This window comes from Channa argus, chromosome 13, assembly GCF_033026475.1.
Source record: "Channa argus isolate prfri chromosome 13, Channa argus male v1.0, whole genome shotgun sequence".
Classification (NCBI taxonomy): Eukaryota; Metazoa; Chordata; class Actinopteri; order Anabantiformes; family Channidae; genus Channa; species Channa argus.
In genome coordinates this window covers 5802834-5942581 of record NC_090209.1, presented here as the reverse complement: position 1 = coordinate 5942581, position 139748 = coordinate 5802834, and the positions used below count along the sequence as shown (strand labels likewise).

At 38.1% G+C, this 139748-nt stretch overlaps 14 protein-coding genes and 1 long non-coding RNA gene across 28 annotated transcripts in view; 10 read left to right on the top strand and 5 right to left on the bottom strand.

Annotated features, from left to right (window-relative positions):
- Positions 1-1985, top strand: part of LOC137140186 (uncharacterized) — a 3696-nt gene extending 1711 nt beyond the window's left edge. Inside the window, exon 5 of the mRNA XM_067528365.1 lies at positions 1869-1985. Within this exon, the coding sequence (XP_067384466.1) occupies positions 1869-1913 (45 nt within the window). The 3' untranslated portion in view covers positions 1914-1985. The remainder of the gene's footprint in view (positions 1-1868) is intronic.
- Positions 1986-4026: 2041 nt separating this feature from the next.
- slc13a3 (solute carrier family 13 member 3) lies at positions 4027-11258 on the top strand. Its single transcript, XM_067528372.1, has 13 exons — positions 4027-4346; positions 5069-5334; positions 5694-5872; positions 6656-6725; positions 7239-7418; positions 7513-7638; positions 7811-7903; positions 8014-8118; positions 8234-8331; positions 9225-9337; positions 9727-9888; positions 10692-10829; positions 10923-11258. Exons 1-13 carry the CDS (start codon positions 4239-4241, stop codon positions 11103-11105), a joined length of 1821 nt encoding a protein of 606 aa, XP_067384473.1. The 5' UTR covers positions 4027-4238; the 3' UTR covers positions 11106-11258.
- A 3410-nt stretch (positions 11259-14668) lies between these two features.
- ocstamp (osteoclast stimulatory transmembrane protein) lies at positions 14669-18271 on the top strand. The gene is made up of 3 exons (XM_067528373.1): positions 14669-14836; positions 15437-16451; positions 16550-18271. Exons 1-3 carry the CDS (start codon positions 14799-14801, stop codon positions 16901-16903), a joined length of 1407 nt encoding a protein of 468 aa, XP_067384474.1. The 5' UTR covers positions 14669-14798; the 3' UTR covers positions 16904-18271.
- A 1044-nt stretch (positions 18272-19315) lies between these two features.
- LOC137139725 (thyrotropin-releasing hormone receptor-like) lies at positions 19316-22537 on the top strand. Its single transcript, XM_067527391.1, has 3 exons — positions 19316-19437; positions 20224-21058; positions 21429-22537. Exons 2-3 carry the CDS (start codon positions 20282-20284, stop codon positions 21828-21830), a joined length of 1179 nt encoding a protein of 392 aa, XP_067383492.1. The 5' UTR covers positions 19316-19437; positions 20224-20281; the 3' UTR covers positions 21831-22537.
- A 10598-nt stretch (positions 22538-33135) lies between these two features.
- LOC137140189 (transmembrane protein 198-like) lies at positions 33136-38167 on the top strand. Its single transcript, XM_067528368.1, has 5 exons — positions 33136-33346; positions 34305-34616; positions 35787-36362; positions 36465-36592; positions 36858-38167. Exons 2-5 carry the CDS (start codon positions 34463-34465, stop codon positions 37005-37007), a joined length of 1008 nt encoding a protein of 335 aa, XP_067384469.1. The 5' UTR covers positions 33136-33346; positions 34305-34462; the 3' UTR covers positions 37008-38167.
- A 591-nt stretch (positions 38168-38758) lies between these two features.
- LOC137140188 (matrix metalloproteinase-19-like) lies at positions 38759-42091 on the bottom strand. The gene is made up of 9 exons (XM_067528367.1): positions 41827-42091; positions 40916-41004; positions 40676-40806; positions 40301-40513; positions 39934-40179; positions 39741-39842; positions 39441-39605; positions 39182-39309; positions 38759-39100 (listed from the first exon to the last, which is right to left on the bottom strand). The coding sequence occupies exons 1-9, from the start codon at positions 41941-41943 to the stop codon at positions 38861-38863; spliced, it is 1431 nt and encodes a 476-aa protein (XP_067384468.1). The 5' UTR covers positions 41944-42091; the 3' UTR covers positions 38759-38860.
- A 2539-nt stretch (positions 42092-44630) lies between these two features.
- Positions 44631-48744, bottom strand: pym1 (PYM homolog 1, exon junction complex associated factor). Of its 2 annotated transcripts, none has more exons than XM_067528605.1 (3): positions 48455-48744; positions 46409-46487; positions 44631-45996 (listed from the first exon to the last, which is right to left on the bottom strand). In XM_067528605.1, exons 1-3 carry the CDS (start codon positions 48483-48485, stop codon positions 45468-45470), a joined length of 639 nt encoding a protein of 212 aa, XP_067384706.1. In that variant the 5' UTR covers positions 48486-48744; the 3' UTR covers positions 44631-45467. The 2 variants fall into 2 exon arrangements, with proteins under 2 accessions (XP_067384706.1, XP_067384705.1); XM_067528604.1 differs by having other exon boundaries at positions 46409-46502; positions 48455-48741.
- Positions 48745-50750: 2006 nt separating this feature from the next.
- On the top strand, positions 50751-67931 carry spats2 (spermatogenesis associated serine rich 2). The gene is made up of 13 exons (XM_067528603.1): positions 50751-50888; positions 53430-53686; positions 54544-54623; positions 55586-55694; positions 56205-56254; positions 56508-56730; positions 57897-58076; positions 58250-58385; positions 61501-61559; positions 63546-63655; positions 63797-63899; positions 65222-65370; positions 65473-67931. Exons 2-13 carry the CDS (start codon positions 53662-53664, stop codon positions 65731-65733), a joined length of 1485 nt encoding a protein of 494 aa, XP_067384704.1. The 5' UTR covers positions 50751-50888; positions 53430-53661; the 3' UTR covers positions 65734-67931.
- A 3440-nt stretch (positions 67932-71371) lies between these two features.
- pan2 (poly(A) specific ribonuclease subunit PAN2) lies at positions 71372-83491 on the bottom strand. Of its 3 annotated transcripts, none has more exons than XM_067528599.1 (26): positions 83365-83491; positions 82547-82852; positions 82260-82429; positions 82028-82148; positions 81835-81912; positions 81480-81750; positions 80957-81302; positions 79337-79433; positions 79018-79137; positions 78815-78934; positions 78590-78718; positions 78250-78449; positions 77932-78080; positions 77700-77806; positions 77484-77582; positions 77268-77356; positions 76846-76990; positions 76551-76688; positions 76400-76459; positions 76221-76311; positions 75967-76124; positions 73662-73805; positions 73044-73223; positions 72763-72856; positions 71768-71971; positions 71372-71672 (listed from the first exon to the last, which is right to left on the bottom strand). In XM_067528599.1, the coding sequence occupies exons 2-26, from the start codon at positions 82829-82831 to the stop codon at positions 71638-71640; spliced, it is 3630 nt and encodes a 1209-aa protein (XP_067384700.1). In that variant the 5' UTR covers positions 82832-82852; positions 83365-83491; the 3' UTR covers positions 71372-71637. The 3 variants fall into 3 exon arrangements, with proteins under 3 accessions (XP_067384700.1, XP_067384701.1, XP_067384703.1); XM_067528600.1 differs by having other exon boundaries at positions 71780-71971; XM_067528602.1 differs by lacking the exons at positions 71372-71672; positions 72763-72856 and having other exon boundaries at positions 71847-71971.
- A 6151-nt stretch (positions 83492-89642) lies between these two features.
- On the top strand, positions 89643-95942 carry ormdl2 (ORMDL sphingolipid biosynthesis regulator 2). Of its 2 annotated transcripts, none has more exons than XM_067528598.1 (4): positions 89643-89785; positions 90884-91057; positions 91268-91419; positions 95285-95942. In XM_067528598.1, exons 2-4 carry the CDS (start codon positions 90884-90886, stop codon positions 95418-95420), a joined length of 462 nt encoding a protein of 153 aa, XP_067384699.1. In that variant the 5' UTR covers positions 89643-89785; the 3' UTR covers positions 95421-95942. The 2 variants fall into 2 exon arrangements, with proteins under 2 accessions (XP_067384699.1, XP_067384698.1); XM_067528597.1 differs by having other exon boundaries at positions 89733-89785; positions 90850-91057.
- Positions 95943-97564: 1622 nt separating this feature from the next.
- Positions 97565-106435, bottom strand: nemp1 (nuclear envelope integral membrane protein 1). 2 transcript variants are annotated; one of them, XM_067528595.1, is made up of 9 exons: positions 106298-106435; positions 104639-104760; positions 103851-104067; positions 103700-103772; positions 103529-103622; positions 103312-103426; positions 102469-102694; positions 101980-102156; positions 97565-98349 (listed from the first exon to the last, which is right to left on the bottom strand). In XM_067528595.1, exons 1-9 carry the CDS (start codon positions 106404-106406, stop codon positions 98193-98195), a joined length of 1290 nt encoding a protein of 429 aa, XP_067384696.1. In that variant the 5' UTR covers positions 106407-106435; the 3' UTR covers positions 97565-98192. The 2 variants fall into 2 exon arrangements, with proteins under 2 accessions (XP_067384696.1, XP_067384697.1); XM_067528596.1 differs by lacking the exon at positions 97565-98349 and adding an exon at positions 98922-99155.
- A 3608-nt stretch (positions 106436-110043) lies between these two features.
- On the top strand, positions 110044-117301 carry cd63 (CD63 molecule). Its single transcript, XM_067527025.1, has 8 exons — positions 110044-110200; positions 110947-111032; positions 114576-114764; positions 114914-114988; positions 115072-115167; positions 115377-115520; positions 116445-116528; positions 116894-117301. The coding sequence occupies exons 2-8, from the start codon at positions 110967-110969 to the stop codon at positions 116957-116959; spliced, it is 720 nt and encodes a 239-aa protein (XP_067383126.1). The 5' UTR covers positions 110044-110200; positions 110947-110966; the 3' UTR covers positions 116960-117301.
- A 336-nt stretch (positions 117302-117637) lies between these two features.
- Positions 117638-126151, bottom strand: letmd1 (LETM1 domain containing 1). Of its 4 annotated transcripts, XR_010916350.1 has the most exons (10): positions 125993-126151; positions 125528-125670; positions 122925-123037; positions 122333-122415; positions 121954-122140; positions 121324-121425; positions 121039-121191; positions 120489-120556; positions 120296-120392; positions 118688-118705 (listed from the first exon to the last, which is right to left on the bottom strand). XR_010916350.1 is itself a non-coding variant. In XM_067527022.1 (9 exons), the coding sequence occupies exons 1-9, from the start codon at positions 126106-126108 to the stop codon at positions 118626-118628; spliced, it is 1074 nt and encodes a 357-aa protein (XP_067383123.1). In that variant the 5' UTR covers positions 126109-126150; the 3' UTR covers positions 117638-118625. The 4 variants fall into 4 exon arrangements, 3 of the variants coding, with proteins under 3 accessions (XP_067383123.1, XP_067383124.1, XP_067383125.1); XM_067527022.1 differs by lacking the exon at positions 120489-120556 and having other exon boundaries at positions 117638-118705; positions 125993-126150; XM_067527023.1 differs by lacking the exons at positions 120489-120556; positions 121039-121191 and having other exon boundaries at positions 117638-118705.
- Positions 121306-130155, top strand: LOC137139580 (uncharacterized). Of its 4 annotated transcripts, none has more exons than XR_010916352.1 (8): positions 121306-121442; positions 124977-125076; positions 127213-127584; positions 127720-127782; positions 127887-127947; positions 128225-129476; positions 129568-129683; positions 129981-130155. It is a non-coding gene; the product is annotated as an uncharacterized lncRNA (long non-coding RNA). The 4 variants fall into 4 exon arrangements; XR_010916354.1 differs by having other exon boundaries at positions 129568-129756; XR_010916351.1 differs by having other exon boundaries at positions 128225-129683.
- A 3211-nt stretch (positions 130156-133366) lies between these two features.
- On the top strand, positions 133367-135767 carry zgc:56699 (uncharacterized protein LOC405758 homolog). Of its 3 annotated transcripts, XM_067528505.1 has the most exons (7): positions 133367-133457; positions 133966-134107; positions 134205-134311; positions 134828-134954; positions 135035-135118; positions 135359-135416; positions 135509-135767. In XM_067528505.1, the coding sequence occupies exons 2-7, from the start codon at positions 134020-134022 to the stop codon at positions 135588-135590; spliced, it is 546 nt and encodes a 181-aa protein (XP_067384606.1). In that variant the 5' UTR covers positions 133367-133457; positions 133966-134019; the 3' UTR covers positions 135591-135767. The 3 variants fall into 3 exon arrangements, with proteins under 3 accessions (XP_067384606.1, XP_067384605.1, XP_067384603.1); XM_067528504.1 differs by lacking the exon at positions 135359-135416 and having other exon boundaries at positions 134208-134311; XM_067528502.1 differs by lacking the exon at positions 135359-135416.
- The last annotated feature ends 3981 nt before the right edge of the window (positions 135768-139748 follow it).

Sequence of the window (139748 nt, the reverse complement as noted above, 5' to 3'; positions counted from 1 at the left end):
AGGAAATCTCTTCTCAGTCAAAAATTTAAGGTGATGAAATGTAGACTGAAGAGATCAGAATCAGATGCTGTGGTTTGGGGTTGGTTACGGCACAAATACGTCTTAGCTTTCGGTTCAAGAAACGATTATCATTTTCTTGATAACTTACCATGGTAAAAATTGTGGTTGCGTAAAAACCATGATAGAGCTTAATGAACTACGAACTAGAAATTGAACAGGTCACATGTTACGGTCTTTTGTTTATTTGAACCATCTATCCAACCATGGAAGGATTATCTTTAAATTATAGATTTAAAGTTAATGCAATAATAACACATTGATGCAAATTCTGCTTAACGCACTATTAACAGTGGTCCTGTTGTGATGACCCCCTGCTTCACATATACAGAGCCTGACAGTGCGAGTGCATCCAAAAAGGAATGTCGACTGATTCTCAGCATTTTATTTGCATTGAGTGACATTAATGGATTGGAAGTTATAGCTTTGGTGATACTGATGCAGTTTTTCCACTTTCTGTCTCTGCTTTCTTCATGTGACACATGACGTTATTCAGCAGAGAAGAGTCAGCTCAGGTGAAGTAGTTTTTCCGCAAGTTGACGACGGACACTGTATGTGCGTTACTGTTTGTTCAATAAAAGTTCCAAAAGTGCAACTAAAAGAAGTCATTCACCTATCGAACAAGCGTAAATGTTGCATAGGTCAACAGAGTAACTAGCAGGTTCTGCTGGACTGTCGCTAGCTGCTGTACATCTTCCTGTCCAGCAGTAAATCACATTGAGAGACGACTGATAATCAGTAGGTGATAGTGATGGATTTACATGGAAATTTTGTAAAAATATATTGCTGTTGTAGAAAATATTTCAGTTTATTGGTTTGACTAATTCAGTGCCATCAGTGCCAGGTGTCCATGTAGGCTGGTGGGAGTGCTTGACTTGACTCTAATAAATACATGTAATAATGCAAATAATTGTGAATAAATATAGAAATACATTTACAGTTCTAGTTATAGTTTTAGCCTAATTATACATATATAAAATAGTATTGTGTAAAAGTAAAACAATTCTCCACCTCTGATCTTCTACCAAAGTAAAAGTGCTAAGCGGATTATCTACAATTTACTTTAGGAACAAAGTATGTTTTCTTTCACATGCACATTTTTTTAAAAACTCAAAATACTAATACTGGTAAATTATTGTGGTGGTAAATTTCAATTTTATTCAAAAGCAGTTACTTTTATGTTTTAATTTCTCAACAGTTTCTTTGTGAAGGTACTGCAACGCAGTTAGTTAATTATTTTCTTATTTGGTCATTTAATTGGCAGGACTAGATCTGTCATATAGTTATAAAATAAATACAGAGTGAATATGCAGTTTTGATTTACACCTTCAGGGAGGTGTCATTTTAACACAGGTGTATTATTTCTTTGTTCAACTGGTGGTTGTCTCAATATAATAGAAACTCAGTGTGTTAGACATTTTATTAAAATGCAGTCCTGTAAAACCATGGCCAGGGAGTGTATCTCGAAAAAGAAAGTTCGACATTAAAACTATACATTAATGACAATTTAATTTTCTCATCTTATATGTAGTGTGAACACTCTGCATTGTGCATATGAGCATTGTTATTGGCTTGTGTGGGATCACGTTACGTCTTAGTACCTTGTGGGATGTGCTTTGTTTCTGAGCAGAATGTAGGCGCGTTAACTCTGCCTCTGACATATCATTTCCTCTAATGGAAGCCTGTCGCCAGATTAAGGGTTTTTTTTTTTTTTGTTTTGTTTTTGTGGGTGGTTTTGTTTCACTTTACCAATTTCCTAATTTAATTTATTCAGTGATCTTTTGTGTCTTTCTTTCATGTCTTACATTCAGGCTATTCGTAGCTGTACTACAAGAAGCTGGCAGCAAACGTGGTGAATCTGACTGTACTGTTTGGAAAAATTGTGTAAAACAACTGACAAACCCATTAAATAACTTATGTGTTGTGTTCTCTTGCTTTCAGAGGGATTTGTGTATGTTTTCTTGTTAGATTTTCTTGGTTTTTTAAAATGTGTCACTGTAAAGAACCAGCTGTGGCCTTTATAATCAAAAGAGGTCAACAGACTTAACAGGATGTGAAGCCTCTAAGGAACCGAAAAAGAAAATTGTGCATAAAGATCCAGGTGAAAATGGATCTACTGTAACAAATACTGTAGTATTAGGTCTGCTAACTGATATATTGTAACTTTAACTTTGTTTATTTCTAACATGTACTGATCATCATGTATCGTGTATTACATTCTAACAATCAATTAGCTTAACTTCTTTAGCTTATGTTTAGATGTCCTATTTATAATAAAGAGGTAACCTCCTTAACTTTGGGTAAACGGACCACATGTTGATCTATTCTGAGTGTTCACAGTTCAAATTGTTCGGAAACTGTGACACCACAGATGTACACTCAGACTTTACTTTAAAAAAACAACAAAACTTAACATTTTTTGTAGAGAAGCCAAAGCCCTCTGGAAGTGAGTCTAGTTTCTGTTTGAACTGAAGTGAAAGTTTTAGATTATTTAACCCTCGCTCACTGTGGAGGGTGTAATGAAAACACCTGGAATAAAACCCAGTAATCATCACTTAGTTTACAAAGTCTGAGTAATACGGGAAACATTACATGATTTGTGGGTTTGAACCAACATGCAATCATACAGGGGTGAGGAGTCACACTGAGAGCAGCTCAGCAGGTAGATGGCGGAAAAGAATGTGCACAGATCACCACCTACTGGCACATCCTCAAACAGCACCACCACCACTCAGACAACGTTGAATGTCAACTGATTGAAGGTTTATTCTACAGAACTGAACTGTTTTAAAAGGGTGTTTAAAAAAATTTGACTCCAAGTCAATTCACATATTTAAAATTAGGTTGAAGAAGTCTTGTGCAGGAACATCATGGAGCCGATCTCATCATAATTTTTTTGCAGTTTTACAGTACACAGATTAATTAGGGGTGGCTGTAGCTCAGTTGGTAAGGCAGTCGTCTAGGACCACAGGGTCAGTGGTTCAATCCCCAGTCCCAACTAAATGTCAAACGATGAACTCTGTGACCCAGAACTCACGGGATAAGCCGAAAGAAAAAAAAAAAAAAACAGTAGACAGATTAATTACATGTGTATCTAAAATTTCCATTAATAACATTGCTTGACTAAAACTAAGTAAACTTAAATGTGTAAGCATTTCTGAGCCATCAGCTCACCAACGCAAAGCCACCTTTCATTAAGAAATTCTGAGACATCAGCAAAGTAAACGAAACAGAGGAGAAAATTGGAAATTGTTAAACTTACATTTTTAACTGATAAATGTAAAATGTAAAAACCACAAAAGATATAACTTGTTATTTCAATATTTTTTATAGTATAATGTATATATAGATATACATGGATGGATAGATGGATTTCAGAATCAACACAGGTGATTTCCTTTTAGAAAAGTAACCCTTTGTCTGTTTCAATAGGTGGTTGTGAATCTTTAACTGTCCATTTTACAAACATTTCCTGACTGCAGAAGCAGGTCAGCTTGGCAGACGTTTCACCTGTCTTGTGATTTACTATAATCTAGACAGACTGTTTAGGAGACTGACATCCGTTGTATCTAATGAATTAATTATGGTAAGTTTGGCTTTTTTTTTTTTTTTCTGTGGCACCATCATCAGGTTCAATTCGGATTTTTTTTAAACACTCTCCCTTAACTGCTCGAGTACTTTGTGTTTAGTCTCAACTAGCAATTGTTAAACTTCACTTAACTGAAATCACTAACTAACTTGCATCACGGCTGTGCACCTTCGCACTTTTAAAATATCTGTTACCTAAACAAACAAAACAAAAAACGTTTTTTAAATTTAAGTTAATCAGTGAAACTATACAGAATAAATATCCTGAAGCTATGCTAATGTTTTTGTTTCATTGAGGAACCAATAAAAGGGATTAAGTTCTGTTTTAGCCTGTCAGCCAGTGCTGTGCAGATGCCATTTTCACCTCTCAGCCTCTAAAGATGCATCATTCCTCCTGTCTGTGTGGGAGAGGCCTACAGCTGGGAACTGACCCAAAGCATAACTATTTGACACCACCATACGAGGAGTTAACCTGTTGCAGAGTGTGTAGATAATCTTCTCCACACTCCACCAGAGGCTTCAAAGTGTTGCCCTCGTCTCAGCCAGTCTCAAGCTCCCTTTTCCCCCAAACGAAGCAACACTTCCTTCTGGAGATGAAAATATCAGTTGCGTCCAAGAAGTTGTGGAGCGTCCACAAACAACTGGTTCTCCTTCTCACTCCACTCGTGTTTCTGCCTTTACTTTTTACTCTTCCAGAGAAGGTGAGCGATTTTACAACGTTTATGTGTGTCTTAATGTGACTGTCTTAAAAGTTATTAACATAACAGGAACATGAAGATTTGTCTAAAATCAGACTAATACCTTGTAATACCCCTTATTAAATATTAAGGTGCCAGTATTTTCCATGATTAACTTAACAAGTACAATTAAAATGCTCAGTCCCTCATTATATTATATTTATATCTGAAAGAATTACTTCATCGTTCAATTAGTAAGTGACAAAACAAAGAAAATATCTAATGAAACATTAAAAGACCAGATTAATTAATTTTCTTTTTTTTTTTTATTGCAAAAAATCATCTGGTGACAGGATTCGCTGTTTTACACTGTAATACATGTCTTTGTAAAATGAACAAAACTGTGCCAAATCAACATGCGTACAAATGATCTGCTGTGGCGACTGAACTCAAGCCACAAGGATTAAACAAAACAAGGCATTTGAAGAATTCACTTTGGGCCCTAGGTAGCTGTGGTGGATATATTTTAAATTTTTTTTTAACACTTTCTAGGTTACAGAAACAGTTAAACAACTCATAAGAAGGTTATTTCATAAAGTAAACAGTTTTCAAGTGCAGTTGCAACAACACACAGCTCCACACCTCTAAAAAGTTTAGTTCATTGAGTTCAAGTTTTTTCCCTCTGACTTTTTTTTAGTTTTTCTACAGTTGGCTGAACATTAACAACGATACTGCTTATCTTTTAGGAGGGAAAATGTCTTTACGTGGTGGTGCTGATGGCCGTGTTTTGGTGCACAGAGGCCCTTCCTCTGGCTGTCACCGCGATGCTTCCGGTCTGCCTCTTCCCAACACTGGGAATCCTTCCATCCAAAAAAGTATGCCCTGAGTACTTCCTGGAAACCAATTTTCTCTTTCTCAGTGGACTTGTCATGGCATCATCCATCGAGGAATGGGGCCTGCATCGCAGAATAGCCCTGAAGGTCCTTACTATAGTGGGAGTAAAACCAGCCTGGTGAGAAAACTTTGCTGGAAGGACGTTTTAAGGATAAGTCTGGTAATATTCTATATTTATCACATTGTCAGTAGATTAAAAAAAAACAAAAAGACCAAAACAAACAATTATGCTCTTTGTATTCAAAGTCTGACAGTATATTCCTACAAATAAGCTACAAACAGGTTGGGGAACTGCTCAAGCACTGAGAAAGACATTATTGTTGTTGGTCTTTTGAGTTATTTACTGAATCCACAGACAACTAGAAAATATAGATTATTGCCAACATTTTCCTTCCTGCACTAGGGTTTCAAGTCAGCCACAGTGATGCTGATTAGTGTTTTCCTATTTGAGATTCCAGGTTGTATTTTTTTCCACAGGCTCATAATGGGAATGATGATGACTTCATCCTTCTTGTCCATGTGGCTCAGCAACACTGCCACAACAGCCATGATGCTCCCCATTGCTAATGCCATCCTGGAGAGCCTATTTGGAGACCTCGAGACCCTAAAACAAAAGTGCAAGACCATAAAAGAGCCTGAGAGCGATATAACAAATGGTACGATGTCTGTTTTTATAGTTTGGCAGACTAACTAATCACTGCCTGTGTTTAGGCGAATATGCACTAATTTGTGTATCTTACTCTATATTATGAACTGGTGACTGATACCAACTGATGACTGGTGTATAATGTTAAATTTATTTTCATAATGTTATGAATATTTTCATTGTTCCTGTTAAATCTGAACTCTACAAAGAATTTTAGCATCTGCTAAAAAGCTAGAGTTCTCCATTAGGCGTTTGGTAGGTGGAGACCAAAAATTGTGCTAAAAGATAGTCAATGTTTATAATCAGGACACAGACATGACTCCAAATGTTGCTCTGTTGGAGCTGGAGCCAATTGTCCAGTGAAAAGTTCTTCATATAAGCTTTAGAAGATGACAATATGCCAATGGTTGTTTACTGCTTGTTTTACTGTACCCAGAATAGGCCCAAAAAAATAAAATAAAAATGTGACTTGAATAATGTTGGTTTATTGCTAAAATATGTCCATGTCCACCCATGTGTGATCAGAATGATTCAGCATTGTTTTAACCTCTGCAACATGACACTTTAATATGTAATCTAATACGTGAACTTTGTACAGAGTCTTTGGATTCAAAGTTGGTCAATATTCAAGTGGTAATTGATTAATGATACTTTCTGCCTTAAAGTCATATATTAAATGTGTCAAAGGCAAAGCCCCCTAATCCTAATATTTTCATTTATGTTTCTGTAAATTTGGAGATGACACTTACTGTTCTGTGACTCAGATAAAACTCTTTGCTACACTTTCTTACAGGTCCGTCTGCTGTAAAGCTGCATTCACTTCCCTCCGTGCCCTCAGAAAAGCAATTACTGTCGATAGACGGGTAAGAACAAGTTCAGTCAACAAGTTGTTGTTTTTTTCTGAGAGTTAGACAAGAAGATAGATACCAATCTCTTATCTCTCAGTTAAATGTTTGGCTCAGTCAAGAGCTGCTAGCTTAGCTTAGCACAAAAGCTTGAAGGAGGATAAGCACCTAGCCTGGCTTTGCTGTTTTTGCACTTTTTGTACAGTTTAAAAAGGAAAACACAGTGTATTAATTAAATTTAAAGGTGATGGAAGATATATTTTAACTTTTTAATAGGCCCTGCTTTTCATAGCTTCCGGTTGCTTTACTAAGCTCAGCTAACTGGCTATAACTTCATATTTAATCTATCTGGTATCGATCTTCTTATCTAACTCAGCAATTAAGCAAATAAGCATGTTTCCCGAAATTTCAGCTATATTTTTATATAATTGTATGGTTCAGAAAATACCGTGGACGAGATGTATGTTCATCAAAGTCCACTGGAAGCACCATAATATACTGTTAAACAAATATAATCTAAAACATTGAAAGGATGGACGAACCGGAGCAGACTGACATGAGGACATCTGAGGAAATCCGATTAGAGTCAGAGTATCAGCTAAAGGTGTGGAAAGGATTCTTGATCTGTATTCCCTACGCAGCCAGTATTGGAGGGACCGCCACCCTGACTGGCACTGCACCCAACCTCATATTGATTGGACAGCTGAAAAGGTAACTTAGGTCATTTTGTGCAGATGAAAATGCATCATATAAACCATCCTTTTTCAGATGATGTTTTTGTTTTGTTTCTGTTTTTGCTTTACAGCTACTTCCCAGACTGTGACCTCATCAACTTTGGATCTTGGTTTGCATTTGCTTTCCCACTCATGCTCCTCTTCCTGTTTTTAGGATGGTTATGGATTGCATTCCTATATGGCGGATTGAATACACGGTAATGTGATGTCAGAAATTTGGTAATTTCAGACTATTTTCTGTTTATGATTAGATTATGCTGAGTAATCTACTGATTTTGTGTAAAGGAAACCACTTTTGCTTGCATGGTCAGAAAATTTATAGTTTTCCTTCAGAGTAAAGTTCTTTTCTAATGTTTTTATTTTATGCAGATTGTGCTACAAGAAAATTGACCAAAGAGCTGAGGCAGAGGCTCGAGCCCAGACTCTAATAACAGAATGCTACAGAAAACTAGGGCCCATAAAGTGAGGACCCCCTGTATGTCTTCAGATCTGAAGCAATAGACAGTGAATGAGTACATTTTTATGACCAATGTCTTGTCCTGACTTTTACTCTTTCACCTCATCAATTTCAGTTTTGCAGAAGGAGCAATCTCTTTTTTTTTTATTTTGTTTGCTGTTCTCCTGTTTACGAGAGATCCTAAGTTTATCAGCGGTTGGTCTGTGTTTTTTAAAAAAGGGTAAGTGAGACACACATGGTTAAAACAAACATTAGTTCGCTTTTTGTGTTTGGAAAGAACCTCAGTATGAGTAGCAGTGAGAGGCTGTTATTAATCTTTTTGTCTTGTCTTGCAGGTATGTCTCAGATGCAGTCACTGGTGTCATCATTGTGTCTATATTGTTCTTCTTCCCCTCACAGAAACCTTCTTTTAGCTGGTGGTCAGACCCCCAAGGTTAGTGACCCCTTACTATAAATGACTCACCTGTGAAGGGATACATTTATTCAACAAAAACCTAAATTAATTCCATCATAATTTTAATGATGCTGCACAATTTTGTAGATAATAAACTAAGAAGAAAAATAGGATTTGTTCTATAAAAAGAAACAAAATAACCATGATATCAAAGACATATACTAAAAAGAAGCAACCTGAGGAAGTGTGTCAGGACAAGTCAGAAGTTATAATATTAATCTTAACTTCTAATAGAAGTTATGTTACTTCTAATACTACTTCCAATAGAAGTAATAGTACTTCTAATAGAAGTTATGATTACATGATCATTACCAAATATTTGTGAAAGATTCAAAGACATTTCGTTCTTGTCTCTTGCATAGCTATTGCAAAATAGCGAAAATCAGATGAGGAATGTTAATAATCTAGATTAGAGAGTCTGAGTAAATTTCTGATTTGGAAGTGAAACTATAGTTTCTCTGTTTCTGTGATTACAATAATCTTTCAAAGCTATGCTGTCAAACTTTAGGGCCTTTGTGTGTTTGTGTGTTTGTGTGCACCAACTGTATGCACGTGTCTTGAGTGCGTTGGAAACACGTGTGTGTGTGTGTGTGTGTGTGTGTGTGTGTGTGTGTGTGTGTGTGTGTGTGTGTGTGTGTGTGTGATTGTGTATATTATGTTCAGCTGGTCAAATAAACCTCTGGACACAAGGGAAAAAGCCTGGGGTGTATGTGTTCCTCACAAAGCAGGTCAAATTTTAGTAGAGTTAACTAAAAAAGAACACAATTTTATTGTTTACTAAAGTGGAACATGTTTTCACACCAAAAAAAAAAAGTTTATATATATGTATATATATATTTTTTTTCATTATTTTCTCCCAAAATTTTCTTCAGCCTCAAACACTCCCTATGTCCCACTCTTATCTTGGAAGAAAGCACAGGACTCCGTCCCCTGGAATATCATACTGTTGCTTGGAGGAGGCTTTGCCATGGCCAAAGCTTGTGAGGTAAAGAAGGTGTTGAAAATGGAAACTTTGCACTCATTCTTACATTCACCAATTCATTTTTACTTCCACAAACTCCACAGTTAGTGTTACTTTTGGACAGAAGCTGCTTACTGTAGAATTTACCACCAATTTCTAGTCTTTATGTCACGCTAACTAAATAATGCTGTATTTCATGTAAACTCTAGAACACATAAGAGCGGGGTCCTCTCTTTTCTCTGCAATGAAGAAAATAAGCACGAGTTCCCAAATGTTTCAGATTTCATGTTTGCTGAAGTTTCTTTCCACCAGCCTCCGTGCTACCCTGCTCAGTTTGGTTCTGTTCTCCACTTTGCTTTATTATGTTTGATTTGATCTTTGACCTTTAACCACAATCTTGTGGGGTTTGGCAGGAGTCTGGACTCGCCTCCTGGATCGGAGGCCACCTCCAACCTTTGGCCGAGGTCCCTCCTGCTGCAGCTGTAATGTTGATCACTGCGTTCCTGGCCTGTTTCACTGAGTTCGCCAGCAACACTGCCACAATTATAATATTTTTACCCGTCATTGCTGAACTGGTAAATGTTCACTTAAATATGTGCTATGTGTTTCTGTCATGCAACACACAGGGAGACTTTTATGAGATAAGGCAGTGGGAACCTTTGATTGAGAACTACAGGGATCTGGGTTTGTTGCTGACCTCACCCTTTATGTTGATCATAGGCTTAACAGGCTTGTTAAATTCTTGCAGTACATGTTTCTATGTTTGTATCTTGTTGGATATTAACTGCAGTCCCCAGTAATTATTATCTGGAGCTTGTGTACTTTGCAGTGCTTCTTTTACTGCAAAGTACATGCCCAAAGAAGGTTAGGTGACTATGTTCTTAGTTGCTATTTAAATGAAAAAAAAAAAATTGAACCATGACCTCTAAAAATTGCACTTGAAGCATCACTTTACACAATGATACAAAGTTTGCCACACCACATGCTTGACTGTTTCAACTATTGGGTTGACTGCCATTTTGTACAAACATTGGAATAAAGAATGCAAAATGGTCCCATGCTCAAAACTTTCACACAATCTTGCACTAAATATAATAATACAGATTAAATCCTACCAAACATTATGCAATGTGCAATATCTAATTACAACCCCATCTTTTGACGGAGCCATCTGATTTATGGATACTGTAACTACCATTTTTCTACTGTAGATGTCATGTGCATTATTTTCCTTCCTTCACTACCTTCTAACATATCTTAGCCAGAATGTAAAGCGAGGTTCGGTTAATATAATTCTCCATATGAAGTTTAGAGTCTGTCCTGTACAGTGCTTGTGACATTATTTACATCTTATCCTATAATATTTTGGTCTCTGCAGGCTATTCGTGTCACAGTGAACCCTTTGTATTTCATGATACCTGCTACAGTCGGGTGTTCATATGCCTTTATGCTGCCAGTGTCCACACCACCCAACTCCATCGCCTTTGCATCAGGGCATCTCATGGTCAAAGACATGGTAAGATCCTCTTAGCAGCAGTTTGACACAACTGTGAAAGATACAGTATAAAACATAAATTGCAGTTCATTGTCTCCCCTCGTGTCTTTACAGGTGAAGACAGGCTTTGTCATGAACATCTTGGGCATCCTCTCTGTCTCTCTGGCCATGAACACATGGGGTGTCGCCATGTTTAACTTAAACACGTATCCAGAATGGGCTCACCCTGTCAACAAGTCGGTTGTTGTTTCTGATGTGCGCTTATCTTCTGTCCAGTCACTCAATGCTACTCTTTGATTGCTCCCCCCCCCCATTAGAATCAGCATCAAAAAAACTCTTATATACAAGATGTAAAACTAAACAGGGACCATACACTTGTATTGAATTGAATTTGTGTATATTGTACATTTGTCTTTAAGAAACACATTTTAAATAAAAATGCACAAGTAATTGCACTGTTTTTGACCTTATTAAATGCATCGTTGAAATATTCACATTGCAGTTGGATAGATAGCCTCTCTGATGGACAGGGTGGTGTCTGGTGGACATGGAGTGTAAACTGACTGCAGCAGAAGAAAAGGGGGCAGATCTAGAGTATTGTGGCTGTGAGAATGCTGGCATGTCAGGTTCGGGGCTTGGTCAAGGTTCAAAGGTTCTTAAGGTCCAAAAACTCAAGGTAGTGTAGCAGTTGCCAAGTCCAGAACACCAGACAAGACTTCAACAGGTCTTGTCTCGTCAGGTCAGGTGTAAGAGGGTTTAATGGTAGCAAAACTGATATAGCAACAATGACTGAGAGGTACCAAAAGGAAGCTGCTAGAACATAATGACAACAACAACAGGAAGCCGCTTTTAACAGTCTACCGAAAATACACTTGAGTGAGTATTAGCAAAGTTCAGAAGTTTAGAATAGCACAAAAAATAATCTCTAGGAACATATGATACGGCGCATAGTCAATCCCCAGGACAAAGAACGAACGCTAAACATAAGAACACTAGTCAAAGCTAAAGCAAACTAACATCAAAAACAAAGAGCAGGCTATTTTAGGCAGCTGACCAGATCTTAGAAGAATGCAGGAGTCCACAGGCATTCAAGCAAACATTTCCTGAGTGGCAGGCTGACAATGAAGACAAGGCTTGATTGTTGGAATTGGTAGTGAGGTTATCTTTAGAGAATCAAATTCAACCGACAAGACAAGTTCACAAAGAGTAAGAGGAAGCACCAGGTAAATGTGCATCCATTTTCTGTTACCGCTAATCCTACTTGGGTCAGCGGTGCTGGAGCCTATCCCAGCTGTCATCAGGCAAGAGGTGGGGTACACCCCAGGTAGTTCACCAGACAGACAGACACTTATTCACACCTACAGGGACTTTTCCAATTGTTTTTGGACTGTGGGACGAAACCAGAGGAAACCCACGTAAGCAAAGGGAGAACATGCAAACACCACAAGCTTCTAGCTTTGAGGTGGCAGTGCTAACCACTTCACCACCGTGCTGCCCTCAGGCCAATATATGCCATGGCTTATTGCAGGGAATGCAGAACAGGTGAAGACAGACAGAGACCAGGGCAGGAGAGTGGAACAAAAGAATAGCAGCGGAAAGGCAACGTGTGCAAATAATACACAAATCATGGTGCATGGTCTCCATGAAAGGACAACACAGAAGAACTGCTGTTCATGCGAGATTTGCTAAAGAGCAGCTTGACACTGCACAATGCTACTGAGACAATGTTAGCTGGTTCAGACAAGAACAGCAGTGCAACTTCTGGTGTAAAATGGGCCCTGTAAACCAATTAGAGAACATCACACCAGTGAAAAAAAGACACAACAGTCCAAAATACTTCTTGAACATCTAATCTTGAGCCACAAGAACAGCTTCTTTGATATCATTGCCGCCAGAGAAAGTTCAAATCTTTTACCCAAGCTCTGAAAAGTTTAATTCGCATGCACACACACACACACACACACACACACACACACACACACACACACACACACACACACACACACACACACCTACATACACACACACACACACACATACAGTGTGTGATATTGCAGAGAATTGTTAACACTAATGCTACTTGGCTGACATCTGCTGGAGGAATGAAATTCACCGCTCCATAATTTTTAAAGCATCCAGTGTTTTTAACTTACAAAGACTGACTTGTTTATATTTTATGGCATTATGATCACAACGCATGAACAAACTTTTAAATCTTTTATGGGTATGTGTACAAGTGATGTGCACCCAAAATAAATGCTGTTACAAATAAACTGACAGTATATTGTTCTATTTGCCTGTAACAAGTTCATAGAGGAAAGTAAGGTTTACCACAACACATTTTAGCCTGCACACACAGGAAGCCTGAGAGAGCACACAGTTGTAAATTCTATAGTGTTTATTTAAAGTTATACATTTTCTGAAGTCACAAGCCTTAATGGTTAACTTAGTTGTACTGACCAATGTTAGCATGGTGTCAGGGAGGTTGTTACAGATGGACCCAAGAGCAGAGGCAATGAGAGGGTGTTGTAAAGTTTATTAACTGGGGCAAAAGTAACAAAAATCTCTCCAGAAGGAAGACGGCTTCAACATGAATATAACACAGAAAGCCTGGATTAAGTGGGTAACAAAACATGGATCGGCAGAAAAGAACCTAGAACTTCAAATAATCAGGGCTAACATAAGAGAACAAAGGAGTGAGAGAGAGAGGGACAAAAAAAAAGGGTAGGAGAGATAAACAGGTTAACCGAAAAAGGCTAAACACTAACCAGACTGAGTGACTAAGGACAAAAAGACAAGCGGAGTGGACTAAATGGCTCAACATAAATCAGGCTGAGTGAAATGGTTGGGTTACAACCCAAAAACTGTCCACTGTCTTCTTGGTGAGGTGGATAATAAGACTAACTCAGAAGTAGGCAGAGTGAATTAAGAAAATCATACATGGAGTAGACGGACTGAGGGGGGAAACTAAATTTAGGGCTGGCAGAGTCCTAGATGTGAGGACTGATTGAGGGAACCCAAAAACTAGTTATAAAAACCAAATATGAAAACCAGTGGAGTAGACTGGGGAACGAAACGTGACGTGAGCAGGGAGAACAAAAGGATATAATACTAGGCAGCAAGGGAAAGTATAACTAAACACCTCAGCCCAAAAACAATTCACAAAAACATGAGCTAGCATCAAGAAGTGATAACAGGCAGAAGGCTCAGCATGCAGCTCTGTACAGAGATCAGGATCTGACACAGAGGAGAGAAGTGAATCATTCTTAAACACTCAACCTTGATTATCAACAGAGGCTGAGAACAGAGCTCAGAGGGGGACAGAAAAATGAAACAGAAACTTCAGCCAATGAGAACTTTGTGACACACGGTCAGAGTCACCACAGCACATGACAAACAAGTATCGTGGGAAAAGTTAACATGGGACTGGTCCACTGTCCCAGCAGTACAAAATGGCGCTGCTGCCATTCAGGACTATTCAGTGGAACGAGATAATATCCCAAAAAATGTTTCATTTTCAGTTGTCCCCAGATCTAGATATCATTTATAAAGATTTGATGCCTTTTCATTATTTTAGATTTTGTGCGTACACAATTGTTGTGTTTGAGTGTGCCCAAGCCCATCTAAGCCCACCCGTGGTCCTTTTTATAGCTGCTGACAAAGTGAAAGGAAATGTAGCCAGGAAACAGTTCACTAATGAGCTGAAAAATGCAGCCAATGAGCTGAACTTCCCCCTCTTTACCAGATAAATGTTTGAAATACAGGGAAACCAAATCTTATGTCACCCTGCGTTTATGTCACATGTGTGTGTTTGGGTCAATGTGTCATGCCTCTCCATTTGATTTTGTTTCCTATGTTGTTCCCCAGATGGAAACTTACAGTAGGTCAGCTACAAACAATAACATGACAGTGACTGTTCAGTTAGTATAGTTCCTTTTTTTCCCCCAATATATTCTTCCAACACTCCTTTTTTCCCTTAAGCTCATAAGGATGAAGTACATCACACAGAGTCTTTTTGCTCATCTCAGGTAAAAATTATATATATGGCATATATTGTATAGTTTTCAGCATTTGTGGGATGCTGCATTTATCTGTCTATCTATCAATCTATCTATCTATCTATCTATCTATCTATCTATCTATCTATCTATCTATCTATCTATCTATCTACCTGTCTTATTTGTGGTTTCTCAAAATTGCAATAATATTCTGCAAAATGTATTGTTATGGGGAAATTTGCTGTGTGGGAATTTACAAGCTGTAACTTTTTGTACTTTATTTGTACTGTATGTACACAGATAAAACAAGCAGTGTGTTAATAAATACTATAAGGTGTTTTCGACTGAGCTGAATACAATAGAAGTGGGTATGAGCCACATGTTTAGCAACAGCTTTAGAGAAGGTTTCTGCTTAATTTTTAGCTCAGCCTTTTGTTTCCACTCACTGCTCAAACAGTGTGACTTTCAGCCGCAGCAAAAGCTGTTACAGTGACAAAGCTCTAACAACCCATTCAACACACCTGTTTTGAGTCTTTATGCACAGCTAAGCTGTGGGTGTCTTCTTAGCTATCAGGAAATTTCTCAAAAGGTCAAATTGTTTCGTTCTTTCAAGTGTTTTTTTATCCTCAGGAGCCAAGTGGGATCTTGCAGACAGGCTCTAAAATGTGTGCTGCTGTATTTCTGGGACGTGTACTCCGCACCTACACCTGCTGGCAGAGACATCCTGACTCAGATGTTTCTGTGTTTGAGCCTCGGCATCATCACCGGTGGCCTGCTTCACCATTGGCTGTATAAAACTCTGACATATAATTATGAAGTATCTATTCAGATCACCTGCATCTACAGCGTGGCCATGTTTCTGGTCTCCTTCCTGTGTCACCCTCTGCGCTGCGTGCTGACCATGATTCTGCCCACCGTCTCTACTAAACAGGGACGCAAACTCCTCATCTCGCTCTCCGTCATGATTTTAGTGTTAAAAGTCATCCCTAATATTACAGTGAACATAGGAGCGGTCACACATGTCATCAAGTGCACCGCTGAGGGTTTAGCAAAGACTTTATTAAACTCCTCTGAACCCTTGAATGAAGTGAAGCAAGACCTCGTTGAAGAAGTCATCAAAGTGAAGGGGGGTGATTTGAACCTCGTCACCAACTTGAGGAAACTGGATCACATCTTGCATTTTAATGTGTCAGCAGTCAAAAGCAGGTTAACACAGATGACTGGGCAGATAGAGGTCAACTTCTCACACGCCATGAACCTGCTACAGGAATGCAAACTGTTGTCGAACCGGATCCTTGCTGCCATTTTTGTGGGTCTACTAATCTTTGAATCAGCACGATACTTAAAATCTTACCTGACATCAGTCGAGTTCGATAATAGCTACATCCCCCAGGAGCTCGTGAAAGAATCAAACCCTGCTGGCAACAAAAAGACAGCTAAAAATAAAATCAATGCCCTCATCTGTAAAATAAGAAGCCAGGAATGCGCCTCTTGTTTGATATCACTGGCTGTGGTAACATTGTATTTTATTGCAATAACTTTAATAGTAGTTTTGGATCATGTTGTTTATCATATAGTTGAGCTGATTCTGCCTTGGTTAATGGATTTTCCGCCTACATCTGCTGGGATAAGTGTGGATTACCAGGTTAGACAGTGCACAAACTGTTTCACCACTTTTACTGTATCTGCAGTATTTGCTTCCTCATCGTTTAACTTCTTAATTTCATTTGTTCTCGATTTTAGGTTCAGGGGTTTTTCCCTTTTCTTTGTATTGTCCCCAAATTCTGCGCCCACCAGGAGCTGTCATCCTTCCACAAGGATTACAAGTGGACCCTCAGCCCCGAGCAATGGCTGTGTGATGTGACAACTTCAGCTCCTGACCTGGGAGTTACACTCGTGCTGGGATGTCTCTGGCTGATGAGCTACTGTCTGGTGTTCTTCGAGGTTTATGCCAGAAGGCTGCGCAGAAAAATCTCTGCATCTTTTTTCCGAGATCAGGAGGAGAGAAGAATGGCTTACTTGATGATGAAAATGCAAATGAAGCAGGAGAAAAAAGAGCAAAAACAGATATTTTCTTTTGAAGTGTCTAGTGAGTGACCTTCACTGTACAGTAAAAACTCGTGACTCCAAGAATAAAAGTCAGTCTAGATGGAAATATGTCGACTAATTTTGTTTTGGATCAATTGCCTTCATATGTTCTTATACAAATAAGATATATTGTGAACCTAAAATATGAAGCATTGGACCTTTTCTCAGATACCACCAAGAAGTTTTTCTAAAACGTCTCCGCAGATACTGAACGGATTGCCGTGAAAATTGGTACAAATTTAATACAGAGATTCTCTCGGCTCTGAGAGATCTATAGTACCACAGCTGACATTTTGAGTGTAATAACAAATCAACACATAATGACTGGACTGTCCATCACAAGTCCACCACACAGTGAATTGTAATAACTCAAAAAACATCGGTTTAAGACTAAACTCTTTGAGGACTTTTTGTTTACCCATACTACAGTTTTTCTTCTAAGTTGGTGTCCTATCATTTAGCCCTCTGTGTGCGGAGGCTTTGTTTTAGCAGAGTACAGCAAAGTACGGCATCCTGTGTATGAGTCAGTGTTACAACACCTTTTCCTCTGTAAGCGTATCACCACTCGACAGCCTCCTCTCAGGCACTCACAGTAAAATCTGGTGTGGTTTTCACAGAAGTACCACCACACCAGCTCAGTTTGCCCACCACAATTTTGTTTGTTTGACAGAAATATGCACGCTAAGAGTTTTTCTTTCCTTAGAAAGGTCACATGCAATGTGACAGTATTTTTTTCCTGTACGTATATGTTGTTGTTTTTTTAACTTAACTAAATCTGGGTCATGTCATTATTTTTATTTTTATTTTTACCTCTCAGCCCCACTAGATGCCACTATGGTGCTTAGGATATGTGAGAACAGAGAACCATAGTGTCATTCTGTCCATCGAGAATACATTTCTGGACCAATATCAGAGCACCATCTTCACACAGTCTGTTGAACTTTGAGACAATCATGGTGTAGACTAAAAGTCAGGATTAAAAATAGATGATAGAGAGGTATTCTATTATTACTCTTTGGTAGGGTCTTAAAATAAACTGTTGAAGCCTCATGAGAATACATGAGAAACAGAGAACTGAAATGCAAAGTACTTTTTCAGAGTAAGAAAGTGATTTTTTTTTGTTTTTTTTTTAGTAACGGCACACTGATTAAAAGAGTCTGGTGAATTATCGGATGTGTATTTGAAAAATGTATTCAAGTTACAGTATCAAAGTTATCTAGGCCAATACAACATTCAAAACATTGCAAGATCCAGTCTGTGTCTGCTCATTCCATTGCATAAATTAATCCTCCAACATCTATTTGACTTCTTTTGTTTCTTTTCCTGGCTGCACCATCCAAACAAATTTGTATGTCAAAGATTGTTTGTCATTTTCTAAACGTCTGACAGGATGTCCAATTTAAAATAAATGTGAGCTAAATTTGCTTGGACAGACTTTTTAATGACTGTCTCACAAGCAGGCCTTAATGAAATAGATGAAACAGTCTAATAAATAGTACATTTGACTTCTATTTGTTGTCGCTGATTACAAAAGAAGACAAAAGATAAACAGTAAATGTCATTGTGTGCATTGCTGTGGGTGAGCAAATCATTTTGTTCAGACATTCAATCAGAGACTTACCTGGACTAGAATCGTTCTGCAGGATTCTCTCTCATTCTGTGAAGCTGTTCTGTGTTCATTAGACAAAAGCCTTGTCGACTGAAGGTTTGGCGACTGAAAACAATTTCTATCTTAAAATGCCATAATCTGTCAGGCATTAGCATTTATACTGACAGTCCTGTCCAGACATTGAAGGTTAAACATCTTTCCATGCACAGTGTGGTTTTATTGAGCCTGTTTTCACAGCTTTTAGAAACAGATTAGATTTTCCTCAACAGTGACTTTTATTCTTACCTACATATAATGTTTTCAGTTGTTGCAATCACCAGGGTGTAAATCAGCATCTCCTGCGTCGTCAGACTGCCAGGAGCTGTGAAAAGCTTTTGCAAATGTGCCGCACAGGAATAGCAGGATTTTGATTTTTCTCTGTTTTGTCCCTCAGGAAACAAGAACATTTTCCTAATTCTACACTTGTAAATCTTCGAAAAACCACAAAAACCCAAGCTTTTAATTTGGCCTTTCTGCTAGTGGCAGAAAAAAGTCTACTTCATAATTAGTGCCATTTCAATTCAATGTCCTATCACGGTACTGGATGATCTGTTGAATTGCAGGCTACTTCCTATGTTCTTCCAATAATTACAGGGTTTATGGTTACAGCCATGGCCACAGTGGACGACCTGACATTCTGAGTGTGGATGAGGAGGTGGAATTGATTTTTAAGTTGGTGGCTGTACAAGGCCATGAGGATATAATGGTGTGTGATGTGAAAGGGAGGGAGGGAAGCACTTGGGAAGTAGAGAGAGAGAGAGAGAGAGGGAGAGAGAGAGATGTGGACGACTAAAGCGGCTCTAGAGGAAGGCAAAGCAGTCATCTGTGTTTCTTGGTTGATTGCATCTGAGCGCTGTGTCCATGCCAGAGTGAGCGGTGCCATTTGCAAATGATGGTAAGATCATCATCATTTTATTATCTTGAAAATGATTATTTATTTTTCCATGGTTTTAGAATTTTGAATGGAATGCAACTGTTTTTGCAATTTATAGAATTTTGTAAAAATCTCCTTGGCTGTGCAAAAATTTTTATGAGGGCAGAGAAACATTTAGAAATGGAGAGTAACTCATCCTAACTTTATGTTACAGCCAATAATGCCAGAATCCTTTTTAATAGATGATCAGGAAGTAACAAATGATGACAGGTGCTCATGAAGGTGTGCATCATTATTTCAGACTGTAGTTTTTCTTCATCACAGTAGCCAACTAATATATCAGGTATTAGAAATCTGAAGCCCAGGATAAACATGGATCTTTATTGATCTTAGGGAATAAATCCTGACTATATATCAGCAGTCAGCCTCTGCTTCATGATGTATGTATTCTGAAACACAGAGTGGCTGGAAATGTCATTTGTTTGGTTTTCCATAAATTTGAAAATGATTAATAGCTCTTCTACTCTGCACATCGGTGGTCGTTGTGTTAATTGTAATTTCATTGAAATGCCGTCCTGTTATTATGGTTTTTGTGGCCATCTGGGGGCAGCACAAACAAGTGAACGCAACCCTGACCTAACAAGACCTTTTAAGTTGATACAACAAACATCTTAGAAAACAGTTGCTAATGTATTTACCCAACCTGCAATGAAACAAAACCATCACAAGTAGTCTTATCATAATATTATTTCACTGTCAGCCCTGTTCTCTGTATCTCAAACTGTTTCCATTTATTTCTGTTTTTAGGATTCTTCTGTCTTGCCCCTCAAGATCAACTGAATTTCGGATGCAGGACTGAACCACGATGGAGAATAACACAACCACCTTTCAGGATGTCACCCAGGTTGTAAATCTAACAGAAATGCCTCTGTTACCTGTGGAAGAGCAGGTCATAACAATATTTTTGACTATGTTGATCTGTGGAGTTGGGATTGCTGGGAATATAATGGTGGTGCTGGTTGTGCTGCGCACTAAGCACATGGTGACCCCGACTAACTGTTATCTTGTCAGTCTGGCTGTTGCAGACCTCATTGTGCTCCTGGCTGCAGGGCTGCCTAATATCTCTGATGTTGTAGCCTTCTGGATTTACGGATACACAGGATGCTTGTGTATAACCTATCTTCAGTATTTGGGCATCAATGTGTCGTCCTGCTCCATCACAGCATTTACCATTGAGCGATACATCGCCATCTGTCACTCCATAAAGGCACAGTTCATATGCACCGTTTCCCGGGCCAAGAGGATCATAGCTGGAGTCTGGGTCTTCACCTCACTCTACTGTATAATGTGGTTCTTTTTGGTGGACACAAATGAGACAGTCTACAGCAATGGTGTGGTCATCACCTGTGGCTACCGTGTCTCCAGGAGCCTGTACATGCCGATCTATTTCCTGGACTTCTCTCTGTTTTATGTAATCCCCCTCATAGTGGCCACTGTGCTGTACGGGCTCATTGCAAGGATTTTGATCATGAGCCCTCTGCCTTCACATCTGAACGACCGAGGCGGAGGAGGGTCGGTTCACCGGGGTCCCTCCAACAGCACCAACCAGGCCAACAAAGGTGCAGTCTTTGCAAGAAAACAGGTACTGAGGAAAGTTTAGGAGGACTCAACTGGACTTTGTGTTTAGTGCTCATTAGAAAAGGCTGACTCACATGGAAATTATTACCTTTCCTAAATATCAGCATGTTAAGTCGTAGGTGCGCTTCATCAGGAATGTTTGTCACCTACACCAAGTCATCCTGCCCTAATTCTATAATAACTCAGGAAGTAGCCCCATTTCGCACATGCCTGATTTTCAGTGCAGATCAGCAAGTTACAATGAGATGAGAAGCAATTTGATTGGATGACCCATTGTACAAAGCAGTTTTAAGAGAAGAACTAGACTCGTAGCATTGTCATTGTGAGCATGTCAGCACACTGATGTTGCTTTGTCTCTGTCTATGTAACAATAGATAACAAAGATGCTGGCTGTGGTGGTCATCCTCTTCGCTGTCCTCTGGATGCCATACCGAACACTGGTGGTGGTAAACTCCTTCATCGACCCACCTTACCACAACCCCTGGTTCCTGCTCTTCTGCCGGATGTGCATCTACGCCAACAGCGCCATCAACCCCATCATTTACAACCTAATGTCTCAGAAGTTTCGTGTTGCATTCAAAAAGCTCTGCAAGTGTAACTGGCAACATGAGGAGAAGGCGGCCAAGTTTAATGTGCCAATGTATTACAGCGTGATGAAGAATTCATCCCATGAGAGCAATGAGCCGGTCACAGAGCAGGAAGAAATTAGTTGCCAAATTACCAACAGGTGTAATGCAACATATGATGAAGCAAGCACACTGAGCATTTCTCAGTAAAGTCACTGTTGAATTTGTCTGGCACTTTAGATCAGACTGTATGATAAAATAAGTTCAATGTTCTTTTTAAAACGTATTTACTGACTGAACTTTGTAGAGTACTACTCTTCATGTTTCCTCTTTCTTGTTTTGTGTTGTGTGGTGTTATAGTTGTGGTACTTTTCCATCAGTATTGTAATAAGGTGGTAAATACAATACGATACGTGAAACAAAGTTGCAGTGCACTTGAACGTGCTCAGTGGGCGATATTGCCATTATAATGTACATTGCTGTTGAATTAGTAAATCTTTGGGAGGCAGGAATTTTGTGCTAGATTTTAGTGTGAAGGAAGAGGAAAGATGTTCATTTTATGTGATGTTTTACTGATGCTATGGGTCTAGACTTTACTGTATGTTAAGTTGTTTTGTTAAAAGCCAGTTCTGCGCAACAATGACCTATTGAAATTACCAGCATCATGTGTCTCTCCGTCTCTTGATTACAAGGGTACTTTTTATGAACCCACTGCAGTTTAGAGTAGGACTGTACTGATGAACACACTGTCCTTTTTTAAATTTTTACCCATATAAATTAATTTAAAACTGATAATGTTCCCTTTAGCCTCTAGCTTCAACTGTAATTCTGTACTTTGCCTTAACTGCTAATTAGCAAATGTTAGCATGCTAATATGCTAAGCTAAAAATTGAACATTAGAATTTTTAAAGCAACTTGAGACCCACTGTTTTGTGTGATCTGTACTATGGTTATGTGTAGTGTTACGATCATAGACACTATTTTATCTAAAAAGTCACTTTGACTTGTTTAACTTTTATTGAATTTTTAATGAATTTGATTATTCACAAACAATAATTAATATAATTCAAAAATTCAAATGAAAAAAAATGTATCCTACAGTAAAACATGCAATTTCTTCACAGAAAGCCATGGGGCTGAGGACCACGGGTTAAAAACAGCTTAAAGCATTGCTGTATTAAAGTGCAGGTTCACACAGCTGCTAGGATGTTTACTGCTTCATTAAATATTAATTTTAGGCACTGTAATCAATTGTACTGTATACATTACCACAGACATGAGTGGTGGTTCCTAATTTCGGCTAATACATGAACAAGGTTATACATTTTGCAGTGAAAACCAAGGCTGTGTCTAAAGTAACATGGTTGCACATGATGAAGAATTAACTGAAAAGTAAGAGACTGTAGTGTGAGACTTGATAATGGTGTGTAAAAGGGCACATTGATGATAAGTAATAACATAGATGCAGTAGTTGTTTGGAGGTACCGTATAAAAAGAAGAGGAGGCCACTACTAGTAACAGAAGGTTCAGTGGGAGCCTCCAAAAAATGACAAGATACACAGACCTTGAAAAAAAAAGGCACCTATTGTTCCTAATGTGGCACAAAAATTATGTGTTCATACTGGTGTTTCACTGAGTAAAGGACATTGCATGATGTCAACTTGTATCAACGTTAGTGACAATTTTTCAAGGTAACTTTAGATCATAGAGGGTCCATCATGTTTGGTGTTGACCTGGTCAGAACAACCTCACTGACCATGAAAACCATGAGTGGAGCTGGGCTAAAAGTCCACGAGAGGTGTTTCCTATAATAACAAGGAAAAAAGAAAAATGTGAAAACTGTTACCTGGACAACCAAAACCCCTCCAGCAAAGAAAATCATTTGTGTTCAGCAGCATAACATCTCTCCTCAGAGACGAGCTCATCTGTGTAAGTGTGCATGCAGGACCTTTGTTATTGTATTTCATTAGTGGAATGGGTGTTTTTCTTCCTTCTGGTCCCTTGTTCATCTTCATATATCTACGACAGTCCACCCTCTGTATTCGGATTCTTTTTGATTTACTTGGGCTACTGGATTAAAAAAACAAAAATAATCCCTAGGCATTGAAATTATTGCCGCCAGGTGAAGCCTTGACGTAGGAAAAGTTTGTGTCATGAGACTTCAGCTCTGCCAAACTGGGAGGCAGGACTAAATGAGCATGGATGATCTGACAGGAAGCAAATCATATTCAATTCAAAATATCTGAAAAGTCAGAGAAAGAAAATGAGGATGTCATTCTAGACACTTAAGAACATGTGTGACAAATTTGACACCGACAACATAATTGAAAAAGTATTGTGATGCCCAACAATTTTTCTGTTGCCTCATTGCTGTCTTCTTGTTGTCTTTTGCTGTCAGCCACATCATTGTGAGTGTCACTGGAGAAAATAATAAAGTTGAGTCATAATACACATAGCCTACACGTGTCAAAAGTGTATACATAGCAAATCTGCGATGTCTGGTACACTAATCTATAATGTGATTATTAGTAAATATTTAATTTTGTTTTTACCTAGTTGGAAAAAGGAATGGCCACTTAAACATGTGGCTGCTCTCTCTGTTACTCAGTTCCATGTTTCTTCTCATTAATTAGCCTATTTCTTGCCATGTTCATCTAAGCAAATCACACCTTTGTTCCTCTGCTGCAGCTCTAAATTAGAAAAGATGTCAAAACTACATCTCACCATTATAATATTATTATAGTATAAAGGAATAATATTAATAAACACATATTATAAAAAGTAAAACATATGTCTGCATTGCATTTAAATCACCATATGTTTTTCCAGGCAATTACTGCAGGTCCTGGTGTTTAGCTTCCAGATTATTACGCAAGTGATTGTGGCATCCTATTACTTGCACATACTTTTGTACTATAGTGAGCTATTACCTGATTATTACTTTAAGGATATTTTATTATGTATATCATCAAATAATAATAATTATTATTACTATTATTATGCTCCCATTTTATCCAGGCTCAGGACAAGCACCAAGGTGGCCTTTGGTGGCTGGGTTGGGGCCACACCTGGTGGTGTGGGATTTGAACCCATGGCCTTCTGCATCCCAACCCAATGCTCTACCATTGAGCCACCAGGCCCCCATATTTAGAGATTATTATAATTAACGAGCTTCAGATGTGCTGGTAGGTGGATGCTGTTCCCTTTCCACAAAGTCAGGCTGTTTTCCATCTAAATCCAGTACTGAAGAAAACCAGTATATACACAAATACTCCAAGAGCTAATACTTTTTTCCTCCTGGTCTTGTTTTCTTCTTAGGGGTGAGTGATAACTTCCCACATTTTTATTACATAATAGAATCTCAACAATCACTCACAATGCAGTTAGCACTACAGCTTCACCAGAGGGGCAATTTCAAAGCTCTAATGACCAAACAGAAGCAGCTGCTGCACAGATGTGTTGGCATCAGGCTGATGGCTATGTGACGGTTACGTGTGCAGTTCTTACAAAGCATGCAGGGTCACTGTGGGTGGGAAAAGTTTGAGTTTCTTACTGCTGAGCTTCTTTTAGACATTAACTTTTTTAAAAAACAAAATACTTTGTTAACTGTGGAATACTGTGGAGAACGATAATAAAATGCAGTAATAAATGGATGATAGGTTAAACCTGTGCAAACAGAGCAGTTTGATTAGGGTTAGACATTAAGGTTAGAGTTTAGCTGGACAACATTCCGTAGAACATTTTCAGGGGGATTTGTTAGGGTTTTTGTTGGGTTTTTAAATCTTTAAAGCTTTGACATTGTGATCTAAAGTGCCGTGAGATGATTTGTGTTGTTAAATTATGCTATAAATTTGAATGAAATTGAACTGAAGACTTGTGGTTTCTGGAAGTATGAGAAATGGATCATCATGTTGGGTCTTTTAAAAGTTGAGCTTTAAATCAAGTTTTTGATAATGTATTCATTATTAGTAATAAATGTATTCAATAGATTTTATATTATTATATTTGAATATGAATATCTGGATCTCTGATCAGATCTGATATGAACATACAGTATATATCCTATAGTCTTTTTTGGCAAATGTAGTGTGTTTGACTTTGTAAATGCTTCATAAATAAATTAATGAGCATCAGGCTGTTAAGATGAGTAGTAGCTATTGTAATATATTTTTGTTCTTTCTAATAATGGCATACAATAACATAAAGAGCTGTTTATGCAAGAATAAATAATTTATCTGAAGCATCTGTCTAGAGCTCATGTCTTTTGATTATCAACAGGAATAATGTAAATAAGGGCCGAGGGCTTTGTCTTGCTTCAGGAGGCCCATTAAACTGCCCTGGAGAGACCATTTAATATTTCTGATCCTCCTGCGTTTAAATTAATTTCTCCCTTCTAGAGGCTCCTTGACTAAAACTACATCATGCAGAGAGCAGACTGTGCAGAGTCAGACAGGAGATCACATCACGTTTATAACATCTAATCTTTTTCTTCCAGAACACCCAAAGCAAATGTTACAAGTAGTTGTAAATTTGAATCTCTTCAAATTGCCCATTGTACCAAAAGCTATTCTGTGTTGTCTGATATAGAGGTGAATTAGAGAACAAAATTCTGCTCAAATTTTTGTAGTAGGAATCTCCAGGTCTAAGGGGGTCAGCAGCTATTTTATTTTATTTTTCATGAGGAAAATACAGTTAGAGAAATATTCATTAAACATAATCTGTCAGAAATATGCCCACATATATAATGGATTTGCTCACAGCACTTTGCCAGATGTTGTGTTGCTTTGTGGCAAAAGTTAAACCTGGTTTAAAAGTTTTGCTGGTCGGCAGACATCTTTGTCAACAGTCGGGTCTCAGTCAATAAATGTGCGCTAATATTGCTAAAAACAGCAGTTTGAAGACCTGCTGGCAAAAGTGGTTTCTTGAAAACACATTTTATTCCAAAATGTTGCATAAATAACACAAAAAGTATTTCAGTAATTAAATATCAACATCTGCATAACTCATTGTCAGTTACATTCAACAATGACACTTTTATTAGAATTTACCTTCATCTGCTCAACTGTTCATGATGGTATGGACCATAAAGATCCATCCAAGGTAATAAAGTCAGTGAGACCAGAACTTTCTAAATGTTGCATTATGTGAAAGTAATTTCAATCATTGTCTGTTTAATTTAGGGTATACTTCCCTTCCGAGCACATTTTAAATTAAAAAACATAATAAAACCTCTCAGGTAGAACATGCTATATTCCAGTAAAATGATTATTAATTCTCAGCGCCATAAAAGAACAGAGAGAATCCATCTGGTTTTCACAATTTATTTACACCCTACGTGGGTTATCTACCTCTCTCTACCTCTCCTGTACAGGTCCAACATAAACCTATTATTCTGTGTATTGGATTATTTCTACTGAGAAGTAACAGTACAACTAACTCATAATTTAAATCTTAATCCAAAATAACACATGACTTCTGAACTTCATCACACACACCCTAACTCCTAAATGGAGTTTCAACATCTCTAAAACCACTTTACAAATTCAAACCATATAATATTTATGCTTCTTGAATTTTATCATACCTGTATTCAGTTTTCCAATGATCTGCAGAATTGTATGTGATTTGGTTTCTTCTTACTGACATTAATAGTATTTTTCAACCCTGTGTCACCAACCAACACACATTCACAGTAGTACCACTAACAAGCCAGCCTGCTGAAATTATGTTTTTCTATGTATTTTGACTGCATTTACTCAACTAAACTCTTTAAAGGAATAGTTCCACATTTTGTGATGTACAAATATTCATTTAGTGGCCGGTGATTGATCCCACTCTAGTAGTTTTTATGCAGATTTCCATGGATATTTAGGTGAAGGGAACAGACGTGATGAAAGTGTTTGGTCTTCAGGACAGGAACACAGAAGGACAGATGGTGGTAGACTTTTCAAAGAGGATGGAAATGGCTGTACTTAACACTTTCTTCCAGAAGAGGCAGGAACATAGGGTAACATATAAGATTGGAGGTAGAAGCACTCAGGTGGACTAAATCTTGTATCAACGTTGTAATCTGAAAGAAACCAGTGACTGTAAAGTATTGGTAGAAAAGAGTGTAGCCAGACAACACAGGATGGTGTTGTGTAAAATGACTCTGGTCTACTGGAGAGTAGACAGGAGTACAGGGAGATGCTGCGTAAGGTAAAGGTAGAGGTGGCAAAGGTCAAACAAAGAGCATATTAGGACTTGGATGTTAGGTTGGACACTAAGGAGGGAGAGGTGGATTTGTACAGGTTGGTTAGGCAGAGGGATAGAGGTGCAAAGGATGTGCAGCAGGTTAGTGTGATTAAAGATAAATGTATTGACAGGTGCCAGGAGTGTGATGGGAAGATGGGAGGAGAACTTTGAAGAGTTGATGAATGAGGAAAATGAAAGACAACGAAGAGTAGAAGAGCTGACTGGTGTGGAGCAGGAAGTAGTTTGAAGTGAGGAAGGCGTTGAAGAGGATGAAGAGTGGAAAGGCAGTTGGTGGAGGTATGGAAGTGTCTAGGAGAGGTGGCAGTAGAGTTTCTGACTAGTTTGTTTAACAAGATCTTGGAGAGTGAGAGGAGGCTGAGGACTGGAGGAGAAGTGTACTGGTGCCCATTTTTAAGAACAAGGGAGATATGCAGAGCTGTGACAACTACAGAGGAATAAAGCTGATGAGCCAAACAATGAAGTTCTGGGAAAGAGTAGTGGAAGCTCGGCTAAGGGCAGAGGTGAACATTTGTGAGCAGCAATATGGTTTTGTGCCTAGAAAGAGAACAACAGATGCAGTATTTGCTTTGAGGATGCTGATGGAGAAGTACAGAGAGGGTCAGAGGGACTTGCATTGTGTCTTTGTAGATTTAGAGAAAGCGTATGACAGGGTGCTGAGAAAGGAGCTGTGGTATTGTATGAGGACGTCTGGAGTGGCAGAGAAGTATGTTAGAGTGGTGCAGGACATGTATGAGAGCTGTAAGACACTGGTGAGGTGAGCTGTAGGTGTGACGGAGGAGTTCAAAGTGGAGGTGGGTCTGCATCAAGGATCAGCTCTGAGCCCCTTCTTGTTTGCTCTGGTGATGGACAGACTGACAGATGAGGTAGCATAGCTTAAGATGTTGATGTTCTCTTTGGGAGTGACGAGGATGGACAGGATCAGGAATGAGGACATCAGAGGGACAACTCATGTTAGATGTTTCGGAGATACAGTCGGAGAGGCCAGATTGAGGTGGTTTGGACATGTTCAGAAGAGAGATGGTGAATATATCAGTAGATGGATGCTGAGGTTGGAGCTGCCAGGCAGGAGGTCTAAACCAAAGAGGAGATTTATGGATGTAGTGAGAGAGGACATGAAGTTAGTTGCTCTGAGAGAAGAGGATGCGGATGATGGGGTTAGATGGAGCCAGATGATTCACTGTGGTGACAACTGAAAGGAAACAGCTGAAAGGAAAAGAAAATTTTGTCTCAGAAAGCCAGAGGGAGGAAAAAAACAGAGACAAGAAATAGATTAAGACTTCTGGGATATAAAGTTTCCCATCCAACCCATGTGGAATGAGGCACTGACAGACAGCAGAAGAAGCAGGAGAAGAAAGAACGTCTCAAGATGGCTGATGGTCCAGCACAGTGAGTCTGTGAAAGTCTGTGAGTCTGTGAAAGAGAGGAGAGAGAGACAGTCTTTCAAAGAAATGTTATAATGATTATTTTCAGTAGAACAATCTGTTAAATGTATCTGTTGGTTTTAACATCCAGACATAAAGGGAGGGTAGAGCTTCCCAGCTTGATCTCAAAAGGGGACTAGTGTGTTACCAAAAACAACAACACTTGAATCTCCCATTCTACAATAGTTTACATCTGACTTTATCTATTTAACTGTTGAAATGACATTTTCTCATGAGGGGTTTCCTTCTGTGCTCTGAAAACCATTTATTGTTGGACAGCAACAACATAAAACATGTGGTTTTTAAATATTAAAATTAAAGTCAACAGTAGCTATGTTTATTGCTGCTGTTGATGAGGTTTTTTTTTTTGCATCATGCCTTAAATCTGATACAAATGATATACATACTAAATGTCACATCAGCAGACTCGTCATAATTTATAACTGTTGATACAGTATAAACATTGATCATGATGTAGCACACGTGTAGCAGGTCTTTACTTTGCACAGTTATAGCAAACATGTTGACAGTGACTAGTGGTTATCACAATGTACTTTGAACTGTTCTTTCTGAGACCTCACGCTATGTTTGGTTTTAAGTCAGTGTTATCGTCTGAGATGTTGTAGTCATTTGTAGTCCCTTGAATCATTTCTGCAACCAGCAGGTGGATAATCTTTTCACAGAGCTGTCATACCTGCATATTAATGCTCACATTACCTTTGGCTTTACCTTTGGCTTTAATTATGTACAGTATCTATCATCTACTCACTTGTTGGGTTTAAGGCTCTGACAAAATGAGGACATAAATAGACAGATAATATGAAAAGCCTATTTGTAAATCGCTTGGTCTGTGAGCAGATATGTCAGAATCATCCAGTTTGGCCAGAGCTTTTTTAAATGTATTAAAATGCAAGCTCTATATTCAACATATCTTGTTTTTAGTGGCTCTACAAACCACGCAACACAGCTCAGAGAAAGGAATAAAATGGTCATGATCAATAGTCCCTGCTCAGCAATAAAAGGTCTAAATAAAGTCACATCAATTGACACCTGCGTGTTTTGCTGATCAGGAAGAAACAATCCTATTGAGTGTTTTTGTAAATGTATTTTATACTGTACACGACCGTTTTTTTCTATAATATACTTGACGCTTTGACCCCTATTGTTATTAAGAGTAATGTTCATTCTGTATAACAGGAGATTTTACGTTCAATCCTTTCCAGAGCAAGAGTCTGCAGCCAAGAATGTCTGCATCAGATTCTTTGGAATCCATTCAACATTAGCAAGTCACTGAAAATGACAGACGCCAACCTTATGGTGACACTAGACAAAAAGGCCAGGAAGTCTGTCCACAGTCAGTACAGCTCGTCCTGTGAGACACCAGAATCACCAGTACAGAAAATTGGAGATTGGGTGGTGTTGTGTTTATCTCTGCATACAGTACACCCACCATTAGAACAACAGCAGTCCCCGCATTTGAAAGATGTGGTTTTTGTGGCAAGTACTGAGCAGGTCATGGCATTCAGACGAAAGTGCCAATCGAGCATATGACTAGTCCATTTAAATGTTTGCCAAACCTTTGGCATATTTACAGTAACTGTGTACTGTTGTACTGCAATCACTATAAGAGGGTTTTTTTGTTTCAGTCTGTCAGATCGACACTGTCATTCCTAAAGCCATTAACATGAAAAATTAATTTAAAAAGCCCTCTACCATTCCTCACAAAGCACTTTTGTTTGTTTTTATCAGCTCTTTCAAGTAAAAAAGAAATTGTTCTCCTATGATCTTCTGAAGCAGACAATATGCAGACATATTTGACTGATGAAATGACTACAGGCTGGTGATGTCTTTATTACATTTTTCACAAGAGGAACTTAATTCTGCCAGACAGCTTAATTTTACTGTCAATACTTTATTTTTTATTGTCAATCTCGTTTTAGCTCTGCTGTTCCCCCCCCCCCCCCCCCCCCCCCGACATTTATTTGTCTACTCTAACTGAATGTGATGTTATGTACTGCTGATAGTGTTTGACCCTGTTCATATGCTGTTGCGTATTAGCTTCAGAGTTCAGCTGGACTGTAAATTGCCCAGAGCATGTTCCTTAAGTCACAACTTAGTCTTACTTTAATTACATGTTTGTGGAGGGAACATGTGACACAGCTCAACAAAATGGTAAAATATGAGACTGTAAAGAGACACCTGTTGTTTGTGCCAGCAGTCTCCCACCAAAAGTGATGTCATAGTGAGCACAGTAACAATTATGACCCAAGTGAAGGAGTTAGTGACGTAGTTACAGAGGGACACTACTCAAATTGGAAGGACGTTGGAAAGGGTGAGTCAGAAAACATAGGACTTTCCAACAGGAAATGACCATTCCACAAGGCAGTTGTTTTTTTTTTTTATTGTAACCATGACAGAGCCATTAAGACACCCACCCTCCTGTGGGTCATATGAGATTCTGGTGGCAAACACCCTGAATTCAGAGACTTCGACAAAATAATACAAACAGCTCATTGTTAACCGCTGCTAGACTAATTTGCTTACTTCAATTTCCCAAGTTGTACAAATTACCCTCATATTCAAACCAGTAAAAATGAGAGAACATATTTTCTTTTGAAAATAAATTAAAGGACCTGTAATTTCTTATTTTTATGCCTTTGTCTCACTCCTTCCTCTAATACAACTATAGCATGTATAAAGAGAGTGTGACAATCATACAATCATGTGTGTCCTGCAAGACATTAGCCAGAAAGTTCTTTCTGTGGACCATAATTTTGCATCAAAAGGCTGTAAAGCAGCTGAACAGTAACAACTTAATATCTCAAAAGACTCCAAACTGGAGCTTCCAAACTCCAGAAATACAAGCTCTCACATTAAAGTGACATGATGCCTTATCTGCTCTTAATTGCATGGCAATAAAATAAAACTAGTTATGAGATTTTAACTGACATTAAGAAGTTCCAGCCATTTAAGCAGCTCTTTGAGTCTGAAACACGGACTCTACAGTGTTTTTTAAAAACTAGTGAGTATTCAGGGGTCCTAAATTTTGTTGTTACACAGTTTGATGGAGATCAAGTTTTTTTTTTTTTTTTTTTGGACATTGCAATTCTAATCACAACTGTCAAACTTTTGCTGGAGTTAGGAAAGTGAGGTGACCAAAGATACAATTTAGTCCTTTTATGAATGTTCACACAACACTTGAGGGCAATCTATCCGATATCTCCTCATTGTCGTACAGAGACATCCTTGATGGAAACCTGTTCCAGGGCGCTCTGCACCTCAGACTGGGGCGACGGTTCATCTTTCAACAGGACGCCAACAGCCACGATAAAAAAGGAGTGTCTACGGGACAATTCTGTGAATGTCCTTGAGTGGCCGAGCCAGAGCCCAGACTTGAACCTGACTGAACATCTCTGGAGAGATGTGAAAATGGCTGTGCACTGACACTCACCCCCAATCCAACCCGATGATCATGAGAGGTACTGCAAAGACGAATGGGAGAAACTGCCCGAAAATATGTGTGCCAAGCTTGTAACAGCGTAATCAAAAGGACTTGAGGCTGTAATTGGTGCTAAAGGTGCTTCAACAGCATAGAAGTGCCGTGAATACTGGATGCACTGTAAGTTTATCCAGTCATGAATTTTAATAAATTAGATTTTTTTGGAGTGTCCCAGAATTAAAGACATTTTAGGTTCAAATGAGATAAAATGTCTTTACCTCAAGGCAACTTTAACCCTATGCAGAGATGAGGTCGGAGCTCCAGTAGACTCATGGGTAGTGAACTGTGTGGCCTTGGACTTGGCAGCAGCCTTGTACTGTCGCTGAGGGCAGATGGTCTCTCTCAGTCAGGCGTCAGCTGTGCACATGAGCACAGATGAGGGACTTACTCTGCAATTCAGATGAGTGCGTCAGACTCTGAGCCTCACCACATAGTCACACAGACTCCTGACAAACTCCTGACAGCTCGCTCTTTGGAATTTGACAGACTACCAAAGAAGATAATTCCAGATAAAGCTCACATTTCCTATGTGAAGATATGCCTCACCCCAGGTAGGACACAGAAATTTAATTTCTTCACTTAATGTTTCCGTTTGTCAGAGATGATTTGTTATTTTTAGCCTGCATTGCATGATAAAAAAAGAGAGAAAAGAAAAATTTAAGAAAAGAAATTTTGCAAAAACAAATCAAACAAATAAAAGAGAATTAGTTTTAGTTTACTAGGGGCTCGTTAGAAAGTGTTTTACATTCAGCTTTGCAAAGAGGACAGCGCTGACATAGACAGGAGGATCACTCAACCTGCTAAAGCTTCTCTAATTCCATTTGCTGACTGTGGGATCTGCCTGAACAGCTTATGAGCTCCTCACAGTAACACTGTAGTCAGACAGTCGAGCCAAGATAAGAGACATGAAACATGATTATCTTTTTATTATAGTGAAGTATTTCAGGGCTGCAAAAAAATACCTTTCACCTTTACCAGCTGTAACATTAACCTGTTGGTACTTCAAGTATATTTTTGTACTAATACTTCTAAATGTCTTCTTTTAAAATGTTGAATGCAGGGCCTTTGCTTTACAGAGTATTTCTACACTTTGGCATTGCTATTTTTACTTTTTCCTGTGTACTTATGTTGAATATTAGAAAATCTTGTGTTACTGTGGAACTATTTGTTATATTGTTCAGTAAACAGTGCATCGAATCACATGCTTGGGAACAATATGCCTGTATGACGGTGGCACCATGCCACCAGGTCGTTTCCTCTTCTGCGTCCTGTTCATAAACAAAAGAACCAAAGTGAATCTCAGAAGGGATCCTCAGTTTCCTTCTTTGGTTCCTGAACACGTTTGCATGTGGGAAAGAGCCACATCCTGTCATATATTCTCATCAGTCCCAGGACAGTCATAAGACGAGATGATAAATAACTCAAGTTAACACACACACACACAAACTTGAGCGGAATTAATGTGGTGTCATTGTCAAAAACCTGAAAGTATTCTCCGTTTTTTTACAGGTGCACAACAGGAAATTATTTAGAACAAGTTCTTCGTTCAGGCGTTTCCTCTTTTCCTGGACACCACCTGCAGGATGCTACATCTCACCCCCATCAATGAATAACGCAGATTTTCCTCCATATCAGCCTGAAAACTATTGAAGTAATAATCCTCCAAGATGGCACTAACTTCAGTCTATGTTACCGAGGAGCCTGGAGCCAGCTTAGCTGAAGTGGACATATGTACGCTTGAGATTAATATGAAGTATGAAATCATCCCGTCCAGTGTCTGCTCTGTATGCCTGTCCTTTGGTCTCATCTACTGTTTTTTTGGTAGGTATCAATGGAAACATGAACATGGAAGTGTTTTAAATCAGTGTACTTCTCCTTTAAGACACAACTTTACCATCTCATCACCTCTATCATTTTTACATGTTGTCAACGGTACATGCCTCATTAGCTCATCTGATGGCTTAATTCCTCATTGGCAGGCATCTGGAACCTAACAGGGGTTTAGGGTGGATAAGTCCAAGGCTGAAGGAGGCAGATGGGTGTGAGTTTGATAAAGGCAGCATTTATGAGCAGCACCTGTTTCACTGACTGACATTTCGCTGGTGTCACAGTGTTAAGTCTGAAAAAACCTCATGGGTTTAATGAAAACTCATATGTTTCTAACTAAACGTGTTCTACAAACAAAAAGCAGGCAGTACTTTTACTTTTCAGAAGCCAAATGTCACAATTAACTATTTTCAGAACATTGTTGATGTCGATTGTGTGAAGTTCTACATATTGTGTTGCACTGGCCAACTTTTTACTGTAAACTTTTAAACTGAAAACTGTTGTAGTCTTAAATTTGGTTTCAAAATCTCACATCACCCACACAATGTGATCATCATCGTGCATACGTGTTACCCGGGTCAGTTTCCACCCCGCCCTGACACCTTTCTTCACACTCATTCCATTTCTTTAACCCCATTACAAATGTGCAAAACAGTATTTTGTTTTACTGTGGACATTCAAATTCAGTAAAATTCCAGTCAATGTCCTTAAAATCCTCTAGTTCTCCATCAACTGTGTGAACTCACAAAAATTGTTTTCATGTCTTTGTCTCTTTGCCAAGCCTGCGGTTGTCATTCAGTCACAACTACTTACTTTTTTTATTCTGTTGTGTGTAGTGCACACTATGTCACTGTACAGTGCACTGCTATGACAATGTGTGTGCATGACACTGTAGGAGTGTATGTGTTCAGCTGCCAGAATCATAGTCTATACCTGTAATGGTGACATTGCACATTGTGTTTTTTTGTTCTTTCCCTTCGCTTACATGAGGGGGGTATGTAGTTTTGACAGTGTTTAAACAGAGAATACTGGAATATTGTTATGAAAAATGAGCCAAAGCGATTTTAATTACTATCATTAATTTTGGATTTGTAGACAGTGGAAGAATAGAAGGAAAAGGTGTTTTTATTGCTAATTTTAACTTGGTTTATTTATGTTTTTCAGGCTACCGCTGCTTCAAGATGGTTATGTTCTTTGCTGGCTTCATGTTCGGCACCACTGCTGTTCTCTTGTTGTATCACAAGGAGCCTATCTTGGATGCCCAGCTGGGAGTGGAGACAAAGGCAGGGATCGGCCTGGGGGTGGCCGTACTCTGCGGACTGGTGACCATGCTAGTGTCCACGATGGGACTCGTCCTCAGCGGCATTCAGCTGGGGAGCGTGATCTCCCTGTCCATCTTGGTGATTATTGGACAGTTTTACAGACTGACTCCTGTGTGGGTGCCTGTCAGTGTCGTACTGGCTGCCAGCATCATCACTGCTGTCTTCACACTTCAGTGGCAGAAACTGTTCAGTATCATCTACACATCTGTGTTTGGAGCAACCACTGTGATGCTCTGTGCAGAATACTTTGTGGATGCATTTCAGCTGCTAGATCAGGTATATGATGTACTTCATGAAGCTGCACCACATCCACTCTGCTGGTTCAACTGGGCAATCACTGCGATATGTCCTGTATTGAGTCTCATTGGTGTTTTGGTGCAATGGAAGTTTACTGCCAAAGGGGTGTCACACACAGAAGGTAAGTTTCACACAATCTCCTCTCTTGAGCTTAAACGCTCTGTCTGTGATCTTATGTTTATGGTTTCATCTTTTCTTTTTCTTCTCTTTGAATATTTCCCAGCTGCACACAAAAAACAGAACAAATATGGCAAGAAGTACACACACAGAAATTCAGTGAAGAAACCTCAACCATATCGTCGGCGCAAGCCTCCACCACTAAAACGTTACACAGGGGATGTCTTGGCGCCGGTCAGTGCCTGAGATTAAAGTGTATTGAAGTGCAAGAGTGTTTCATTTGTGTTTCATTTCTCCAGAATGCCAAATTCTACCTTTAGAATAAATGTTTACAATGTCTTTTGATTGCATGATGGTACAAAAGACAGGAATAGCCATCATCATCAGAATAACAGTACATTAGAAAACAATACAGATGTTCGTGTTTTCTATCTGTATTAACAACAAATGTGAGTGCAAAGGAGAAGTTTAGCTTAAACATTTCTCCTCTTTCTCTCAGAGTTATCTCCAGAGCCTTCAGGAGCGCCAGATGGGAACAGGCTCCTCCACCAGCAGCGTCAGCACCAACACACATACAGTAATAGACTTTGACTTTGAGACGGGCTCCATGGTGCCTCTGACTGCTGCCTCCCCTGTCTTTACACTCTGAAGAAATACAGCTTCACAAATGACTACAACCTGCACAATTTCAGGAACTAATTCCTTTGAACTGTTCTCTCATATGGAAACATTTTCAACTGCCGCCGTGAATCCAACTTCATCAGATAATAACCAACATGCACACGGTGTGATTTGAGATGCTTGAGAATTGTGCACTTGAGAATGACAAGGCAAAGTAAAAACATATCCAGTAAAAAATATCCGTTGTCATCCCACTTGTAATCACCACACTCTTTGACTTTGCCAGTGATGGTAATATTATTTTATACAATCCCAACCTTTTATTCTCCAAAAATACTTACACTCACTTCTGAAACCTGTCAGTGGACACGTATGCAGGCGAAAAATGTTTTAGTATCATTGTTACAAGCAACAAAATATTTCCAGTATATGCAATAAAGTTACGGTTATACAAAAGATTGAAACTGAAAATTCTGTACAATAAACTAATAACAGAGATTTTACAGCAGCACCCCAAACTAAAAAAAACAACAACAAAAAAACGCTGATTTTGGAGTATTGTTATGTATTAAAGTCTGTTGAAGCAAGACCACAGAAAAGTGACTGCTAAGGATAAATGTGACAAGAAAAGCAGTGAAGAGCCATAAAATCAGGCAGCTGAATCGGTCAGTGTTAGTTTTACAGCAAAATCTGTCTTTCTTTGCTACCATCAGCTACAATTACATAGTCACTGGGAGCTTCTGGTCAATGGTCAAAGGTTAAGTTTGGGCCTTGAATACCTGTCTAGTAAGTAGCTTGTGTTGAACGCAAAGATATAAGAAGACATTTTCTTTACATTTTTATTTAAATTTATGTTTACAGTCTCCTATATAAGTTTATTATAATTCAGTACAACAATAGCCTGAATAATGGTATAATTTATTGCAGGCATGTTATACAGGGAGTTTCTGTTACGAAACATAAGGTTAATGTTATTCTTGGACTTGATTAAAACTGCAAAAAGTTTCATAGTCTTGTAAACTAAGTGAAAAAAAGAATGAAATAGCAAATAAAAACTAAAAACAGCTAACAATGGGACAGATGTTACAAGAACTTAACTGGTTAAAATCATTGGCCGATGTTTCATTTGCTGTTTTTGTACAATAAAAAGGGACAAAGTATCTACAAATAAAAAGTGTTCTCAGCTTAGTCAATTCATCTCTGTTGTTGCTTTTCCCCTTCAGTATGATTTTATTTATGAGGTTAAAATACAGTTTTCAAAAGACAAACAGCATCGAGTCAGCAGAATGAAAAGCTTGGGAATAGATTTTAAAGAAAAAAATGTGGTGCATTCAAAGTGTACCGTAGTCCAAGCTGGTGGTCATCCAGTTAGTTGTTGTTGCAGTCTAGCTTAGCTTGTGCATTAGCTACATATTTTGGTTATTACAGTATATTTTTAACAAATACAAATATGTATATGCGTATAGTATCTTTCAAATATATAAATAGATTTTGATATTCTACATTTCGCTTTTATCTGTCTTTAACACCCATTGGCTAATTCTGCCAAGGAGACACCTTATCGGTCAAAAACCTACAAGATCTTGTTGATGTGAAAAATTCTTCCCATTCACCTACTGCTGATGATGGTTTAAACAACATTACCTGAACGCAACATTAAAAAAAAAAAAACATTTCATTATGTGAGTATTTATTTTTTTAAATTTAAGCAGATTGTCTACAAAAATATAAAAAAAATGCTCTCATTATTTTTACGAACATTTAGTGAGTATGACTGAGAATATTTTCAGGCTTCAAATGAATAGTCCTGTCTCCCTGTTATTATGTTGAATCACTGTGCAGGATCATTTTCATGGTGAATCCCTGGGAGCCTGTGGTGGCTCAGTCGTCACACAGCATCCAGCGGGAGGCCGTGTTTAGTGGATAGCCTTTCTCTGCTGTTTGGTACTGTTGGTTTACACGCCAATACTGGCTGCCTTTAAACATGTATATATGACCATTTGTCCATGTTAAAGCGGCATCAGTATTGCTGGGCACCCCATGAAAGAGCTGTTCAATGGGTCTTGGATATGAACTGAAGTCTGTTGGGCCAATTTCATCCCACTGCCAGTATCCAGAGCCCTAAAATGAGAATTGTATTACTTTCTTTGTACTGGACATGTTACACAATGAATTAAGGCAAAAGTAAACTTGTGTACTTACTTTAAAAAATAGCAGTTTTTTGTTCTTTCGGAAGTACATGGCTGAGTCGATATTAGCAGGGATGTTAGCCAAGCGTTTGGGAAAGCCCGGGTCAAGTCGGAATCCTGTGTATCTCCATACTTTGTCTCCTGTGGACAGACAGTTATAGTAAAATGTTCTGTAAACACTGCAATAACATGGATGATTGATTTTAGAAAACTGTAACACAGCGCTGCCCGCAGCATAGCCCTGTGAGAAACATTTGAAACGATGAATCCACCTTTCAGAAAGTAGGACTTGCCCGTCCGCTCAGAGTGAACAGCTGCATTAAGGCTCCCCGGCAGCTCCTTCCACAATGCAGAGATCAGGACGGGAGTGTTGTAGCCAGAGCTGGAGACGGTCCAAACATTCTGGCCGCTGAAAACATATGTCTTGTGCAAAGGGCCTGAAGGGAGACGATGAAGGAAAAACATATCTGTATTTGCAATTCACCATAGGGGAAAATAGTACTTAACATATGCAAAGACTTCCCTTATGCACAATGTAAATACACAATGTAACTAAATCAGAGTCTCTATACCCAACATTATTGCATCTAGAGTGGCCTTGCAAGGATCTGCAGTAGCTCCTCCTGGCACAGACTGACTTGGATTTCCGGACAGAGGAGTATTGTCTGGCTTTCCTGAAAAGGGTCAAAGCTGGTCATTACAGAAATTGTTCCTCGGTGAGCACATACATTATTTTGCAGCAGTGTAATGTTAGGCTGAAATTACCATATAAAGCCTGGATCCCTCGTATGTCATCTGAATGCAGCTGGAAGTCAGAGCGGTATCCATTGTATACAGGCCCCATGAGTGCGCTGTAGTACTGGGAATGGCCCAGGCCGAGAGCATGGCCAATCTCATGGGCTGCAACGATCCTCAGGTTGAAGCCATGGTTCTTCCCCTCTGTCCACAGTTCATCTCCATCAAAGTGCACAATTCCTGACTCAGGGGCATCAGCGTGGGCTAAAACATGGCCTGAAGATAGAGCAAGAACTCATCAAATACTAGTAAACTTTGGTTAAAAACTCATTCAGCAGGTCAGACAGAACTGACTTTCTTAACATCGGTTTTTTAACTCAAAGGAAATTGTTCCTACCTCGCCCATCAAAGGGCACTGGACACGTCTTATCTCTTTTGTGAAAGGAGATTTTGATGTCGGCTCTTCCCTGCTGCGCCTCCCTGAACCTTAGCGGTGACACATCGCTCCAGTACTTGAAAGCACTGTGGATGGCTAAACGGGTCTTTCCCTGACCCAAGTCAGGAGTGTAATTGTAGATGCGGTAAGTCAGCATCTTCTTACGCCAGTGGCCTGTACAAAAAGGAGACGTTATTTTTGATTTACGATTTAGATTGAACATTTAAAAAACTATTCTTAATGCGGGCGGCAAATTCCTTTGCATTGTCATAGTTTGTGCTCAGAAGAAAAATATAATAAATAATAATCTGAATATGCAATGTTGCAATTACCGACCCATGACTCGATATTTGAGCAATTTGTTAGTGAAAGAATCTTCTAGACCACACCGAGGTTTGTTCATCATTGCCAGTGTGGCCAAATCTAATTTTCCAGATATTTGCAGGTTTGTGGCTCTTTGAAAAATTCTGACACACAAAGGAGAGAAGAAATGTTAAAGGCACTTGTGTTGATTAAAATACAAGCAAAACTGTTATGCTACTTTTACATATTACACAACAGATCAACTCCAGTCACCTTAAGGCTTCTGCTATTTCCTCAAGTGGCTGGTTTTGCCCTTTATTGCCTACAGGGATGTGCAGATAGCCATACTTCTGTAAATACTCCTGCAGAAAAATGTACTTATTGGAACAGTTGTTGAAGACATATTTAGATCATTTACTGAACTAAATGTGTGAATACTGCATTATATATTGTATACATTACATATATACATTATATAATACTAGACAAAATTTTTTAATGAAAAACCTGGATTACAAGTGAAAGGCCTGCATATACAATTTAAATGTGAGCTACTCCTAGATGTACAACTTCAAACAGTCTTAGATCTTTTTTATCTGCTCTAATGTGTCTTGTATGGAAAATCTCAATAATTTAACTAACTGTAAAAGAGGTGTGATGGAATCTGCATTCAAAAGAATGAAAAGCTATTTTAAGAATCCCCTATTCAAGACATTGAAGTCTCAACAAGGCTATTTTTATTTCGTAACAGGACTATGTTTGGATCCCTACATCCCTACAAATACTCCTTACCTGAGCACCACTGATATTATCAGATCAAATGGTTGGTGCTCTTAGCAGAACCGCAGCTCCACATGATGAGTTATATTAATTGTAGAGATGATTTTGTTCCATCACTGAACCTTTCTATGGTTTGCAATCCTGTCCTGTAAGTGTTTTGATTTTTGTTTCTTTGGACTATTTGTATCCAGGTACTATCAAAGTCGTATTATTCCGCATTAAACTGTTACAGATCCAGTTACCGTGCAGCTTGTAGTAATGTTAAAAGATGGTGACATTTCCAGACAAGTGTAGTTATTTACAGTTTCCAAGTCATTTATCTCTACAATTTTCTAATTTGCATGATAAAGCTCTTATTATTTTACTAAGAGACTATTTTTACAGTACTTTGAAATGTTTCTTACCACTGCGCCTGTAAAGTCTTCCCTGCTCAGGGCACAAGATGAAGCTGTTGTCATCAGAACAAGAAGCACCATTAACTCCAGTCTATATTCCATTTTCCGCTTTGGGTCTTTTTCCATTACCAGGCAAACAAAAACTTTTCCAACTCAATCCAACGCAGCAAGTTGGACATCAACTTGGTCTTCAACTACTAAACAAGTTATGAATCTTTCTAAGCATCACTGGAGACTGCAGTTCCTCTATCTACTTCCATTAGAGTTTAGTCCAACCGGGGTCCCTAGTGTCTTAGTTTAGGATTTGAGTTTTTATACCATCAAGTGTTTGTTCGGGGCCTGCCTTAAAACCGCATAATAAACCTTTACAAGGAATGTGTAACCAGTGTATATTTCAGACAATAGCAGCATCATCCCGCCTTCTTTCACCATCATTTCAAGCCATTTGTCTGTGTGTGATTAACTTCTGAGTAGCGCTTACGTCAAAGGAAGCAAATAAATTACAGATTAACTATGTTTAAATGACAGTAAGCTGCCCACCGTCTATTAAAGCTGATGACCAAAGACCCATTCTGTTGACATTTATCTGAGCCGCATTAATTTGTAATGGAATTAATTTCCAGATGTGTGACAGATGTTCCAGAAATAATGCGGCAGTTGTTCATTTATGATTTGGGAAACAAACCACCAACAAAAAAATAAATAAATACGTACATTCTTTATGTTCATATCTATGAAGAAAACAACTGACCACACTTCCTCTGTGAGACACCAGTTAATTATATTGTTCACAGTGTAAGAGCCTATTCAAGGAGAAACAATGCCGCCTCCATGTAACCACTGCTACAAATTGTCTTCTGAATGTAGACAGAGTACGCCTCCTGTGGACAAAGTGGAAAGAGACTCGGTTCATACATGCAGTGAACCAAGTCAACCGTTGCTAAATTTAATGCCATTACAGTGAAGCAATCTTTTATCTGAACAGGCTTTCCCGCCCTGGGTTCTGCCTCTCAGGTATAGATATCAGGCACAAATCGACTCTCCAAGGCAGTCCTGTTTGTTTTCCACCTATCACTGCACTAACTGCTGCTGATTATCTGGATCAGGTATGTTCAATCGGTCAGAAGCTGGAATATCATGGTAGTTCAGGAATAGTTGGAAAGGAAGCAGTGCCATGGCCCTCAAGGCCTGGAGTTTACCACCCCTGTCCTAAGCCAACTTGATGGAAGACCACACTAGCTTTAGCCATGTGCCAATTACATCCTAATGTCTAAACTACAAGCAGCATTGAGTGTGACTTAGAAGTGTTTGAAATTAAACTTAAACTGTATAGTATATATACTGTATCTCGATATCTCAATCAAGACAGAGATATGAAAAAATTATATTTATATTTATGTGTAGAAAATGTTTTTTACTTGTGAAGAATAAATATAAGTGATGTGATTGATGTTTATATGCACATGTATAAAATTTAAAACCCATATTCAAAAGACAGCACTCTATAATGATTAGTTCACAAGACAGTATTAGAGTTATAGTAACACTCCACATATTGTACATGTCAACCTCATTGAACTTGTAACAAATAGTGCCATTTAAACATAGTAACCTTTTTAGAAGCTCTGGAGTTTTCCAATAACCTGGCAAAAACTATCTCCGATGATGTCACCGGGGTTCCCTCAGTGCACAGCTTTCCTAATACCCACTTGGTTGAAGGCAAATGAGTTGTGCTTGAAAAAATATGCCAACTAAAAGCGTTAAAGCTGTATTCACAGGTGAGTGAATTCCACAATTTACAGTGGTCTACGGCTTCAGTCCAGTGTACTGATGTTGGTGGTTGTGCACAGACAGGCAGCGGTGAGGACCAACAACAGACGGCGAGACCTTTAAGTGATGTTTATGTCCAAACACTACAAAGTTATGCCAGAACCTCCACAGTTGTTCATCACATACACAATTATAGTGTTAATGTATACATTAGATATTACATCTTTTTATGAAGGACCTAATGAAATACGATCAAGGCTTAAAATCCCAAACGTGCACATCGGACTTGACGTTGAAGTTTCACCTCACATTTAAAAGCCTTCTTCAGATTTAACTAGTGGGGAGTCCCTGGCAATGAAACGCTGTGGTCTCTCTGAGATCATTGGTGGGTTGTCTGTGAGTCTCAGTTCAACCTCAAGCAAGTCAAGCTGCCACCAGACATAAATCCTTAAACATTTTATCGGATAAAAACTGTTCAAAGAATATTATGGTGTCTCTTATATCAAATGTACAATGATTTTTGTACTTCATAACTTATTTAAACATCTTGAGTATTTGCCAGGCAGAAATAGCAAAAGATACTTTTCAAATTGCATCAGCCAAATTTTATTTGCCCTTGTGCCAGCAACAGCCTGAGACAATATTTTTGGGTTTGTCACATTGTCTTAAACATGGTATCCCAGGACAACCTCAAAAGACTTTCTTCAAAACTAGCAAAAACATCTACTTGGACTCAAGGATGAACCTCTTGGAGTTTGGTGATCAAAAGTTAAATTTGCTGTGACCTTACATATTTTGTTACCAAAGACACCGTTTTTTTAAAAACAGGTGTCCATGTATTAGTATTCTCTTTTTTAAAAAATCTGCAATTTCAATAAAGAGATGCTGTAGTGTTTTGCAAACTTTAAGGCACATTTCTCAGCTGTGAATGTAAACACATCTTATGTTCAAGTGAGTGCTTACCAAAGGAGGGAGAACGATCAAATCGCAGTATGCTCATCACAAAAATCATATCAAAAAGAACATGTCACCCAGAGCAACAGTGTGGTTCTTTGATGTGTTTTAATGACTTCTGAACATTGGAGCTCTATGGCACAGAGCGTTAAGCCTTGAATACACAGAGAATACTTTGTTTTTAATCGAATTTGTTCACAATAACAAAAATATACAATATCACCTGCTTCATCCTCATTTGTATAACTTGTTTCCAAAAGATCCAATTAAACCAAAATATAGATTTTTTTTTATAAGAATTTATGTTTTCCCTTTCAAAATAATTTACTAAGTAAGTCATGCTCTCAGAGAATTCACTATATTACTAAAAAAAATTATGTATCTCACATAGTTGGTTGTTTTATGTAATAACTATAGACAAAACAGTGCGACTACTATGCCATCCCAATATGTTTTATTAACTAATGTAAACAGGTCCAAAACTATATTCTTCTCAACAGAAAATGTTTTTAATTTTTCATTTTATGTATAATAATACCTGATGTTTTGGAAAAAACAAAATGAAAAAGGACAAACATGCACAAAATATTTCACAATGATGTCGTCAAACTATATTTATAAAGGAACGGCCAATACAAGTATGAGTGGCATTCATAATGGTTTTTTAGATTTGAATCTTGAAAACAGGCTTGTCCGTTCTAAAGGTGTGGTGCCTATTACATCCTGTGGACCCCCTGCTGCTGTCTGCTTGAAGGGTGCTGGGACTGTGTTCACTTCCAAAGTTCATAATGAATATCAAAATGAATATCAAATATTTAGAATGTGTTTAATGAATACAATGATCACAAAGCTAAAAAGGTCCCTTCCCTGTGTTTTATTCTGTAGTTTGTATGTTCAGTCTGACTTGTCTTTCGTCCTTTATTTCTTCAAGAACTATGTTCGAGTTGCTGTAACTCATCTTGTAAGGCCTTTGCCCGGCCCAGCTTTTCCAGCTGATCTTTTGATGGCTGTTTTATTTCCCCCGAGTCCATTTTCTGTTGCAAATCCTCAATTTGCCTCAGCTTCTTTTTCAAATTTTTGATTTTCTTGGCCATTTCAGCTGCTGCTGCTGCTGTTTCTGCTGCTGCTGAGGAATCATCGGTAGAGAAGACAGTAACCGGTGCTGCCATCTTGTTTGAAGACTCACTTATCTCTGAAATGGAGACATTCTCGACAGCATCGCTGACCGACTCCACGTCCAGGTCTCCATCCTGGCCCTGGTGCTGCTGCTGTTTTCGTTTTTCTTTCCGTTTCATGTTACGTTTGGCCGACTTTGAGAGACCGGCTGCCTCACCATCTGCACCGGGGATCTTTTGCTGCTGCTGCTGCTGCTTTGGTGGAGCTCCCTCAGATGGGTTCAGGCCAGGTGGCAGGTCTGGTTTGCTTTTGAAAAACTTTACATACTTGTTTTCATAACTGAAACAGCAAGAAACAGAAACACAAGATGAAACTTATGCCTGAGGGGGGTAAGAGACAAGTGTTCCACTTGGCTTAGCTTAAAGATGTTGATTTCAATTAATCAAGTTACGATTTGGCCAAAAAGAAAAGCAAAAGAAACATTGTCAGTTCTTGTAAATTCTCAACGTAAAACACAGCATCTTCAAATGTCAATATATGTCCAACCTTTAGACTAAATGCCAAAGAAATACAGTTTATTATTGTAAATGATCGATAAAGACATCGAATTCTTACATTAAAAAAGCTGGGATCAGCAATATCTTGCCATTTTGTTAAAAAATTATGTTCATTTATTTATTGCAGATCTTCTCATTTTACAATAAAATTAGTGTGCTCAGTACAATTGTAGGTAGACAAGAACTGCACTTACACAGGGACTTCCTCCTGCGGGACATAACCATCCTTCACCCGCCTCGGCTTCCTCCATGTTCCATCAGGTCTCTGAGTGGCTGCAATATATTTCCCTTAAGAACAGGGGCAATATGTTAAATAATAAATGATTCATACATTAGCATGAAGTAACTTATAATTGTAAGCAATTTAAATGTATTTGATCAACTGTGGTGTTCACTAAATCCCTCAGTAGGTTTAATTCTACTTCTCTATTCAGTTCTAGCTATATCATACAGTAATGTGGTTATTTGAATTTAGTAAAATGTGTTGTCCTTGTCATAAAAGCCAAACACATAAGTCCACAGTAAACACTGGTGCTAAATTACACCAATAAGGTACAGAAATATTTCCTCTCAACAGGAATATTTTGGACATTTTGTTGCATTTAAAATGATTTTACTCCATCTTTTTTTTTTTTTTAATGCCGGATGCCCTTCCTGATGGAACCCTCCCCAATTTCTACCGGGCTTGGACAGGCACTACACAGCTGGGGAGGGGAATGGGCTGTTAGGGGTTCAGGGATCTTTGCCAACTGAGCTACACTGCACAATAATACGTATATTTACTACAGCAATTTTAAACAGCAAGCCTAAAATATTAATAAGCAAAATCGACTCAAGGCTTCTTGTTTAATGCACACGCAAAATTAACATACATACAACCACCTGGTGATCTTATTGTTGTGGTACACAGCAAGGCCTTAGAGCTCGCAGTGCATTGCTATACAACCCCATGTGCAGCAAGCCGAAGATCAAGTACCCATGTTAACCCCTGTCCACAACATTAAAACCACTAGTTTTGATGCAATGTAGAAGGGCTGCTATAATAAACAAGCCACCAGATGTCCCTGTCTTTGCAGAATTGAAAGCTTTAAAACTACTGTGTAGAAGCCTTCACTTCCCTAATGAAAACACGCACAATGCTCCTTAAAGAAACACACATATAATTACACCAATTCAATGCCTAAAAACCTAAAATACATTTAGGCCAAAGAACAACTCATTATTTATAGTTGTTTATACCTGGCTTTTTATCAACAGCATTAATATTAATTACGATTTAATGTTAATACATTATTAATAATAATCCAATAATATGATAGATATGCTTTGGCTCAGTTGGTAGAGTGGCCGCCCACCGACCATAGGGTCAGCGGTTTGCCCCCCCCCAACCACGTGTCCCTGGGCAAAACGCTGAACCCCTAACAGCCCATATCCATCCCCATCCCCAGCTGTGCAGTGCCGGTCCAAGCCCGGTAGATACTGGGGAGGGTTGCGTCAGGAAGGGCATCCGGCGTAAAACTGTGCCAAATCAACATGCGGACAAATGATCCGCTGTGGAGACTCAGAACTCACGGAACAAGCCGAAAGGACAAAGGAAGTAATTAAAATTAACGTAAAACAAAAAATACTAATACTTTCTTTAATATCATAACAAGTTAAACCACAAAACTATTAAGTTTAATAATAATATTAATAATAATAATAATAATAGCAGCAACAGTCCTTCGGCGAATTCAATTAATCAAATAAAATACATTTTCACTCCAGTTTTTGGCTTCAACAACAACTGAAACAGTCAGTGAAATTCATGACAGTATTATCAAACTTTCTTTCATCACAATAACCCATCGGTCACCGCTATTAACTGCAGCAGAAAAGCTAAGTAACATTAGCCAGCTAATGCGACTGATTAAAAACTAATGACCATAAAACTAAACGGCTAAACTGCATTTCTAGTCGCAGTATATTTCACTCATCTCAGACCACTAACCAACAAAGTGCAATAACGACGCGTTCGCCTAAAGTAGAGCTTAGAACGATAGCCGCTCAGGCTAACGTTAGCATTAGCTAGCTGCAAAACAAAACATTGAAATCAGCGACGTCGTTAAACGTGTTATTGTTAATAAGCAGTTGTACAAATAAAAAAAAAAGATATGCTTATTTTCGGTTAAAGCTGCTATGCTTACTGCAGACAATGATGTTTTACTTAGACAAAGATCTGGCACATGCAGCAACCTTACCAGATTCATCTGTGACATAGGGGGTTGCCATTTTGATGTAACGTGTTGCTCCGCTCGTCTTAGTTGGACGGTAAGTTATATACAAACGTCCACTCGCTTACTTAGATCCAATGCAATACAAATCTACAGCTTTAAATGTTAAACTCTGTTACCTCCTAAAATGTATTTCTACTCTCGAACTGAGACTTGTCATCGCAATATCTACAAAGGGTGATACCAGTGAAAACTGTGGCCCAGGATATCACAGCACAACCACTGCGGTATGCATAATCGGGCGGTACGCGATAGCAAAACGAACGACCTTATTCCCTTGACTTCGGAAATGACGACGTGGATCCCGGGTTGCCAGGTATGGTCTTTTATCATCTTGTTTTCTCTTGAAGTAGTCTAATCGTTTGTATATAGCACGGGTGGATCACCGACTGGCCCAGTTTGTTTGTAACTGTTAGCATTGTTAGAAAGATAGTGAACTTCAAAGAAACGAAATTGACTAAAAAAAAGTATTAAAATCTACAGACCAAAATTCTAGCCAGTAGCCCCAGACACTGTTGCTTTTCCTGAGCAGATTCAGTGCAAACCCACAAGGCAAGAAGAACTTTTCAAGAAGGTTTTAAAAGTGCACTGGATTAAAGCATTTTCATTTTCTGATATAAGTGGTAAATCTTAGCAGAACTAGTGAAACTAGATTCATTTTAAACAAGTATTGTCCGTAATTGGGTCTGCACATTTGTGATGGCTTGTACTTGGCTTCCATGGGTTTCCTTAGCAAACCTTTGCTATATTTAACAGTGTATTGATAACTACCTGGGGATAGTAGCCTTGTTGGAGACACTTAAGAGGAAGCAGTGATGTAAATAGGAGGAACTTATTTGCATTTATCTGCTTGTGTCTTATGTGAGGAAGAACATAGTCTATGACCATGTATCATATATGATATTGATTTTTGTAACACTTTGAGGTTTTTGAGATATGATACGTTTTTTAAATACAACACATTATTAAAGATTAAAGCAGTTTATCCTGGCTTGTTTTTAATTTCTCTACTTGTTGCCTCTTGTCCCAATTTTCAGAATGCATTTCCATCAGATGCCTTGGTTTAAATAATGGCTCATTGTCCAAATTATGTAACCCCAGTTATTTAGCATTTCACAAAAAATCAAATAAGATTCATTAAAATGAATATAAACTTGAAAAGCAGAACATTCATGTCACTCCCCCTCAGATTCATCTTGTGGTCCATTGTAGAGGCACAGCCACTAGGATTGAAGAATGAATCCATGCTTTCATGTCCTCAAACAATTTGGAAATTCAGCTTATTCAGGAATCTTCTGTTAAACATCAAACCAAATCTCGTTATCTGAGATGTACATTTATATAAAACACTGACCGCTTATCCTTTTTAGAGTTGCAGAGGGCTGGAGCCTATCCCACCTGTCATTGTGTAAAAGGCAGGGTTCACCCTGGACAGTTCATCATTCCATCTCAGGGCCAACACAGAGACATACACAGACAGACAACCATTCACACTCAGATTCACACCTATGGACAATTTGGAGTCACCAGTTATCCTAACAAGGCATGTGTTGAACTGTGGGATGAAACTGGAGCCCACGCAAGCATAGGGAGAATATGCAAACTCTATACAGAAAATGCCACGTCCAGGAGGTGAATTTGAAGCGGGGACCTTCTAGCTGTGAAGATGCAGCCCTAACCACTCCACCACCGTGCTGCCTGGACAGTTTGCATCTCCGCCAAATCCATTTACTGAGCTTAGGTTCATAGAAATCGGGAATATGTCTTAATTGTGTTTATATATGGTTGTTTATTGCATGGTAGAATTTTACCTCACAATTGCGGACGCTGTGACAAACTTTGTATAGTGGCAATAGTTTTTCAGAGGTGTCCCTGAGGGAAGGGTCTGTAAACCTCTCTGTGATGTTTTCACCTTTACCTGCCCACTTACATCACTTGGTACAAGTCTATCAAAGTCAAGGAATGAAAATGGAACCATAACAAATGAGTTAACACGCTAAATTAATGTATTACAACTGCATGAACTATCTAAAATGGGATCACTGAATGCATTTTGTGCGAAATCAATGTAAAAAGTATTTCACATTAGAATTTCTAACGACTGTTGATGTACTGACAGCGAGAAATTATTTAAAAATTAAACTCAGTATTGACGTGTTTGTTAACAATATAAATAAAAATCTGCAAATGAAGCCCTATAGAAAGAAATAACATCGGTTTCCAGCCTTATGGCAAAAGTCTTTAAAACGCACTGGAAGGGAGGTTCTTTGACTTCTATCTGGCAACCCCGGAGGAGTCTAGTGGAAGAAAATATTGCCCACAGCAGACTACTTGGCATTAAAGACTGCTGGCGATAGGAGCTGTGGTTTCTAGAATCTACTTCTTCGTTTTCCAACACAAAGTACGTATTTAATAATTTTTAATCACTAACAGTAAAATAGCAGTTGGTCAAAAAGTAACGCTTAATACTATTATTTTTTTGTTTTGTTTAGCTGAGTAGCTAAGTGATGGCTAGCCTGACAACGGGGCATTGAATAATAAAAGCCAGCAGGCTGCTAGCGGAACGCTAGCTAGGGCTCCATTCAAAGGTCCAACCACAAAGAAGGCGATTTACTGTTTGTTGCATCAAGTCTTTGGTATTGCTCTTTTATTAAAATAACACCACCGATAACAGCCGATTATTTCTGTCGGTAACACAGACTCTTGCAAAGCTAATGGTTTTAACGTTAAATAATGTTAGCAAGCTAACGTAACCGGACTTCAGCCAAATATGTGAAGTGAAGTCATTGGAAATGAACGAGAGACCCGTTTGTGCAAATCCAATTCATCTGTAAGTTACCAACATGTGCTGGCTTACATAAGATGAGAGTTTCATTGATTTGTATTGCATCTAAATATTAAATTTTCCCCGTTCAGCAGACGCTGCTAGTTGCGCCAGCTAACGTTGACACGAATTTGGTTTTCTGACGGTAACGTTAATTGCATCACAAACAACTGAGTTTATCGTTTACTGAGATTTTGGGAAACACTCGGTTGGAGTTTACAATTGAAGGCATCTTGTAATAAAACCCTAAAGCTGTCTGACGTGTAGAAACCTACATTACATGGAGGTCGGATAAATAACGTTATATTCCGTTAGCTGTGGAAAATTATGAGGGATCTCTATCTGATAATTGGCCAGCGTTCGCTAAAGCATCCCCCGTGTTTATTAGGTAACGTTAAAGCGCTTCAGTTTTTAGTCACAATTAAGACATGCAAAAGTGTGTACACAGACAAAACTGATTTGTGGGGGGTTTTTGCATTTCAGGTGAAAATAAATGCACAGTTTTGAATTGTTGGTGTAAAAACTAGTTACAATATGCAACCTAAAAACCACACGGAACACAGACACGTCAAACATGGGCAGCACACAGACATGCACTGAGCCTTGCAACGTAAAACAGAGCAACACTGTGAGTTGCATACGGTGCGTCGGGTTGTCTCTGGAAGTATGTAGTGCGTCATTCGTAGGACGTGGACCAGGATCTTGGCAGTCAGGCCGACAGCAGCCAGGAAGAAGTATTACAAGTAAAACTGTATTGAGCCTAAGATTAACTGAGTGGCCCCTCGAGCTTTTGGCTAGGATGTCCCGCATATCCACGTTGTGTACAACTGTTTCTTTCCTGTAACTCGTTTACCTGTTTTGGGTGCTGAGTAAGCACGTGTTCGGACTTGCGTCACTCAACACAAGTGCACTTGGCTCTCTTAAAGATTCAAGCACCATCCCTCTTGATAAACATAATGCATCCTAGTGTGTGCGTGAGCAGCTGCAGCACTGTCACCTGTTCATTGTACTTATGTGACTTTGACGTCTGTAAAGGTGTGGTGGAATCTAGACTGTGGCATGCAAAGTCCTAATCAAAAGGGTGGGGATTGCTAAAGCCTTAGGTTTTCTTTTCTAGTGAAACAGCATCAGAAACAAAAACCTAGAAAGGGAAAAAGCTGGCCCCTAAAGTCCATGAGTCCATATTTCTGAAGGTCTGGTTGAAAGTTGTAAAGAAACCGCTTCATTTTTCAGCTGTGCTGTTTCATTTTATTGAAAACGTCTCAAAGTGTTTTTCTCGTTGTTAATATAAAAATGAATTGCAGGCTTTTTTGGAAAACACAGAAAGAGGCTGAGTGTTAAAAGTTTTGCTACATTTTGTGTGTGTGTATTTTGGAAGACATTTGCAAAAAACAAATTCCTTTCTGTATTATTAATGTGTCAGGCTGGTTGGCTTTCTCAGTATCCAGTTTAATTTTTCATTTAAAGTAGCAAAAATAAATTGTCGGGGGGGGGGGGATGCACATTGCAAGGCAAAACGATGTCCAAATGAACATGCTCAAAAGAAACTGCATTTCACATACAGCAGTGACTTAAATAAGTAAATATTTGTGCCTTCGGTTGCTTGGGGAAAAAACCCAGAATAATTGTAATTCTTTTTTAAACCCTCAAAATATTTTTCAGCATGTCAAATACTTGGCTTTACAATAATCTTGATCCCATTCAAAGGGTATGAGCTGTGAATCTTCTGTGTTGCTCTTATAGCGTTATTATGGGTGAGCTGAGGAAAAGGAAATATTCTTCAAACATGTGTGACTCCACTAACTTTTTCCCAAATGAAATTCACCACTTTTGCCAAGGACAATATTAACTGCAGATTTTATTGGAGAATGCTCTGCCAGACAGACAATAATTTATTGAAATCTGTTTTTCATTCATATTTTCTAGCTAGAGGAAATGGGTTTCATTTGATTTGCATTCATATTCTGAGATCTTTCATGAGTAGCGGCACATACAGTATCGGTGCATTTTTGCTTCTTTCAACATGGCTATAGTTGATTTTAATGTAAATGGTTTTTCTACAGTGGGATCATTTGTTTTTATACCACTGCTAATTTTTCTTTTTCCCTATTCCCACAGATTTGCATCAACTTTGTAGAGGAACAGCCGGAAAACCCGAATCTTTTCCTAAATATTGGAGGCCTGATCTGAACCTCGTTCTTCCAGCCCTCCTGCTTGTTGTGAGCCTCGTTGGCATCTTAAACAAGAAAAAACTCAAACTCACCACACTATTTGAACTTATTTAAAGGATTACTTATAATTTTGAGGAAGTGTGAGACCAAGCATTTCCTAGATATCAGGGTGTGGCAATATGGCGAAGAAAAACAGCCATAAGGGTATGCATTTCAGAGTTTATTTTTGTTTTTTGCATTATTTTTACAAACCTATTGGTTTTGTATCGTCATTGGTTTTAATAGGAACAGAATTTAATATTTAAATAAAGTCTAATGTACAAAAAGAATGGATTCGGATTATAACTGGAGTTGTCCCAAAATCAAAGAATCAACAGTCACACTTTTACAGTGCATTTGAGTAGTTACATAAGTGAAGTGCTATGGACTTTCACACTGAGGAAAAACAACTTTTTCAAGGCCCCAGGGTTTTTTTTTTTGTTGTTGTCTATAAACAACCATAGATTAACTTTGGACTTTAACCTGACTCTTTATACTCAGGTGTATGCACTTGTACTTCTCTCACTTTGGATGCTTTCAGTGGTATTAGTCATTTATATCAGACACAGATTTCAGTTTTCCCCCCACAAGAGTTTTAGTTTTTATTTTCACAAGTTACTGCTTGTACTCTTAAGTGAAGTGGTTGTTTTTCTAAATAACACGTCCTTCCACCTCCACAGTACAGTGTGCAGTGATGCTGGCATCTTCATCTTCTCAATGTGGGTTGTTTTGGGCAATTTGTGTCTACCGGAAACAAATCAAATCTGTTTACAACTTATTAATTCAGGTTTTGAGTTTTCTTTGGTTTGTTAAACTAGAAAAATGCTACTATTGATGAATGGCTTCTTAAGCATAAATCTGCCATTGTAACATGTTTGGGATTCACAAACATATGAGACAGGTCTTTCCAGGAAATCTCTCAAGATGCCTGGTAGTTGTTTTGTTTTGCAAATGATTGTTTGCAAATATGATTTAAAGTCCAAAGAGACAATTTGACAGTTTGGTTGCCATTTCTTTTCCAGATACATCTGGGGTGGTGTTTGACACTCGCTCAAAAATGGTCATGTCCCAGGGTGGAACAGCTGAGAGGATGAAAGAAAAGGTAAGCTGCATCAACACACTGCGCATTGCTATCTTAAGAGGTCGTTCAGAGTTTTTTTTTTTTTTTTTAAGTTAACTTTCAACAAAACAATTTGACACATTGCTTTGCTTAAATCCAGCAGAAAGGTAAGTGATGGTCTTCTCACTACAAAACCACAGGAAATATCCAGGGCATCAGTGAGACTTGCGGTTCTGTTTTCTGGAACTGTGGACATTTGTGTCATGGTTTCTGTCGCAGTTTCAGAACCGTTACACCCCTAGCATCTGGACTCTGAACTTTGGTTTCTTGACTTGCTGCTCAGCTGTTGCCCACTGAGCCTTTTGGCAGCAGTAAACATGAGAGGAAAAGTTGATGGAGCAAGAGCAATAATTACATTTCCATAGGAAAAACACAGTAAAGCTATTCTTTATTTCTTTTTTAATAGGAGTTAAAAACTCATTGTCTATAAATGTTACTGAGACACTAAGTATTCAACCCTTGCTTGAGGTCTGTCAGTATGTAATCGCAGAAGTCTCATCCCCTGTATATAAAAACGTCAGCAAAATGCAATGCCACGTAATTTTACTGCATTGTCAGAATGTTTTCGTGGCAGGTTTGGTTTGTAATGGGTTTTGTTGGCTTTAAATAGAAAGTAAGTAGCTTAAACATGGTGATTTGAGTTGTGGTTGGTTGTTCAATTCAAATTCAACTCCAGTATTAAAATGTATTTGACATTTTCAGTATTGAACTGGAGCTGTCTGTTTGTTTTTACAGTAGTTTCCCAATTCAAAGATACTCATCAAATATTTGTACTCTCACAAGTGAAGTACATGAGTAAGACAGAATACAGTTCTGTGTCTCTAAGCCAAATGTTATTTACATGTTAAAACACCCGAAGTGTGAATTTACATTAATTGTTGAATCACTTTGTGTGTTATTAGAGATGATATTAAAACCTGTTCCTTTCATACTTTTTTCCCCAGATTAGTGCTGTCAGGGCAGTTGTCCCCAACAAAAGCAACAATGAGATTGTGCTGGTGTTGCAGCATTTTGAGAACTCCGTCGACAAGGCCGTTCAGGCTTTCTTAGAAGGTATGAGGACGTCAGCATTTGACCTCAACAGTAGGAAATAATTAGCCCTCAAAGCTTCCTTTATTAAATCTGCAACATTGCATAATTTGAAGGCGTTAAATACACAAACAGTTGTAATTACACTTGAAAAACAAGTCTTAGATGACATGTAGTGTGTGTACTGGTAATTTATGATGCCTACTTCCACAAATACGCTTGCCACAATAGCTCCACCTACATTTTTAACACTGATTATTTTAGTCAAACCTGTTGTCCTGGCATGCTGCCCACATTGTGCCTAACCTTAAAACTTTTTTCATCGTGCATGACATCCATGCTTTGCATTCAAAGGCTGAGCGTCATGTGCGTGCCATTAGTGTTGCAGGTTTAATTATAGATTTAGACACATGTTCTGGTACGCCACACTGCTCTGCCTTTCTGATACTAAGATGAGCATTGCTAGCATTTATATGTGTCATGTGTCATGTGTCACTAAGTATCTTCACCGTCATTGTTTGCATTACACTTCAGGGAGTGCAGTTGAGATCCTGAAGGAATGGAATGTCACAGGCAAAAAGAAGGTAAGAACCGGAGAGTCTGCATGTTGAACACCTATGCTGAGTAAGCATATTTGTGTCACATTTATTACATTTGTAATTAACATCCTTACTAAAGTAAGATTTTTAATGTGACAATCATTTGAAACTAGGAGCCAATTTTTAATTGAAAATGCTGCTTCAAATTTCATCTGGATATTAAAAGATTTATTTCAGCCTTAGCTTAAATCTAGATTCTTCAATTTGACATTGATTTTATTTTTTTTTTAATGTCCAGCCCAAGAAGAAAAAGAAGCCCAAGCCTCAGCCCGAGGCCTCTGCAGAACCTGCTCCACCTGAGGCCACATCACTCGAAGAGGGCAAAGATGAGATGAATGGCTTTCATGCCAACGGATCTGTAATGGATGGGGAGTCACTCGATTCTCTCAGTGAACAGTTGGACTCTACCTCCTTGGATGCAGCTGAGCTGGACTCTGAACCCACTACATCTGAAACTACTGGTAAATGCAACTCTATTTGTCAACTGAAAATTTTAACCAAATGTGGGATTTGTGTATTAACCCTACCTTAGGTAAAACCAATCCATGGTGAAAAGACTAGGGTATTCATTAGGGCTGTGCAATTAATTGAATTTTGATTTCAATTAGGATAATGGTATCCATTATGAAAACAAAATAATTAAGACAAAACTATTTCTGTGCCCTTTTCTGTATTGCAATGAATTTGTTTTGTCTTGTGTTGTTAAAAATCCAGCTCACCCCTCCTCTTAGCATCCAGTCACATAGTCGAGCAACAGAAGAAGAGATAAATGAGCGTGGGAAAATGTATATCCATGGAAAAAGTGACTTCACCCCCAGAATCTACTGTTGAGCCCTATAAACTTTAGTGTAGATGGTAACAACAGGTGCTTGTTAAAAATGAAGATGATACAAAGTGTGCATAGATGATTGGACACACAAACACAGTTAAACCCTTCAGCATGCACAGTATAAATGCTCTGCTTTGTTTTCCCAAAATGTGGTCAGAAAAGAAAGCAAGTTTTGTGCCGCTTAGGCTGTATAGTTAATGATTAATCGAGTTAAATAGTTATGATTACAATAATTGTATGTTTGTATTCATATTTATGTAAGGTTTCACATTCTTTACTGTAAAGTCAGATCTGTCACAGTAAGTTGTGCAGTGCTGTTTGTTGGGTTTTACACCTTGGGTTTTGTCTGCAGTCAGCAAATAGCCACAGACAAGAGTAGAAGCCTTATTTATTCTTGTTTGCTGACTAGAGGTTAAGGAAACTGCTTAAAATGTGCATCCGTAGTTTAGGGGTTTGTAGAAGAACTAGCTGTTTGGATTGTTTTCCTATGGTAGAGTAAAGATTATCTGCTTCAGTGAGCCCTTAAACATGAAAATAAAATTGTGCTTATCCCCTTCACCAATGCTCTATTATTCTGTTGCACCTGATAGTGTAACATTACCTACTTTAAAATATTCGTGTTCATCTCTGTGGCTGTGACAATACAAAGTTTTATGAAATTATTATGTTAATGAATGAATCTAGGGGCTTTTTAAAGGAAGCACGACCAACTTGCTGGTTTATGCCTATATAAATGTAGGTATGTTTTGACTGTACTTTAAATGAAAAGAAAAATAATTTAAATGTGTCCCCTCACAGGTGGAGAAGCAGAGATTCATGAAAGTGCTCCAAGTCCTGCGCCTCAGCAAGGAGGGAGGAATAAGCAGGCTCCCAGAGGGAACAAGAACCGACACAGAGCAGGCTCAAGTTCACATCCCCCCACTTCTTCATTTACCCCTCCTACTGATGAACAAGGGTCAATGGGAGTTAAGAAGATGGGTAACGCACCTTTATATCTCACAAGTTATCTTCCCCTGCATGTAGTAAGATCATGATAATTGATAATGCACCTGGATGTTACTAGGGCACAAGTGAAACTTAACCTGGGACAGAATGTGTTGGGTCATTTCTTTTTCAAACTGTGCACGTCACGTATAATATCTGCTTTTCAGCGTCCAACATTGACCGATCAGTGAAGGACCTACAGAGATGCACTGCCTCACTGACTCGCTACAGAATGGTGGTCAAAGAGGAAATGGACTCTTCAGTCAAGAGGATGAAGCTGACATTTGCTGATCTCCAGAGCTGGTATGTACTATTGGCCTTTGGTCATAGCCAGAGAGTCTTGAGGTGATTTTTTAAATTTTTTTTTAGTTCCAATTTAAAGTTTGTATAATTAGCCATTAGAAAATCTCCAGACTCCACCTCTGCATATCCTGTTTATTCATTCATTTATCATTTTCCACTTGAACATGAGTCACACAACATCAAGTGTAACGATCAACATGCAGTCTGTGTTGTATAATTTTGTTAATCTGTCTTGTATAATGTTTATTCTGCCTGATGGTCTCACACAAAGAAAAACAAACAGGAATGAGCAAAAGGGACTTTTCCTTTCTCGTTTGCTCGAGAAAGGGAAAAAAAAAAAAAACAATTTCTACTCCATATTTATTTTCATGTTGCATATTTACTGGTGGTGTGGGTGTTAACTTCTATAGCTTTTGCTCTACCGTCATTGAGGCAAAGGTTATTTTTCTTACCTATGTCCTTCTCTAGATTGTGAAAGAGCTTAACATGCCAGGAAACAGTTCTATATATGTTGAACCGTAGTCGCTTTTATTAAGCCTCTGATGTGACAAATGTTATAGACAATGATAAAATCATTTACTCTATTTAGAAGGATTAAGTTAGCAACAATGTCATAAATGTGTGGGGGGAATGTATAAGTAATAAGAAAAAAAGAATGGCATCATGACTGTTTAGAAAAACGTTTGGGAGGATAAAAACCTGTTTTAAACCTGTTAAAACCTATATTGGAATGACGCAGTACAACGGCGTACAATGTTAAAGCTGAGGAATAAGATTGAACTATTTTATCTTCTTAACTAAAGCTGAACATCTCACAACTGTGAAAACGCTGTGATGATTGTGCATCAAAAAAACAACCAGTTAAACCTTCAAGCCCCGTTGATGTCACTGTTAAAACAAAAAGAAAAATTGTAGTGTAAATCGCTGCATAACCTCAGGAACACATTTAGTTGCTGCATCCAGGCAAATAAAACTGTACCATGCAAAGAAAAGACCATATAAAAACAAAATCTAAAAACGCTGCTGCCTTCTCAGAGCAAAAGAGTTAAGGGACCATTGGACTTAATTAGCAGCAAACAGTCTAAATACCATGCTCTGGTTAAGTTGCTCATCTGTGAAGATGCCAATAATTCTAAGTGTGTTACATACATACAAATGTACATACGTATGTACATTTATTTATTAAATGTATTTAATTATTATGGTCTGTTTTTTATATTCCTGTTTAACAAAGCAACCCAGCGTTTCTGGAAATGTTATCAAGAATGAACAAGGTTTGCCAATTTCACCTTTTATTAGTCCTCAAACTATTAGAGATTACTAGCTGCTACTTCTCCAGGTTCAGCTGGTCTTAGCAATTTAAGCTAATTGCTGTGGATGCTAGTGGTGGAAGAGTGGGCGTAAATCCTAACTTGAAAAGGGGGAAATACTGAACTCCAAACTGGAAAGTGGGTCTAATTCAGACTAACAAGCCTAATGTGAAAAGTGTCTGATCTACATTTTTGTTGTTTGAAGTAACTATGTGGCTTCTGAATTAGTATGTGTTGTTTTCTTGGTGATCTCCTTGATCGTTCTTTCTGAAGTACTGAAACATGATGCTGCAGACTCTGTCTCTATCTATATGAATGGGATCTCCATCTAGCTCTACTCTTAGCTCTCTGCCACTGCTGCACTGGTCTGTAACACTTTAGGAATTCGTCATTTTCACAAATCTAAAAGACGGCTTGTTCTGTAAGTGTTCAACACCTTTAGCTCTCATGTGGCTTTTACCCTGCTTATGTAAGTTGCAATATTGAAGCTGCCAGTACAGAAGGAGATGCTTATTTTCACCTTTAAATAGACAAAAATGTTTCCAGCACAACTGGATTTTCCTCTGAAGAAAAATTGTATCACAAACTGCTTTGATTAGCTCCATAATTAGCCATGAGTCAGCAATGATTGGTATCTATTGAACTAAAAACGTTTGTTATACATGTTGTGTAATTCATGCTAATGTCAGTCTGCCCAGTTTGCTTACTACCATTGGCAGGAATCGCTTTCAAAGATACAGTAGAAATGACCATATAAGTTGTGGCAATCAGCTTTGCAGGCTTTATAATGCTGACAGATGTGAGCCCATGATTATGTGCTGAAACTGGGCTTCACAATGTGTCGTGCTATTGTTTAAGGCAGAGGTGTTTGTATCGAGCCCCTAGGAACAGCACTGTGCTGAGGTAGTTTCATTTTAGTGGCCACAGTCTTCAGGAGGTTCACATTACGCTCACTGTCCCCAAAACACCCCCCACCCGCACGCACGCACACACAACCACACACACACTCACCTTTAAAAAAGGAGAACACCTTAGATTTGGGCTAAGTGACTTCCTGTTCTGTAAGACAAAACACAGACAACTTTGAACTACTTCTAATCAACTATATGTCTGAGTTACAAACTCTATTGACATTGTTAATGCGATGGTCTCTTATCTTGCACTGATTCACTAAGCTAAAGAGGTAATCAGAGTGGCCTCACCTACGGGTTAAATTTGTGTAAGTGTCCTGTTCCTCACCAAAAAGGTGTACACCTTTCAAACCTAACCAAGGTGATGTGCACCTCTTTCTCATAAACACCTGAAAAGCCAAATTTAATTTCAAATAATTGAAATCTTGCCGTATTACATTCATGTTTGCTTGACGGCCGTCTTCTTTGCCTGGCTTTTGTGCTCTTGCATCTTTGGGAAAGTACGCAATACAAATAAAATGTTGACCCACTTCTTAACACTGCTCCAAAGTGACAGTAGTGGACATTCCCACAGAGGACAAACCTTTTGTCATAGTTGTCTCAGCAGGTCATTATATGTAGCTAATTTAAAGTTTGGTATGAAAGTAGTAATATATTGGATTTACCATGTGATAATAGAACTGGATTACTGATATATTGTATGAGTTACATATGTGCTAAAATTACGCAGTATTATTGCTCGTTGTACTTACTGTTTTGCAGTGTCATTCGCTGTATTTTTGATTCTTAACTACGCAGGTCTTCTCTGCAAAGTCAACATCCACAAAAATTCTTATCTTGATTTGACTAAAGAAAAATGACCTGATCTTTTTTTCCTTCTCTCTCTCTTTCTAGTTTAATGGACAGAGAAGTGACTCTACTGGGAGAAATGGACAAAGTGAAAGCAGAGGCCAGTAAGTATTTTATCTGTATGTAGACAAAACCACAACAGTCTTTTTACACACAACTTAGGAGGTATCAGACTTCTTTACAAAATATGATCATGTGACTCGAGGGCTTGGAGCATCTGACCTGAATCCCCACCAGAGAGGTAGGGGAGAGACTGTTGTAGGACAGTAAGTCCCAGTTTCTTCCAACCTGGAGCAGTGCTGTCACAGCCCTGATATCTGCAGCATACTTGAGTGTGCGTGTGTGTAACATGACAGAACACCACTGCATATTTATACAAGTAGGCCATTCTCTCCTGTTCTGTGTTGTGTGTTCCCAGTCTGGAAAAAGTGAATAGTGTCAGGTGTCAAGGGAGACTCAATGCTGTCTTTGTGCAAGGTGTGTTGGGAATTGAGGGTGAAGCAAAGAAACTCTAGTACTTCTTCAGCATCACAAAAGGAAGGTTTCCTCACAGTTAGTATCCATTATCTCCTTCCTATGTTACACTCGTGGTAAATGCTCGGCTTTCCTTATAAACCGTTTGCTCTCCGAAAGGAAGATGTTACTGGTAAATGCCTCAGATTCCAGATTGTGTAATTTAAATAATTTGTGGAGCTAAATAAAACCTGTTGTATTGTTTAGTGCCGTCTATGAAGTAATTCTCGTTAAACTTCCTTTATGTGTACTGTAGGTACTCAAATACCAGTACTATTAGCTGGCATTAATATGTGCTACCAGCTATTGTTTTAATCATACAATTATCTGTCAATCATTTTCTTAATCTATCCACAAGACATTTAGATTATACAAGGTCAGATTTTCCTCTGTGTTGCTCATTTTGTCCAAAACCAGAAGTTATTCAGTTTATTACCAAATAATACAACCACAAAGTAGCAAATCCTCACAATTAATGCCGGAGGTAGAAATTGTTAAGGATTTTTTGACAGAGTAAATTATTTTAAACATCAAATTTATCACAGCAGTTGCAGATTAAATTTTCCACTTATCAGCTAACTGATCAGCTGATCATATTTTTAGATGTAATATGATAAAATTTGTGTTTTAATCAGTCTTTTACTTACTGCCTCCACTTTAACAAGCTATCTTGATTTGAAACTGGCTTTATCTTTTGCCCTTGTTTAACTATAGATGCTGAGTCAGCTGCACTTTGTACTTTTCATTTTCAAATGCCACAGGAAAACTGTTAGAGGAAAACGAAACCTATTCAAACTTAAAGGAACAGTAGATTTAAGACTAAAGTAATAAGTAGATTATTCCCTGAGCCAGTCAATTTGCATATTAGGATTTTGAAGTGATAATGAGCTGCAACTGGTAAAACAACAATTCAAGTATCAGTGCTTCACATTACCTGGTTCAGTCCTCTGGTACGAGAATTTACTTGTTAAGCAAATGCCTTAAACTTACATTTACATTTATTCATTTAGCAGATGCTTTTATCCAAAATGACTTACAAGTGAGGTACAAGGCAAAAATCTTAATCAAGGAGAAAACATCAAATCAGAAAAGTGTGTAAATGCAAACTTTGACTTAGACTGTCTGACAAATGGACAGAGCTGAAACATTTAGCTGATTAACTATTTTGATAACTGTTATTTGGTGAGGTTTGTAAAAGTAAGTTATTTTAAAAAAAATATATAATGTTATAATAGATGATTGCTACTTACTGCTACAGTAAATAGTATATGGTCCTGAAAATGTCACGTTGGCCTCTGAAAGGTTTGATAGCCATTGTGACAAATGGTTTATCTGTTATAATGAAGGGAATTGTTTGCAGAAAATGTTACAACTAGTTTATTAATATATTGAATGAATAATTATGTCATTCAAAATTCATTCAACAATAAATGTCTTAATTGGACATTATCAAAGAATCTGCACAATATTCTTTGATAACACACAAATTCCCTTTCACTGGCTTCTAAACAACACGTCGTATAAAAACCACTTTTGTATCTATATGTATGTACAGATCCCCCTTCTGTGTGTTTCAGTGAGCGTTTTGGATGCCCGGCAGAAGAAAGCTGAGGAGCTCAGACGGCTGACAGACCGTGCAGCATCCATGTCTGAGGAGCAGTTGACTGAACTGCGTGCTGACATCAAGGTACTTTAATCAATGCAGTTTAGCCTTGTCAGTGAAATGAGTGATAATTCCACCGTCGAATACAAATACAAGAAGGAAAAAAAGGAGCATTTCCGAGTTTTGCTGGTAATTGGTATCATCGGTTGTTTCTTCTTTCCACAGCACTTTGTTAGTGAACGTAAATACGATGAAGACCTCGGGAAAGCCCTGAGATTTACATTTGATCTTGAACCGCTGAAGACCAGCATCTCCGGATTTGGATCAGGTACAGAATCCAGTTTGTCTCGTCTGTATCTGTTCTTACGTAAGGAAACTTTCTATAACAAATTCTCCACCTCCTTTAATTCTGATCATTTTCCTCGCCACCACCAGTCACGAAAGAAGTTCAACAACGCTTCTGTTAGTTTTGAGCAGTTTATTAGGTGACAGAGACGTCCACAGTTTGTCAGCAACCAGGAAATACACTGTGACAAATTATTACACCATGTCAAAACAAGATCAGCGTGTGTTCTGTGATATTATGACTAAGGCAGAAGGAATTTACAGCTTGCGGGATAAGTGCAAAAGTCTTTTTGTTTAGTAAGACACATTTTCCTCCAAAACCATAAACAGGGGTTTTCACTTAAGAATGTGTTTTTCTTCTTGTCCCCCCCCCCCGGCCTCTTCAGTATCTTTACTGTTGAAAGTGCAGTGAAAGTAGTGCCAACATTTTTGTCATCACGAGAGCAGACGTCATTTCTGATCAAAAGCTGAAACATGAAGCTGTAATCCAGAACCCATTCAAATGCCAAATATAACCAGGTTTCCTGCCATGATATCTTAGATAAGACCATTTGCAGCACTAAAAAAGATTAAGGGTGGGTCTCAGTTGATAAATAGGCATCATAGATTGAAAAAAGGCATCACACTCTAAATTATTACATTTTAATAATGTACATATTGGTAAAAAATTTTCTTTAGATTTGAAAGTATAGTTCAGTCAAATTCTTTCTGGCCTTTCCACAATTGTGACAACACAGATCTGCTGTGGAGTCTGTTATGCACTGTATGTGATGGGGACTGTGACAACAGGGATGTTTGGTAGTAAATGGATTCAAAAGTCATCTACCTCCTGTCCCCTGCTGTTCACCAACAAAATGCTTGATGCTAGTACAAAAACTAAAATGTCTGGAGCAGACAAATTATACTTTACGCAATGTGTGTTTACACTGCAAAGAATAAAAAAAAAAAAAAAGAAATTCTTCAAACCTTTTTTTTTTGTAAAGCATAAAGATGAGATGCACTTTCCATCTAAAAAGTCAACTGACTGTGTCAGTCGATCCTTTATCATAGAAGATCATAAACATTTTCATTAATCATTAAAATCATAAAGTGCTTTAACAGTGGGAGCTGCCTAACCTTAAACCTGGCTATGACGTTTGACTTTTAGGAGTCTTCTCAACTCATGGTGGACAATTGTTGATTTTGAGTTTTATTGTGCTGTGTGTTGATTTTTGGTTTGTTTAATTACCTAATTTTATAATCTTGCTTCATAAGGCCATTCCCAGATTGTATAGTAAGTGCTTTACCTTCTTGTTTCTCTTACAGTTTACCATCCACGTACTGGTTACTCAAATCGGTCCCTTTGTAGCTCCACATCCTCTTCTGTTGCCAGCTCAAGCCTGTTGGAAACTCCTCCTCCTCCCACTCAGACCCAAACCAACCCTAGTGATAACCGCCCTCCACCAACCAAACAGGTCAGCTGGAAAAGCACTTATGTTTGTCCATAATGCAGCATTTTCCCAGATGCTAATCATTTTTGAAAGCTGACTGATTTTTAATTCTCTTTGTTTTTTCAGATTTTCCAAGGCAACAGGCGTACTTTCCAAGGACAAGGTTTTCATGTGGGTGGCCAGCGGTATAACGGAGGTTCCTACCATGACAGGAACGCCGCTCGTGCTAACCATCGCTACCACAATGACGGCGGCTCCTCTGGTCACACTTCACAGCACTCCAACAACTCGAGAGGTCCCTCCCATCCCTCTTTGCCCATCAACAACCAAGAGCGGCCCTCTCTCAACGGGCTGCCCCAACGGCTTCCACGGACACCTTGCCCTTGACATTGGAAATTCTGTTTAATCAAACCCATATACTAACCCTGGCACTCCCCTCCTTGTATCCCCCCCATGACCCGCACACTCTCCTGCCCTACTAACTCTTTAAATGAAGAATAGAATACAAGTTTACATATTTCCTTCAGTTGAGCTGTAGTACCACTTGGCTACATCAATTCATTCATCCTTCAAACTTGAAAGCGCTCACTGCTCTGTAATCACTCTTCTTTTTGCGGTTTTCAATCCTGATTAAGGTAAACAGCTTCTATCTTTAGGCCTCCTTTCAGAGATCTCATTTCTATGCTGTCACCGGTCTCTGTTAATTTCTTTTCAGTGATGCAGTCTCCCAGAGACTGACGCGACTACCTGCGAAAATGTGTGCACTATTGAAGTCAAACTCTTAGTACTATTTCTGTTTTTGCTTTGGCTTATATCAGATCTCTGATTTTACACCTAAGATATATATTTTTTTTTTCTTCTTCTTGTCTCCCAGAACCATTTCAATGCCTTCGTTGTAGTAGTGAAAGTGCAAAAGTAGTTCTAGCATTAACAGGGAATTTGTCGTCAGGAGAGTAGACATGCAATCAACACTACAGACTATTGTTATTCGTTTACAAGGTGAAAATGAAGCAAACATATCAAAGTGCAAACCAGAGCTTTTTCGTAAGGATGCTGCAACCTGAACATGTTAACGCTAGGACTTCGATGTGTTTGAGAGTAACTCTGGGAACGTGTGGGAAATGTGCTCATTTGCTGTCTAGCAGAGAATTGGCTAAGAAGAGTGATGCCACTCGTGTGTCTGCACTAAATATAAAACTACAGCAGCTTGTGAGCTTAGCAGAAATCTCGGAAACGGGGAGAAACTGCTTTGAAATTCCTCCTGCCGACACCGTTAAAGATCTCTAACACTTTATTTGACTTTTTGTCCTGTTTATTAAAAAACATTGACCAGGAGAGCAAAACGAGCCGTTTCCCCCGTCACGCCAAGCACATGAAGTGGAATCAATCTACATATCCAAGTGTTGACAAGAAAGCAAATAACCGGATCTCCCACTGGCCACCTGGGTTTCCATGTGTGCTGTTATTTTTGGCTTGCTGTCCATTATTTTATAAATAAAAGAGAGGGCTCATTATCTTTTGTAGAATAATCTTAAATATGGTAAAATCACGCAAGAAAGGAAACTGTCCACATGCTGTTAGGTCTTGACATTTATTCTGATGGATTCTCTCGCACAGGTGCAGTTTGTCGTGTTTTCGTATATGCACATGAATGGCGTATTAATGACGTGCTTGCCTTTAGTCACGGAGAAACTTCACTTTTGCCTTTTTAGAAAAATGGAGGTCTGCATTATAACGGCTTTCTCTAGAGACGGTACTAGCAGAGCAGACATCCGGTTTATAAATAAATGTGTGAGGTGCAAGATTTACTCTACCCCCTTTTTTTACTTCTGTGAAAATAACGATCATAGTGATGAATGCGTCAGAAGGATTGTATTGGTTTCCCAGAGCTTCTCTTTCTGCCAAGGAGACAATTTAAGGCTGGGGATAAGTCTCCTAGTAGTGTCCAGAGGTTTTTAAAGAAAAAGCTGGTGGATACCCCATTGCTGATCTTTGGACACGGGAACCTCTGGTTATTGTTCATCGTGTGGTTTTGTACAGAGGCAGAGCTGCAAGGCTGTAGAGTAAAACCGGTTTTTACATTATTGCTGCATTTTCTTTATAATGTGTTGTCTTTCTACGAGCAGACAACAAAATGAAGTTTGTTTCTCTTTTTGTTTGTTGTAGATTATCGGGAGATTTCTTTCTTTAACTTAAAAGAAAAAACTATATAAAATAGCACTACCTTGTCTGCAGTCTTTGCTAAATATGTGCTCTAATGACACAGTTTGACTGAAAACAAAAGCTTGACATTTTGGGAAATGGCCAACATGAGAAGCTTGATACCACACATTAGCTTAATCTAAAAACTACAAACTCCAGTAAAGAAGCGGTTAGAAAGAAGAGTTGGTTAGTTTTCTTCCTTGTAAAATACTATGTGAGATTTATCTTTAAACACTCTCCAACTGTATTTCTAAGTCTTTCAAGACCAAAGACTTGCATGGTGAAAAAGAAGGGGTTGTTTTTGCTAATGTGTATCTCGTTAAACAGCTCAGTTCGATTGAAGACCTCCGTACAGGGAACGGGGGCTGCTTTGTTGTCTCTCTACCACTAGCAACTCTGCAGCTCAATATTATCTTTGTATTTCTCCAAGGTCTAAAAACAGCTGTTTTCCATTGTGCAGGTTCTGTGCTGGTCTTACAGTCCCACAAATTATACTTTGACATTTGCTGTAGTTCAGATTTATCAAATGGCTTTCAGTTCTGTGTGTGTGTGTCTAGTTTGTTCATCTTTTTTTTTTTTTATCAATACATTTTTTTCTTTCACATTTTTTCTACTTAATTGTTTAGACTATCTTCTGTTTTGTTATCAAAGAATCCACAAAAAAATTACTTTTATGGTGCTGGAACAAGTGATGTTTTTCAAAAGATTGTTAAAATTGTTGCCCCAGAATTTGTGTGAGTCAACTAATGGATAAAACTACAAATTATTCCATCTTTAAAGCACCTGTTCTAATCTGTATTGTGAAGGTCAGTACAACAAAGGTTTAGTGAAGAGGTGTTGTATGGTATCAAGCTTCTCCTGAAACTCTCTGTAGACATAATCTCTAAGAGTTTGAGATATTTCCTAAAGTGCCAAACTGTTGCATTTAATACTGTCATAGGCAGTAACTTGGTTATAATCACAAACATGTTTATTGACTGAAGTTGTTGGAGAAACTTCTCTGCGTATCGATAGTCAGCTGTAGGTTGAATTGAACATAGCTGCCGGACAGATAATTTAGCAGTTCAGCTTTTATTTCAGCTCTTCTTTCAGAGAGCTGCCGGACATGTTCAGTTAAAACTCACAGTTGAGACTCCTTTTGTCTGACTTGGACCACTTCTGTTCTACATTCCAAACTGTAGGACTTGTAGGTTATCGCCAAAGAAGTAACTTCACCATGTTTAAAACTTGCTACCCTTTGTTTTCTTTCCTTGGCCCGTTAAGAAATCCAAAGGGGATCAATCCAACACTTTACCTTTTTATTCTTTCCAACTTACTTTATTTTCAGACTCCTTACTGTATATACATATATGTAGCTATATAATTTTGTGCTCACATGGGGCATTTTGTATGTGATATTCATATTAGGCATAACAGAGGTTGAAACATCTAGTTCATTCATTCTTCCAGTAGACCTTGTGTCCTCCTTAAGACAATTTTTCTGATAAAACTGTAAACTCAAGTGCCTTTTCTTGTCTCCCACCGATTCTTTGACATCCCCCCCACCAGAATATGGACCAAAGACATCGACCGTCCCTGACACCCCTGCCCTCTCTTTCTCCCTCTCACTCAATGGCACACTTCTCATTTACTACGAATAAACAGTTTGCAATACTGACTGTGTATGTTTTGGTTTTTGTAAGTGTGCAGTACCAGGTACAGCCAGCAGAGAGCACTACTACACAGAATTAAATGAAACTGGTGAAAGTCCATATTGATCATCAACAGAGAAACATTATGGACTCATAATTAAAATTCAAGTGTTACTGTAAAAGTAAATCAGAGCAATATCTTCTGGTATTGATTATTTACTTACATTATTGTTAATCACCACTATTTTACTGCTGCTGACCAGTGTGCAGCTTATTTACTTTGTCCACATTGTTTAAGAACCAATGCTATAAAGGGCCATGTCCAGGGGGAGGTGCTGAGGGGTTGTAATGGTTTCAATGGGGAAAAGAAAAAGGAGAAAAAAAAATCACTGAACACTTTAGGCTTAAATACCTTTTTAAATAAAACTCTAAAAGAATTTGAAATTGGACATAAACAGCTGTTGCCCAGTTCCTTCCCATCCCAGCTGCTAAAGCTTGGAAGTCCTACAGAGGAGTCATAGTAGTCTGGGTGACTCCTTCTCTAAACTCCTCCTTGTACGGTCACTCCGTTTTTGAGAACAACCTGCTGTAGGCAGATTTATATCTGGGCCATGTTCCTTTGGTTTCTTAATAATGAACTTACTGTACTACTACTTACTTACTGTCCTACTGTACTGTATTTAATGATAGGGAAATCTTTTTGTATCCACCCACTGGCTTTTGCTATTCAATTATCTTCACAGAGTGGATTGGAGTTTTTTTTGGGGGGGGGGGGTTACTCTTCATGGAGTAGGTTTTGGATACTGATTCACCAGTAACTGCACCATCCAGCTACAGGTCTATTTATATTAGGAAGTCCGATTCACTATGGATGTCATGACTCACAAGTTTGATTTGGCATATGTTTTAGGTTAGATTCCCTTCCTGACACAACCCTCTGCCTTTATCTAGACTTGGGACTTGCACAAGAAAGCATGTATGTATGTTTTTTTTTCCAAAGCCAAATTTAATTGATCACAAGTTTTTGTTATAAAAAAAAAAGTCAAAATGTTAAGTGAGGGGCTGGAATAGATTTTATAGGCACTGTAACATTTAAAATACAATTTGATTTAATTGATAAAATAAATGATTTGTTCTAATGCATAACATCTCAACTTTTATGTTATTTATTTACGATTGCCAGTTTTTGCTGTGTACAGGTGTTTCTATAGCCCCAGTATAACATACGTAATGGAGTCTGGCACAATGACATTACCAGTAACCACATTTTCACCTGTGTTGTTGGAAAGGGTGGCACTTAACCATAAAAATTCACCTGTTAATGCTCGAGAATATGAATAGCTAGGGTCATAATTTTACATCATACATCTATCATCAAGCAAAGTGTATTGTCCAAGCTGGTAACTGCAGAAAGTTGCATTTTAGGAGCAAAAGGAAAAAAAAATATGTTAAAACCGGCAATGATGCCTCTTTAGATGTAGATCCATGCACATTTCTGTTTTTCCAACATGTTACTTTGATTTAAAAATGTTAGTCAATTTTCTCTAATACTCTGCCACGTGGATCTGAATATGAAATAACAGTCCAGCTACAATTGTAGTTCGTCTGGATCTACAATTTATCAATTAGCTCCCATCTGACAGCAGAAACATGTCTTTAAAACAACTTTGACATGGAACCAGGTTAAATGGAAGTCCATCCTCCGTAACATTTCTGATGCAAAAATGTAAAAAAGATGCAAAAGTGTTGATGAGGAAGTTCCTTCACAAGAAAAGCTGCAAAGGCAAAGCACATAATGTTCAACAGAATCCGGAGGGGAATTTGAGGCTGGTTATACAACTATCATCACTCAGTAGTTTTGAGGGATTCATTCAGTACCAATTTATGACAATCCTGTTTGCACAACACTTATATACAATTTAAATGTTTGTAATGTGTATTAGTAGGTTGGGGATCATGTACAAAATTTTAAAAAAAACAACAACATATTAACACACAAGAAAAGAAATGTACTAAATGAAGCCTATATTCTTGGAATTCTGATTAAAATCTAGCAATAGCAGAAATGAATAAATCTCCACAAAAAAAGGCACTTCACATTCTGAGGCGTGTTTGCAGTGTTTGCTTTGTACTGTTAGTGCCTTTTTATTTTTCAGCCCTCGTGGTATCAATCATAAAGCATCTCACAGCGCTCGTGATATGTTTATTTATTTACACGCACCACAAAATACATTGCAAATTTTTTTTTATAAAAAAAAAAAAAAAAAGCTTGGAACGCCTTTTACTAAGTATAAAGTACAAATACGTGATTAAAATTGCTAAATCAGAGTGCTCAAATTGACTGTACATGCAGCAAGGACCTCCATTAACAGTACACAAAGACAAATGCAAATAAGAACAGACTGTAACTGAACTGGCAGAGATCCCGCTGTCGAGTGAAAACATGTCATGCTGCAGCTCACAGCCCCATCACAGAGGGAAACACAGCAGCACCTGTTGAAGGGAAAAAAAAAAAAGAGTGCTTTTAATCCACGCAGGCAGCTTCTCATTAAGCCCTCACCTGCACCTAGCTCAGTGCTATGCCGTACTTTTTGGGCTACCTTGACCATCTCCTGTGTCCGAGTCAGGGACTTTCCAGTCCAGCTGGCGGCCTTTTTCGTAGAGTCCCTTCAGGACCTTCCGCACTTCGTCGTTCCCACCTCCCCGACTTAGCTCCAGGTACTTCCTGTAAAGCTGCAGAGCAGTTCGTGCGTCCTCTATGCTGTCGTGGGTTTCCCCCTGGATGTTGAGGTCTGAATAAGAGCCACACAATATAGAGGATAATCATGAATAATTAGTCATCATGACTCCGAAGGCAGCAGTTCAGCAGGTGTGCAGCAGTTTACAGTGCAGATTTTGGGATTTAACAGGGAGTAACACCTCAACGCCTGTGTGAAAAAACACAAACACATTTAAATTTTTCATGGAGACAGTGGAGGAAGTGGACTGACTTCAACACTGTTATTCAAAGCAAAAAAAGACCCCCTGACTTCATACAACTGCACATCACCTCAATGGCTTTGTTGTTAAACTGCAGAACTAAACTACTGATTCAGTAAAACGCCTCAACTTCTTTACAACTACAGATAATTTCTTTTTGTATGTTTAAGCTCATAAATTAAAAAGTGTCCAAACATTTGAAGAAAGGCTCATTTTGCTGCAGGGACTGTATTTTATTTTCACTTTTCACACAACCAGTAAAATCTGTAATTTGGCCCCGACACTGCCATCAAACCATACCTGCATTTGCATTGACTGTTTTTGTTCAGTCCTGTACATGTTCTGAATTCTTCCTCTTAAAGCTACAATATGAAACCAACTCAGCTGTAGCATGACACCCAAAGTCAAGTGACCCAGGTTGCTGCATAGTGACACTGTGTCACAGCCTGTGATGTCTCTTAGATACAGTTAGGTAGGTTCCCCATTCACTTTGTGATGCCCAGTGTTTGGCTCTCTGACTGGTTAGAAGGGTGAGATGTGGCGCATTTGTCAACTACATAAATATATATTTAAAAAAAGGTTACATAGTGAATCTTTAACTCACCTAGAAAATACCAGGCAAGAAATCTCAGAGAAATCATTCGCTTGCGGGGCAAATGGAACAGATAGACTGTGTCGACGACTTGGTCTTTGAGAACCTTAAAAACAGCAAAGAAACTGAAACTTATGCTTATGACTCCTCAAAGGGAAAATCTGGAATGAGGTGTTTTTGGATTATTTGAGATGCAAATAGCAAACAACTATTTCCCATGCAAGCACTGCCTGTAAACAAGACAACAAAGCAAATCTGACTCATGTCAAAACTGTAACTGTAAAAATACACACCAGTAAATTAATAACTCTAAAGTCTTTCTGTAAGCCGTGACCAACAAAGCGAACTCCAGTGTCAATGAGGAAGCGCAGCTTTAGGTAAGTTGACTTCAATGTGGTTAAATGCTTCGAAGATATCTTCGCATCCAGGTCCCCTGGTTTGATGCCAGAATACTGTGTCAAATAGTCGACCACCTGGAAGAACAAGCATTGACGTTCATTGTTGGAAGTCAACACAGTACATGTGAAAATGCAAATAAAAAATAAAAAACTTTCTACTCAATCAGTTGGAAGTAGTACTGTATGTGATCACTAGAAATACAAAGAATTATTCTAAACTGAAGAGATGATTTAGAAATGTTCCTGTGACGTTTACTGTGTGCATCAACACTAAGTTTCATCGGTCATGAACTTAGCTGCTTAGATTGCAGGTTGATTATTTGGATTTTGAATCAACTTACTGGCGCATACTTTCTAATAACAAGGGATGCAGTAAAATAGAGGAAGTAATGGGATAAAGTTTCATTCATTCAAATATTTCCTGCAAAAACAAAAAACGTCATTTGAACAATCATGTTGATCATTCATGCTTTGTGCTCTTAGTCCATCCCCTCATGAATACGTGTCTTTTACCTGCTCCTGAGTTGAGATGTAGTCATCGATGAAGGGCACCCCCTCATTGGGCCCCTGACCCCTGACACAGGTAATCCTGGCCACAGACATCTGACTGGGTTTGATGGTCGACTTGGTGCCATCACTGCGCAGCTCTGCCTCCTCCTGCAGACACACACAGTTAAGTGTATTTGCATAAGTGGGTCAAAAATGAGCCGGTGAGGTCGTTTTCTTGCAATATTTTCATAATGAAAAACTAATGGAAAACTACCCGCAATCATTTCTTATGGAATTTCATGGGATCCTCAGAGTCTTTGACCGTCAGGTATTATATATTCTGTGTACCACACAGACTATATCACACTCTTTCACACAGTAGTCCCGGAGGACAAGCACACACATTTCTGAGGTAAAATAATTATGCTAACATAAGTGAATGTACTGTGTGTGTGTGTCCTTCATGACTACTGTGTGAAAGAGTATGAGTTTCTTATCAGCTATCATCAAATTTGCCTATTTAATAGTGTACGAAAGTAGCAACCTAACATTACAGTAGGTTTGTGTGTGTGCCCGCATGGGTGTGTGAAATTATTTATAAAGCTACGTCTTTATCAATGATTTACTTGTCATTCAGAGCATTCAGGTAACAAAGAGATGCAATGTACCTGTGTGCAATGATCACAGCCAGAAACAGGTAGTTTGTCACAACTGCATACAGTGATGAGACAAGGCAAGAAAAGAGAGTTACACACACACACACAAACACTCACACAGGACGTGAGAGAGTTCTACAAATTACGCAGCTGTAGCTCAGGTTGGTAAGGCAGTCGTTGATGGACCACAGGGTCAGTGGTTCAATTCCCAGCTGAGCACATTGCAGCACTGGACAGCCACTGGCATCAGTGTGCATGTGTGTGTGGGTGAATGAGAAGCAACATCGTAAAGCGCTTTGGATAAAAAGCGTCATATAAATGGCCATTTACCCTTTACACACACACACACACAAAATTGATGTTGAAACTGTTGAGTTTTGATTTTTTTTTCAAACTACCAAAATGTTTGAAACATTTTTAAAAAGTGAGAAAAAAAATTATTTCAAACATGAATTAATTCTTGTAAAATGTATGAATGACAACAAAATGACTTCACAATAAAAACAAATATTGGACCACTAGATGAATAGCCGGAAGTCATCACTTTATGCTTTATTACTATATACAGTGAAGGGGTATGAATACTTTTGCAAGGAACTTTATACACCAAGTCCTTCCAGCTCCCTGTAGATACCTTAATTCATGAATCAGTGAATAAAACATTGCTTACCAATAGCCCACATCATTCTCAGTGATCAAAACAACTACTGTGATGACAATGTAATGATATTGGAGAAGTTACTGTTTCACAAATGTAAAATTATCCTTATCTTTAGACTGTAGCTACTTTTTGTTTTGGTCTTTTGCTGTAGCTCCTTTTTTTTACCTTCTGAGTCAACAATTTGCATATTTTCTTCCTGATTGTTTACTTTCGTTATTGTGCTCTTTTTTTGTTTTCTTTGGTTAATGTTAATAATTTTGTGGGAGAACGTGACACATAATACAGTTGAGTAGAAAACATTGCATCACCTTCTTCTGAAATAGCAAAGAGTAAATCTATCCACAGACTTTTTGTATTTAAAAATTCCTGAGACGTTGCAAATTATGCAAATTATGACCTAATAGCTCATCAGACACACACCTGTTCCAAAACGCATTGGGTTTGTTCACATGCTCCTTAGCATACTACTGGTTACTGCCTGTAACTAGTAGTTACATATGGACTTGTATTCCAGACTAAGGACTTTGTCAGATTCCCTGCTGTTTGTTTTGGATTCTTACTTTGCTCTCTAGACAGTTTCCTTGCATCTCTTGTACTAGATGTATGGGAATGTATAAGGCTTAAACATTATGTTTGGTGAACATTATTTGTTTTATTCTTTTTGCCATTTCAAGCGTGTGCAAACTTCTCAACTGTATGTAAATATTTCCGGAATTCCATCTAAAAGACATGAGAAAACTTGTTCATTAAGTATTTTTATTCATTCTCAAACCCTTTTCCCCAACACCAGCACAAGTCAGAATTCTCTCACAATCTCACTTTTCTCCTGTCTTTACACAACTGTTTGTCACTTTTCAACAACTCTGCCTTTAGATGTAGAGACATTGTTTTAAACATACCCTGTTGTAACCTCTGATACCCAACTTTCATTGTTGGGAAAGCAAACACCAGTAACATTCTGATTAGTGTGAACTACTTGAGTGCAAGTTGAAACATAATGATCCAGACTCACCTGATTGAGTGTGACAAACTCTGCGTCCAGCCCCACCAAATCACCGGCCTGTGGCATCTCACTGACCATAAGGGGGATGAAAGTGGCGTGACTCTTCCTCTGCTTCCGAGCCAGCGAGGCCTCTGTCAGCAGGACACTGGCATCGATGGGATTTTTAACTGAGACCGACAGCAAAGCATGAGCTGGTGAATGAATATTCGCCTTGAAGGCACAACTAATAGTTAAACTCCAGATTGAATATTCTTAACACTTACTGCGGAGGTCGTATTTGGTATGGTAGTTCCTCTTGGCATAATACAGAATGGCTGGCACTTTCCAGCTCACATCAAACTGTGCAGCTTCAGCCTTTGACAAACAAACAATAGCAAACCTTTTACAGGACTGTAAACATTACACCTCATTATCAAAAAATATATAGTAATAGTATAATTACCTTGTCAATTGGCTCAATTAAGAAATCATTAAAAAGGTACCACTGCTGGTGAGTGACTCCCTGAAACACACACGTATCACATAAAAATGATGTGACCCAACACAAAGCTTGAACTACAGTCTGAACTGTGTCCCATCTAAGCCTCAGTTACCTCTTTCCTTTGATGGTAGGTTTCTCCCACTTTTATGTGTGCCACCAAGTTTCCACCAGTGCGAGCATCGAGGACGTGGGGCACCGTGACCACCAAGTCATAGAGAGAAGCACCCTCTGCCTCTTCAGCAGCGCTTAACTAGTCAGAAATGATATGATAAGTTATGATGTGTAGAAGCTACAGCAACACAAACATTTGCCTCTGGTGATTCATAATGAATCAATCATTCTATTAGTTGCAGCATGTTAGTCTTGCATTTTAATACAGAAATCTGCTGAAACTCTTTGTACATCACCTCCTCTCCTTCAGGCCAGCTGCTTATCTCCAGCCCCTGGCTTTTGCTGATGGACATTTTGAGAGTGAGAGGAATCCAGACATGTCGCAGATCCTCTGCCCGAGTGTCAAAGGGGAATCCCTCCATACTGCATAACTCTTCCCCACTGCCCAAAGATGTGAAGTAAAATTAGCATAAACAGGAAAGTGATGTGAGGAAGAATTTACTAAATTAACTGCTTCTTTAATTTTTTTTATTGTAAGCAGAAAATCTTGGTTTTATTAACTTATGTTTGTACAAGAAGACATATTGAAAATAAAAATGGGTCTTTTTTTTCAATATTTTTTCATCTTTTAGACAAAATAACTCATAGATTAATCAATAAAACTACACAATAATGAAAATAACCATTGATGGAACCTTGACATTAAAAAGGGTCTTACTCCAAGCACCACTCTGTGGGCATAGGTGGGGGTTCTTTAGGTTTTGTGGGTTCCCGCGCCTCTTTTTGCATGGCCTTATTGAAAGCATACTGTGAAGAGAACCACAACACAAACATGCAACGCATGAAATTAGCAGCAGGAAAGTCTCAAATTAATTTACACGCTGTATTTGAAAGTTATCGGGATGGGAGTAAAACCCAAATAAGTGGTATTCACCTCAGCCTGAACCTTCCAGAACTCAGCCTCTTTAGCACTGTTCACTTCACAGTTTATAACCAGAACATCTGGCAGACATCGGATGTTGCGTGTTTGTACCTACACAGTGATATACAAAAACATTATCACAAAGTAGAACATATTAACATCAGACTGTAAATGCACGATCTGTTAATGTGACCATACGGTTACATCAGAATGAGAACTGTAACTCACTGTGGGCTGATACTTCTCACAGTTTTCACACCACGCCTGAGTGCTCTGTTCTAGACAGATGCTCTTCTTCAGGATCTCAGCAAAGTCATACTCCTTTATTACCTTTTCTGACAAGTCCAAGTGAAATGAATCTTGTTACTGGTCAACAAATATAGAGCTGGTATTTGCAAACTCAGCCCAGTGTACACAGATTGTTCATGCACAGCCGAGTGAAGAAACATCTTGAACTCACCTTGAGAGTTCTGTTCAGGGTAATGCATTGTGAAGAGCAGTGTGAGGGTGGAGCGGACTGTCTCCTTGCCACAGCGACACAGGCTGCTGTTCTCAACTTCACATCCAAACAATTTTCCAATGGCAGACTCGCCGGAGGAACCCAGAGAACTGCAGGAGCAGCATCAACACAATGCAAATGAATTCATGATTACATTACCCTTAACTTACTTCTGCTTGAGCTTTGTGCCTAAAATACCCGCAGACATGCAGCAGGTGTACTGGGCACATCAGAAACATTGTACACGAACACAATGACATCTGACTCAGCTGCTCTGACCTGCTGCTGGCTCCCCTGTAGGCCTGCGGACCCTCCTGTTCCTGTGTCTCTTGGTGAAGCTGAGTGAGGATGAAGCGGTTCCAGCTTTGGATTAAGCGCCCTAGTCTGGCTTTCCCCGTTTGCTCATCTGAGTCTGCAAGGATCAGGCCCAGAGCCGATGCTTCAGGGATAGTACGAAAGGCTCTGAGGAAGTTACTGGCCTTGAGAAGAGGAGACAGGAAATGCTGTTTAGGGAAACTACCTATAGGCTATGTGTAGCTGCAACATACTGTGAATAAATATTAACATTGCTGCATGGATCAACCTACTGGCGTTCAAAGCCACACCAACAAATAGCTACCTGACATGGATCTCCTCGTGACAAATCCAGCATGTGAAAGAGGAAGCCGAGCTCACAGGCCAAACAAAACTCCTTCTGGCACAAATGATTCTGTACCAGACAACGGATTGGTTCCAGGAAATACAATACCTAAAAGCCAACCCCCCAAAAAATATAGAGAATATCTCTTCATGTTTTAAAACACACAAAAACCTCATTTTTGAAAAACACGTCCTGGCCTCTTACCTGGATCATGCAGTTACAGTAGGCATTGGGAATGTGTGGTTCTAGGCCAGCGAACAAGGTTCTGTTGTAATGTTTGAAATCAAAGTCTTCTAGTCCAAGTTTAGAGTATTTAATTGTGACCTGAACAAGTACAAAGATGTCATTTTTTTCGAAATTTACATTAATTTTACGTGAAAAACATAAGAAACTGTGGGTAATCCGACCTTTCTGTACTTTTTGGGCACCATGTAGAGATGTGGCTCTTCATCACGTCCAATGGGCGATTCAGGAACCTGGTTGTAATTGTCGTAATCTAGCTCTACGTCTTTAATTTTATAAGGAACCTGAAACCAAAATACGACATAGATGTCAGCTTGTTCAAATCTATGAATGAACATGATACTGAACACAGCAAATATGTTGATTTTCTATTTTCAGATATAGTTGAAATTGCATAACTATAAAGAAATTATCTTTATGCTACATTGTGGCAACAGCAGCTGAGAAGTAACTAAAGATGCACATTGCAGGCTTTCAATGCACCTGGTTGCGAGGGCGGGTACGAGGATTTGCTGCATATCCAATGAACCCAACTGTCTTCATCGTGCGCAGGATTTCTGGGTCTACAGGTGGAGCTCGTCTGTAGGAAAGAACAGTGTTTTATCATGACAAATACTCATCCAAAATCTTAGATTCAACTGTGGCAGCACTCGGGCTGGTGGGAAAGTGCATAAAGTTTCTCAGAGACAAGCTGCTGTGACACAGACACGTATCACACACAGATAAGACTATTGGATACACCTAAACAATGAAACACGACTAAGTCCTCATACAGACACACAAACTACAGGCTACAAAATTAATCATCTCTAGCAAAATCAATCAACGTCTTACAAAAACAAAAACTGAACATTAGAATCATCATGACGATACGATTTATCGCAAGGTTGTTTTATTAGACTTCCTTCGTTTTAGCAATCCAATAAGGCAGTTACTATTTCTTTTACAGTGGCTCAAAAACTGATCAGCATAATCTATTGTTCCTGTTGCATGTTAATTAGTCTCTCAGGCTGGGAAAATGTCTATTGTTCAGTGTGCCCCACTGAGTGATCTGCATTTTTTTTTTTTAAAACAGGCTAAAATTTTCTCTTCTAAGTGCAGCAGGCCGCAGCCCTCATGTTTAGGCTGAAATAGAAACTACATAATAGGGACTTTTCAGTTAATCAAAAAAAGTAATTAAATCAGATTTGATGTCCATCTTTGATGATGCGGATGTAATTAACTTACAGTAGATGTGTCTGTCTGTTTAAACTGTCAATCTAATTGTTACATATTACTGCTCCCAACATGACACATATAAACACTGACGTCACTTCTCTGGCCGCAGAAAAGAGAAATAACTAGTTCCACACTATGACTAAATATTTTTATGGTGGTAAGGATGAGATCATACATCTCCATATTTTCATACAACAGCAGTTCACTGTTTTTGTTTCATATCATTAAGTCCTACCACCGAGTGAAAGGTGAGGCTTGTGCAATTGTTCATATTTGCTAGCCAACATCAAAATCCCGATCGAAGAACTAACAATCAATTAGTTTGTCTTCCAATACTTTCCAACTTCCCTATGTTGTCTCTGGCACTCCAGTTCCCATTCAAGAAATACATTTAAAATTTAAATTCTTCTTTAAAAAAAGACGTGTCTCAGTCTGGCTGCTCAGTCCTTCAAACTGTCCCGCATGTTACTCCCAATGTGACACACAAACAATGACATTATTTTTACTGACGGACGAAAAGGGAAGAAGTTTAGCACTGCAAGTAAATAGGAGTGAGATCATACATCAACTATTAACTATAATGCAGCGGCAGTTTGCAGTTTTGGTTTCACATTACAAGTCACCCTACCACTTAAAAGATGAAGTTTCTGCTGCTGTCGCCAAAACCCATTGAAAGACCAAAACCAACAATGTGTGTGTCTCTCAATAGTTTCCAACTTCCCTGTCCTCTCTAACTCATTCCCATCACCTCCGGTTGTTACGACAGATAAATTCCAAATAAATAGTTACATTTTAGTAACATTTCAAGCTACCTTATTGCTTAAGCAGCTAACCACTGTAGTTTAATACACGAATTCATATTAAATGCATGTGTAGCTGTGTTACCTGGGGCTGGATGTGGCCAGGGCAGTGGGCCAGTCTGACAGCAGTGGTTCGGTGCTAGTCAGCGGCATCGGGATAAGAGAGAGGGGCAGCAGGTCGTGGTTCCAGTCCAGCTGAGGCAGTGTGTCCACAATGCAAGGCAGGGCAAACTCTGTCTCCCGAGAGTAGTCATTGAACGAAACCTCTGGAGCGTCAGACCACAGGTGCACACAGCCCCCCGAGTCCCCAAAGGCCAAAGCTTGTTTGCTAGAGGAGACGTCAAAGCTCATGAGCAACTGACCCACAGTGTTGACGTGAAAAATGTCGGCCACATTGGCAAGACCAGTGGGTTCACAGAACTGACATTGACCTAGAGGAAAAAAAGAAGTGTACAATTACTTTTAGATACCAGTGTTAAGGAAAGTTTCATTGTAATCACTGGGTGTTTCAGTGTGAGGCTAAAATGTGAGTTATGATAAAATGTGCGTGTCACATTCTCTATGAGAGTCTGTGAAGATTATGTAAAAAGATAAGTCCCAGTTCTTACCCGTCTGTGAGATTATCGCCAGACGTGATGTATATGTAGGAATAAAGTGCAAGAACAGTGGATCCACATGTACTTGAAGTGGAGTTACAGCTCGCATCATGCGGAGGTCATAAACCATGAGGAAACGGTCGCATGCCAACCCATTCAATCCTCGACTGGAGAACCCACATGCAGCCAGAAGGTTTCCGTGAACATCAAAGTCTGAGAGGCTACCAGAGAAGGCATCAAACTCTTGCTCCATCTTGAAGGTCCGCAAGTCCCGGAGGGTTATCTGGATTCAACAGAAGTTAATTTGAGTTCTGGAAAGTTAAGAAAAAACATCTTTCACCAGCCGATTTGTTCTTTTCATTCTTACTTTGCCAGAAGTGTGCCCACAGAAAAAGAAACGACTAGTTTGACGTATTATTGCCACTCCGGGAACCTCAACAGTAAACTGCAAAACACAAATACAGGTAAAAACAATTATTCCATTATTCCTTAGATTATGCAGCAAATTATGTGTCACATGCATAGGTGATTGTTAATAAAACTCAATTCCAATGTCTCACTTTCTGAGTTTCTTGAACAGTATTCAAGTCAACTTCAGCCACGTAGTTTTGTAATCCGCCCATCAGCAGGGTATTATTGTCAGTCATGAGAAGACTATGCATATCAGCTCCTTCCTCCATCCTTAAATGCACACAAAAAAAATGTACTTCAATTAGAAGAATTAATTGAAGAAGACAGCTGAAGGGTGTTTACATTCAATTTCAGCACAAGAAAACTTGATCTGACACTTACGGGTAATCAAACATAACAAGCCCCCCACGAGTGTAGCATTTGAGGTTGCCCTTGGAAAGAAACAGAACGCCCGTTTCCAAACTCTGAATGTGTCGAATGTCATCTGTTGCATGCACTTGAAAAGAAGAATAGCGGCCCATTGTAGGTCCAAAGAACGAGGTTGCATGACCCTAAAGAGAAAAATAAAAGCGTTACACTAACTGACATAGCCAAATTGCATTATCAATAAATTGGAAGTGGCCTATGTGCTTAGAAAAGAATCACAACTCCATAACCAAGGCTCTTACCCTGTGGTTTCCCATCCAGAGCATTTCCTCCTGGAGATCAAAATGTGTTGCAGTGACTGGGATGCCGACTTCTGAAACTACAGTGTGTAGCTCAGAAAACATCCCCTCCATGAGGTGCACTGGTTCGGGGACTGTCACGGTCAGTGCATCTGGATCCAGCTCCACACCCTGCAGTAAGGTGGGGTTAAGGTGGGGGTCCAAGGTGGGCTCCAAACCTGCATCCAGAGTACCGTGGAGACTGGACGAGTACTCCCCCATCCCAGCGTCAAGACTGTCAAAGTTCATTGTTGGTGCGGTGATCTAAACCTGCAGAGGCATGACAACTTCTGTTACTAATACCACTGAAATCATGCTAAAGCATGGGACAAAGACTGGGAATAGCTTATCAATTCATTTAACAAAGAATATTAGTGCATATTTATTAAGTAAGTTTGTTAGTTATTTTGATCACCCACACCACAGTATAGGCTCGTATTATCAGGGTTACTAAATGTTAGCTTTGGCTTGGTTTGGTACCAGTAGCTAGCCTTAGCTAGCTCACGTTAGAGCTAACCACTAGTAGTAGCCTTTAAATTATTGTCATAGTACATATATATACTGAAATGAGAGAAGCGCTAGCGTTTATAAACTTCCAATAATAGTGTGTATGCGGCCAGTTGGCTCTCGTTTACGATTAACGTAAGCTAATGGTAGCATCTGTTGTTGCTGCATCTGTTCTTGCAAACACCCACAATTTCAAATTGGTTAAGAGTGTGACATTTCCTTTCAAAAACCATACATACATACACGTGAAATTTAAGTGTAAAGTTTATACCGACCTATTCATAAAGCCCAGTTAACTGCACAATTCTCCATGCTTACTCCATTCACAACAATAACACACAGACCAGGAAAATCATTTCCGGAGTCAAAGGGTTTGTTCAAGAGCAGCAGTGTTGCTGTGACACGTCTCAAGTGCAAATTAATCCATACTGTCTTGTTAGTGTTTCAGGTTGTTTTGAGCTCATTCTATGCTTACATTTGTCTATGACAAGTTATTGACATGAACCTAACACTTATCAGCAGGTCCGTTACATTATTTAAAGATGTTTAGTGGATAAAAGAGCAAAGTATAGTTTAAGTAATTCTTTAGGCAAAAACAAACAAGATATTTGAAGAAGGAATTCGTGTTGTTTTCTTCTCTAGGAGCGATCTGGGTAAAAGCGTCTGATAAATAACTAAATGTAAATGATCGAAGCCCACATCAAACACTTTATTGACCACAAAAGCTAATTAATTAGAAAACGTGGCAAAAGTGTCATGTTGAATTTCCACAGCCACAGATGAACACATCACATATCAACCAAAAGTCCAAAACTCAATATCATTTAGTTTGAAAAATATAAATAAAATTGAGAAAACTGGAAAATCCTTTGGGGCTGGAAACAAGCTAATTAGTGACATTTTAGCTTTTTAAAGGATGATTGATTGATTGAATGCCGAGTATCTTTTTTTGTTGATTAACAAATGGATCTGGATGGATATCTAATACTGATGCTCAGCTCTGGTCTTACCAGTGTAAAAAATGATTTAATATACTACAGAGGTATCTCATACAAGCCCATTATTTCAGTCCTTACAAAAAAACTCACTGACTTAGGTAGATGTAAATCTGCTTATGGTGACGAAGTCATAGCAATATGTCCATGCTTTTTAAAAATGTTATTTGGGAGCTACAAACCTTCCTATATTAATTGATGGTAACCATTAGCCCACTCTTTCCATCTTTGACAAAGTTTTAATTTTATAAATAAATAAATGTCCAACCGTTTTGTTTACAGATATAATTTGATGACAGTGATTTGGATACAGGCAAATAAGGGAACACAAATGGGAAAGGTATGGGAAGTAAGAAAATACTGTATCTTATGTCTTCCCTTGTCAGTTTAATTTTCTGAAGAACAAGTTCAGCTGAAGTGAAGAGGTTTTTCTCTGGTAGAGAAGAGGGGCAGATCGCGGACACAAACGGAAAGTTTGTCCAATCTGTTTGAAGAATTTAGTTCATTATCGCCCTGAAGCGCTAAAGGTTAATCTCACTTCCTCGGCACAGCCAGATGTGAAACTTGATTAAATCACACTTAGGTTAATTGATGTGTCACTTTAACTAGTATTTCCTATTAGGCGCACTTAGTTGTGAGAAATTATGGATACAGCTCAGTTAATGATAAAATATAATAAAAACAGAATTCTGAATAATAGAGTGACGTGAAAGTTTTTCATTTTTTCTCAAAAAAAGTGATTTGTCCTTGTGATCATCCGTATCTTTTTCTTACATAATGATATCACAATAAATTACATCAACACCACTTCTTCCTGCCGGTGAGTTACGTGAGTTGCACTCCGCGTGAACTCACCTGAGGGATGCCGAAAAATCCCCGCTTTTGCGGACACTTAAAAAGCCGCCTCAAAACACGCTCACCTCACTCATCACTCCCACCTCAGAAAGACGAGATCACAGCAGGAGACACTGTACACAACTCGTACCCAACATGGATTTTTGTTTGGCGACTTTTGCTGCTCTTTGCCTGCTTTTTGCCTCCGCATCCTGCGCTCCATCCGGGCTCCATCTGCATGATGGATGCGCCGATGTACGGAGCAGCTCCCTGGAGCTTAACCACATCGCCAAAACGGTGTCAATAGAGGTAAGTTTTGCTTTATTATTACAACTCACAGCAAAAATGATTATACTAAACACCACCTGAGAAGTTTTGGCCAAACTTCAATTAGCTGTTGTAGACATTAAAACCAGTCCGAAGTCACAGTTTTAAATATTATTATTTTTTACGCAAGCTATTGGCCTTATTATTAATAACCCGTTTATTCTCTTTAGTGACATTTCTTAAATTGTGACTGTACTGATCATTTCTTGTCTCCCACTGTCTGTAGGCACGGAATGGATCCCAAGATGTGATAGATTTCTCCACCTCACTTGTTTGGATGGAGGCCAAAGATTTGTGTGATCCTGGGACACTCAAACAGGACTCTGCTGTAAGCCACCACGCACAATGATGCCGTGACAACTATGTATAGAAATCTATACGATATATGAATAGCTATAATAAATCAGTTCCTGATTTTAAAGTTTTTTTTTTTTCCCCAAACTGCTTCCTCAGTCATGCATTGGGAAGATACTTGATGTCCTCAAAAGTTACAACTCAGCAATAGAGAGGATTGCTGAATTTCAAAGTTGCTCACAGTATGTCACCAAAGTGAAGCCAGCCATGCAGAAAGTGCACAAAGACATGAGCGCGTGTGTGTCCAGGAGAGGGATGCATCACAAAAAGGTAAAATCTGTTTAGTCTTACAGTTCAGTTTAATTTTCCTATATCAGACTCACAAGTCTGTACAGTGAAGTTGTATTTTTGACATTACAGTTTGCTGGTTCACGTTGTACTTATTTTAAATGCTTTTCTGATTCTACAGGCGTCCCACCTCAGCAGTGAGGTGCCTCAGCGCATCCATCGCTGGCAGGAGGCTCTGCTGTGTCACTACACCATGGACAGACTCTTCTCCTTCTCCATCTTCATTGCTCGTGTCTTTGCTGTTGGGGATCCAGCCCATCACACAGAGGGCTCGGCTCAGAAGTGCATGTAGGGTGTCACATCTTCAGCGTTCACTGACATATAGCTGTGAACTGTACAAGCATCCTGTATTTGATCACGTTGATCAAAGCCTTCAGTGTCTGACTGTGAACCTAGACCAGTGTTCCCACTCTGGTTTCTGCCATGTATGCATGAAATGTATTTCCAATGGAATCATTACCTGACATATTTATTCAAATTATATTTATTGTGTTTATTTATTGATATTTATTAAAATAACTTTTTCAATTTGTCATATTTAATAATTTACTTTTTATGTATTTTTACATTTTCATTATTTTTATATTTTATTTTGATCTATGTTTGTATTTTATTTATATGACTACTCAATTATTATACAGAAAAAACATAATGTTCATAATAAACAATCATCAATCACATCATCCTCTGTGTAGTATCTCATAAATGATGTCATAGTATATTTTAATGGTGACTGTTGTTTCCAAAGAAAACAATCACGCTAAACAATCCCTCATTAAGGAAATGTACAAAGTTACTTGCAGACTGCTTTTTTTTAAACAAATTTCCAAAACACAACTCAGATTAACATACTGAGATTAGGAGGAAGCTGTGCTTTCCTAAAACATTTCAGCATCTGTTAGGAGACAAAGAACTTCCTGCATACTTCCTCCCAGTCACTGTCTCTATAATTGCAGATTGAGCTTTTCATACGCTGATGATGCAACTGTAGTAGTAGTTCAAAGCAAAACAAACAAACTACGTTTTGTAGAAGCGGAAGTAACCGCGATCTCAGTGTGAACGTACGGGATTGCTCAACAAGGAAGTTTGTTCTCTTTATCCAGAATTCATTCCACCTCTCATCATATCCCACCCACAGGAATTCTGTGGAAAAACTCCAGAGTTTATTGTACACATCTGCCACAGGAGTGTGATCTGTTATGACCCTGTCAGTAAAGGAGGAAATGATTCATTTAGCACCCATCTAAAGCAGATTTTCCTAAATGCTTTCCAAGAAAGGTAGGAGGATCATTATACGGTCAAATAAGTTGTACCTACAAAGGAAAAAGAAAACCATAGCTTGCATGATTATGGAATTGATCTGAGGGCAGTGGTGACCTATATAGAAGGGTTTATTATGCTGTAAACATGAACAGTAATGTGACTGTAATTTGTGTGAGAAAGATGAAAGCAAGACGTTGCATAAATAGTGTTAAATAGTGATGCTTAAATACAATTTAAAAAATCTAAAACCTAAATACAGTCTTTAAGTTTTTATGACAATTTGAATAAGAACTGATCACAACAGAGGATGTGAAGTTGATGTATTAAATATTTTTGTTCTTCAAGCACAATGTTGTTGTGGATCCCCTTCCTCTCTGTGGGTGAGTCTGGATTCTGAAAGGTGTCACGACAGTAGGTGGTGCTGCCACAGTTGGAGTGCCACCTTACCTTTGCCCTACCTCCATCGAATGTGATCGATTTAAATAACGTTTTTAGACAAAGAAATAAAAATTTTACAGGTAATCCACTGGAATCACCATAGCAGGCTGAACTTGTATCTCACAAGATGACCCCGCTGTCCAACAACACTTAAGACGGTACGACAGAAAATCACATTCTCTCTAAAAAAAACAGAAAAACACTGGTTGGAAGTTGTGGTTGTTACAGTTTATAAATCAACAGTGGCTTCATTAATAGAAAATAAAGTACACATGCCACAGATGAGTAAACCAAAATTTTAGACAGTTTAAAACTTTGAAAATTTTCCTCAGCACTATTAAAATATAAAAGCTCTGTATGAAAATGGGTTTCGAGAAATGACAGACTCAGCGAGCTAAAGTTCCCGAGGATGCCCTGCACATGTTATCTATGTGTCATAAGGTATATAAATTTTACATCACTTCCTTTTTTAATTTATTTGCACACCGCTGTTGTTGAGAAGCAATCTCCTCAGAGTCCCGGTAACCATAAGTGTACTTTTACTTTCATTTTCAGGTTATTTACCTTATGCAAGATACTCCCCCCATGCTATTATGCAGGATAATTTTACTGCTTAAAGTTGTGAATCACATTTAGGGTTCATTTTATATTTTAGATAGTACACTATATTGCCAAAAGTATTCGCTCACCCATCCAAATAAATCAATTCAGGTGCACAAAGAAAGGTCCATAAACACATGGATGAGTGAGTTTGGTGTGGAAGAACTTGATTGGCCTGCACAGAGTCCTGACCTCAAACCGATAGAACACCTTTGGGATGAATTAGAGCGAAGACTGCGAGCACTGTGTATTATGTATTTCATAAACACACTCCTAAACCTCGTGGAAAGCCTTCCCAGAAGAGGTGAAGCTGTTATAGTTGCAAAAGGTGGGCCGACGTCACTAAAGTTCATATGGGTCTAAAGGGAGGTGAGCGAATACTTTTGGCAATATAGTGCATATTTCTAAAATGTTTACTCGGTGAAATAGGTGAGACACTAGTCAAGTTGTGACTTAAGGTCACAGAATGGAGATGGGTTCCTTTTTATCTCTATCACTTCTAAAGGTTTATAATGTTGTGTTGCAATTTTTCCTTTATCAGTAAACAAAATAGAAACTAAAATGAAATAGGAATCTCAATTTTGTGTCTGAGTAGTAGAAGGGCAAGCTTTGAGCAGTGAACCTTTCCTTTGGGATGATACCCTAAAACTCAAAATTCCAGACTTTCCTTTTTCCTGCAATGTGATCTTATTCTAAGAATATTTCAATGTCTTCTAGTTTACTTTAGGATGAGTTTGAGCAATGAGTAATAGAGCAACCAATGTCACTGCTTATTTCCCAATACTAATCGACACTGCAGAAAACTGGCACTATATTCGCGCTGTGGTTGCTATGATATTTGCATTTGAGCCATTTGGGGTGAAATGCCAGTTTCAGAGGTTTTCTTACAAACAAATCATTCAGTCTACCAGTCATGTGTTTTTTCAGTATACAGAGTAAGGCTATCATGTATAATACCTTGGATTATTTTAGGATGTTTCAGGCAATGATGCAAATCACTCAGCAGGTGGACTGACAGGGCTGTAGCATTCATTTTTCAATTATTGGTTTCGTTGGAAAACAAACATTATCATCTTGTTTCTGTCTCCCCAAAAAAGATGTGATATTATTTATAATGTGCATTTTTTTTATTGCATTTGTTTATCTAAATAAATGCACTTTCCACCACTGGTCATTAGTTTAATGGATACGTTATGGAAGAAGTATTAACTTATCTACAGGACCTGTCTTTCGCCTGTAACAGGGCTTAATATTTTTGTTCAATTTAGTGAAAATGAAAGTTGATCCTTAAGCTGAACTGAAAGCTGAGAAAACTTAAAAGCATCCATCTCCTGCCTTATGGTGAGGTTGACAATAACCGTGACATTTAACAATCTGGGGCGTCTTTCAAAGTTATTGGGAGACAGTTCCTTGAAAAACTGAATTCAAATTTCTCACCCTCAGCTGTTTACCAGCTCCAGTTCAGCACAGCTGGACAAAAGTTGGACTTTTGCGAGCGATGTGAGATGCAGCAAAGGAAGCAGCCCAGACCTAACGAAGGTGGAGTTAGAGAGAAAAAAACTAGCGATTTCCTGGTGCGCTACGACAACACAGGAAGGTAAAGTTTGCTCCGCTGAAATGTAAAGTTTCGTCTAGCCCATGAAATGCAGCATTGGCCGCAGTAGTTACTCCGTGTTTAACAGATTTAATCCCCTTTATATAAAAATTTCATTTCAAGTCTTCACCGTAGAATTTACCCTGACTTTGGACTGATGCTAGCATGTCAGCCTGTAGTTAGCAAGTGTTAGCCAGCGAATGCTAAACACGGTAACACTGCTAAAGTCAAAATGTTTAGCCATGTCTCTGCGTCAGACAGACATGTCATGTCAGGCTAGAATACGGGGTTAATGAATTTACTCTACCAACTCATTGTATTTATTGTGGCTAGTGTCTAAATGTTGCGATTTGATGCAACGAAGCACAAAGATGTGGTGCGATAAGAAGCGCTTGTTTTCTCACCCTTAACAACTCAGTCGGGCGGAGTCCTAGCTAATGGTAAACGTACTGTATCATGCTGCATTTCCACTACACCTGTAAAACCAATGCTGAAAAAAGGTGGAACTTATTTGCTGACCCCCACATTACATTATAAAATGCCAAAATACTGAGCAATGTCTGTCCATTTCCCAGAGTGCAAAGTGCTGTCTTCAAATTAGGGCTGCAACTAACGATTATTTCTTGTTATCTATGAATCACTTATTTTCTGAGTTGACGTGACCTCTTAACATCATTGAATTGTCCCGCAACAACCTTTTACCTGCAGAGCATATCAGATTTTGATGTTCTTGACATGTTACCTTTGCAAAAAACCATAAATGCCAAAAAAAGTACTAAATGAGTTGTAATTTCCTGACTGCACATATAGCAATGCTGTGTTACCAATACTATTATTTTCGATAATGGCAGGACTGTTTTAATCTTTTGTGTCATAATCAGATTTATGAATTGTGGTTGACTTTGCATCATCAGTCTGTGAGAAAATGTTGATTTTTAACTTGATTTCAGTAAACCAACCACAAGCACAGTCTTCGGTTCCCCTGTCAATTGGTTTGAGCCTCACTGTTAATACTTATCAAACTTCCAGCGGATTAAAGGGTCTCTGGGTTTTTCTTTGAACTACAGAACTTTGTTTTCAGCACTTCTCTCTGTATTCAAGATGAATGTTGGTGTAGCTCACAGCGAAGTGAACCCCAACACACGGGTGATGAACAGCAGAGGGATTTGGCTCACCTACTTGCTCCTAACCATTGTGTTGCACATCATCCTGCTTAGCATCCCTTTCTTCACTGTGCCACTTGTCTGGACCCTCACCAATGTCATCCATAACTTGGTCAGTTTAAAGTTTCAAATTTTTTTTACTATAGCAATTAGAGAATAAACACGTTTTCTACTTTTAGGATAATCAAATGAATCAAAGAAAATGACTCCAGCTGATAGATGTGACAATGTTATTGATGTACTTAAGTATATATTCAAAGGGAATTGATCTTTGTGGCTAATAGTAGATTTGTGTATCTGTTGTGTGGTCTGTTCTCCGCAGGTGATGTACCTCTTTCTACACACAGTGAAGGGCACTCCCTTTGAAACACCAGACCAAGGCAAAGCCCGTCTGCTAACACACTGGGAACAGATGGACTACGGTGTCCAATTTACGTCTTCACGCAAATTCCTCACCATCTCACCAATCGTTCTGTAAGTGTGCTTGGTGTTTTGGGTTGTATTTCAAGAAGATTAGTTTCAGTGAAAACTCCCATAACTTGCTCTTTGACTCTAACTAGCTCACTGGCAGGTTTTTTTCAACACATCCCAAGCTCCCTCCTTCAGGGTCTGAAGAAACTTCATACAGGTCATGTCTAAGTGCAGATTGGAGTCGAATTATTCTTAAAAGTGTATGTTGAGAAAAGAAGATTAAAAATCCTGTTTACCATGCTAAACAAGTCCTGTCTTTACGGTTAACACTTTTATGATCAGTTAGTTTAAGACACACTTTATATTAGTTAGTTTTATAAGTGTGGATTCCTTAAAATGTAAAGTAAAATCTGTCCACTGCCTGTTTCTTAACTGTGCAACTCTGTGGATAATAAGACAATGTTAAGTCCGTTATCCTGCAATGAATAATTTTACCTGCATCAGCCAACTGTAATCATGTGTGAGGCTTTGGAAACCTAACAAAAAAGAAACATAATTTAGACTTTGCTTTTGATTTTTGATTCAACAGAATATTTTAGATAACACAACAAAGTCCAAACAGCAGATTTACCACTTTTCTTCCATCAAAATAGGCTAAATGGCTGTGATGTTTTGTGTGAATCGGTGGTAAAAGATCATTTTGAAAATTCGAAAATATTGCTATTAACCAATTGTTTGTGATATTTTCTACTAATTCTGTCTCGGCCATTTTAATTAGTTTTACTATATATTATTTAAATCTAAAATTAAAAACATCAGATTTGTATTTATTAATTTTTTTGTATTACTTTCATCAGTTTCAACTTATTTCAGTGAAAATTCTAGATTTCTGTCCCTTTGTGTATCTCTAATTTATTTCAAGCTTATTTAATAACTTAATGTATTGTCATAGGCATATTGTCCTTGTTATTGTCCTTTGTGAGCTCCATTGTGGGGGGCTTTTTATAGTTAGTAACTCAGAGTGATCAAACTGTGTTGAATAATTTGACTCTGAACAGCATTTCTGAATCCAAAAACTTAAGGGTCAGGGTTTGTCACTCCAGAGTTCAGGTTTAACTTCAGCGTTTATCAAACATGCGTCCTAATTCTAGTCATTTAACTTAATGTAAATGAAGAAATGTGGTTGCTGACTACATTTACTTGTACTTAAGAAACCAGTTGCTGCCAGTGCAGCAGAAGCATAATTTGATTTCTATGGAAGCTGAAAACTGCCATGGATGCTGTTTTTTTTAATGTTGCTGTCTGGTGATAACAGGATGAGTATCTTGTTATTTTGGAATAACAAAAGTTAATTATCTCGTTATCTCTTGATATCAACGCCACAAGATTATTTCTTGAGAAAATGGTTTGTTTTCTTGTGATGATCACAGTCTTGACTGTCTCGACTTCCGTAGATCATTTACATTTACATTTAGTCATTTAGCAGACGCTTTTATCCAAAGCGACTTACAAGTGAGGTACAAGGCAGCAAAAATCTAAGTCAAAATCAAAAGATCACAACTAATATCTTGTCCTACAATGTTTGTGTAGTTATAAGTTGATTTAGCGAAGGTTTCATGGCAAATATATGCTATTTGCTTTTCCGAAAGATTTTGTAAATGATTGACAATTCAAGTGTTGTTGCAAGGGTCTGATACTTACGCCAATGTGATATTTCAGTTTTTCCTTTTTTATTATTTTACAGACATTTCTAAAATTCGGTTTTCACTTTGTCATTATGGGGATACTAAGTGAAGATTAATGGAAAAAAAGAATGTATTATGTAACTTCTTATGTTATTTTGTTATCCTGAGAAAATGGCATGAAAAAAGATAACAGTATCCATGGCCATTCTTGGCTTCTGTAGCTTTCTCCTCCACCCCAAGACTTATTTTGGATGCCTGGCGCACAGACTTTAACCATATAGTGAGAGAAAATGCAGCTTTTGAGCTTTTCTTTTGTGTGTGTGTGTGTGTGTGTGTGTGTCACAGCAGAGTGACAGCACTGAATAAAAAAACTTCTATGGGAAAGTGACTGATTTTAACTTCTAACTACCGGGCACTTTGTTTCTGTTTAATTTTCTGTCAGAGTTTAGGCTGACTTAGTTCTAAAATGAGGCAGCATTGCTGTGTTAATGATGTGTCCTTTTATTCAGACTTTCACTCAGCTGTGTCTGCAGCCTTTTTTATGTGTGCACGTTACACACAACTGCGCATGTGTGTAACGTGTACGCATAAGAAGTCTGCGTGGAGAAATCACGTTTTCCCAATCCCCCATCCAGATCTTAGAAAACAGCGTTCCCGTTTACATGACAGTTAAGAAATCTGCTTTCCTGAGAAACCTGACTGTAACCTGGTCACGTAACTCCATGTAAATGCACTGACTATCGTTTGGCCTTTGATGTGCTATCTAAAATGTTCAGATTCAAGATCAAACCTCTAAACCAAAGTCTGGTTGTTATGTCTTTTGATTGGTAACATTTTGTCCTACCACAAGTTTTTTTTCTCAAAGAGTAACAAATTGGTCCATGTTTTTATATTGTAAAAGGTTGTACAAGGTCTCACTAATAATGTGAATTTGAACCTACAGATAAAAACAGGTTTAGGCTTAAGCAGGATTTGTATCTATTTCTCCCAACATAAACTTCTGGAAATGAATGTGTTGCAGTCTGAGCTTTGTAGAGCTTGTTAAAGAAAACCTGGCAGCCAGCAAGTTAGGTTTGCAAAGTAAGTTACCACGGTAACTGACTGAGTTTTAAAGTGATCCACATTTCTGGAATGAAAAGCCGGAGTTTCAATTAACTCAGGATGAACAAACTCCGAGTTTTCATTCAACCCACTTGAAATACTAACATATGAAATACTAACATATTAAGTAGCTTTATTGTTTGGCTGAAAACACTGTTTTTGGCTGACTGTTTTGGACTCATAAAACAAAAATGAGTTAAAAGGACCTTAAATATGAATAAAATTCCTGTTAATTGCACATTCTTAACCATTTTCTGATTGAAGGTTTGTTGATCACCCTTTGTTCCAGCTACAGTCAATTTCTGTGCACTTTCACAGAACCCAAGTGCAGACACAATACCTTAGTGAACTGAAAAGCTGTCATTTGAAAGAGAGCTGCAATATCTATTGCGATATGAAAAAATATAGAAATCTTCACCAGATGATGTAAATAGCTCTATTTGCAAATAATCATTCTAAAGTGATTTGGTAGATTTTGTAACTTCTGCAAATGTTCATTCTCCTTTTCGCTTCACCCAATCTGTAATATGAAAACGCACCAATTAAAAAAATCTGACACTACACAAATGTGCAATGTGAATAAATATTAGGGAGCTGTAGAGTTGTGAATTAGAGCTGTGAAGAAATAGAGGGGAGACCTGAACCATTAAAGTTCCTATTAAAAAAAAAGAGAACTTCTGGTTAATTTAAAGAGAGGAAATTAAAAGGCAGGCAAACTTGTAGATTAGTTATAGAAAATGAAAGCTGTGCTGCTTTTTCTTTTGTATCAAGCAGCAAAAATATTGCACGTCCTATGATGTGACATGGTTACATTGTGATGACAATGCTATATCATGGCTGGCTTATTTGAAAGTCTATTTGTAAATCAGTATAGTCAAGGGAGAAAAAACATGAAATATTTGTTTAAATAAAGGAGAGTTTTGTAATAACTAGTAATGTGACTTGATTCTTTTAGACATCTATCCTGCAGATGAAATTCTTAGTATTAGTTACTTGTAGAATGTGTTTTTTGCTTTTGACAATGTATATGAGACTGTACTTTCTAGTGTTAAAGCTCATGCAGAAATATTGACCCTGATGTGCTGAAGCTTAAATGTATATCTTTTTATGTATATTATTTATACCTCTATATCTTTCTGCAGGTATATTCTCGCCAGTTTCTACACAAAATATGATCCTACACATTTCCTAATCAACACATGCTCCCTCCTCAGTGTCCTTCTCCCAAAGTTGCCTCAGTTTCATGGAGTACGTATATTTGGGATCAACAAATATTGACAGCACTGACTGAACACTTGACTTTAAGCACCAACACTGGACTCAAGCTTTTCTGTTTGGGTTGAACTGTGGAATGTTTATCACTAGTGAAAAACCTGTTGATTTTGTTATAACTGTGTAGCTGTATGGAGGAGAGAGTTGCAGTTTTATGCTGCCTTTCTGCAGCCTCAAAATAAATGCGCTCTTGCTGTTAAAGTATTTTATTATTTTTTTCATTTAATGAGGTGTACTGAGGTGTACTTGTCAAGCCCAATACTTTGCTATTCCCTTTGACAAAGGGCAAAGTTTAAACTGCAGCTCTTTCAGATTTGAGGTTTATTCATTGTTCTGTCTCACATGTAACCTTTTTTGTTACAAACTGCAATGGCTGCAAGCCTTTGGAGCTGTGTGTGTCTGGTTGTCAAGTTCTAAATGAGACTTGTACATCTTTTTCCTTCCTTGAATTATCATAAAAGGTAAACATGTAGAAAGCATTTACATGCCAATAATAAACACTGCAGTGTTTGTTTTGCTATAACATAATCTTTTGATTTGCTGTTTTATTTAAAAACTGTACATCTTTTCCTACCTTTTAAAATGAGACAGCTACAGGGCATACTCACATGGTTGTCTTATCTTTATTTCACACAGTTAAGTAGAAAAATTGCTAAATCCTTTATTGCGGGGGTTTGTAGGAATCTGTTGATCAATTTGAAGCCAGTGTGCAAGCTAAGGGGAAGTCCAGATGCTTTACATGAAGTCACACTGGGAAGGGCTGTCACAGTGTTTGCAACACGCTCCTATATCCAAGGGATTCCCCCCCTCCCCCTCCCCCCCCCCCCCCCCCATGCAGTGTGGCTGTGTTTGCATTGCAGCGAGGTTTCCCTGTTAGTGACGTGTGTTTTGCGGAACTAGCACAAAGGAAACGCGGCGTCATGTGCAAGGGAATATACTGTTGAATAAGCCATCCTGAGCCTGGGATCACATGCAAATAATGCCTGCTGTATCAGCTGCTTAAACCACATTGTATAATCGGGCATTTGCAACAGTTTTGTTAGGGTGTTCCATGTCTTCAAATGCTGTGACAGCCACATAAAGCAGCCAGTGATGGGTTGCAGAGGACACCTGGCCTAAATGTCACAATGTCCCCAAGATATAAGATACGGCTCACTGAAACTAGAGACGAAAGGGTGAATACAATGTTTTTTTTTTCTCCAACATAAACTGAAAGCTACATGATATAAGATAACGTTATCTCGCCTGTACAGCAAATTATGTCAGCCATTGCAGTTTTTCCCACTTCTGCTTCCACTTTTAATTTAATGTGAACTCTGCAACCTCACTGAATTGTTACTAGATCTACTGGATGCGTTTTAGAATGACAACATGGAAGTGTGCCACGTGCAGTTTAAGTGTTTGGATTTTAATTTTAGAAACACCAGATTTACTTGTTAATACCAATGGAGAAGTCATAACTAACATGTATGTATAAGGTCAGAGGTGTCTACTTTATCACTGAAGGCAAAACTTCCTGAAATCTTTTAGAGGTTAAGGTAATATTTTTTTACAGATTTACAATGTAACAGTGGCCCAAAAGACAGGAAAACCATTAAAAATCACTAGCAGGACCAGGGGGGTTTTCACCTTGCATTCTAGGTAAGAGGGGAAAAAAAACCATCTTATTCATACTACTCACTTTAAATGATTCATTTCCCAAACACACATGTAGACAGTTTACTGTAGCAGCTGCAATTAAATGCCGCTTCCACAAGTGCAGTTTGATACAGTCTTAACTCCGCCCTCAACTTTTTCTGTAGTGAGAATTTCATAGGTTTGTGTTCGCTCTCCCTCTAGTTATATATTTAATTACTCATGTTATTTACTGATATGTTTAATTACTCATATGTTTAATTACTCATGTTATTTACTGATAATCTTTTATTGTAGGGGCGTCACCACTATTAACTTATCATAGACAAAGTGGTTCATAGAAAATTGAAATAATCATTGTTATAGCAATAAATATTAAGGGAAAAACTGTAAATTTTTAATTGTACTACAAGGAAATTGTAGTTGAGTATAATCAAAGTACCACAAGTCAGTGTTTCAGCTTAAAGGTACAATATGTAATTTAAGCTCGCACTAATTTAATACCATGACACATCAAGAGTTAAAAATATTTTTATTCAACAAAAAAAACAAAAACACACTCTTTGTGGGTACTGCCACTAATTTATGGCTATTAAAATGAGTGTAAAATACAAAACACAACCAAACTTCTCTTGAACAGAGATGTGAGATCACTGATATACACAATTCATCTGGATGCACTGATTGCACTGAGCCCATTTAGAGCCAAAAGGCTGTAAACACAAACACATATGTTTTGAAAACTAAAACTACCATCTCACAGTAAAAGATCTTTTTCCAACTGGTCTCAATCACAGTTACAGTGTTTTTTTGACCTCAATTTTAACTGAAGTGTTTTGCCTAAAAACAAAAAAAATAATCTGGTTTTAGTGCACAATGTTCCAACTAAATTACTTGCGCTGATAACAGATCTGACCACACTGTTCTTCTTGTGAGTCAGTAAAATTTCTGTTGAAAACCAGGACATGAGGTGACTGAAATGACAATCCAGGGTTTTCAGCTTTGATAGTACATCACTGGATGTCACGCTACATGTTAGCGCAGAAGCCAAAGAGACCTGTTCTCCTGACAACCTTTCTGAAAGGCAATAATATTTATCTTTTGTCTTTTTTTTTTTAAATACTTCTTCCATACTGTGCAGTCTCACTCAGGTTTCATCAGAGGCTTCATGTCTTCTTCCTCGTCATCGGTGTCAAAAAATTCATCCTCAAAGAAAGATCCTCCAAAGCCATATTCCTGTGCGTGGACAGACACCTCGTTTGGCATCAAGTGAGGAGACCCTTCAATAAAATCAGCAAACCTGTGGATCACAGTGACAGGATCAGCAAAACTCATGTATTAGAGTAGTCCCAAACCGGGTCCTCAAGGCCCACTGCTCTGCTTGATTTCCAGTCATCCCTGTCCCAACCCTCTGCTTGTTCAGCCATTACCAACTTAGATAAGGGTGAAGAGGGGAGGACCGTGTGATTTAGTATCTTACAGTTTCTGACAGGGATAGTTGGAAAACAAGCAGGGCCTTGAGGACCAGGTCGGGAAACCCTGATATTCACACTAGTAGTGAAGAATACAAACATACTACACGTACTGTATACTGGTATTACTAGTATACAACAGAACATTTGGCTAGACCTCCCTGAATACATCAGCTGTTGCTAAACATGACTGTACAGTCAAAGTATGATAAAGTTGACATTTTTGGTTTCTAGAACAGGTTATTTTGTATTTTCTAACTATTCACACTTTTAACGTTGACCATACAAATGTACAGGCTTTTAACACAGAGCGGCTTGTCTTTGCTGATCACTCAAGTCATCCAGAAATGTTAAGAGCCTGATACAAAGTGGAGTTCCCCCCCCAACCCACCCAGCATCTTTTAAGCCTCGACAGCAACTTTTCACATCCAGTCGTATTTCCGTATAGTTGTGGGGATTCTGCAAAAACGTATTAAAAATTACAAGAGGCCAAAGGGTTAGTATTTTTGGCCTGGGACTGAAATAATAAATACAAGCTATACCAGAAACTCGATTGGTACTAGAAATTCCAACGTGGAATCAACAGGAATGCCCACACAGTGCTGGGTGGCATTTCTTCCATCATGATTCATGTCTGCAAACAAATGTAAAATTGCTGGTCTCATAACAAAGTAGCACTGATGTTCAGTGACGTAAACTGTGCTGTAATATTTACTAGTATGTGCCGTAATAATACAAGTATGAAAATCTAAAACAAATGTTAAAAAATGACTATGCTAATTCGTATTCATTTATTTAGACAGCAAGACACAGTACCTGGAAAGTGTTTCACCCCTGTATTTTTTAAGATCCATAAATGTCAAAATTAAACCAGATTTAATTAATAAAAATCGAGCCACTTTGATACGACACCTCTAGAAGCCTGGGACGGGGCTTGTCGACCTCTGTCTTGCCTCACCTAACAACACCCTGTAAACATGTAGGAACAGTTACTGAACACTCTGGAGTCTCCTGTGTCATATTTTCCACCTTATAATTCTCTAAATGTTTTCAATAGTTAACAAGTCGGATTAATGGTGCCGTCACAGATGCACAAGTTAGCGACAGTGTATGTACTACTGTCCCCCAAACCATCACATTTTGTTTTTTTAAACTGTGCACTGATAACAAATCAAATGGTCTCTTTTACTTAGCAAGGAGGATGCAATGTCCTTGATTTCCAAAAAATTATTTTATATGTGAACTTGTCAGCCCTCTGGAAAGTTTTCTACTTCATCTTAGTATATTTGAAATAGGCTTAGGCTCAGAGAAGGTGACAGAAGTTCTGTATCTTGTTTGTCTTTTTTAGTTTTCAGAATTTGTGTGTTTGTGGATGCAAAGACAAACTTTTCACTAATAAAGGCTTTCATGGATGTTCTCCAGCCCTTGCAGTAATTTCCACTACAGATTCAATCTGTTTTACTGCAGTGCTGCTTCAGGACCCGAAGACCATAACACTTAATACTAGTTTTTGACTTTGTCCCATTTACCCCTAAACTTGAACTTTTTAAACCCAATCATGACTGTGACCTGTTGCAAATTAACCGCATCAATTGTGAGATGTCCCACCTTTTGTGATATGTCAATCTTTGCATTAAATTCAAAATAAGCATACATTTTTCAAAAGACAAATTTCTAAATTTTAAATGTCTTATTATTTGCATCAAAAATATGCTCGAGATGATTTGCACTCCAGTTTATTTTATTTACATTTCACTCAGGGTAACTTTATTGGCCATGGGGTTTGTGTTAAAACACTTGTACTGGACCTGGAGTCGTTTTAAACTTTGATTACCATGAATAAATCCTAAAAACAACAACAACAACAAAAAAATACACACACACACACACGGTTATATTCAAAAGTTTAGGAACCCCTGACAATTTCCATGATTTGCATTTATAAATTTTTGCGTGTTTGGATCAGTAATTTCATTTTGATCGATCAAATAACTGAAGGACACAGTGATATTTTAGTAGTGAAATGCGCAATATGGATCAAAACGAAATTAGACAGGTGCATAAATTTGGGCACCCCAACAGAAAGTCACATCAATATTTAGTAAAGCCTCCTTGAGCAGAAATAACAGCCTCTAGACGGTTCCTATAGCCTGTAATGAGTGTCTGGATTCTGGGTGAATGTATTTTGGACCATTACTTGTTACAAAACATCTCCACTTCAGTTAGGTGTGATGGTTGCTGAGCATGGACAGCCCGCTTCAAATCCCCCCACAGATGTTCAATGACATTCAGGTCTGGGGACTGGGATGACCATTCCAGAAAATTGTTGTTGTTCCTCTGCATAAATGCCCGAGTAGATTTTGAGCAGTGTTTTAGGTGGTGGTTTTGTTGTGCAAATTTGTGACTGATTCCTCAACATTATTCTCAAGAATCTGCTGATATTGAGTGGAATCCACGCGACCCTCAACTTTAACCAGATTCCCAGTACCGGCACTGGCCGCACAGCCCCACAGCATGATGGAACCTCACCCAAATTTTACTGTGGGTAACAAATGTTTTTCTAGGAACGCTGTGTTCTTTTGCTGCCACCAACGCCCCTTGTTATGACCAAATAACTCAATCTTTGTTTCATCAGTCCACAGCACCTTATTCCAAAATGAAGCTGGCTTGTCCAAAAGTGCGTTTGCATACCTCAAGTGACTGTTTGTGGCACGTGTGCAGAAAAGGCTTCTTTCGTATCACTCTCCCATACAGCAAAGTGCGCTGAATTGTTGAACGATGCACAGTGACACCATCTGCAGCAAGTTGATGTTGTAGGTCTTTGGAGGTGGTCTGTGGGCTGTTTTTGACCGTTCTCACCATCCTTCGCCTTTGCCTCTCCAGTATTTTATGTGGCCTGCCACTTCTGGCCTTAACAAGAACTGTGCCTTTGGTCTAACATTTCCTCACTATGTTCCTCACAGGGGACACTGACAGCTTATATCTCGGCAATATCTTTTTGTAGCCTTCCCCTAAACCATAATGTTAAACAAACTTTGTTTTTAGGTCATTTGAGAGTCGTTTTGAGACCCCCATGTTGCCACTCTTCAGAGGAGAGTCAAACAACAACTTGTGATTGGCCACCTCAGATACCTTTTCTCATGATGGGATGCACCTGTCTATGAAGTTCAAGGCTTAATGAGGTCAACAAACCAATTGTGTGTTCCATTAAATCAGCACTAAGTAGTTACAGGTATTCAAATCAACAAAATGACAAGGGTGCCCAAATTTATGCACCTGTCTAATGTCATTTTGATGCATATTGTGCATTTTCTGTTACTGAAATATTACTGTGACCTTCAGTTATTTGATAGATCAAAATTAAATTGCTGATCCAAACACCCAAATATTTATAAATGCAAATTATGGACATTATCCACTTTTTCATACAACTGTATATATAAAAAACAAAATCAAACCTTTTGGGGGACTGAATCCTGGACACTGTCTTCCATGGGCTGAACTCTGGGCTGTTGCAGTACTTCCTCAGCTCTTCCAGTGCACGTCGAGTCTCTTCCTCCCCCTGCTTCTGATACTCCTCCTCAGTCAACAGACGACGTGGCTGAGGCTTCCAGTGAACACACCGTCTGAATTTCCTGCACAATAAAACAAAGTAATCAGTACCAATTCAAAATATATGAACTCAATATGAATACTGATACTAAACGAAAGACAGTATAAAACAGGTATACTCTGTATATCTGCTATGAGCGTTACTGTTTTGGATGAATCTAAAAGGCTGAAATAAGAAAACATTTTATACAACATAGAGAAAGCAGAGTTAATCAAGACTTTATACATACGTACAACAACAACGAGTCAAGAACACAATACAATCTGAGTAGATTTTCATTTCAATATGGTACGGTCTTCTTACGCCATCTTCTGTTTGCAATGTGAAAACCCACCTCCATGCAACAACTGCCATGTAGACCGGGTACTCCAGATTTTTGGAGAACAAAGCTGCCACAATGATCGCAAATGCAACTTGCTGAATTTGGATTCCTAAATAAATCAGGAGAAGTCCAAACAGCTGCAGTGTCCACGACAAAATGTTAATGTTCTTCTCATCCACCAGAGGTCCATAGCGATAACACACAGCGAAACTGACGAATCCCACCACTGCTACATAACCTGACAACAAACAGAAATGTTGATTTGCAGAGGTAAAGAAGAACTAACCTGGCGGAGAGGCTATGAACCCCACATGCTAGATGCCAAAGCATTTTTCATGCTCAGTGTTTATACTGTCTATCAGACAAACCAAGAAATGAAAGATTTCAATATAATTTGTCTATTTAACTGAAAAATATGAATCACAAAAATAACAAACAGGTTGGTACTGCACTGGTACAGTACTGAAATTGTTTATTTGTTATACCATTATTTTTTATTTATTTATTTATTGTCCTTCCGGCTTATCCTGTGAGACCAGGGTCACCACAGCGGATCATTGTCTGCATGTTGATTTGGCAGTTTTTATACTGGATGCCCTTCCTGACGCAACATATGCTAGCATTTATTTAGGAGTCAAATCTTTAACCGACACCTTATTACTTAAAAGTACATTCATAAATGATTCAATACATTATATACAGAAGAGGCTCACATAGAAGTGGCCGCAGAATGACTTTTTCATATCCACATTTGGGGCAGTTAGCTAATTTTCTAATATTAAGAGCCTTTTTCAGACCTGCTGTTTTCATTTCCAGGAAATCACTTTCTACATTAAGTTGATAAGGTTACTCTACCTAATGCCATTTGCCAGTGTTCTCGCAAAATTACGCTGAGGTTCCTGCAAACAAGTTGAATGGCGTACACAGAGAATGACCAGCCTCCAATAATCAGCACATAGAAAGGGCTTTTCTGTGGAAGCAAACACACAAAAGAGGTACAATAATTAAGCATGTAACCATACCAATATAATCAATAAAATCATGGATATTCAAAAAAAATAAAATGTGTTACCTTGGGCAGAAACCGTGCCAAAATGAAAAAGAGGATGATGAGAGAGGCGATCATGCCTGTGCTCATTCCAGCGGAGTAGAAGAAAACTTGACTCCTTCATATCAAGAAAAAAGTTAATAAGGTACCATATTCCTGTAAAAGTCTAACAATGGAAAGGTAAAAATGAACTACCTGCTGAGAGAATCTGCAAAGATGAACAACAACGCCCCAGCAAGAAACACCAGAAACAGATAGATATCAAACTCTGCAGCGAGAAAACAAACATCACATTAGCCATGAAATGTTTTTCCATGATCAGAAACTGAATTTGTTCCCCACTTACTGCGAAGAGGCTTAACAGTGTACTCAGTTTTGTCAGCAGGATCAATCTTGAAGCAAGTCTTTTTGTTGAACAGGTTGATGTTAATTGTGGTTTCATTTTTCTGTTCGCGTAACAGACTCTGAAACCAGCCCCAGAAACTGAAGTGCTCCAACTCCTGCAGCTCCTCTTCACCTTCCACTGTGTCCACCCTGAACACATTCGAACTCCACACTTTGACCTGTAAGAGATTTTCAAATACAGTGCTGATAAAAAGGATTCAACCACCTTGAAAGCTTTCTTCTGCCATTTGTTTTCAAACCAGAATCACGTACAATGTTATGTGACTTCCGACAAAAAATTCTTTAATCTCATAGTGAAAACAGGTCAGAAACTAATAAATTAGCAAACTTGTCAAAAAAATAAAAATAGAAACTTCCTCATTAGGTTTGTCAGCTATAAGTATAATTCGTGTTAACACGTTATACCTCAAAAGACTAAATGCTTAATTGAGTTTCTCAGTTGTTTAGGTCTGTAATACCTGAATGAGTCTTGTCCACAAAGGCTCAATACTATTATTGTCACCAAATGTGCTTCTACTAAATACTGATTCAAAGGGGGTGAATACCTTCACAGTTACTTATTCAAATTTTTATATTTTTAACTTTTATATATTTTCAAAATCTAAGGTACAGGATTTTTATAAGGAAACAGAGGTTACACTTTTCTTCAACATTATCCCTTTTATAATATAGATATATTTAAAAAATAAAACAATTCTAGATTTGTCTGATGTAAATAAGGCAACTTACCTGAATTCTTGTCCATGTTTGCCTCCAGGTTGGAATCCCTGAGTTTTTATAACAGAACTTGTTGGACCCTGACATGGCATACTCCTCTCCATCCAGCAGCTCAATTATTGTTTGTTTTTTACCTAAATTTTATAAGCAGAAACGTGTTATACAAGATTTGCATCACAATTAACTTATCGGATGGTCTAACTACAGGAGTACAATCTGTTACACAAAGAAAAAGTTTAAAACATGTCCACTGCCTTGAGGGGTTTTACATACAATATTTTAAAAAGATAATGAAGCTGGCATCATTCTATACTTTTATAATGTCAAATAATCCATTGAAAAGACCAAAAACAATAATGTGTTTGTCAGTACTTCCAATTTCCCAGCCTTGTCAGCTTCTTTTGTACTGGGTCACAAATGTATAGCTAAAGGTTAAAAGTTTTTTTGTGTGTGCATAGATAAAGCGGGATTGAATTAAATTACATTAGTTTAGCATCATTTTCTCCTGTTTCTTATCATAATTTAAATAGTTTCTAAAACAGTCATTGTCATTTAACTACAAACTTGACAGGAGTCATAAGGTCTCGATATCCTTAGTATTTAATAACTTTAACTACTTGGATTATTTACACAGTCAAAATAAATACAGAATTAATACACACACGTTAACTAATATAAGATGATAATTGTCCCCTTGATCTGCTGTCAAACATAAAGAACAGACTTGACATACACCAATCAGTCAGAGCAATAATACCTCCTGGTGGTTTTAATGTAAAAATCATTTTTTTAATAGTATATATTTTTATGTATTAATGCATTTTATAAATGCATTAATGCATTTTATAAATGTATTAATAGGGGTTAACCAGCTGTCAGCACATGAAGTGGTTAAAACAAGCTCCACCCAGAGTGATCTTTGCTCCTGAATTTGTATTGCACATGTTTTGCCCTAATTACCATCATCAGTATTGTTTAAAATAACCTGTTTTCTTTGTGGAGTACATATACCTTTGTACTTTATGTAAAATGTAGAGTGCTCAGAGTGGCCATGTTCATTCTTGTCCTCTGATGTTGTACTGATATAATTAGTCAGAACAATGCTGTGGTTGATCAGAGTATATTCACTGAAACTGGCAGATTACGACTAGCGTACATTCACTAAAATGAATGCACTGCATAGGGGGAGCTGGGAAAATAAAAACATTAAAGCTGTATGCAGAAGTATGTCAACCCTGTGCTATTTGCGTATTTTTTATTTATTTATTTTTGTAGTGTAGTTGTAGTGTAGACCAACTCCCAGCTTGTACAGTTGTGCTTTGGGCAGTCACATATAAAAGGTGAACATCAGAAATTGCACATTTTGTAACTTGTTAGGTTTTTTTTCTACCCAAAGGTAACGTTAGTAAGGAACATAAGTAAATAACTTAACTACATACATTACATTTCTTTAATATAAACAGCCAAAATGGAAGAGCAGGCAGTGGAAACTGGGCTATGAGAATACAGCGAATGGTACCAGGCTCGGCTGCATTTCCAGCAGAAAGCTCTTGGTTCTTTTCTTCATAGACACATTATACAGGCTAACACCAGTTAGCAATGGGAACTTGTTCAAAATGCGTTTCAAATAAAGTTAGGTTACTGTGAGCACGTCGAAACACCAGGTCTTACCTGTGGTCTGCTGGGAAGTTTGAGGTAAACAGGTAAAAAGCACAATAAAGAGAACTAATTTAGCACTAGTAGAGAGGAAACCGCTTCTCATTTTCATGTATCCCGCCATGATGAAAGCACCGTATCCCTCTTCCTACATCTTGTCCCGCCCCTTCCTCCGCTGGGCACTAGGTTGTGTTGCAAGCAGTTCAGCCAATCACAACACCAGACCGGATTTCGTCATGACGAGCGTACGTTCAACGTTTCTACCGTGTTCTACAGACTTAAACCACTGACTTTAGACATATTCTTACTACTGAGAATGACAAAATACACTACTTCGCAAAACACCTGAATTTAGCTGAGCAAATAGGTAGGAGCCTTCCATAGTTACTGCAGTGATTAATGTGTCTCAGCTGTCAACAAGTTATTCAACCCTAACTGATGCATTGGGTACGTCCCAATTCCATTAATTGCATCAATGTTTCCCTCACTTGTTTTTTTCCTTGTGTTTTAGTCAGTTCAATTAAAGCTGCACTAATAAAGGGATTCAAGGAAAAGACAAGAGGAACAAGGAAGCAAGAAAGTGCCCTTTTCCTCTGAACTGGCATCTGCTGCAAGGGCTTTTTCTGATGGCATCAACTCTCAGCAGGATCAGCTGTCATTTGGACTTGTTTTATGACCTTTAGCATGCAAATTATTTGGCATTTAAAATGTGTTTTAGAGCAAGCAAGGCACAGTTGAAATTAATTGTAATGTTTGAAATGAACATTGCTGTTCGTCCCAAAGCCCAGAAAAGTCAGGGTTTACTTTGTAACGTCATCCTGATTTAAACTAAAAGAGCGAGCGTGAATGTGCAGTGGGCCACACAGTGATAAAGTAAACCAGGAGTTCATAAAACAATTTTTTTTTGTCTTTTGTAATTTCTTTTCATTTCCCCCCTTAGTCCAGCCTCTTATAGAATAACAAACTATAAATGTTTGTGCAAACAAGAGCAGCTGAAGTTTGACATTGGTGGAGTAAGTAAATACAAGTTGAGGTATGAAGTAATAAACTACAGTCACCTTATAATGTCTTTGTGTCTAAAATATAAGAAGACCTTTTAAAAGGTTTAACATTGTCCTATAAAACTTAATGGCAGCTGTAAGCATTAAGTTAAAAAATGCATGTTAAGTTTGCATAGTAAGAATAATTGAAAGTATGATAGCAGGACATTACACCTCACTAATCTTACAACATCTGGCAGCTACCAATGTTTTCTTATGCCTTCTGTATGAAAAAGGTGTTGCTTATAAAATATATGTTTTTGTCTTTAACACTCTACTGATAGGATCTAAAAAGATCAACTTGTCATCCATTGATAGAAACCAAGATTGAGTACTTTCAAAGTGGGAACCATAAAATGCACCTCTCTGTTCATTTCTTTAGTAAGATGTAAGATGTTTCTATTTTTTTATTTTTCTATCAACTAATGCCAACTAACAAGAAGTTGACTGAACTGAATAAAAAGATTGCCAAGTGCTTGTGTTGCTTTATGTCGTACACTACCTGGTCAAACAACGTACCAACTGGATTTAATTAAGCAATAGGTAAGAGACTTACTGGATATTTACTGCATTAATCCATATTTCTCAATGGCAACAAGTAATTTAACCTTGACTGACTAAACTTAGCTGACTAACTGATTATACTGAATGACCAGGATTGTCCATCCGTGGATTTTATTCTTCCCTGATGGCCCCTTGGGCATACTTCAAGGTGACAATGCCAGGGTTTACTTGGCTCAAACTGAGTGTTTCAGAGAACTCGAGGCATCACTTTCACACAAGGATTGGCCACTGTAACCACACTTAGAATCTTTGGGATGTGCTGGAAAAGACTTCACACAGCGGTCTGAGTCTTGGTGAGAAAGTAATGCAATTCTGAATGAAAATAAACTTTTTAACCTTGCATAAGGTCATTAAAATGGTACCACGTTGAATACGAGGCCTAGTCAAATATTAGAGTGAATGGTTCTTTTGTTTGTTTTTTTGGCCAGGCAGTGTTTATTCTCCTCAACATCATGAGGATGGGAAGCAGAAGCCTCCCCATTCAAATCCAGGCCCACGCACTAGGTGTGTCCTTGAGTGAGACTTGAGGCTGCCCGCTGCTCCCCCAGCGGAGAGGTTAAATCTATTCATTCAATCTATTCATTGTAACACAGATATGTACAGTAAATGGATATGTACTCAGCAACAATTAGAAAAAAATCTTCTAAAAAAGCTTCACTGATTAAACACTGCTGCATCCTCTTGTGGATACATAGAAAAGCCATCAAATGAGGGCTGAACTGAGAATTAGTCAGCTTTAGCAGTTAAGCTCTCAGCAACGGCAAACCTTCCAGTCTTTCAGTAAAACAGTTCAGCTTCTTTCACCTTTGCTTGGAATATCCTTTCAGCGCTAAAGCATTCAAAGTGCATTTTCTTTTGGTAACTGCTTTTTCTAGATACAGCTGTAATTCATTTAGGTTTCCAAGGTCCACAAACTTTGTATCACACTGTCCCTGACTTTAAAGCCATAAGAACCTGCCTCAACTAACATCCAAATGTTAGTTTCCAAACATGTTGTAGCGATTATTGATAAGTGGGAACAATTGACCGTTATCCATTCAAAAAAAAAGAACAAAGTCTGATGACTAAAACTCTCATGTCTCTGACAGCATTCGTTTATGCCTAGTTAACTTGATTTCATACAATTATGGTAAATATGGGGAAAATATTCACTATATAGCTTATTTGACTTGACAACACTTAAATCCTGTACTTCAGTGTAAACACTGTACCAGTCTTCTCTGACCTACATTTAAAGGTGTATATTACTGCCTGACCACATCATGTTATCAGCTTACAGAGAACCGGTAAAGCTGTGGCGCAACAAGTCACATTTAGTGAACTGTCCTGGAAAATATGTGTCAAGCATCCAAACTATTTAGAATTTCACTTAATAAACTTTAACTATACTGTGCTGTAAATGTTTAAAACATGAGTCCGAAGAGATATTATAGAGCATTTGATAATAATAATAATAATAACAGGGAAAACAAACACATCTACCAACACTATAAATGGTTCATTTTTTGTCTCAACTGATGATTGGACAAAAATGGAGCAAAGTTTGTCTACTATAAAAGTATGAACACCATAATAATGGATGGAAAGTTGAGAAATAAATTCTTGGAAAATGTTACTCATAGCGACAGCTATAGCTATTTAGCACATTGAGGATAAGCTCAGCTTCTAAAAAGAGGAAATGCTTGAATGGTTGGGTTTCTTTGTCACAATTTCGTGTGTTCTATAAATGTGATGAAATTTGAGTCACCATTAAGAATTGTTCCTTTTCAAGAACTTGAGAAAATCTAACTGGGAATAGATGAAGTCATCTGTTTCACAAGCATTTCACAGGTTTGCTTTATCCTGCAAAAGTAGCCTCCTGACACACAGGACACAGTTCTTCTCTACAACACTTAGGCCTCAAGATGCAGCATGTAGAACCAACATATTTATAATTTTACATTACAAATTTCCAACAAATGTGATTAATGACACGTATTAAAAGTATAGCTACAGGGACCTTAGCAGTTTTCCACTTCGCTAGTGCTGAATGAGTTGCAAATTTGTGGGTAAACCAGTAATGACAAGAACCGCCCACCGTCGACCACCCTTCCGATACCATACACCCAGCGCCCGTTCTTAACGGTACACAAGTAATTGTGTGTTTAACGAGGGGCAGTGAAGGCAGCATAGATGTTGCGGTAGGTGTGATGAAAGGCGTGTCAAGTTTGGGGAACGAGGGAGTGTAACTATAAGTTAGAGGAGTTTGCGACACGTTACAACACACCAACGTCTACGGGCCTCAACGAAGGACTTTCAAGCCTCCAGATTAAAGGTAGGCCTCAAAAAAAAAAAAAACACATAGCAAAAAAAAAAAAAAAGAAAAAGAATTTTTTTCGTTATTATTACAGTTATTATTACAGGTTTTTTTTTTAACCGGAACGTTCAAACGGTTTCTAACAACGAACTTTGTGAGAAAGCGTAAACAACAAGGTTTGCGTTACTTCTTCAGAGAGTACGGTTGGTCCGGACCTTACTTAACAAGTTAATAACGTTATCGCTCAGCTGTTCGCGTTTATTTAGCACTAACTTAGTTGTCAAACTACAACAAATTCACTTAAAAGAAGTGCGTGTGTATCTGTGGCTAACGTCGTTTGGCCCATGACAAAGCTCGTTTGTTTCCACGCTAACGGAACTTGACGAAGGGCTCTGAAGGGACTTTGCCAACCACTTTACAAACTTTGAGACCCTTTCTCTGCTTTACCAAACACCTGTTGATATAATTCTTGCTACGTTTTTTTAAACTGAGTTTATGGAAGTCTGCCACGACCTGGGGTTTTAAAATTAAGTCAAACAAAGGAAGCTTTGTTGTGATCTCACGTATATAATAAAAGACATGCTATACATTTTCATTTAAAGTTGAAGCCTTGTATTAATCAGATTTTTCTGGAGATGACTCCGATCTTCCACTGTGCGGCTGCTCATATTACAGCTGATGTAACATCTGTGAATAAAAAAAATAAAAAAGTGAATAAAATGTAACAGCATTTGTTTATTGTTGTTTTTATTTCTTTGTACCAGGAAATCGATTCTCAGCAGCCATGGGTGTAGAGGGGGGATTGAAATGTGTGAAGTTCCTGCTTTTCTTTTTCAACTTCATTTTCTGGGTAAGTAGCAACTAAACCTAATTTTTAAAGTGTTTACTAAAAAAATAAAAAAGGCAGCATGGCTGAATGTGGATAAGACTCAAACACAATGTTACTGAGAAGTGAAGGGGGCCCAGGAGGGAATAAACAGAAGGTAAAACTAGATTACGTCTTTTAGTACAGTGTGTTTTTGTATGAGCCAAGGTTTTTTTCTGTGGTCCCTGTGTCTTGAAAGGTTGGGTAAATTTAAGATGTGTACGAATGTTTACCAATGATGTAATCAATGACATCACATAACTGCCTTTTAAATTGTTTGACTTTGATGTTTGCCTAGTCAGTTGTCAGAGAAACATGGTTTTGTTTACAGCCATTGGAGCTACATGGTACAGCTATTGGTACTACAAGGTAGTAGTGGAAAGTTGGGAGCGTGTAGCTAAGGAGGGTACACAGTTTCTTACCGTGTTCTGTGGAATTACTTTGTTATCCGCTCAGTTGGAATTGAGACTTAATAAATGTTTCGTCTTTATCACAAAACGATCTCTGTAGTGGATAATTTCTGGACTGGTAGACACGAGTAAGCCTGCCTCTATAGTATTATCAAGATCTTTTTTTTTTTTTCTGGCAGACTGAAATATTTTCACTGCTGGAGATTTGGGACATTTCCTGTCAGCCCTGTGACTTTGAGCATTATTACAAGCTTGTTATCCTGCTTTTGTACAGTGTGCTATCATCTGTAAAATCAGCTGAAAAACAGCACTCACACAAGCTAGGAATTTCCTTGTGTTTGCCACCCCCTTCCTGAGCACTTGTAGACCGCCCTCACATGCCAATGTAATATCAAAAGAAGGAAAAACCCGACAAACACAGACCTATCATTGAATAGTCTTAATGCATTATGGTTGGAACCAGTTTGCAGTTTCTTCACTGTGTGTTTAAGAGCTTTAGAGGTGGTGATAATGGAATGTGAATCTCATGACCAGATTTGTAACCGTATCATGTGACACATCCAGGTCAATGCATTTCTCCCTCCCCCAATCCTTCACTGACACATTGCCACCTAAAGGTTTAGACAGGGTTTAAGACAGTGTTTGCACAAAAAGACCTGTGTCACAGAGAATACTTGTCTGATCAACTTTTCACACACAAAAAAGAGGAAGAAGGAATTTCAAAGCAGTTAGTTTAGAAAATGGCCTAAAAAAAAGCAAGTAACAAACCTGTTACAAGTCCAAAGATGTACTATTAAATATCTTATTTGTTCAACTAACTATCCAAAGAAATTTAGTTTATTAGTAAATGAGGTAAAAGCTAAACAAACCAATCTGGATAATAATGGATTTTGGCCACTAGCTATGACCTCAGTAATAAACGCACCATGGAATTATTATCACTTTACAACATAAAATTTGAGAAATTCTAACCCTGTAACATTTGTATCTCCATTGTTAAATTAATTAAAAAATTAACCTCATGATGAAAGAGAATTTGTATTATCTTTAATTACTCCAAATATAAAATTGTTGAAAAAAAAAGATCTGTTAAACTCTTTGTACCATTTTAAAATACGTAATAGTCCTATTTCATATTTTTCTATTCTGTTCTGGTTTTGATGTGACCCTCTTTGCTGTTTACTTTTTCTGTTCACTCCTTTATGTTTTGCTAAGTAAACTATTAGCCACCTATTTGACTCAAGTGCAAATATTGACATTGGTGGCTCCAACAAGGAGAGGTCTCTTCAGCTGCAGGGAGGGGCTAACCTGGATAACATAATAAACTGGACTGATAAAAACAACATGTTGCTGACAGGTTTCCAGTTAAAATATGTACATTTTTAATCCTAAAAAAATATTTACTTCAATTGTCTTTGTTTTTTTTTATTGAAAATACTAAAGAGCAGTGAGTCTAGTTTGGGCTGGGAGTAGTAGTTCCTGGGGCATCTGTTTACCTGTCTACAGCAACTCAACTATGGTCAGCTCAGAATAAATATAGGAAGAGGGAATAACACAGCTGACTTGCCTCTGAATCATGCAATATGTGAAAGAAAAGAGATAAGTAGCTAAAACTATTGAATATTTTAGTGTTTTCAATGATGATGATTCAGGTAGAAAGCTAGTGAAATTGTTCATCTTTTGACTTGCCTGATTACTTCAGCTCTAATATGACTTAGTATTTTACCCTTATGCAACCCTGGAGTAAAGTACTTGTCTTGTGTTCAGTTTTTAGTTCCCCCCACACCTCTGTTCTACATTCATTCGTCACTTGAACAGTTACGTCCTGATTCCAACACCCTCATTAATGTGTCAACACCAAAATGACTCTTCACCCATTAGCATCCTGTCAGCCTTTTATATAAAGCTAAAAGAAATGTTTTTCTTAATCTGTGTGCCTGTAGAATGCACTCAATACATAAAATATGGCAATAAGTGAAACTGTTTTTATTGTACTTGTTACAATTTTTTGATGATAATTTAAACTTTGACGTAGAATTTAAATAGTTTTCTTTTTAATGTCTTTTTATGGGTAAATGTAAAATAATGCTCACAATGAAATGCAGACAAATTAAATGGTTTATATGACCGAAGCTAAGGATATCTCTCATTAAATCTTAATAAAATGATGCATTAGGTGAAGCTAAAAAAAAGTCATTAAATGTTTCAATACTATAAGTGTATTGGTGCTGTCATATGAGACAAAGAGAATTCAATTCGGAAGTCAAAACTAGGTTTTAGCCTTAGCATTTTTCTTTGGCAGTCGATTGACTATCAAAATATGCTTGAAGAATGTTTATCTTATCTTACAAGTGGCCTATTGATTAATAAACAGTTCAAATGGAATCAAACCACAGTTGTTCACCCTGACTGGTCTCACAACCAACATTAAAGAACATAAATTTCTCTGTAATGTTTGCTTTAGAGCGAGTTGGTCTAAGATGATAATGGTCAAATAGCTAAGATCAAACAAACTACACCCACAACAGTGACATATGAATATCACAGTTTATCATCTGATCGACTTACAACCACATACAGGAACTCATGACTGTTGCAACTTCCTTCTTTAGGTTTAGCAATAGTATCCTCTCATTGTGCATGAGTTAGGCTTTTTATACAGAAACAAAGAAAGAATCTTAAAAGCAAGTGATCATCTAATTGGTAAATGTAATCACAAGTTAACATGTAATGTTATGTTTAATTTTAAAAAAACTTCAATAAAATATCTAACTTAAAATTTATGTTTTCTTTTATTTGCGTCTTTAAATTTTCCAGTAGGTGTTTGGTAAACTTGTCCAAACTTAAAGTTACTGTAGTTAATGTTGCTTACAATAGCCAGGTCTACAAGTTCAGACTAATATTGGTTAAACTGTCAGATGGACTGTGATGGCATTTTGTATAGCGGTTAAATTTCCCTGTGATTGATTGATCCCTTTAGTTGTCGCCACCATTACATCCAAAACTAAAAGTAACCTCATTATTGTATTTTTTGTCATTGGCAAATAATAAAATGAAATTAACACTATTAGCCTCGAACTAAGTAGAATGCTTGTTTCTTTTGTTTCTTTTCCTGCAGTTATGTGGCCTAGCACTAGTTGTGGTAGGAATCCTGGTTCAGGTCACCCTGAAAAAGACTTTAATCATCAAGGATGCATCAACCTCAGGAGCTCCCATTGTCCTCATCGTAGTTGGTGTGGTGATATTCTTCATTGCCTTCTTTGGCTGCTGTGGAGCCTGGAAAGAGAACTACTGCATGATCACCACGGTAATTCAGATAACTCTGTGCCTGCTAATTGTATAGAACCAAAGTGGAAATATGTGTGCAAATTTGTAGTACTTATTAATGACCAACACATGTCAAACATTATTAATATAGCATAAATATTTGGTTTTTCATTTCTGTCTTTCCTGTAGTTTGCCATCTTCCTCTCAGTGATCATCATTGTTGAGATTGCAGCAGCAATTGCTGGATATATCTTCAGGAAGAAAGTGAGCATATAAAATCATTGTTTTGTGTGTTATTTAAGGCCCTGCCAAAAGCTTGTTTTAACTTTGGCCTATGTCTCTTCTAGGTCAATGTTGTTCTCCAGGATAGCCTCAAGGAAATGATTGCCAGCTACCAGAACAGCACTGAAATCAAAGAGACCATGGATTACCTGCAGAAGGAGGTGAGTAAAGTGTAAACTCTCAATGTTTACTTAATCTGACAACAGGTTTCCATAAGATTGCCGTATCCTGTTGGCCAGCGCTGCATGGCATGATATTTTTCTTTGCACCATCTGTTGACAAAAGGGACATTCTTTTATAAGTTATGTGCAACCATGCAGTTTTTATATCCATGTAAAAATGTTTCCATTTGACTGATTTGCACTTCCAGTGGCACTGCTGTGGTTTGAACAGTTCTACCGACTGGAAGGACTTTAAACCGGATATGAACTCTGTGCCTGACTCCTGCTGTGTCAACGTCACTAAAGACTGTGGCATTGGGGCCATGAAAAACACCGCCAAAGTCCACCAGGAGGTAAACCATCAGTTGCTGATGCTGTTATCCAGTCAATCAACATGACATAATTAAAGTGTGAATTCCTAAGATTTCAGACTTAGTTGATAGGGCGATACCTAAGGTTATTGTGCTTAAATGTTACAGCAAAACCCTCCCGAAAGCAAAACTCTAAATTAGCATAATGCTTTTTTAATTGAGATTTTTTTAGGCATTTATAGTAACATAATGCCTGTGTGCAAATAATAAAACTGAAAACGTAAGAACATAAAAAAAAAAAAAAATAAAAAAAAAAATATATATATATATATATATATATATATGCGCCTAAATGCTTAAATGTTTTTATTAATAGCAGAAGTTGGCATGTTTGCTCGGCTGTGTTGTTAATGTTATATCTGCAGCAGTGGAGAACAGCCTCCTTGTTGCAGCTTTAGGAGTCATCATTGTCAAACGCTGAGTGGACGGATGTATTTTGAAACAGGGTTGTTGATTTCCTCCATCAGTGACATATTTTTGCTAATAAGTGCTTAATTTTGTGTTGCTGAGCCGCTCATTAGTCAGCTTTCATATATAATTACCCTGTTATGTCTGTTTTTTTTGTCTGTGAATCGAATGGAATATATTATTTGTAAAACAATACATTTTGTTATTATGAATTCACATAATAACAAAATGTTTTATGATCATTTCCATATTTTGTCATTTACACACATTTCCTTGAACTTCACAAAAATAGAAAAAATATTTCCAGTAAAGTTTTGGATGACTTTTAGAGCAGTATTGCTTTTACACAAACAATGCTGCTATCACACGGAATAAAACCATTGTAACAAAAACTTTTTTTTTTTTTTTTTGCTTTTACTGTGAAACAAAATATCTGTCCAAAACAACAACAAAAACCAGCTAAACCAGTTATAAAACTTTCCTGTCTTTTTGCTGCAGGGTTGTGAAGTTGCTTTGGAGGCGTTTCTGAAGAAAAACATCCAGTGGGTCATAGTTGCAGCTCTTGTTATTGCTTTCCTGCAGGTATGTAGCATCAGTACACAGAAAAATGCTGTATCTTAAACATATCACCTATGTATACCTAACATTTGCTTAGCACAGAATTACTTACCTGTTTACTTTTACTTATCCCTTACACACAACCACATTTTTTTCATATGTACATTTGTTTAAATTGGAAAATCTGGTTACAGTTCACTAAGTCCCACTAGCACTTACTGTATTAGCAGGGTGCAAACTGTTTATTATAATGCACATAAGTGTAGGCCGTTACAAAGAAGGTACATTATAGTGTCTTTTAAATCATTTGCATCTAATTTCAGGCAATTTAAGAGGATAAATAAATATCTCAAAAATGCTAATGCAAGTAATCTCTCTCTCCTTTCCAGATAATGGGCATTGTGTTTGCATGCTTGTTAATGAGAGGCATCCGCAGTGGCTATGAAGTCATGTGATTCGGCTTCAAACCCAAGAGGTGGCTGTTAACCTCAAATTATTGGAAGCTTCATTTGGAATGTCTAAATATGTTTTACCTTCAGGTAAAATATATATAACAATAGATTTTCTCTGAATTTGGATATTTTCATTGGTTAACATCTCTGTGTCAGTACTGTGTGCATGGCAAAGTCAAAAGGTCGCAGATGTTTGACCATTCGTTCTTAATGTTGTTAATGTTCTTCTGATTTCTGTTTTAACATCTTTTACTTTGCTTTGACAATCTGGATCTGTTATAATGCTAAGTTTATATGTACTGCTGGTTCCCAGTTTCTATTTTTATTAAACAGTTTAAATTTAAATACCTACATTGGCTGTATATGTATAAATACAAAAATTCAACATTAAGGTATTTATTTTGGACAGTTCAGTCACATTGTATAAAACACTTGCCCAGCAACATATACAAAATTTCTGCACAAAAGATTTCACATTTACAACAAATCATAAATAGATTATAATTTTTGCATCTCATTTCGGATTTGTTATTTAATAATATTTGACACCAAACACATGCACAAAGGAAGCAGTTTCCTTTGCAGGAACCACAAAGGCAAAAAGCTTCAATGAAATTTTCATGTTTTACATTACCGACAGCTACCAATGCAATAACATATCAAGTAAAGTGCCATCAACTCTTTATACAGCTGGTAAATGCTTTCCCAGTTTTCTGCAGATTCAAGCATGTATGTCTGCAAAATAGCTATTAATAGGCTTTATTCTCCATCTCTGTTTAGGATGTATAAACATGTCTTTTCTCTTATAAAAGGTGTCTGTGTATTCCACTGCTTTATGAAGTCGGCCAGCTGTTCAGTTACATTTCCCTGTTTCAAGAAACATCCACCTTTATCATTTACCTATAATTGTGTCATGAGAAACATGCATAGTAAAAAAAAAAAAAGAAGCAAAGCACAAACGGGTATAAGAAATAACAGTACACGTTTGATGTGAACATGTATATAACATACCAAACACTCATCTGTATTTTAGTCAATGGAATGTGTTTAAACAGTTGTACTATTCAGACCAGTTCTGCATATTTACTAAAAGATATCCCTTTGCTTGTCGTCGTAGCTTTGTTGTAATAATGTATGTTAAAAGTAAACAGATGTCAATCCTGTGCCCTAAGTCGTAACAAGCTTGAGATACAGCTACAGGTAATAATGAGATTACCTCAACATTCCCAGCTAAATAAAAGACAGAGTATCACAATCCAGCGTAAAAATGGTGAAAAATTAACATGCGGACAAATGATCCGCTGTGGCGACCTTGAACTCACAGGAAAGGACATAAAAAAACAGTTAAACTGCACCAAGCAAGATTTTTAAGCCAAAGTACATGTGTTATTGTCAGAATAAAAAAAAGGTACAATCCCTAATAGCTAACTCTGCCAAAGGCACAACTTTTTCGTATCATTTGTCCAAATGAAAATGAAGCATATACATACATTTTGGTTTTTATTACTTAGTACAGATGTTTTGTACAGCATCTATAATTAGTGGGATTTTTTTTTTTTTAATACTTCAGAAGTCTTGTTTTTCCCCCTTAAATGTATTTTTCCTTAAAAGGAAATGTTGCGCACAAACGAGAAGATATGTACAAATGCTGATGGTGTCAGGCTTCCTGTCAGAGATGTTGGCCGGGACCACTTGGGTAGTTGGCAGAGAGAAATACAATGCTGTGCAAAAGCAGTGATACCTCAGAGTCTGCAAAAATATATAACAAAGAAAATATGTAACTTCAACTTCAGACATGTAAAGAGGTTTGGGTTAAAGTATTATTTTGAGATTCTCTAAAGAAAAAGTTTTTTAAAAACATAATAAATTCTGTTCCTTAGAGGATAATAAATGGTTAGACATTTTTGTTCTGGCTTGCTGTTGGGAGTCAAATCTATAACAAATATGTATTTAACGTGGTTGCAAATTTTTAGTACACATTATGCGCCTAAAAAGACTAAAGACAGTTGATAACAAAATACCAATACCAATAGATATGTAATAGTTTTTTCAAGTATCTATTATAGATTATTCTTATGGTATGGCACTATAAAGGGTTTAGCAACTTTTCCATGCCATATTTTTATTTAATTTGTTAAAGCCTGCAGAAAAGCCAAGACAAAGCCCTGCACTTAACCCCCATCTAAGCATAAAAAGTTTTTTTTTTCAGAGTTATGTTTTCAAACACATTCAGTAATATAAATCGGATCCGTAATCAGCTGTTAAGTGTGTGCCTGCATTAAGAAAAAGAAAAAAGGATGATTATTCGACTGCTTTGATTCCCAAATAACCTGGATGCAGCAGTCAATAAAAAAGTACAACTGGTATGCAGACAAGGCTAATAACTATTTTTTAGATTCTTGCAGCTTAGACGCCACATTGACAATTTGATCTAGAAAGATCCGAATCTAGTTTGGGTAGGATTTTTAACGATCTCCAAACTCAACAAAAGCCTTCAAGTTAACGTGGAGTAAATACACCTCATATAAGAGACAAGTGGAAAAGGGAGGCAAACATTTAGATACTGGAGCATTGGGAAGACTTAACATGCATTGGAGGTCGACTAATACTGATTTGGAGAGAGTTTGGATGGAAACGTATGCACTACAGGTATTTTATAAAATTAACATTTAAACATTCTAATATGGGACAGACAACTTATGGAAAGGCCTATGGGGCAAAAAAAGCAAACCACTATAACTCGTTTTAGGATTGTCCTGAGATCTCTAACTCCTGGATATTGATCAGAGCTTGGGATCGGTTTTAAAGATCTGATTAGGTATTTTCAAGTGTTGTACATGAGCAAGACAGAACCAAAGCATTTAGAGCAGGCTCCATCTAAAACTGTCAGTTTACCTCCCTGGGTCCCTGGTATAACAAGCGACTGTTTTTCTTCTTTCTTATGCTCTCTTATCTCCTATGTCTAACTGGGTTGTAAAACAGGAAATGACTATACAGGTTATATTTCCGAAACCTAAAGAAAAAGGACATTTTCTAATAAAAAAGTCTGCTGTAAATTAAAAACTTTTTAAAACCTTCTCACTCTTTTGATGAAACTTTTCCTTAGTGGTTTTTGTTTTCTGCCGATACATTATGCACTTTTTCTGTATATGTTTTTGTTATATGTAAATATGTGACACAAGCCGTTTCTCCATTTCTGGTTCTTATGCTGCTAGAAGTAGCAGCACAAATATAGAATGTTCACTTCAACTGATGCTTTCAGACAAAAAACACACATGGCAATACGATACAACTGAAGTCTCAAAATGACAAAAACACTGCAAATCAACATGAAAATACCTTTTAATGAGGAGGACACTTGAAGCCACTGGAACAACCACTCGAGGCACTGATTAACGCCAAGACTGTCAGAGTTCAGCCCCCTTACATAACAAGCCTAGAAAAAAATAAATGTGTATGTGACAAACAGCCTATTAAGGTTATAAAGTGTTCACCATATACAAAAGCAAGAATAAGTGAACCTTGGAGGTACCTGGTTTTCTGCATTAATTGGTCATAAAACGGGGTCCAATCTTCCTCTAGGTCTCAAGGGGACCAAAGCTACATGTATAATATAAAAACATGCAACCAGCTATAATATTTTTTGTTGTTTTTCAACACACCAACCAAACATTTACTGCACTAGTGGAAGAAGTGAGTGACTCTGACATCATCCTATCAGATGCCTTGATACACTTATGAGTTTCTGAGGAAGCAGCTTAGTGCCAAATCATGATGCTCCCTCCACCAAACGTAGCTGTGAGATTCCTCTGACGTCTGTTTTGTGATGGATGGTTCAGCAGATCTGTCTTGTAAACACTAAACTCTAAATGTGGTAGAGTTATATGAGTCAAAGTAGCTCTAAACCACATCAGTAGCCATCTAATATTTGTGTGTTATTTGTTAAAATTCAGACTTGTAATTTGAAGATCTGACCACAATGAAGACATTTATATATGAATGGAGGTATTTCCAAAGGCTTCAGTTACTGGTTTTGACAGTATCATGTCTGGTTGATGCATATAATGTCATGTCCTAAAGACCTGTCGGAGTTCGTAGTCACTCAGCTGTTGAGGACCCAATCTGCTGAGGGCTCGGTCCAGCTGCAGCAGCTCCAGGGCATAGCTGTTCAGCCGCCGGCTAATCAGGAAACCTGGGAGGCGTGGCGTCAGGAAGAGCAGGGAACTGATGTGTCTCTGATCGGCCATGGAGACAGACGGAAGAAACAAGCTAGTGGTGTTTACCAGGCCTTTGGCATTTCCTTGTGTGAACTAAATGAGCAGTGCTGGATTGTGCTGGTTGTTAGTGAATAGCAGTGTTTTACTGACCATGTGATCTACGCTCATCCTTTTCATGCCCAATGGGGGTCCAGAAAACAGGCTTCGAACAACAAGGATTTCCGACAGTTTTGGGGTTTCTCCCCCCTGCACCTGAAAATACAGCAAAGGTCAGTTTATGCTTCTGGACACAGATTCAGACCCATTTTGTTTCCATCATGTATTAACATACATTAAGATCACAGTGTTTTGTATTACACTGCAAATGCAACATCACTGTGTATGTAAAAAAAAGTTTTTTAGCAACTACCAGCTAGTTACAAGCTAGCAATGTTTTAAGTGTCTTTATGTGGGCTTGAAATGATCATCTTTTCAGGTCCGATAAGTCTGGTTTCTTCCATGACTTTTACTCCTCAGTCTAAGCAGCACGGTAGATAGTGGTACCCTAAGGGTTCAATTTTATTGTTATTTATATGTTACCATAAGTTAACTTATGAAAAATGAATGCAGGGATTTATTCTGTACATTTATGTCCAAGCATATTTGCACAATTACTGCAATTCATAAAGGGATATGTGGGCAATTTTCTCTGAGAAGAAAACTGTCTAATAGAAAATACAACTTATTCTGCAACTGCTGTGCAACCTGTGATGTGTTTTTCACATCACTTAATTCACTTACTTTAGCACACAGTTCTTTAAGGCGACTCTGTAACTGGCTGTTTTTGACCTGGCCACTCGTATCCTTAAGCCCTTCGATAATTGGCAGGTGGTGGCGGACCCTGAGGGAATGGTACACTCTCCGAAACTCTATCTGCTGCCTAGGAGTCCAGAAGTGGGGGATCAGGAGCTGGCGGGGGAAAAAGTACCTAGAAGTGAACAGGAAGGGATGGTAGCAGAGAGATGGGTGATGGGAAAACATGTTTCAGCAGGGGCAGAGCAGGAGGGAAGATCCAATACACTAAAGGACACAATTAATTATTTAGAGGTACAGATATAAACTGAGAATAATTTTAAAAGGCTTTGCTAAATTTCCAATGACTTATTCACCATAAACTCACATTAAAACAAAAACCAGGTAGTTGGCAAAGGGAGGGATCGATATCACCACCAGCGGAACAGCCTTGATCATGTCTCTGCGAAACTGTGAAACGAGTATTAAACAACACATATTAAACATCACAGACCTCAAATAAAACAGTGGCTTTACAGTAAATTAAAATTCCACAATTGCAGCCTGCTGCTGAAGCCATAAGGTTTCATCTGGTTCTGCTAATAATGAAAGAATCTTCATCGACTGTATATTATGTATTTATTCACATGTATTATGTATTTCATCACAGTAAGATATATATATATATATATATATATATATATATATATATATATATATATATATATATATATATATATATATATATATATATATATATATATGTGTGTTATGATAAAAGGCATCATGTTCCTTAATAAAAAGTTAAGGTACATGTACTTAAAAAGTTACCTAAAATTGTATTTGATTATTAAAATAACTTTTCTATCGACTTACCAATTGATTAACCAACACATTGTTGTATCAATACTGTAGCTATGACTCTCCCCAGGTGTGTGTGGGTTTAAGTGGGGGGGGGCTCATTCAGTAAAGACACCAACCTGTCTGAGTTTCTCCATCTCCCTATAGGGCAAATCCTGGAACTTTACTCCATTTATCATCTTTGCTTTTATTCTCCTTACTTCTTTGGCATCTTGAAACAGTAGCTTAAATCCTGGAATAATACAATGACAACAACGTTTATGATATGGATTAATATAGGATGCATTTATGTCGCATTTTTCAGCCATTTCTTTGTGAATTGCTCATTCAGCATTTAGGGTTCATTAACTAGCTCAAAAACGCTGTGACATATAGACAGGAAGCCTTTCTGGGCTCTCCTGTCGCTGTCTAAATGGTACAATCAGTAGTGCCAAAATAAATACCATAACATAATTTTCATTGCATCTGTTATACACAATATTCCCATTAAAATTATGTTTATTACTCTACAGCTATATATGCTTTGTGTTCACTTGCATCTGGAAAGTATTCACAGCACTTTTGTTAAGTTACAGCCTTATTTCAAAATGGATTCAATTCATTGGTTTCAATTCATTGGTTTCTTCAAAGTTCTAAAAACAATACCCCATAATGTCGTGAAAGAAGTTTGTTTGAATCCCTGTAAATTTGTTATCTTGGCCGTGTGCTTAGGGTCGTTGTCCTGTTAAAAGATGAAACAGCCTGAGGTCCAGATCCTCTGGAACAGGTTTCCATCAAGAATGTCTCTGTACATTGCTGAATTCATCTTTCCCTCGATCCTGACTAGTCTCCCAGTTCCTGCTGCTGAAAAACACCCCCACAGCCTGATGCTGCCACCATGCTTTACTGTAGGGATAGTATTGGCCAGGTGGTGCGCGGTGCCTGGGTTCCTCCAGACATGACAGTTGGCATTCAGACCAAAAAGCTCAATCTTTGTTTCATCAGACCAGAGATTTTTGTTTCTCATGGTCTGATAGTCCCTCAGGCGGGATGTCATGTGCTTTTCACGGAGGAGTGGTTTCTGTCTGGCCACTCTACCATACAGTCCTGATTGGTGGAGTGCTGCAGAGACGCTTGTTCTTCTGGAAGGTCCTTCTCTCTCCAGAGAGAAACGCTGGAGCTCTTTCAGAGTGTCCTTCAGGTTCTTGGTCACCTCGCTGACTAAGACCCATCTCTCTTGATGGCTCAGTTTGGTCGGTTGGACCCCACTTTAGGAAGAGTCCTGGTTCTTCTTCTTCCATTTAAGGATGATGGAGGCCACTGGGCTCATTGGGACCTTCAATGCTGCAGAAATATTTCTGTACCCTTCCTGAGATCTATGCCTCGATAAAGATTTAAAACAAACTTCTTTGAAATTGTCATTATGGGGTATTGTTTGTAGAATTTTGAGGAACATAATAAATTTGTTTAACTTTAGAATAAGGCTGAAGGATAACAAAATTTGATAAAAGTTAAGGCCTTTGAATACTTTCTGGATTCACTCTACACTTGTAAAATTTAATGCAATCTAATAAAACTGTCCTATTTTTATTACTTTATTAATGTTCAGACACTGTCATAGAGACATAATTCAATTATTAAAGCCAAAGTTAGTTATAGTTTTATATTGGACTGAATCAGGGATGTTTTAATATTTTGTGCAATGCAGTTATGAAACACTGTATTAACTCTTAGTATGAAATATGCTATACAAATAAATTAGCTTTTCCTTGCCCAATGTTCTGCGCTCCTCGTTTATGTATTTACATGACAGTACAGTGTAGTTCAGTACAGCACCTCCTTCATTCGCGGAGTATAATGTTCTTGCAGAAAATGCACAAATAGAATGTGAACATGCTGACAGTTTTTGACAAAGGTTGCTTTTTCTCATTCGGGGATTCTGAGGGTTTACTTTTGTTTTATAATTAATTAATATGGCAGCTCATGTTAAGGGAAATTTTTACTATACATTATGGCCATTAGCCTCACACATAGAAGGCCTTTTAAATTCAAGCCAGCCTTTCTGTGTTGAGTTTGTGTGTTCTCACATGTGACTGCATGAGTTTCCTCTGGGTTGCTCTTGCTCAGGCATGAGACTCTAAATTGCCCTTGGGTATAAATGTGAGTATAAATGTTTGTCTGTCTCTGCCCAGGACATATACCCTGCCCAGGGTGGGTTTGGCTCCAGAACCCCTACAACCAACTAACAAGAAGAGCGATTAAGACAATATCTGGGATTCTGACAATATACCTGTAAGTTATGGCTACCATATGATGGAGCAGATGTGCATATATCCTGCATAAGTTGCCAATATAGGGAATATCAATATCCATTTGGAATAAGTTTCAATTAGATCACAGTAGAACCTTTAATAGCTATAGTAAACTAACTACATTTTGCGATGGCTAATTACGAACAGAGCAATCAATTAAAGTTTATTGAAGAACCAAATACATTAATAACTGCAGAACTGACTAGTTTAAGGGCGCTAACCAGCAAATTTAAATGGTAGAAAAGAGGAGAATGTTTAATAACATGGCAACCTAAACCTTGTTGTTAACTGCTTATAAGTGATCTGTAGGCGATTCTTAAAAGACTCGTGAACAATCAAGAAAGCATCAGTAGCAGCTTATAAACTCTTTAGAAACAGTTTGCATCAATAGAGTACTGTCACTTTGAGAGGTGAGTTAACAGTGGTTTTACCTTTCATAAATGTGTGGTAGAGCAGGTAAAAGCGGGGAAATCTCCTTTTGAGGAAACCTTCATATTTGCTATTTGCCCACTGAAAATATCGACCAATACCTCGCCTAACTTTGGACGATGAATATTGTCTACACAGGGGCAACCTGGAAATGGGAAGAGGTTAGCATGATAACAACAGCATCTCTATGGGAATGAAAAATGTCATTAATTAACCTAACCTTCTACATTGTCTGCGACATTAGAACATTAGCTAGATTTATGGAGGACGTGCCCCAATGACTAGTACTTAAAAATTAAATAAAAAGGTATCTTCACAAGATGGCACTTTTATTTTAATGTTGCTTATCAGATGTAAAAATCAATGAGCGGCTCGCTGCTAGCTTAACGTTAGCAGCTGAGCTAAAAAGCAACAGCGATGTGTGTACAAATCGTATACCCATGAGCTTTAAGAAGTTTTAGATATACCTGGACTGATACGACACGTTCGGAGAATAAACACCAATTGTTATCCTGTTTGTCCTGAGGCCAAACAGTCGGGTTAATGACAGGTGGCTGCACAGGCGTGAACAGGACAGCGCCATGTTTTGACACGGCGAGGCGCCCCGCAGTTACCGTAATGACGCTCATACACGGCAAAGGGAAAGCCGCTGCGTTACCGTAATCAAACCTAGGCCAAGCTCCAGGTTTCAGAAGCGGAAATGCACAAGTAAAAGTAGATTAACGTCCGTAAAAAGCTACTTGTATAACAATTAGAACTTCATATTCGTAATTCAAGTTGAACAAAGTAGCCTACACTTTGTTCCAGTACCCTCCAAAAAATATTAAACACAACTAAAGTTGATTGACCTTAATACAGTAGTTCAACATATAGACTACATCATAAATAAGGTTTATGTAGAATGTAATCAAAATTGATTGGGCCTTGTTATGTTTATTTAATATAGCCTACAGATACAAATAAGAACAAAATTTAAAAAATATCCAATTTCGTCTGCTCAGAAAATGACCAAGCACTAATTTAAAAGAAAATTAAAAATGAAATGTTGGGGCTACAAACCAGTGAAATCAAAAGGAGAAATATTTGTTGTAAACTCATTTCACTATTGTTCTGAAAATGAACTGAAAGACACAACCCTCAAAACTGTACTTGTGCAGTACTAGACTTCGGTAGGTTTACAAAAGAAAATGAACTACATTATGTTGGGTCGTCCATTCTCCATCTTGACGTGAAGGGTCCATCAAACTCTGGTTTTAGGAACTTAATAGTTTTGATAGTTGTAAGATTAAAAAACATAAAACACAAGAAAGAAAAGGTGACTTTAGTGAAGTGAATTCACTTTTAAAAGTAACATTTGATGAGGAAAAATGTCCAATGTATTATTATTGCGCTATAAATAAGTGCCTGAAGCGTTGCGTCTTGCTCTGTTGAAATCCGTCTGTAGTTGATTGAGGTTCTTGTCTGCCACAGTTTATCACAGAGCACGTGATAGGGACCATAAATAGCACTGATCTTGCCTCAATTTCTCTAAATTATTGCAATTATTCCATTCAATTGTTGCACAGTCCTACAACTCATTCTATTAGATATGGTCAGAAAAATCTTGCATTGTCTTCAGGTATTGAGTGTAACTGATACTGGAGAAGTCAAAGTACATGACTCTTACATTGCTGTATTGTCTCCCCAGGTGGAAATAGGACCTGTGAATCAGAAAGATAATTAGGATTACAGGGACAACGTCTTGTTGATTGTGACACAATGGAGGAGGTCTTTTATAATTTAGACACCTGCCTCAATCCCAGAGATGTGGTAAATAGACACATAGAGGCCATAATTTGTAAAATCAGAAAAAAAACAATAGTCACAGGCATTTTGAATGTCCTGGAAAACACCACCATCCTGTGGCCTGAGTGTGTTACTGCAAGTCCAGAAACTTGGAGTTCAGTTTGGTCCAAACTACTGTAACATCCCACATCATCATCTACTTACGACGAAGAGGATCAATTAGTTGTTATTTATGAACATTTCGTGACTTTTTAATGATGTTTCCATTCACACGGTAAGTCTCCATGTTAGAAATGTCCTTTTAGTGAGTGGATGACCTATTTCATTAATTAACAGGACATTTATGGTGACATACCTTTTATTTTGTCTGTGGACTTTGTGTATTTTGGTTGTTCTTCATCCTGTTCAGAGCTTCCGGTCCACTAGTGACGTGGAGCTGAAGGATTCTGTGGTTGCTACGTTTCGTCTCCAGGTGCGTCATTAAAATCTTATCAATTTTGAACATAAGCAAAGTAAGAAACCGCCTAGGCAGAATTTCCTGTTTTCACTGATTTCACTCGATCATTTCTGGAAAAGACCTCCTCCACTGAGCAACTTTGTGGACCTGACATCAACTGACGGTTTCAGGATGGAACAAGTGAGATTTATTCATTTAAATTCCGGTGGTTTTACGATGTATTTTACCAGATTTATTTATTATTATTATTTTATTTTTTACCGGACTCTCAAAATCCCCCAAATTACAGGACACATCGACATGAGCTCCCTTAAACAAAGGTTCAACTTGAATTACGAATATGAATCAGGACAAATGTCATTTTTCGTATTACTATCTCAATATACTGTAACAAATTCTTTGCTTTTGTGTTCATGTGACCTGCAGCTGAAGTTTAAATGTTTGTTTCTGCTCTCAGCAGGAGCAGAGCTTCACTTGGATGGCTGTCCTTGTCCCACTCCCCGACCAGCGGGAAAGCCCTAGACTCTTCTTTAGGAAGGTCCACGGACCAGCTGTCTCCGGCAGCTCCTCTCCAGGCACCACACCCGGGTCTCCTCACACACCTCCTGGCTCCCTCCCTAACATTCCGTCTCCCCCTAGTTCATCTTCCCACTGTAGCAGATTCCCAGGCTTCTCTTCACTCCCATTTTCTCCCTCTTGCTCTCCTAATGTCTCCTCTAACCCCTGTCCTCGCGCAAGGTGTCCTCCTAGCCAGCCCCCTTCAGGACCTGAGGATGAACACTGGACCTGTGAGCTGCTGGAAACCAAGATGATCTTCAGGAAGCTGCCCAGAGCCAGATCTCCTGAAGTGAGAGAGGTGAGTGCACCACATGCCCCTGCAGTTCCTCAGAGACCCCCTAACCCTCTTCTTACAGCTGGTTCCAAGCAAACGTGGGTGAGGGACATTCATGACATCATCAAGGAGAGGAACAGACAGCGTAGCATCAGGGGAGGTAAGAGAGCAGCTGGACCTCCATCAGGTCAGCCACTGAGTAAGCACTCTTTTAGGAATTAATTCATCTTATTCAGTGCTTTTATTTTGAATTTATATCACTTTCATAGTGTATTGTGTGATTTGTTTGGTCTGATCAGGTCAGATTTATAACAATGAAAGTGTTGTGATTATGTCTCTTTTGATCTGACCCAATTTGCTTTAAATTGATTTCATTAGAATAAAAAGTTAATTGATTTTATCTGCTTTGAATTATTGAGTTTTTATTTGAATTTTTTAAAATGAAAATTTATATGAATTTCTTGTTGTGTAGTTTGGTCTGATCGGGTCATATTTTATGGAAATTGACGTGTTGTGGTTACATCTAATTTGATTTGAACTAATTAGCGGATTTTATTTGAATTAATATCATTTGATTTCATCCGCTTTGATGTAATTAGATTTGATTTGAATTGGAGGCAGCATGTCATGGAGGTTGAAGGAAAGGCTACAGGACCAAACAAAATGAGACCAGGAACATCCCCAGGATGTTATTCTACCTTAATTAACAGGCCTTAATTGACAAAACAAAAAAGCATAAAATGAATTTAAGGGAAGCCACGCAATGATAAAAGTAAAAAAATAACCCCAAAATGAGAAAAAAGATTAGTCCCTAGGAAAACCCAGGAAGCAGGCCCAGGAACAAAAACGGATCGGGAGCAGCGCCAGATAACAACAGGTCTTCATATATTTTATATTTACGTCACTTTGTCAACTCAATTTGTTTTTCAAATAATTTATTAAATGTATCTTTTTTCCTTTATATTCAGAGCTGCCACTGGTGAAATCTCAAAATCCAAGGTGATAAAAACAAACCGAGAGGAGGCCAGAGATAAGAAATAACATGATCAGCAGGTCCAGATTGATGAAGGAGACAAATGAACGTGTAAGAGACGAAAGATGAAGAGAGAAACATCTTCAGTGGCTATGATCAGATATTACAGTGTATTGAATGTATTGTAAGTCTCATCATTTTCTGAGCAATTCCTATAGTAACAATCTTAAAATGTGCTCAGATGCTATTAAACTTGTTAAAAGTTTCAAAATTTATCATGTTCCTGATATCATGATTCAATAACCAAAAATGTACGTTCACTACAAGCACTTCACCATCTCTGTGTTCATTTGTCTCTATAATCTTTAAAGGTTTTATATTAACCAATGTAATGCATGTTTGTTTCAGTGCACTACAGGCAGCTTGCAGAGGATGTCTGGCATCTGACCAAACACTTTAAGATGCTCTGCAGAAAGTGATCAAGACCTTATGAAACAGGGCTACTTCCATTTTTAGTCAACAACAGTCACAAACAGAAAATGTTTCATCTATCAATACATTTAGTGTATAGAATAAAATTAAATATTACAACGATAAAAATGTTTTTTTATTGTTCCTAATGTTAAATAAATCCAATAATAAATAATAAACATTACCACAGATCTAAAGCAGGTCTTCATTGAGCCTCTCATCTACACTTGTTGCAGCGGGATCTCTGCTTCTAGAAGTCAATGATTGTCTCCTTGCCTCCAACAGTTGAAAGGGCTTTGACCTGCAATATTCCATGTCCAGCAGACCCCTGTACTCACCCTCTTGCCCAACCCTTAATATACAACCCTAGACTCACAGTGTCCTCTAAGAACTAATATATGTGGCACATTTCTGAGAAGTCAGAAGTGTACTGAGTGAACACGACGGGGAGAGTACAGTACCCTGAGGTGCTTTAGTTTTAATTACAGTCTTAGATGTACCGTGCCATAACCTGATATAATATGGTCTTCCAGTGAGGTAGTAATCCAGGATACCAGGTGTGAGTCAACCTGGATCTCCAAAATCTGGTCTCTAAGCGTAAAAGGCTTGATGGTGTTGAAGGTGCTAGTATTGTGCTGAACACCCACCCAGTCAAGATGAGAACAAACCTACTAAAGTAGGTAGAGGATGTCACCATACGCTGGGGCCATTGTCCAGCACTACTGTATATTTTCTGTTGTGTCTTTCCCTTTAAATTGTTATAAACAAACTGTACAGCAACATTGCGTCAAAATTAGTATGATGAAAAAATGCATGACTCTAAACAAGAATGCATTGAAACTAAAGACATTTTAAGTCCACACACTGCAAGTAATTATGATTTTAAAAACGTAAATTTCAAAAATTACAAAATATTGCGAGCGTATCTAACAATATATTTACAATTTTAAACATATAGTTAGAACAACATGTGTTCACTCTGAATATTATTATAACTTTTACCCTTGCATTTTATCATATTTCAAATATTTAATTACAATTTTTAGAATATTACATATGATGACACTATGTTTTTGTTTATAAGAGATATTTTAGTCATATTATAATAGAGTCATCATCAGACACATGCTAGAGAATTTTACAGAAAACCAACATATCACACTATAAGCGAGGGTGGAGAAAAAAAACTAAAGAAGAAACGTTAAACAGAAACAGACTCAGGGTGTGTGGAGAGAGGAAAGAAAAGAAAAGAAGAGCAACAAATTACAATCAGGGAGGTGATGAGCAACTTTCAAGTGCCACCCCTAGACGTTGCCTTGAACACACAAGTGCCACTCCATTATACCTAGAACAAGGACAGGAAAAGCACAGAGCCAGAGCATGATGTGCTTGGAAGGAAAAAACATATGGTTAGAAGATGCAGTGATTTTCAGTAAGTTATAGAAAACTTTTCCCATCAGCCAGTCAGAAATCAGAAATAAGTAGCAGGTACAAACCCTAAGGCCCAATTGAAGGCCAGGGAAAAAAATTAGTTTTAAGTATGGATTTAAAAATCCTTACAGAGTCAAACTGCCTGATTTCAGCAGCAGGATATTTCAGAGGAAAAGCTGGATGATAGGAAAAGGCCCTGTAGCCAGCTGACTCCTGTACAATTGTCGTAAGTGTATCCACTGATCAGTCACATTTTACTAGGGGTATTAGCGTTTACATTTACAATACAGTTATCTGTTCGGCAGACGATTTTATCCAAAGCGACTTACAAGTGACCACTTGTTGGTGCTAACCTTTTGCCTTGGGAACACTATGAGAAAAAGATCCAAGCAGGCTCTAATTTACGGCTAGAGCAGGTGGGGTATTGAACTTGTGCCACTTCCTCTCAGCAGTCCTAAATGCGGTGCCTTATTCACGGATCAGATAGGTGAGCCAGGGATTAGGAGCAGAGGGATAGGCAGGCCGTGAAAACAGGGGCCAGAGGCTGTCAGTGGCTGTGTTTCTATGTGTGGAGAGAACAGGGGATGGGGGAAGGGTTGCAGAGACCAGGGAAGAAAACTACTCAGAAATGAGAGACTTGGAGATGCATCAGAAAGCTGCAAGTATGGGAAGGTCTTGGGAGAAAGGCAGTGAGCAGAATGAAGAAGTGATCCGATAAATGCAGAGGAGAGACTGAAATGACTGACTCCTGTACAATTCTCTAAGTGTATCCATTTGGTCAGTCACATTTTACTATTCAAATTTTACAGCTCATTTTAGGTTTAAAACCTAAAATGAACTGCATTCTACAGTTTGGAAAAGGCTTTTTTGTTTTGTCACGTACTATGTAAGTAAGTCATGTTAAACATACTGAAGCAGCTAAACATACTGAAGTGTTTTGGTCTGATGTCCTTACTTTGTTCAAATCAAAAATCTCAAAGATTTCTGATTTGCTTATAAAGACAATTTTTTGGGAATCTAATTACAAGGAAGAAGAGAGTAATATTTTCTAATACATTTTATCACTATATTCATAAATATTAATTTACTAAGAATAAACCACCAAACATTGTTTTCAAAAATGACATTATAAGATATTTTGAAACCATACAATTTTCAAAAAACAACAAGGCTCTAAAAATCCTATGGTTCTGCGAGTGCTATGATATAGGTCTTTGATTTTATTTATTATTGTCATTATTTAAAAAAATATATCTTTGCTCAATGACAGTAAAGGTTGTTCTTCTTGTATTCTAGCTGCCAATGGGCGAAAGGCAGGTTACACCCTGGACAGGTTGCCAGTCATCTCAGAGCAAACACTGAGAGACATAACACTACGAGCAGAACATGCAAACTCCACACAGAAATGCCACAGATGGCAGCTCTAACCAATGCACTACAGTCCTGCTCGAAACCAACAACGGACCAAATGTCAACTTACCAGCAAATTTTAAAATTTTGTGTTTGTGTAGATTTGGTAGTGTAGCAAACGCTAACTTGCTAGTTTTGCTCATAAGCATAAGTTATATCCAGGGACATGACATTTCTGACTCATTAGTGTAGTGCTTGATGCCAGTTATGATAGAGTCGACTCCACTGTGCAGGAGTATATGTTAAAGGAGACATTAATATGTTCTACTCTTTCCTGTTATATCTATAGTCTGATCTTGTTATATCTATATAGTCTGACAAAAATCCATCACCTTGCACGTCAGCTGAGGTGGCATTTTTATGTTTAAAATATCACGTTCAGAATTTTTTTTTTTTTTTACTGTTACTTGAATAAATTTTCACAGCAGTAATTTTAGCTGTACTTATGTATTAACCTCTAGAAAGGTACTTTTTACATCGTTTTTTTTTTGTCTAAACAGGAAGTCACATGACGTCAAAGTTAAAAGACGTGAGGGGCGGAGCTATTTCAAATGGCTCTCTGGTCACGAACAGGTAAAAACTAAGAACCGAAGTCCGATTAAATGTTTCGTTTGTGTGTTATCATTTCATTTTAAAGACTATTCATAATGTACGTGTTAAAGGTTTTCACGGCAATGAGGTCATTGTCCTATAAAGATGTAACCTTGCTGTCCCCACACAGAACAAGTTTTAGTCTCTAACCTTAGTGGTCTTGGTTTTGGCCGCGGCCCAAAATTTACTGCCTGGGCGTGTAACGCTATCGTCAATGTTATCAACTCTTTACTCGTCACTTTGCTCCTGTTTTATGAATGAAATGACCTTAAAATATAGCTACTTACATTTATACGTTTGAGCACAAGGACCCAAGTCAACTTCGTCCAGGTGAAAGATCACGTTAATGTTTGCTCTTTAACAAAAGTGAACTGTGATGTAGTGTTAAACCAATATAGAACATAGCGTCTTTAGCATTCATACATATAAGTTAAGTCGTATCTGAAAACCTGTTAATTTCAGTTTTTTTTTTTTTTTTTTTGCAATTCAGACTAACCTTCCCAGTTGATTAGTTGGCTTGTGCTAATTTAAGTCAAGCTTAGAAATGGCAACCATCAGATTTGAAACCACTAGCGGCCCGTGGCCGTGCAGGATTGCTACTTCTGAGAGAGCACAGCTGAAAGAGGAGGAAGGTAAAACCTACATTTTCTAACACATTTTAAAAGGCTCATAATACCTTTGTAGTAAACACCATTTGTTTGCATTTTTGTTTTGGTTGATTTTTAAAAGCAGACAAAAGCGACTGGGACCCAGACAAACTTCTGCAGTGTCCTTTTGACAAGAACCATCAGATCCGGGCCTGCCGCTTCCCTTATCACCTTATAAAGTGCAGGAAGGTAAGTATAGATAATAGAAAAATTTAGATATGTTTTGCAATTATGGAATAAAACTTGAGAATGTTGACTAAAAGTTTGAATATATGGAATGAAATTTTTAATATATAAGTACACAAGTTGAAAATAGCCATGAGCCACGTGCCTGATCTTCTTAGCCGCTATGATGCCTGACAGGAGCTTCCATTTGGTGCAGAGGCAGGTAGTTGGAAGGGTCTGCTCCCTTCCTTCAGGATCAGGACTCTGCAGCCTTCAGTTAACCATTCAGGGTGGGTCCCATCCATTAGTCGCTTGTAGTAGCATGGACAAGAGAAAGAAGGGGAAAAAATGATTACACGGACATAGACGTGTCCTGCAGATGCAGCAGTAATCACTTGCTATCTAATTTTACTGTAGTTGACTGGATGCTTGATATGTACTCATGAACAAAAGCAAAAACAGGTACTGACTTCAGAAGTCAACTACATGGAATTGCACCCCTAGCTTGGCTGACTTGCGTTTATTTATCTTCTGATGTAGAATCACCCTAAACTGGCCAGTGAGCTAAAAACCTGTCCTTTCAATGCTCGCCACCTGCTCCCCAAGCATGAGCTGAAACACCACATGGAGACCTGCGCGGACAGGATATCAATGGGCAATGAAGATGGTGAGATTATCACTAGGTTTTTCCAGACTTGTTTGTTTGTATTTATAGTCTTTCTAAATTTCCTCGTGCTGTCTTTGCAGGTGGACCCACAAATGAGTACTGTAAATGGCAGGTCCCCGTCACTACCTGGGTAAACCCAAACATGACTGAGGACTGGGACAATGGTATAAAATAGCTGCAACATCTTTTTGGTTATACTTGGTTGGTTTTTGTGCACATGAAAGAAAGTTGCATGTATAATCACTTTTTAAGTGCTGAATGTTGGTACCTTCAGATGTAGCCACTAACAATCAGTGCTTGAGTTTAAAAGAATGGATTCAAAGTATCTATAGTAAGATGCACACAATATTTAGGTTTAAATTCTGAACCACAATTTGACATTGTTGATTTACCTATTTGTGCAGAGGTTGATGATGATGCTCCTCCATTTGTGTGGGGTGTAAACACCACCTTGAATCAAAGGCAAATACTCCACCTCTTTACCGATTATTAAAATTCTTAATTTGTATATATTGTTTAGTTTTTTAACTGTTTTTTTGTCTTCATCTCTGCAGGTTGGAGACGAGGCCTATCAATAATCTTCACCCAAACTTTAGGGCACCCAGTACTCTCCCATGGTCTGGAACTAAGCCATAATTTGAGCTTGCTGTGCAGTGAATCAAAATGGGTTCATAATTTAGGTCTTATCTTTTTAAATTAGTTCTTAATGACTCTGTAGACTTTAAACTTTATTTAAATTCCACAATTGTATCTCAGTGTTCTGTATTGTACCTCGCTTGCATTGATCTCATTTTGTTCACCCGTCATCCAAAGTTTTGTTTCCTATTGTCTTGCATGCCCCCTGTTAAATATAAAGAGATGACATTGTTTTGAGATTGTGTGCTTGTTGTATTAAAGGTCTTTATTTGAAATAGTTTTGTGTGATTTTTTTAAAGAATTGTTTGGTTACAATTTTAGATTAGGTTGAACAGTAGTGGAGCAATACATTTGTTTATTATACAACCATGGCAAAATACTTCTCAGTAAATAATTGTACTTATTCAAGTATTTATGATAAATATTTATTTCTTCTTTGTGTATAAAATGTAGCTAATTGATGTGGAGCTACAAACACTTAAGTTTCTCTAGTGTAACTCCTGCACTTTTGGGTTGTTCAGCATTTAATTGCAAAAACCTGAATCTTATGGTGGTTATAATTTTAAAGCCCTTATGTTCCTAAAGTAACTAAAAACTAAGAGTCAAGAACAATCTTTCCTTTAATTGAAATTGACCTATGTTGACAACTTATCAGCTGTGATGGAATTAGAATTGAAACACGGCAACAAAATCAATTTGCAATTTAAACAAGCTGGAATGTTCTTACTATACTAGTGGACATTTTCAGGTGGTCCACAAAAGTAGTAAGACATATTTGAATTATAACTTTAGAGGTTAATAAATAAAATGATCTCAATCTGTATCTGAACATTCTCAAGTAAAATCAACGACTTTCGGCTGGTCCCTTCAGGGGTTGCCACAGCAGAACATGTTTCGCACGTTGATTTGGCATGTGTTTTTACGCTGGCAGGACGGCGGGGTTCAAATCCGCTGCCTTCTGCATCCCAACCCAATGCTCTACCACTGAGCCCCCTTGAACATTATTAAGTAACTTTTAGTAAGACACACATTTTAACAAACAGCTGCTTGGATAGAAGCACTGAAGTAGTGGTGCTGTGCTACTCTAACTGGTCTGCAGCTATGAAGCTGCAGTGTCACGACATGTTTAATGCATGCCAGTATGAAAGTGTTCCCACTCTTATCTCTGTTCACTACAACATTAAAACCACTAGGTGGGGTGAATGTTGTGGCTAATTGTATGTTTTGCTGTATAATTAGCACTGGATGGCACTACTTCTCAGTTAATGAGGAGGCAAACTGAAGCTCAGATATCATCGCTCCCTCACATACTTCAGTCCTTTTGAAAACCTAATTATGATTGGTTTGATTATCTCCCCTTAATTCAATTAAGTTTCCTGATTATGAAAACATCTTATTTGTGCCCTTTCCAGGCGCAAAGTACCATCTTTGTCTCTCGCAGTTAGATTTTATGTTGAGAATATACCGTAGATAAAAGCTATAGGACGGAACTTAGAGTGGCAACGGAGTGTGAGAATAATACCAGCTTGAGGGTGTCCTGCCAAACATACCATCTTATATTTATGTGGCATTATTAATTTCATGTGATGACTGTCTATTTTAGTTGTGGCTATTAATGGAAGTGTCCAGACGGGCTGTGCTGCCCTATCACTAACTCAAAGTACAAACTGAATATATATAGGAGCTCTAATCTACACAGCACATGACCCTTGTGTCTATCGAGGAACCGCTGTCTACTCTTAGATGTAATGCGTATCTGTTACGAAAAAGTGAGTGTACTGATTGACAAAAAGAAGTATAAACTAGTATCAAGTGCTCCATGCACTGATCTCTCCTCAGGCACAAAGCTGCAATTTTTAAGGTTTCTAATCTGTCTAAGGACACAAGAGGGAGGTATTTTGGTGATATGGTGAAAAAGTATTTAGGTCACTAAGGCAAATTTTACATTAAGAGCAAATTCAAAAGTCATATTTTTCTTGGCTGCTTTTTATGGCATGTCTTAAACATAGTTATTAAATATATGTAGTATGATAGAAGGTTCTCCATTTGCCCCTAAGATGTAGTGGAGTACAAGTGATGTAAAACATGCTGAAGTACAGTGTCCCTAACTGTACTTATGTACTTACTGCTTTTATCCAACGCAGTTTACAATGTTGCTTCTCATTCGCCAATTTACATATACATTGAAGGTGATGGCTGCCATGCAAGGTGCTTGTCTGACCCACTGGGAGATACTTGGGGTTCAATGTCTTGACAGAGGACACTTCAACATGTAGCCAGGAGATACAGAGTGTCAAACCACCAACCCTGTGGTTTGCGGACAGCTGCTCTATCTACTTAAATACAGCTGCCCTCAGGATTTGAATAATTATAATTTGTCATTTTCTACTATTTTATTATAGTGATATAGTTCTCCGTAGTTTTATTTTTATTTATTTTTTTACAATAAGTGGTTGTCAGTAATGACACAATTGTGGCTTCATTAGAGTGACCTCAATCTTTACAACAGCACTTTATTTTGTTCACCATGGCTGTGATTTCTCTTTTTTCTCAGAGAGTATGTTTGAGCATATCGGTTTTTAATTGAAAAAAAAAATCTTAACATCACATAAAATACTTTGTTATGGTTTGAAACTGACTTATCAGATTGTGAGACCTCAGAATATATTTTGGTCGTATGAAACTAAAATGAATTTGTTTGGATAAGAGGGCAAAGACCTGACCAGGACTATCACAGTAACTGCACAGTGCCATTAAACATAGAAGTAGCAGTGTGCCCCACACCTTCAAGGTGTGGGGAAGATGACATTTAAAGATTTAGATAGGAATGCAAGCATGTAAAACCAGAATAATGATTGAAAAGATGATTCCCAGTCTCAAAAAGCTTGGCAAGAGAGTAATTTTCCAACATGACACTGAAGAAGAAAATCCTGGCCAAGTATGTCCCCTGACAAGAATCCAACAGAACACGTTTGCAGTATTTTAAATTTGAATACAGCAGCTAATCCCCTCCAGCAAAGAACAGCTGACAGGAATCATCTGTGAAGACGGGCAGAACATCTCTCCTCACATTCACAGGTATCATCCAGTCTGGGAGGATCAAACCTGTCATCAAAACTAAAGGTGGACATAAAAGATAATTAAACAATTAAATAAATTAAATCATGTTAATGAAGATTGTATTGCCTTTTGCTGCAGTTATTCTCAAATTTGGACCATTATACTTTCATCTGACAAGCATTTCTGTTCTTCCAAATGAATAGGCTACATGTTTCCTGAGCTTCCTGACCATGGGTCTCATTGAGATATGACCCTTATGAAACTTGTCACGTTGGACACTCAGCAAACAGGTTTCAGGCACGCATCCCAGGCTTGTCGCCTGTAAGTGAAACTGTAGCCTCTGTCTGTCAGTCTGTCTTGTTTTATAAATGTGACATTCTCATATTCTCACAGACATAAGAACCCAGCACAATGTGTAGTGGGCAGTTTGGGTGTGGAGCTGGCCTCTAATCCTGTAACTCTGTCTGAAGCTTGTGATCTTCCATTGGCACCACTAGCATTTCACTCTCCGTTTAGAGAAGCTGCGTTGGTTTCCCCAATTTCCAGTGAGACATGACGGGAGGGACAGTTCCCTATTGCCTTTATCTTTATCAATGCACCATCACCTATACACGAGTAATGTAATTAGAGGGATGCTGACTATCCAAAAGCTCTTGTTGCATAGGTCCTCCATTTAAAAGGTTATTAAGTCTTCGAATATTAGGTTACATTAGAACATCAGACTAAGAATCTCAGAATTTGTAACTCAAGAAATGATGAGACCAACTGGTTGCTGTTTCAGATGATTTAGTTGCCTCTACATTCACGCGTAAAATCTGTTCTCAGTATTTGATATCAAATTGGATCAAAAGCACTTTAGTCTAATTTGCAATAAATCTAAGATAACCGCATGTTGGCCTACACTACAGGGCACATTACAGCATAGCTGCAGCTGAAGATGATCGGCACATGATGATCCACCCAAGGTTATTTCATCAGGTGGCTAGAAACACAACACCAAATGAATGACAGTGCTGCTCTGTAGCAGTGTTTTCTCATAGGTTAAAAAAATACTTACTGTATGATTAACTGCAATTTTTGAAAAGCTGCTGGTCAAAT

Coding starts and splice junctions, on each gene's coding strand:
- LOC137140189 (XM_067528368.1), top strand. CDS start 34,463: ATGGCACTAACTTCAGTCTATGTTACCGAGGAGCCTGGAGCCAGCTTA. Junction 34,617..35,786: donor TCTCATCTACTGTTTTTTTG/GTAGGTATCAAT, acceptor TATGTTTTTCAG/GCTACCGCTGCTTCAAGATG. Junction 36,593..36,857: donor CAGGGGATGTCTTGGCGCCG/GTCAGTGCCTGA, acceptor TCTTTCTCTCAG/AGTTATCTCCAGAGCCTTCA.
- pym1 (XM_067528604.1), bottom strand. CDS start 48,485: ATGGCAACCCCCTATGTCACAGATGAATCTG. Junction 46,503..48,454: donor CTATGTCACAGATGAATCTG/GTAAGGTTGCTG, acceptor CCTGTTCTTAAG/GGAAATATATTGCAGCCACT. Junction 45,997..46,408: donor CCGCAGGAGGAAGTCCCTGT/GTAAGTGCAGTT, acceptor TTGCTGTTTCAG/TTATGAAAACAAGTATGTAA.
- nemp1 (XM_067528595.1), bottom strand. CDS start 106,406: ATGGCGGGATACATGAAAATGAGAAGCGGTTTCCTCTCTACTAGTGCT. Junction 104,761..106,297: donor AACTTCCCAGCAGACCACAG/GTAAGACCTGGT, acceptor TATAAAATTTAG/GTAAAAAACAAACAATAATT. Junction 103,773..103,850: donor CACTGTTAAGCCTCTTCGCA/GTAAGTGGGGAA, acceptor TTCTCGCTGCAG/AGTTTGATATCTATCTGTTT.
- letmd1 (XM_067527022.1), bottom strand. CDS start 126,108: ATGGCGCTGTCCTGTTCACGCCTGTGCAGCCACCTGTCATTAACCCGA. Junction 125,671..125,992: donor AACGTGTCGTATCAGTCCAG/GTATATCTAAAA, acceptor TCCCATTTCCAG/GTTGCCCCTGTGTAGACAAT. Junction 122,141..122,332: donor TACCTGGTTTTTGTTTTAAT/GTGAGTTTATGG, acceptor GTTCACTTCTAG/GTACTTTTTCCCCCGCCAGC.
- cd63 (XM_067527025.1), top strand. CDS start 110,967: ATGGGTGTAGAGGGGGGATTGAAATGTGTGAAGTTCCTGCTTTTCTTT. Junction 111,033..114,575: donor TTTTCAACTTCATTTTCTGG/GTAAGTAGCAAC, acceptor CTTTTCCTGCAG/TTATGTGGCCTAGCACTAGT. Junction 115,521..116,444: donor CCGCCAAAGTCCACCAGGAG/GTAAACCATCAG, acceptor TTTTTGCTGCAG/GGTTGTGAAGTTGCTTTGGA.
- LOC137139725 (XM_067527391.1), top strand. CDS start 20,282: ATGGAGAATAACACAACCACCTTTCAGGATGTCACCCAGGTTGTAAAT. Junction 21,059..21,428: donor CAGTCTTTGCAAGAAAACAG/GTACTGAGGAAA, acceptor ATGTAACAATAG/ATAACAAAGATGCTGGCTGT.
- spats2 (XM_067528603.1), top strand. CDS start 53,662: ATGGCGAAGAAAAACAGCCATAAGG. Junction 53,687..54,543: donor GAAGAAAAACAGCCATAAGG/GTATGCATTTCA, acceptor TTTCTTTTCCAG/ATACATCTGGGGTGGTGTTT. Junction 56,731..57,896: donor CACTACATCTGAAACTACTG/GTAAATGCAACT, acceptor GTCCCCTCACAG/GTGGAGAAGCAGAGATTCAT.
- ormdl2 (XM_067528598.1), top strand. CDS start 90,884: ATGAATGTTGGTGTAGCTCACAGCGAAGTGAACCCCAACACACGGGTG. Junction 91,058..91,267: donor CCAATGTCATCCATAACTTG/GTCAGTTTAAAG, acceptor TGTTCTCCGCAG/GTGATGTACCTCTTTCTACA. Junction 91,420..95,284: donor ACCATCTCACCAATCGTTCT/GTAAGTGTGCTT, acceptor ATCTTTCTGCAG/GTATATTCTCGCCAGTTTCT.
- zgc:56699 (XM_067528502.1), top strand. CDS start 134,020: ATGGCAACCATCAGATTTGAAACCACTAGCGGCCCGTGGCCGTGCAGG. Junction 134,108..134,204: donor ACAGCTGAAAGAGGAGGAAG/GTAAAACCTACA, acceptor GATTTTTAAAAG/CAGACAAAAGCGACTGGGAC. Junction 135,119..135,508: donor GACTGAGGACTGGGACAATG/GTATAAAATAGC, acceptor TCATCTCTGCAG/GTTGGAGACGAGGCCTATCA.
- pan2 (XM_067528599.1), bottom strand. CDS start 82,831: ATGAACTTTGACAGTCTTGACGCTGGGATGGGGGAGTACTCGTCCAGT. Junction 82,149..82,259: donor CTTGTTATGTTTGATTACCC/GTAAGTGTCAGA, acceptor TGTGCATTTAAG/GATGGAGGAAGGAGCTGATA. Junction 81,303..81,479: donor GGCGATAATCTCACAGACGG/GTAAGAACTGGG, acceptor TTTTTCCTCTAG/GTCAATGTCAGTTCTGTGAA.
- ocstamp (XM_067528373.1), top strand. CDS start 14,799: ATGAAGTACATCACACAGAGTCTTTTTGCTCATCTCAG. Junction 14,837..15,436: donor AGTCTTTTTGCTCATCTCAG/GTAAAAATTATA, acceptor TTTTATCCTCAG/GAGCCAAGTGGGATCTTGCA. Junction 16,452..16,549: donor GGATAAGTGTGGATTACCAG/GTTAGACAGTGC, acceptor TCTCGATTTTAG/GTTCAGGGGTTTTTCCCTTT.
- slc13a3 (XM_067528372.1), top strand. CDS start 4,239: ATGAAAATATCAGTTGCGTCCAAGAAGTTGTGGAGCGTCCACAAACAA. Junction 5,873..6,655: donor TGAGAGCGATATAACAAATG/GTACGATGTCTG, acceptor ACTTTCTTACAG/GTCCGTCTGCTGTAAAGCTG. Junction 7,419..7,512: donor TTGATTGGACAGCTGAAAAG/GTAACTTAGGTC, acceptor TTTGCTTTACAG/CTACTTCCCAGACTGTGACC.
- LOC137140188 (XM_067528367.1), bottom strand. CDS start 41,943: ATGGAAAAAGACCCAAAGCGGAAAATGGAATATAGACTGGAGTTAATG. Junction 41,005..41,826: donor AAGACTTTACAGGCGCAGTG/GTAAGAAACATT, acceptor ATTTTTCTGCAG/GAGTATTTACAGAAGTATGG. Junction 39,101..39,181: donor AAAAACTGCTATTTTTTAAA/GTAAGTACACAA, acceptor TTCTCATTTTAG/GGCTCTGGATACTGGCAGTG.